The sequence below is a fragment of the Notolepis coatsorum genome (genome assembly GCF_963971535.1).
Source record: "Notolepis coatsorum genome assembly, chromosome: 5".
Lineage (NCBI taxonomy): Eukaryota > Metazoa > Chordata > Actinopteri > Aulopiformes > Paralepididae > Notolepis > Notolepis coatsorum.
Window position 1 is genome coordinate 200,591,367 of NC_140169.1, and position 144,179 is coordinate 200,735,545.

A 144,179-nucleotide genomic window follows, 5' to 3' on the forward strand; every position below is an offset into this window, starting at 1 on the left:
AGGCGGAGACTAAACCACCTCCGTTCTTCAGAGGTGATCGCACTGAGCCAGTCTCCATACATGAGTGGGAAGACATGATGCTAGTGTATCTGTCTAGAGCGAGTTGTAAAACCGACAGAGAATTGTGTGATCTAGTGATGGGCAGGTTGACTGGTAAAGCTAGAGACATAGTGAAGGTGTCACTGCGTAGCCGGCCTGAGTTGTCTGCCAATATGACCCCTGCAGCTGTGTTTGACATTTTAAAGCGTAACTTCAGCGAGCTGACATACTCCAGTATGCCCATGGCCGACTTCTATGCCATGGTTCCCAGGCCTAGTGAGGGAGTGATGGATTACTGGGTCCGGCTGAATAAAGCAATCGATGTTGCAGATGAGTGTCTACGTCGCCGGGGTCGGTGTGTTGATGATGCGAGCGCCGAGGTCGTGATGATGTTGATCACGCACTGCCCAGATCCCAGTCTAGCTATGTCCTTCCAGCTGAAGCCTGTGGAGCAGTGGACTGCAGCTGAGGTCCAGGAGCGTCTAGATGGTTACCAGAGAGACCAAAGGAGATCCAGTTCACGGGCACAGCAGATTAACATCTCGGCATGCAGTCAGAGCCCCATGGCTGGTGGCCCATCCCCTCCTGTCCTGTATGGTGGGGCCCAGCAGTCTTCTGTTGTTGTGCAGTCACAGCAGCCTCCCTCCTTTGGCTCTTTTCATGAACAGCTTGGTGAGCCCCACAGGGTCTTAGTCGCAGCGCAGGCCCTCAGCCCTCCTACACCCATCTTAATGACTCCTGCCCCGGCATGTCCCCCCTCTGTAGACCCTGGCCTTCATCAGGTGGTTGACTTGTTAGACCGTGTGCTCTCACTGTGTTCGGCCTCGCTGGCCCCAGCAGTACAGGCTCAGCCTGGTCAGCCGTCTCGCTCCCACATCCAGCCAAGTAATGGGCAGACGTACCACTCACGCAACCAGGCCAGACCGAGTCAGCAGAGTTACTCGCGCAACCAGGCCAGACCAAGTCAGCAGGGTTATTCGCGCAACCAGGCCAGACCGAATCAGCAGAGTTACCCGCACAACCAGCACGACCCATGCGAAGTGTGTCAAGACAGCAGGCATAACACTTATCAACACTGTATGCTCTATCGGCTGTGCCACCGCTGTTTCCGCCCTGGTCACTATGAGGACTCATGCCCTGGCATCTCCCAGCCATCAGCTGGATCAGCATCTCCCTCCAACAGACCCGCTCAGACCCATCCTGTCAATGCTGCCCCTTTAAACTAGCCAGCCCATGCAATGAGAGGGATAGTATGGGCAAAGTGAATGAAACCCTCGAGAGAGAACCAGACTTAGAAGCCATCTATGTAAACAGCTGCAGATTACTTCCAGAAAACGAAACAGCCATCTTTGTTGGGTCACAGAGAGTGAACGGAGCTAGTGAACTGTTTTATGCTCCAGTGTTAGTCAGTGACAAGTACACATTGAGGGGGATGTTGGATTCTGGTAGTATGTCATGCACGCTCAGTGAGGAAGGTGAACAAAAGTTACAAACCGCTGGTGTTCTCCCTCGTGTCCAGCCGGCACCTGTGAATGTGGTGCTGGTTGGTTGTGGTGGCTTGACTACTCAACCAAAGTGTGTCTATGATTTGGAGATTGAAGTTTTTGGGTCAAAGTTTGTGGTTCCTACGTTGGTTGTGCCAGGTCAGAGAGACGAGTTTATAATTGGCACTAATGTAATCAAGTCCGTTCTCCAAAGGCTGAAGTCGACTGAAAAGTACTGGGAGCTTGTGTCCTGCAGAAACAGAGACCCTGAGTGTGAGAAGTTCCTTGAGCTCTTAAGCTGCACCTCCCGCTGGTCGGGCCCAGACCCGCCTGGGGTGATAGGCACAGTGAAGCTATGCCAGGCGGTTACCCTCCTCCCTCAGCAGGAGTATCTAGTGTGGGGGAAGCTACCAGCCAGTGCACATGTGTCTCCTGGGAGTACAGTCATTGTGGAGCCCACCTCAGCGAGGTCGGCCCCTCGCAACATCATAGTGGGGAGAGTGGTGACTCCCATGTGGGGCGACCGCTGGGTCCCCATGAAGGTCTTGAACCCGACACAGAGCCCCATCACGCTCCGTCGTAATGCCAAACTGGCTGATGTCTCACCTTGTCTTGCTGTTGAAGATCTGTCCATCACTCAGGGCCTGTGTCAGCAGCAGTCTGGTGTCTCCAGCTCCTCCGCCTCTCCTGGCTCCTCGTTAGATGCTGAGCAGATGTTGGCCGACTGTGGACTGGAGGACGTGAACATCAAGTCATGTGAGGTGTCTCCTGATGGGAAGAAGAGGCTAGCTGACCTACTGGTGACGTATCAAGATGTCTTCTCCAAGGACAAGCTGGACTGTGGAGAGGTCAAAGACTTTGTGCACCGTATCCACCTCTCGGACGACCGTCCGTTCCGCCTGCCCTTTAGGCGTGTCCCCCCAGCTGACTATCACAAACTGAGAGAGGTGTTGACTGAGATGGAGGTGAAGGGGATAATCTCCAAGTCGATGAGCGAGTATGCCTCACCTCTGGTCATGGTGTGGAAGAAGAATGGAGACCTCAGGATCTGTACGGATTTCCGCTGGCTCAACGCAAAGACCGTCAAAGATGCTCATCCGTTGCCCCATCAGTCCGACTGCCTTGCTGCCCTTGGTGGGAACGCTTTCTTTAGTACCATGGATCTGACCTCAGGGTTCTACAACGTCCCTCTCCATGTGTCTGACCGGCGGTACACTGCCTTCACAACACCACTGGGCTTGTACGAGTACAACAGACTCCCGCAAGGCCTGTGCAACAGTCCGGCATCTTTCATGCGTATGATGCTCGGCATCTTTGGCGACCTCAACTACTCCAGCCTCTTGTGCTACTTGGACGACCTGCTGGTGTTTGCGCCGTCTGAGGAGGAGGCGTTGAAGCGATTGGAGGTGGTCTTCGGCAGACTCAGAGTGAACAACCTCAAGCTCGCACAGAAGAAATGTAACTTCTTACAGAGGTCGGTCAGGTTCCTGGGTCATGTGGTCGATGCCAGTGGAGTCTCTGTCGACCAAGAGAAGGTCTCCGTCATCTCTGGCTTCCAGAGAGAGGATCTGATGGAGTCGGATGGCCACACTCCCGCTCCGAAGAGAGTGAGATCCTTCCTCGGCATGGTGTTGTATTACCAAAATTTCATACATGGCTGCTCCAGTATAGCCAAGCCCCTCTTTGCCTTGACAGCTGGCCAGAAGAGAAAAGGGAAGACCAGTGCTGGTCGTACGAGAGCCGGTACGTTCCGGAAGCTGACTCCTGAGGACTGGACTCCCGCCTGTGAGACTGCGTTTGAGGAGCTCAAGAGGGCGCTCGTCGAATGTGTAGTGCTGGCTCACCCGGACTTTGAGAGGCCGTTCATCCTCTCCACTGACGCGTCGTTGGACGGTATTGGAGCAGTGCTCTCTCAAGTCCCTGTCGGGGAGGAGAAGGCCAGACCAATCGCCTTTGCGAGCAAGTCGCTCAGCCGCAGTCAAGCGAACTATCCTGCCCACAGACTGGAGTTCCTGGCCCTCAAATGGTCAGTGTGTGACAAATTCAGTCACTGGCTCAAGGGTCACAAGTTCACTGTGTGGACTGATAATAATCCACTCACGTACATCATGACCAAGCCTAAACTTGACGCATGCGAGCAGCGCTGGGTGTCCAAGCTGGCCCCTTACTGCTTCGACATCAAGCATGTGCCTGGGAGGCTGAATACAGTGGCCGATGCGCTGAGCAGAGATCCCTTCGTGAGGCCGCTCAGCCGGCGTCTCTTGACCGAGCCTTACTCCGCTCTTCTGGAGCAGGTGTGTGATGTGGAGAACAGGGGGGTGCAGGATATCTTCCGTCTGACATGCCAGCCCCAAGCTCTAGTGACCCCTTCTGGATGTGCGGTTGCTGATGTGTCCATGTCGGCGGATGAGACCTCCACGGTGCTTTCCTCCCAGGAAGACTGGGACTCTGCGCCAAGACACAGGGCAGTATCTATGGCGGGTCACCTGTCCACTGTTGTCACTGCCGACCACGACGCAGTCTCCTCCTTGTCGTTGGCCGATCTGCAGGCCCGCCAGCGAAAAGACGCCACCGTCTCCAGAGTCATCTTTTACGTTGAAAGGGGCCGCAGACCCTCCAGACGCGAGCGCTGCTATGAAGATCAGCCCGCCTTGAGGATGCTGAAGCAGTGGGAGAGGCTCGCTATGCAGAACGGCATATTGTACAGGGTTACGAAGGACCACATGACCAGGCACAAGAGGTTCCAGTATGTTCTGCCTGAGTCCTTGAAGTCGGAGGCGCTGTCTGGAGTGCATGACTTGGCTGGTCACCAAGGTCAACCTAGAACGCTGTCTCTCGTACGTCAGCGTTTCTACTGGTATGACATGGAGAAGGATGTGCGGGGCCATGTGAGGAACTGTCCCAGATGCGTACTCAGCAAGACTCCAGAGCCGGCGGCCAGAGCCCCTCTGGAGAGCATAATAACCTCTGCACCACTGGAGCTGGTGTGCATCGACTTCTGGTCAGCTGAAGATAATAACAACAAGTCTGTGGATGTTCTGGTCATAACTGACCACTTTACAAAGCTGGCCCACGCCTTCCCCTGCAAAGACCAAACCGCGAAGAAGGTTGCTAAAAAGCTGTGGGACAACTATTTCTGTGTGTATGGCTTCCCACAGCGCCTGCATTCGGACCAGGGAGCGAACTTCCAGAGTGAGTTGATGGCGGAGCTGCTGGAGTTAGCAGGGGTCACGCAGTCCCGGACCACTCCGTATCACCCTATGGGGAATGGTGGCACTGAGAGATTCAATCGGACCCTGGGTGGAATGCTGCGCTCCCTGCCATCGGAGTCTAAGCACAGATGGCCCCAGATGGTCCAGAGCCTGACCTTCGCCTACAATTGTACACAGCATGAGACGACTGGCTTTGCCCCCTTTTACCTGATGTTCGGGAGGGTCCCGCGTCTGCCAGTTGATCTGCTGTTTAAGAGTGTGCTCCAGGACGAGGTGGTCTGTGACTATGATGCCTATGTGAAGTCCCTGGCGGCCGATCTCCAGTCTGCTATGCTGTTGGCCCAGAGGCACACTTCAGTGGAACAGGGGCATCAGGCTGACCAGTACAACAAAAAGATGAAGGGCTTGCCCCTCTCGGTGGGTGATCGGGTCCTGGTGGCGAACAAGGGCGCCAGAGGGAAGCGGAAGCTGGCGGACAAATGGGAGCCGGACGTCTACACCGTCATCGCTTCCAGACCACAGTGCCACATATATCGGATCAGAGACCGGACTGGGCGGGAGAAGACAGTCCACAGAAACCTCCTGCTTCAGGTCAACTTCCTCCCCTTGGACGGGTCATTTGATGATGAGGGTCTAGCCGCGGACAGCGACACCTGTGCGCCTGGTGAAGCCTCCCTCTCAGTCATGCCTGAAGCTAGTGCCTCAGACGCGGACGGTGTGGCGGCAGAGCCTTCCATGGGAGATGGACCTGATGGGGATCGCACCGCATCATGGGTGCAAGAGCAGTCTTCAGTGGAGAGTGAGGATGACGGGCTACGTCCGTATTCCCCCCAGGGGATGTCCCCTGCTCTGAGTGAGCTTCCAGTGGCAAGTGCCGCCAGTCCCCCACTGTTGCTTGCTCCACCGAGTTCCCCCCCTGCTGTAGTCCAGCATGATGACAGTGTTGTGTCCACACAACCAGGGCGTACTCCTGAGCTAATGAGTGTCAGTGTGCCTGGTCAGAGCCAGGGTCCACAGACCACTGAACACTACACGTCCAGGTTCGGTAGGGTCATCAAGCCAGTCTTTCGGCTGATAGAGACAATGGTCCAACTTGAGAGTATGATGGGCTTCGAGCCACAAGCCTCTATCGAACGTGTGTGAGGTTAGCTGCAGTGTTGTGTGTAGCGCTTACAGCCTGATACAGTGTCCTTTGTGGTGATAAGGAGTAACCGTTTTATTTATGTGTATGTGCCCTCGTCATGGTATGGTCAAGTGTAGCTGGATGGTGTATAAGGCACCGTCGTTATCCCTGGAGGTATGGTGGGAGTTGGCCACTCCTGGTGCCCTCCTGGCCTTTTATTAGGTGACAGGTATCGTTGGATTGTTCCGCAGTGTGTGGTTCTCATAGTAAGCTTGTGACTAGTGTGACACGAGGTAGGCACAGTTTTATTTTATTCGATGTAGGTGTAATTCTGTGGGGTGAATGTAACAAGTGCCTTGTTGCCTTGTATAGATAATTACACCCCATCACAAAATACACTTTAATACATTCCACTAATACTCCTAAACGTTTTATTTTATTGATTTAAGTTGATTTCATTCCTTTCGTTTTGTTTTATTGCACTTTTGGGAGTTACGGCTTTTATTTTGACATCGACACACTTACTTTTCTGGTCCTCCGGGACACGCATCTTGCCTGCTTTCCGGTGGCGAGTTAGTCCCACCTGGAACTCTGTGAGCTCACGTGCTGCAGTGCAGATGACTATTCCTAATGCTGGTGCATTGTGTTGCATTGTAACCTAACAGGAGGGAAATAAAGTCCGTCAACAGTCATCCATGTCTGTCGTCCTTAACACAACGCCGTCAGAGAGTACACCTAACTACACCGGTCACACTTGCAAAGTCTATTCTAATGACCTTTCGGTGTGTTCAGTCTATCTAATGATCTTTCAGTCCAGTCTATTGTCCCTCTGTCTCTCAGTCCAACAGTGGTCAGGCCTGTTCGTTAGCCAAGACCATCCTCGTGGTAGCCGAAGCTAATGATGATGTGGCATTCTCCCCCCCCCCCCCCCCTCTGTGATAAGAGGAGAGAGTCTCTTGGTCCCTTCCCTCCTGTGGGATTCGTTTTTCTTTGGTCTCCCAGATTTCTAGTCTGGCCCTACCCGGAACCACCGTCAGCTTTATAGGATCTTCGTTATAACTATGATAGCCCACCCCTTTCTGGTTGTCATGTGCCGCGTTGTCATGACAACTGCGTTAATAACCTTTCACACCATTAAACGTTTCATTCACTGTTGCATTAAAGAGGTCACCCCACTCCCTCGCTCTGTACCGCTCCGTTATCTTTGTTCTTACAAGGAATGTCAACATTCGGCTGGCTGCTAAACATTCTGCTGGCTACTGGACCACTGTTCTATCACCGTCTTCCATGCACATTTCGATCTCACCGTTTTAGCTGTGGTCATCTCCCCCCAATCTATACATCACATACATTGAAAAAGCACCCCAAATCCTTCATGATGCTCAACGACAATGACACTATTTAACAACCCATCATGACTACACTCACAGCACACACATCCACATGCACACACTTTAAATAAACACTCACCTTGGGCACCCAAGTGGCGACCCATCTAACGCACTGTGTCGCGAAGCGGCCGACCCGGGTTCGATTCCCGGACCCGGCGTCCTTTGCCGAATGTCTTCCCCCCGCTCTGTCTCCCGTTCTTCCTCTCTCTCTCCCTCTGCCGGACTGCCCGGTGGAACAAACAAATAAAAACCTACCAAAAACATAATTAAAAAAAATTAAATAAACACTCACCTTAACACTTTGGCTGCCTAAGGTTAAATTCATGATATACCATAGATTGCCAGCGCTATTTGTCTATGGAGAAAGTCCCCTTCTGTGCAGGGCTATAACTTTTTAAATTCTATTGCTACATTGCCATTATTAGGGCCCATTCAAAGTCCTATATGTATTGTTCATTGTGTAGCAACGTTAAACTTTTTCATTCACATATTCATAGTAAAGTATGGTCTAATGTATAAGTATGTTTTCATCTCTTTCTGCAGCTTTCTCCAGAACGTGATATATAGCCCCAAATGCATTATATTGATGATGAAATACAGTTTGATGGCAATCAGCGCGATATAAAAAATTCCAACTAGACGTACTTCTAGAAGTTACTACACATCATCTGATGTTGACCGGATGGGCGAGGGGGCGTTTATAATTCCGTGGGCAGCGTTATACCAATCATCTAATGTGGGTCAAATGTTGATAATAGCAGTTAGTATCGAAGACGGTAACGTTACACGCTGAAACTCACCCCAGTCTCCGCGCGCCGTTGGGCGATCATCGTAGAGTAGAAATCTTATCATTATGGGATATATTTTTACCCGGTCCATCTCCAGCTTGTATAATGGTATATACGTCCAAATCATGTTGTTTATCGAGTTATTGCCAATCGATCGCTATGTAGCGTGACGAGCCAGAGTCACGGGACATGTACCGAGTGGCCGGAAGCAATACGGACGTCTAGCACAACCTCTATGCCGCAGGGGTTCTCAACCTTTCTGCTGCCAAGGCACCCCTGTGTCCAAAAAAATATTCCAGGGCACCCCTACATACGATAAAGACTTTTGCGGTCCTGTCTTTTTTGCTACAATGATGACAAAAGTGCTTGCTTTCAAAATAACGTTTATTTAACCCATTGAAACCGGGAAACAAACAGAAAATCATGTATTTTATTTTTAAATACAGAAAAATATCAAAGTGCTCTGTTGCAGCTGCACTGTTTTTCATAAAAATAACATAGTGTGACCATTTATCAAACAGAAAATCATGTATTTATTTTTTTAAATACAGAAAAATATCAATAAAGTGCTATATGTTGCAGCTGCACTGTTTTCCATAAAAATAACATAGTGTGACCATTTATCAAACAGAAAATCATGTATTTATTTTTTTAAATACAGAAAAATATCAATAAAGTGCTATCTGTTGCAGCTGCACTGTTTTCCATAAAAATAACATAGTGTGACCATTTATCAAACAGAAAATCGTGTATTTATTTTTTTAAATACAGAAAAATATCAATAAAGTGCTATCTGTTGCAGCTGCACTGTTTTCTATACAAATAACATTGTGACCATTTATCAAACAGAAAATCATGTATTTATTTTTTTAAATACAGAAAAATATCAATAAAGTGCTATCTGTTGCAGCTGCACTGTTTTCAAAAAAAAATAAAAACTAGTGTGACCATTTCTCAAAACAGAAAATCATGTATTTATTTTTTTAAATACAGAAAAATATCAATAAAGTGCTATCTGTTGCAGCTGCACTGTTTTCTATAAAAATAACATAGTGTGACCATTTGGAAATATTATTCTAGTGAGGTGACGCTTGTTTATGACATCACATCCTGCCATTCTTTGTTGACGGTCAGGGACACAATGTTGACGTATAAAACAGCTATATATAAATGTAATCTGCAGAGTGCCTTTTACTGTTTATCTGTTAAATACAGTTTTCATTCATTCATTCACTTTTTGTATCATAATAATAACAGCAGCGGATACACTCACTTTGTCTGCACTTGGCGAGTAGCCCATCACCGTAGCCCAAGCGTGTAATTAGCACGCTTGTGATCCGGTCTTGAACTTTCCATAACGTGTCTCGATAAATCCATTTGATTAGATCCAGCACTGAATGCATTTAGTAATTATTATCACGACAGCCGCCCGCTTTGCAATTCATTGATAACGGATCAGAGCCGGCTCTGTAACGGAAATAGGACCCGCGATGTGACGTCACACGAATGCGACTTCTCTGGAAATGCGTTGGAAAATCTGTTGGTAAAAGCAATGACGCCTGACGCGGACGTTAAGTTGTTTCTATAATAACTTTACGAAACGTGTGAAGACATTTTGATCGATTTCTTTTTTAGTTCATGTTATTAGATTAGGCAATTATTGTATACACATGAAGCACTAGATAGACTATTTGTTTAGTTAATAGTTGTCATTCTATATTCTTAAAGAAACATTCCCATCAGGCATCTCGCGGAACCCCTGACAGCTCTCCGCGGAACCCCTGTGTGCCGCGGAACCCCTGTTGAGAACCGCTGCTCTATGGCACATCCTGTTTAAGCGATTGCGCCGATCGGCCACCAGATTTCGCTCCTGAACCGCCAGAGAGCTCAGTGGGTCCTGCTGGTGGATCTCAGGCCAGCGGAGGGGACATATGAATCCGATCGCAGATTTTTTTAATATTGATATAAGGACGACGTAAAGCGTCCTCCGGCAACTTGAGCATGGCCGGGAATGACGTCTAAAGACGGTTCCCGGCACCCAAAGTGTTAAGGTTTCAGAGAGAACAGCTGATGTGTGATGGAATATCGGGGGATGATTACCAAGAAGGCCATCGCTGGACAGAGGAACACCAGGAATATGGCCTATACTACTAAACTGAATCAGTAGCACTGCAGGCCCTGTCCTCTACTCTACACGCACTCCGCTGCTTCTCCTGACGCAGGACTGAACCCCCTCCGTCCACATCGCACACCTTCCCTTCCTCTCTGGACCACGGCGACGGAGAACCGATCCGTCTCTCTTGACCTCTGCGACCTCCTGCTGCCCTCTTCGAGGGGAAAGTGCGATGTGAACGGAAGAGGATTACACGCCGCTTGGATTAAATTATTTATCTTAATTACTGTGTAATAATAATAGATGAAACTTTGTTTTGTTTTCAAAGAATAAACGCCATCGTGATTCATCGTATGCTGCAGCGATACTGGGGGGAGGGGAGGGGGGTGTACGCATTAAACCCATGTCGATTCGCCATATGATTGGTTTATTAAACTGTTCTTAGGCTTTTATGTAGCCTATTAGTAAGATTAAGAATACATCATGTGTTGTGTTTATTTTGACCTTTCCGTTTATAAAATAAAAGTTTTGCCATACAATTAGTCCCGTTTTTGTATTCATCAATGTATGTATCAATATCTGGAATTACTCCTATTTCCTATTAGTTGGCTATTTATATATTATATGGTTATTGTAAGGAAGTTATTGTATCTTATTTCTCAGGCTACACACATTGATATGAGCTATAACCAAACCCTTATGCAAGCCTAGCTTAATACAGGAAGTATCAGTAGGCCTACCGACCATAAAGCAATAGTCTCAATGGGTTTCAGAATAACCAGGGAGTGATACTGGAGTCCCTAAACAGTTGGTTGTTGATATATAGTCTATCCACCGACACGTTTGTTTAGGCTTCGATGTTCTTTCATGATAGGATATAATAGCTTACGTCTTCCATTGATCTCGGGAGGAAATTGGTCGTTCATGCCAAAGGTGGTGTTCTTTAACTCCCTGCCCCTACCCTTGACAAGCTCCTTCTGCTGGTGATGCTCAAAACGAATTGCCCGTGGTCTGTCCCCTGAGGGTTTTCCCATTCTGTGTACTCTAGAGAAGGTGATGTTCTGAACAGTGTCCCTAGGCAGTCTTAGCTGGTCTGACATAAACTCCCTTATGACTGTTTCACAGTCCTTGCTTTCCTTCTCTGCTATCCCTGTAAAAACCAGATTGTCTTGCATAGACCTACACTGTACATCCAGAAGAGATTCCTTCAACTTCATGTTGTCTATCTCAATTATGTCTACTTTGTTTCCCATGTATTCCACCTTTCCTTTCAGCTCAGCATTATCCTTGACCAGCTCATCAATTTGTCTCTGACTGAACTCCAAGCTTTCTTTGAGGCTCTTAATTTCCTGCATCATCAAGTCCAACATATCCAGTTTATCAAGTCTCTTATTGATGGCCTGTAATGTTAGATTCATGTCAACCTCTCTTATTGTCAGCGCTTCCTCCAATGAAGCTTCCTCTGCATCTTCAATGTCAGAACGTGATCTTTTACTCAGTTTGGGCTTAATACAGTCTGTAATCTTCTGTGACTTTGTCTGAATGTTAAGTTTCACAGGCGAAATTTCAGGGGAGCTCCCACAGACCGTAGTACAATATATACATACATGAACAACACCTATAACACTGTACATAACAGAATATTTTAAATAAAGTGCATGATGAGTGGTAACAGTGATTATCAAGTCCAGGTAAGTGCATGGTGCACGTGAGGGGACAGTCAATGAGCGTTTAACAGTCTGACTGCTTGGGGGAAAAAGCTGTTCTTAAATCTTGAACTCTTGGCATGTATGGACCGGTATCTCCTCCCTGGGGGAAGGAGCTGAAAGAGGTGATGTGCTGGGTGAGACTGGTCCTTGATGATACACTTGGAGCGGTGGAGGCAGCGGGAGGTGAAGACGGAGGTGATGTTTGATAGAGGAGTCCCGACAATCCTGCCTGCCGCCTTCACCACCCTCTGTAGAGCCTCTTGCTCTGCCTTTGTGCAGCTGGAGAACCACACAGACTTCACACAGACTGTCTGTACAATACTGCTGTAGGCCTATAATACTTATGTAAATAAGTAAGGCAATTGAAATATATCTGCAGTACAGCTCAATACACACAATTGTTAAGGGGATGCAGACCAGAGAAAGACTTCCGTCTTGTTTACATCAGGGTCCCCCATTTTCAATTCATCATAAATGTACAGTTCCCTCCCCCTTGTATATATTTACTGTATGTCACAAATGTAACAGTACTACATGGTCTGCATCCCCTTAACAATTGTGTGTATTGAGCTGTACTGCATTCTGCAATCTGTTAATAAAGTTTTCAATCAATCAATCAATCAATCGGTCACTGTACCCATTCTACAATCTGTTAATAAAGTTTTCAATCAATCAATCAATCAATAAATCAAGTACCCATTCTACAATCTGTTAATAAAGTTTTCAATCAATCAATTAATCAATCAATCAATCAATCGGTCACTGTACCCATTCTACAATCTGTTAATAAAGTTTTCAATCAATCAATCAATCAATCAATCGGTCACTGTACCCATTCTGCAATCTGTTAATAAAGTTTTCAATCAATCAATCAATCAATCGGTCAGGTCACTGTACCCATTCTACAATCTGGTAATAAAGTTTTCAATCAATCAATCAGGGCCTGTGGCGGTCACGTGTACCCATTCTACAATCTGTTAATAAAGTTTTCAATCAATCAATCAGGGCCTGTGGTGGTCACGTGTACCCATTCGGCAATCTGTTAATAAAGTTTTCAATCAATCAATCAATCAATCCCGCAGTGCAACGTGACCCAAATCAGCCAATGCCCGCAGTGCAACACTCCAATTCAGCCATTGGGTGGGACGGTCACGTGACCCAAATCAGCAAATGGAAGCGAGGGGTCTCTAAGCGCGGGGCCTCTAAGCGCGGCGGGGCGCCTGTTACTGTTCCGCAACTGTAAGTTACTTCCGGGGTAGGCCTGATTGGCCCCGACAGGCACGTGACAGGCGCGGCCACGCCCCGCGGCAGCCTCAGGATGCGCAACTTTCTCTGCCGCGCGGCACGCTCCGCGGCAGCATTATGTAGCAGTAATACGCCCTTTTTCACAATCCAGAAATAGCTCAATTGGCAACGCTGCATTGGTGTGGATCCTACCGTCCGTTGCTGGCAAGTTCGATTCCTGTAATTTTTTTTTTTTTTTTAACGTTTAGGCGCTGTTAAGGAGCTGGTTAAGGTTAGAGTTTGTCTTAGAGAATGGCAATAGACAGCCTATTTCCGCGTTGCAGCGCGAGGCAATAGACAGCCTATTTCCGCGCGACAGCTCTGATGCCCCGAGCACACTGCTCACGAATGAACACGGACGGACGGACGGGCGGCTGCCTCTTCACTTCCGCTCCCATGATAACGGACGATAGTAGGCACACTGGCCGCGAGCGGGAGCGTGCCTCCCGAGTGGCTGGCGAGCGGCAAGCTATTTTTTCGCCTCGATCCTATTTGAGGCGGCGCGCCACGCGCATTGTCACAGAAATACAATTGAATATCTGTGTAACTGAGGGGTACAATTCCCTGACTGTATTGATAAGTATGGTATCATTAAACCACTACCGTCTTATGTACATTCCTACTGGCCATACAGTACACAGGTATCTAATGATGAACACTTCCCACAATGACTCGGTTCCACACAAAACTGGATTTAAGTATTTATTAGCAGCAAATGGTACATAATATACTTTACTTTACTTTACTTTGGATGCGCTTATAAGGCAAAGGAATGTGCGTAGGCAAATCAATAACGAATGTCCATTCTCATATTACGCAGGAGATAATAATACAACCTGAATCTTAGGAATTATATCTATGGTACATGTTACGAAGGATCAGATTAAACCGAATATATATATTTATTTATGGATATATATTGAATAGTATTTGTATGTCGTTTGATATCCCTTGTATATTCCTTGTACATATGCACGGAATATCCCTTTAGCCTACTATAGCCCATAATAGTTCATTCTCTTATTGGACAAAGGACCAGGCGCCAGGGGACCAGCCCCTGGCGTCAAGTTCAAAGGTACCGACGAGACATGTCCGTACTAGCCCCGGCTCCGCTCAGGGATACGGCTACCGAAATGAGAGTGGCACTATTTGTTCACCGTGCATATAAATATGGCGCAAGTAAATGTAGAAGTCCCTTACCCTTCTTCCAACTTAGTAACAGAACGTGAAGCCTCACCCACGATACGACGTGCGGTGAAGTATGGCCTGTTTGGCCTTAGAATAGCATTGAGACCTCGTGCGAATTAATAACTGAATTGTCAGAGTTTGGCACTGTACCGTCGAGTGCGACGTATTTCTATCAAGTAATAATAGTCTATCGTGTATGGTGCATCGTGCGGTTAGAGTTCTAAAGTGACCAGCATCTCCAACGCTTCCTCGTGTTATCTAGAGTCTTATCCAGGTTGGGCCGACCACATGGCGCTTTCATCCGAGGAGATCTAGGCGAGGACCGAGGGACATGTGCACTGGATTACCTACCCGACGACTGCTGAGCCCTATGCGGCTGGAATATATATTTGCTTTGGTACTGTGATTTGTGGAGCGGATAATCGCCGACGCCTGTGAGTGTTGGATTTACCCCCGAGAGGAGTCAAGTTGAGTCGGCGCTCAGAGAAACTGAGGTCGCCTAGCTTCTTCTTCATTGTGGAGCTACAGCCTACAAGAGAACCAAGGTGTATTCATCTGCGGATCAAGAGTCTATTGCACTGTCTTCTGTACTTGAAGTCTCCATAGATATCGTTGACCAGACGGTCTACTACCGACGGCTCTCCTACCCCCCCTACCGGCTTACAACCGGGAGGACCCCTTCCAGAATATCCCGCTATATCATTAAGTGTACCATAGATATAATTCCCTAAGAGCCAGGTTGTATACTTGCTTCCTGCGTAACCAGAGATTGGACATTCAGTGTTGATTTGCCTACGAGTACTCATTTGCATTCAAATGATAAATGTAAGATAAATATTCTATGTACCTTTTGCTCCATTAAATATTTGATTATTACCTTTGACTGGAACCGATTTCATTGTGGAAAGTGTTCATCATATTTAGATATCGTGTACTGTATGGCCAGTAGTTAAAGTACATAAAGCGGTAGTGGTTTAATGATACCATACTTATCAATACAGTCAGGGAATTGTACCCCTCAGTTACAGTACACTAGTAATATAGCGGGAGATACTGGTAGGGTCCCCCCGGTTGTAAGCCAGCAAGGGTAGAGGATTTGTCGGTAGTAGAGTCTGGGTCAACGATGATAAGGAGACTCCAAGTACAGGAGACGGTGCAATAAGATCTTGATCCGCAGACGAATACAGCTGTTCTCCGTAGCATGCAGCTCCACATGGAAGAAAGCTAGCCGGCCTCAGGCTTCTGAGAGGCGGACTCGACGTGGCTCCTCACAGGGTAAATCCCACACAATTGTGGGTGTCGGCGATTCTCCGCTCCATTAATTACAGGACCAAAAGCAAATATAATCCAGCCGAAAAGGGCTATGCAGTCGTCGGTAGGTTATCCAGTGTACATAATCCACACGGTCCTCGTCTAGGGCCCCTCGGGTGAAAGCGCCATGGTAAGCAGCCCAGCCTGGATAAGCACTCTAGCTGATACGAGGAAACGTTGGTGATGCTGGTCACTGTAGAACGGTAGCCGCACGATACACTATACACAAATAGACTATTACTGACTTAATAGAATCGGTCGAACTCGACGGTACAGCGTTAAACTCTGACACTTCAGTTATTAATTCGCACGCGGTCTCAATGCTCTATTTGGGGCCAAACAGGCCATACTTCACAGCACGTTGTATCGTGGGTGAGGCTTCAACTTATTGGGTAACTCTTCACTTCTGACTAAGTGAGACTAAGTGCTTCTGTATTCACCTGCGCCGTATTTATACGTTTAGGTGAACAAACTAGTACCAGCTTTATTCCTGTCTCATATCCTTGCGCAGAACCGTTCATGTCCAGGCAAGTCCCCGGCGGTGACTTTGAACCAGACCTTGGAGGTATGGCCATGGCGCCTGGTGGACCGCTGTCCAATAGGAGAATGAAATATTATGGTCTGTACTAGGCTAAAGGGATATTCCGTGTATATGTACAAGGAATATACAAGGGATATCAAACGATATACAAATATTATGCAATATATATCAATCAATAAATATATATATTCGGTTTAATCTGATCCTTCGTAACAATCTGCATTATTACCACAGATATAGATGTTGTTCAACCAGCTGTGTCTGTATCTGCAAATAAACGCCCACACCCCCCTGTCTGTATGTTTGTTACCTATAACTATTACAATGTTGCATAATAATAATAATAATAATAATAATAATAATAATAATAATAATAATAATAATAATAATAATAATAATAACACTAACAACTGCTGATGACCCAAATGCTCTGGGGTACAACAAACATGCTTGAAATTGGTTGACTTTTTTCTTTACATTAGTTCATCAGAACATGATACTGATGATAATGATACATGAAAACTTTATTTAAGAGATTGAAGAATGTGTACAATACAGTAGGCCTACAGCTCAATACATACAATTGTTAAGGGGATGCAGACCAGAGAAATACGTTTGTCTTGTTTACATCAGGGTCCCCCATTTTCAATTCATAGTGATACAAATACAACACTGTATTTAGAGATTAGTTTGAAGTAAACAACTGCATGCTGCACGCTTTAAAGTCCCGGGGGGAGGTGTGCCAGGCCGGGCGCGCGATCCCGCGAGGGAGCCGCACGTGAAATTCATTCATGAGCAGTGAGTTCGGGGCGTCAGCAGCCTCGTTGCGCGTCCTGAGGCTGCCGCGGGGGGTGGCCGCGCCTGTCACGTGCCTGTCGGGGCCAATCAGGCCTACCCCGGAAGTAATTTACAGTTGCCGAACAGTAACAGGCGCGCGGGGCCTCTAGGCGCCGCTACTGTGGTGGTTCTGGGGTTCTGCAGCTGCATACTATTGGCCGCCGCTGCCTGTGTCGCGCATAATTGCAGCAGCAGCAGCAGCAGCATACTGCTAGTAACACACGCAGGCACGGTGGCGTTCCCTCATCGATCGAAAGAAGGCACGCGCTCGCTAGTAATAATAATAATTAACGACATAATATATCGACGACTGGAGTCTGTTTATATTGTTTTTCATATACATCATATTGTTTTTATCATGTCCGCGGTCGTCGTCGAGTCGACGGGCTTCTCCAGTGAGGAGGTGCTGAACGTGCGCTTCCCGTTGCACCGCGCGAGTCGCGACGGGGACGTGGGCGCGCTGTGTTCCCTCCTGCAGCGCGTCGCGAGCCCGCAGGAGCTGCGCGTGGAGGACTCCTTCTACGGCTGGATGCCGCTACACTGGGCCGCGCACTTCGGAAAGGTATTGTTGTTAGCTCTCTCTTTTTGATTAATGTCCCAAAAGGTCCAACCACCACGTACACCCGTGTCATGAACGAGTAGTTTTTTTTAATAACGTAAGACTAGCCCCTTTCGTGACTGATGCACCGAGTGAATCCACTGTCACTTGCTCCTCAATAGGAAACCAACCTAGATTTACCCTGAAGGACTGGTCCTACCCGAACCGTTCGTTATACAAGTTTCACAGCGAAATTCCAAAGGTACTCACAGTTGCACGAGGGTTTCGGACAGAGATACGGGATGGTTTGAAAGCTCGGCGTTGCTAATAAACATTTTAAATAATTTTTATAAACTGGTCAACACTGCACTATTTCCGGCGTTGGCTGCCTGGTGCGCATGCGCTGTGATCCCAATGAAATAAAAATAAAAAATGTTTCTTCATCACATTGTGGTGATTCGCACTGAGGTGTGGTTTCCAACGGGAACAATGGACAACTCACTGGGTGGAACGTTGCCAGCATCCGTTCAAATCAGTTTATTATTATTATTAAACCAGGAAACCCGAGAGAGAGCCATACTTACGAGTGACTGTGTCCACAATGGACATTTTGTTTTTTCCATCTCTGAACTCTAGATTTGTTTGGTACAAGAACAAAGGCAATGTACATTGTGTTCCATTTTCTCAGAAGTTTGTAAATATTGATTTATTTTTCTTGCATTGACGATTTACGGATGTATGAAATGAGCACGAGGGTGTTGGGACAAGATAAAACATGATGCCAGGATCTGAGGTGGCCCTAGAAGGACTGTATATACATCCTTGTATATATCCCTGTACATTTTACTATATTTGATCATTTATATACATATTTTAGAATGTATATCTTTGACGGTGTATTCTTATTTTTGACTACCTAAATGTTTATTGTGAGCGCTCTGTGGTGTTGAATTACCCTCTGGATTTATAAAGTACTTATATTCTAATATAGAGCCATTGATTGATTGATTGATTGAAAACTTTAACAGGTTGCAGAATGGGTACAGTACAGCTCAATACATATTGTTAAGGGGATGCAGACCAGAGAGAGACTTTCGTCTTGTTTACATCAGGGTCCCCCATTTTCAATTCATCATAACATATATGACACACACGACATACAGATAGACGGGGGATCTGTTCCCCGGGTCCTATGTTCCCCGGTTGATTGATTAATTGATTGAACATTTTATAAATTTTTATTTTATTAATTATTAATGTTTGTTGCACTCTCTCTGTGTTAGGGCGCTTTCACATATAGTTTTGGTGGACTTTCACATGGTGGGCTTTCACATATAGTTTTGTGCGGTTCTGGTGGTGAAGTTGCAACATTGTTGCATTCGTCATTTGGTTCGTCTGCATTCACATTGCAATTAGTCAAGCGCACCAAACTTTCTGAACAATGTCACGCGGTCGAAAAGGGCGCTCTATTGGACACAATGGAGAGTGGAAATCCCTCCCCTTCAGGAAGTGAAATCCGCGAAAACACAAACCGCGCAAGAAGCGTGATAGTAGCAGAGACGTGGCATTGATCCATCGTTCGATTATAACCCATTACCGCCATCCTCTCGCTAAACAACTTGTACACCTCGTTGTTTTTGCGAGTGCCCACAAGCAGCTATTTTATTTGGTCTTCTGCCCATATGTCGATCAGGGCTTTCACTTCATCATTCGTCCAAGTCTGTCCACGAGACATGTTTACAGTGTGCTTGTTTTGCAGTGAATGCTGCGCACCGTGGTAATAATAATAGGCTGCAGTGCTTTTTTCTTCCTTCTACCCAAGATGCACAGTTTATCAGGAGACATGTTTACAGTGTGCTTGTTTTGCAGTGAATGCCGCGCGCCGCGGTAATAATAATAATAATAAGCCGCTGTGTTTTTTTCTTCCTTCTACCCAAGATGCACAGTTTATCAGGAGACATGTTTACAGTGTGCTTGTTTTGCAGTGAATGCCGCGCGCCGCGGTAATAATAATAATAAGCCGCAGTGTTTTTTTTTTTTCTTCTACCCAAGATGCACAGTTTATCAGGTGCCTTCCTATATTTGGTCCACGTTTGGTCCGATGAAGCGAACCGAGACCTATGTTTTTTGGCGGACCAGAGTTTGCGTGTTTGTTCCGCACCAGAGTTTGACTGCGCATTCACACCACCCCAAAAAAGCGGACTATCGAATTCTGGTCCGATAGTCCGGACCAAACAGCTCTGGTGTGAACGCACCCTTACTCGCCCAATAATGAGTTTATGCGTCTGTCGGGCAGCTCTTGTCAAAACGCATATTTAGTCAAATATCTACACTTTTCCACAAGATTCACATGGACCACATTCTGTGTAGGCGAACGGGTGGCATTTACTGCAGCACTAAACACACGAAAGAGTCCAGTACTTTAGGTTGTACTTCAGTTTGTATATTGTATAGTGTTTGGTCTTTATTATTTTTTTTAACTGTAGGAAGCACAATCTCAGGGGCTCATACAGAACCAAGTGACAAATAAAACAAAACTTGAACTTGAAAACTTAGCCTAGTTGATAAGCCAAGTATGTTTACAATGGCCCTTCACCGTATCTGTGATTAACAGGTTTTTAGCGCCGCTGTGAATGCTTTTTTTTTTATCTACTTTTTCTCCCATTTTCTATATTTTCTCCCATCTCAATTTTGTATCATCCAATTCAACCCTCCACTGTCACGAACGCTGTTTCTTGCCTCCCACAAGCCGGCTGCAATGTGGACTAAGTCATACATAGCACAAGTCCCCTCCGGTACTTGAGGTAACAGCAGTCGCATCTTTTCACCTGCACAGCTCAATCTCTCAGTGGCGAGGAGTAACGCGTGGGAGGCTCACGCTGCCCCTGACACTTCCTGATTCTACTGCGCAGGCCAGCGTTTTCGTTAGAACATATTCGTGCCGGTCTGGGTGTCCTGCAAGATTTCTATCCCCGGACATATTCGAGAAATTCCGGTCAGAGTTTTAAACAGCAGTATGTTATAATCACATTTTTATGAGCTAACGAATTCCGTTATATTGGACATTTGTATTAATTACATCAAGCGAAGAATGAGAAATTGATTTGCAGAATCAAATGACTATCTCTCGCCTCCCAAGTTAGTGCGATACGCTAATCCAGCATCAAGCTCCCGCCCCGCAGACTTGCGCTGCAGCAGCTGTCACACGCACCCCCAAATTAATCTCGAGTCGACATCGCTTCACCTCGTTGTAGGGGTGGGCGATATATCGAGTATACTCGATGTATCGCGGATTGTTCTACCCGAGATGTAGTACTGTACTATATCGCGAATCGGGCTGCAACTAATGACTAATTTGGTAGTCGACTAATCTGTCGATTATTTTTTCGATTAGTCGACTAATCGAAAACCAATTATGTAAAAAAAAAAAAAAAAAAAAGGATATAATTTTTTTTTTTTTTTTTTTTTTAATAATAAACTACCTATCTTTGTGAAAGTGGCTTCTCAGCTCTGGTCCAGCTGAAGACCGAGCAGAGGAACAGATTGGACATTGAGCATGAACTCAGAGTTGCTTGTCTACCATCACCCCAGACTTTGAGACTCTTGTCAGGACCAAACAACAACATCATAACATGATGATCCCATAGCAAATTAAAATAATGACTCATGAAACATTTGAATTTGGATCTTAAGCCACTTTAAATGAAAATGTATTTGAAGAACAATACAGCAATCACTCATAACAAGATAAATCAATTAAATAATACAAATTAAAGTGGAAGTGTACTTTAAATAACTAAAAAAATAATAATAAAAAAGAAAAATAACTAGCAGCATCTGCCCCCAGCACCGCGGCTGATGGGGCTGTAACTTGGTCCAGGACCAGGAGGGTGACGTGGAACAGCTGTAAGGGGAGAGGGGGATGAGTCAGATCAGACAGACTTCTAGGTCTTTTGTTTGCTGTGTGTGAGAGGAGTCCGTATGTGTGTATGTGTGTGTCTTACTCTGATCGCTGTGTGAGTGAGAGGAGTGTGTGTACTGTGTAATTTGTGTGTGTCTTACTATGATCGCTGTGTGAGTGAGAGGTGTGTACTGTGTAATTTGTGTATGTGTGCGTGTCTTACTCTGATCGCTGTGTGTGAGTGAGAGGAGTGTCAATGTGTGTGTGTCTTACTCTGATTGCTGTGTGTGAGAGAGAGGAGTGTGAATGTGTGTGTGTCTTACTCTGATCGCTGTGTGTGAGTGCAGGGCTGTACGCTGCGATGATCTCATCGCAAATTGCCCCTTTAATTGGCCGTTGCGATTGGTAAATAATATTTGGGGGCGGGCTTGCGAGTAGGGATTTCAAGCCTTGCATTCGCATTTCACTCCTAAATGATCCAAGGCGTGTGATGACGCTGAGCACTCAGGTATGATCAGCGGGGAAAATCAACTGAGCACTCACTCTGATAGACTGGCTGATTTAGCTATGAAGAAAAGTAAAGTTAGTAGTAGGGATGGGAATCGATGGTTCCTAACTGGGTTTTGGCCATATGCTCCCGAAATTCTCCCGCTGTTTGGCTGCTTCTATGTGCAGTGAAAACTACTCGAAATGATGTCATTGATTTAGTTCAGGGTTAGCCGCGGAGCTAACGCTAGCTAACGTGAGCTAATCAAGCTCACAGAGAGAGATAAACAGCTGACAGCAGGTAGTACAGGTACAAATACAATAAAACAAGGGGTGGGGGCTGTTGTGTAAACCTTGTGTCGCGTCAATCTGGTCCACACGTTACTCGTTCATATCTCAGCCTGTGCTGAGATATGCCCATTCCGCGGTCTGTTAATAAAGTTTTCAATCAGACAGATGTATGGAAAGGCTTTTATTATAACATTCGTTGAGGTAAAATCATTATGCCTCATTTAGTCATCCTGCAGAGCACTGGTCTCCTACTCGTGGGCCGCGGGGAGCTAATGTAAGTAGCTTTGTTGATGTCAGCACACGGGGCATTCAGGAAGTCAAAAACGAATGCGCTTGCCGATTGGTGCTAAGAACAGCAGGGCGGGTGCAAGCGTTGTGACGTAATTGGCAGACTCTACTGTCAATCAAAATGATTCTGTTTTCCGTCAGAATGAATGAATGAGAACTTTATTAACAGATTGCATATTGGGTACAATACAGTACAGGAGGATGAAGACCAGAGAAAGACTTTCGGCTTTTTTACATAAGGGTCCTCCATTTTCAATTCATCAAAACATTTAGAGACATACAAATATACAGTAGTTTCATAAAAATGCTAAAATGCTATTTATTGATTGATTGGTTTAAAACTTTATTAACATATTGCAGAATGGGTACAGTACAGCTCAATACATACAATTGTTAAGGGGATGCAGACCAGAGAAAGACTTTTGTCTTGTTTACATCAGGGTCCCCCATTTTCAATTCATCATATTTCATATCTAAATCATATAATATCTCATTGCTAAATATATGCAATATATAATCTAATAATCCAATAATCTAAATCTAATATATAATATAAAAATGCTAAATGCATGGGTATTTTATTTTGTCTTTAATGTTAGCTTGCAAACTCATACTGTCTTGGTAAGCTTCATAATGAATTGTTTGGGGTAAAAAAGAAAAACATTGTGATGTGTATCGTGTATCGCCGAAAGGTCAGAAAATATCGTGATATCATATTTAGGCCATATCGCCCAGCCCTAGTTGGTTCATTATAAAAGATACAAACCTGACAACAAAAGCACTTAAATGTTAAATAAAAGGACCACAGTAATGAGGCAGGAGGAACATATTTTTTTGCACTATAATGGTAAAATTGTTATTTAAAAATTTGCCCCTAAAACATATTTTTTGCCCCTAAATTTCTAATTTAGGGGCAAGTGTGCCCCTAGTGAAAAAGCTTAGCGTACAGCCCTGGAGTGAGAGGAGTGTGTATGTGTGTGTGTCTTACTCTGATCGCTGTGTGTGAGTGAGAGGAGTGTGTATGCAGGGAGCGAAATAAATTTTTTGACTCACCGGCCAGTGGCGGGTAGATGGGAAGAGTCTACCCGCCAAGCATATTTCTTACCTGCCAAAAAAATGTTGATAAAAAAAATATATATATATATTTTATATAAAAATTATTTTTTTTAATAAAAATATATATTATATAATCATACTTGTCACATAATACAATCATAGTTGTATTATCTGCGAGACATCGCCACCACGCAATAAGTAAAAATGCTTGCTATCTGCAAACAGCTCCACTGTCTGTGTGTATACTTGAGTAGCCTCCAGCTCCAGCAAGGATTCTCCGGCCCTGCAGCTAGACCCTATATTCAGCTAGACCCTACATTCAGCATGCAAGGATTCTCCGGCGATGCAGCTGGAACCTATTTATAACGTTACGGTCCTTTTGTCAAATCACATTCAACATGCCCTCAGCTAGAATACGCATTCAATCAATGTTATAAGACATTGATATCAGGAGCTATCTGTAGCTACTGCTAGCCCGGTAGATAACGTTAAGACAATTTAGTTTACTGGGACAGATCGATCATCTAACGTGAGCTAGCTAACGCGAGCTAACGAGGGAACGGAGGTATTTATGCACTCGAGTCGACTATTGCTGGAGCATTTGTTGATATCAGCAGCTATCAGTAGCTAGCCAGCTAGATACCGTTAGACAATGCCTCGTCATGTATTAAACTAAAAGTGAATAGTTGACTGGGTCATAGTTTAAACAGTAACGGTAGCTCGTGGAGGTCCGCTCTTCTAGAGCAGACTGCCTGTGTTGACATGAGCACTGCGAGCAGAAGCCCTTAGCCAATAGTATCCCGCTGCAGGGCTGGGCGGATATGACTCGTTGCCACGGTTACACGCCACACGGCGTGCAGCCCTCTAAGTGTCAAGCGCCAAAGGTAAAAACTGAGCGCCCCTGGCGGGCGGCGGGCTTTAGTTTCGGTCCCTGTGTGTATGTGTGTGTCTTACTCTGATCGCTGTGTGTGAGTGAGAGGAGTGCGTGTGTAATGTATTGTGTGTCTATTCTGATCATCATCTCCTGCAGGGGAACAATGTTTTCAATGTCCAAAATTTGCTATGGGATCATCATGTTATGATGTTGTCTGGAACCCTGAGAAGCCACTCTCACAAAGATAGGTAGTGCACAAAAAAAAAAAAGACTAATCCACGCAACAATTTCTCGTCACCGATTTTTTTATAATCGACGTCGTCGATTATGTCGACTAATCATTGCAGCCCTAATCGCGAACATCGAGTATTTAGTTTATATGGCGCCGCCCGCGGCCGAGAGACACTCGCAGTGCTTTCCTCGAGAAGGGACGGCGGAGCTATATAGGCTAACGTTAGTGTAGTCAGGGCTGTACAGTGCAATATAATGTTGCGGTTGTAATTTCATTAGACAGACCAGCGCGGACCTTTAATAACATGTAATTTAATTGACACGAGCAATGAGCTAACTGTAGCTGCTAACCAAGGTATCCATTAGGATTATGCTAAGCTAACTAGCGATAGCTGCTAACCCTGGTAAACGGTCAAAGCGGACTCCACAAGACTAGTTCCATTCGTGAGGAAATGGGGTGGGTTATATTGACAACGCTTGACAACAGCAGTTTAAACATAACTTCATATTTATTAGTTATTCGTTTCTGTATATCATTCAATTTCCATCTCTGTGTGTCTCCATCTCTTCCTGTTTACATTCGAGTGTGACGTTATCACCTACGGCAGCTTAGACGATCAAAACGCGAACCTAGAACAAACCCAGAGGGGGGGGGGGGGGGGGGGCTGGCTCTCTTGTTCATTCTCGCCCCCTCTCTCTCTCTCTCTCGCTCTCTCTCTACATTCAATGATTTAAAGTAGCCAAACGTTACAGACAGTATAAATACTAACTGGATAGTTGATGATATAAACATTTAATTTCATTATCTGAAATATTCTAAAATCATTAAGTCTGCTATAAGCCATTATACCTTTGTGTGTGATTATTATTTTCTCACAGTAGGGTGTGTATATATATACATATGTGTGTGTGTGTTTGGCTAAAGTGGATAGAAAACGCAGTACTGTGTAAAAGTCTTAGGCACCCAAGAGTTTTTATATAAATTGTCTTAGATGTAAATAATTTTTTTTATTAGTGTGTCAGTAGACTACTCTTAGTACATTTTCATTAAATTATTTTTTAAAGCATCTTCATGGTTTAATAATGCAAACATATGTTGCAGGGACTTATTATAATCATCATATTGGCGTGACTGTATGCATCAAAGGGTTAAATCAAGCATTTTTAAGTGATTTAGAGCAGTGGTTCTCAACTGGTCTAGCCTCGGGACCCAACATTTTCCTTAGTCATTAAGTTGCGACCCAAAATTTTGAACCACTATGATTTATGTAAAAATCTTTCAAAACATGAAATAAACACAAAAAAGTGCAACAAAAGTGCAACTATTGCTAGTAAAAACCCAATGAAATAAAAGAATAATACATAATATGCTTCTTAGCAGATTTCTTAGCTTAACATAACAGACCTAAGTTTGGGGGAACCAGGCATGCGTTGTTCATGGGACGGGGTAGCACGGTGTGCCACCCCATGATAAGTACTCGCTATTTGCATATCAATAGCGCCGGTCGTCAGGTGTGTTAAATACGTTCTCAGACACATTCACACCTAACTTGTTGTGAAGACGTGTTACATTCCATTCGTAGAGGCAATTAGGCACTGTCTTTAGTCTGTGCCCTAGCGAGGGGACATTAAATGCGCATTCGCGGGAGCGCGCGCACGCGCCGGGAGCGCGCGTGCACGTGGTGCGTGTCACCCCAGATGATTTCAATAACGCACCACTGGGGGGAACTAATGGGATAACTGGGGTTGCAACAAAAGTGCAACTAGGGCTAAAAACCCAATGAAATTAAATAATAATAATAAATAATTATGCTTCTTAGCAGACTTCTTAGCTTAACATAACATACCTAAGTTTGGGGGAACTAATGGGATAACTGGGATTGCAATAAAAGTGCAACTAGGTCTAAAAACCCAATGAAATAAAATAATAATAAATAAAATGCTTCTTAGCGGATTTCTTAGCTTAACATAACAGACCTACGTTTGGGGGAACTAATGGGATAACTGGGGTTGCAACAAAAGTGCAACTAGGGCTAAAAACCCAATGAAATTAAATAATAATAATAAATAATTATGCTTCTTAGCAGACTTCTTAGCTTAACATAACATACCTAAGTTTGGGGGAACTAATGGGATAACTGGGATTGCAATAAAAGTGCAACTAGGGCTAAAAACCCAATGAAATAAAATAATAATAAATAAAATGCTTCTTAGCAGATTTCTTAGCTTAACATAACAGACCTACGTTTGGGGGAACTAATGGGATAACTGGGGTTGCAACAAAAGTGCAACTAAGGGCTAAAAACACAATGAAATAAAATAATAATAATAAATAATATATCCTTCTTAGCAGACTTCTTAGCTTAACATGCAGGGAACTAATGGAATAACTGGGGATGATGTTTGCTCCTGACAAGAGTCTCAAAGTCTGGGGTGATGGTAGACAAAGCAACTCTGAGGTCATGCTCAATGTCCAATCTGTTCCTCCGCTTTGTCTTCAGCTGGACCAGAGCTGAGAAGCCACTTTCACAAAGATAGGTAGTGAAAAAAAGTAAAAAAAAAACAAAAAAAATTTCTTTTTACTTTTTTTTTTCTTTTCTTTTTTTACACACACATCCGCGACCCACCAGTTGAGAAACACTGATTTAGAGGAAATGTAAAAATATCGCAATATATATCGTGTATCGCGATATAGCCAAAATATATCGCAATATCATTTTTGGCCATATCGCCCAGCCCTACCTCGTTGTATCAGACACGTCACACATATCATAATGTTCAACTTCACACACAGCAAACTGTAGTTGATCATCACATTGCCTCGTTTGCTAGCTCGTCGCCACATGCGGAGAGGACGAGCCACATGCGCGTAACGCATTTGTTGATTTCATTATAGCCTACATTTTGTTATAATCAATAATGCATTACTATGTGACACGGCAGTCAACCAACAGTTGCATATGATTAAAAAATTTCAACACTCACTCACCCCGTCTCTCGTTGTGCCTATCCGTTTTGTACCTGCGAGAACAGCGGGGTCGTGACTCGTCTGGTAACGGTTGGTTCGACTTTGATATCCCCATTGGAACAGGTGGACGTCTGCGAGGCTCGCAACGGTAGCAGCAGACTGGGGATGCTCTTTGTGGTTCAATCAATAAAGTGTACTTTGTGTACGTTCAATCAATGTTATCTCTCGTACCAGGGTTAGAAATTAAAAAAAAAATTCAAGGGCTTTTTTTGCCCCCCTTAATTGATTTTCTGGGGCTTTTTTTTGTATTTCGGGGGCACTGAATTTTTATGATAAACGGTAGGGGTGGGACGGTTCACAAAATGGACGGTTCGGTTCGTATCACGGTTTTGGGGTCACGGTTTACAGTTCGGTTCGATATACGTAAATTTTTATAAAAAAAAATGTAACACTCTAATCTAAACATGCTTCTCATTTATTAAAAAAAGAAAAAAAAAAGTTTACAGTGTTAGTGTTTACAGCCTTAAATAATGTTTGGCACACAAAGACCGAACTGACTGAAAAATATAGGCTACATTTGTAGTATTAACTTAGTGCAAACAAACAATATGCTCAGCCAGCACTAGACTTTCCTTTCTTTAATATAAACACAAAAAAACAATGTCAACCATGTTTAAATTCCCTGATTGTCAGTTCTTAATGGAAAGATTCGTGTTCTGCTTGAAATTATTATGTATCTGTCTACATTTATTTAGACTAACATTATTTAAATATTGAGTGCAACTGTGGTGGATTACGTAATTCTGTGAGTTGGAACTATCTATGGGTTGGCGCCATGTCCCCACGGACATTTTATTGTCACGCACCTTCAGCTCAGGCAATGTTATTATCAGCTCCGGTAGCTCCGGTAACGTTAGGAGGTGATTAGGGATGGGTACCTTTCACATTTGAACCAATACCGGTACCGGTACCTGTGAATCGATACCGGTACCCAACGGTACCTTTTTTCGGTACTTTAATATTTTTTTTACTTTTTTTTTTTTTTTTTTTTTTTACTTTTTTCTTTTCATGTCAACGTTCACACGCACAATATATGCTTACCTAGGATTTGACTTGATTCAACAACAAAGCAGTCGGAGCAATGACAAGCCGAAAACTGTCGAAATTTAATTTACCTACCTCAGTCGTAAAAAAAAATCCAAACTTCAAATAACTACAATTTCGACAGTTTTCGGCTTGTCATTGCTCCGACTGCTTTGTTGTTGAATCAAGTCAAATCCTAGGTAAGCATATATTGTGCGTGTGAACGTTGACATGAAAAAATAAAAATAAAAAAAGTAAAAAAAGAAAAATTAATAAAACATATTTTTTTTTATATTTTTTTTATTTTTTTTTCTGTTTCTCACTTGATTCGATACTCGGTAGTACCGACGTGTTTCGGTTCGGTACCTCAAAAGTACCGAATTCGGTACCCATCCCTAGAGGTGATGGCATGCAGTGGGAAAGCGGCAATAGTCCCGGTTGGAGTTAGTAAAACACAGTTGAGCCTTCTTGGATGTTGAATAAACGCCTATCATTGTCTTTAAACACCCCGCCTCTCAGACTCCCATTTCCTTCTCTGCTAGCTAGTAGCTACGGTAACATTTCGTTGACTGTATTACCTCGCGGGCTGATTCTATAGTTAAAACGTGCGTTGTTTTGTACAAACTGCTAACGCTATGGCAAGATGTGTGTATGCCTATGTAATGTTAATGGCTATGTTTTTAAAGTCGTAATGAAGATTGATTTAGATTGTGCTTGCCATTTGTACACAAACTGACTAGCACCTGGCTCAGCTGCAGTGCTGCAGCAGCCAGTGCTCACCTCCGCCAAATGAATTTTTTTTTATTTGCGCGTCATCTGAACGGTACGATACACAGACGCGCCATTACCGGATAAATATATATATATAATTAGTAAACTGTCGGGGGCATTTTGTGCCCCCCTTAACTGATTTTCGAGGGCATTTTGTCCATTTTCAAGGGCATTATGCCCCAAGCCCCCGTTAATTTCGAACCCTGTCTCGTACATCATAGAGGCTAGACTACTAGACTATAATATCGCACCTCAGCCAGTAGAATTTTACTTTCCACTCAGGGCCTGAACGCTAGACATTTCTGTTTCTTTTCCGCGGGAGCCACCACCGGCATCAGCGGCCTCTGTGACTTCAAGTTCAGAAGACTCATCTTCGTTGTCATTATTATTAGACCTGCTTGTGCTTTGTTTCATGAAATATTTGTTAAGCTTAGCTTGTTTGGCCATCTCTCTCTCTCTCGCTCGTATACCTGTTTGTCGTTATGGTGGCTGGCCAGACAGGCTCAAAAAAAGAGAGAAAAAAAAGATTCACATCTGAGCGGCGCCATCCACGCTTTATCAGAGTGAAGCAACAATGAAACAAATGTAATGATTGTTTCGTTCGTCGCATAGGCTATTTAATTTTAGCCTATTTTAATACAATTCAAATAATAAAATTGTGCTTAGAGGAATTATTTTCACCGGACATTAAGACCGGAGAGATTTAAATATTCGGACTTCAACATATTTTGCCGGTCAAATACCGGTAATTACCGGCTAACGGAAACGCTGGCGCAGGCGCACCAACCGACCTGTAGGAGTCGCTGTCCACAACGCCCGATCCCCACTCATCAGTTTCCACCCCCTAATACGGCCAATGTGTATTAGTACGGACGACCAGCTAAACTGAAAGCAAATGTGGAGCGCTGGGCTCGAACAGGCAAGCCCAGCGTCTCCAGATTTCGTGGCGAGCGCCTTGCCCACTACGCCACGTAGCCGCCAGCGCCGCTGTGAATGCTATCCCTTCACGTACACCGAATCTCTGTGTGAATCGGTTAATTCCCCAAAAAAATTTGAATACACAAATGTGGCTGGGGGAACTGATTCACTCAGCATGAATGGACTATAGGTAACATATATATATATATTTTTTTTTATATATTTCTTTTTAGATTATAATCGATTCTAACACATTCAAATCGGTGCATCGTTACACCCCTACATCCAGGGCTTGACATTAACTTTTTGGCTCACTTAGCTACTGTGGCTAGTGGTTCTGTGGCTAGTGGTTTTCCAAAGTCACTACTCACTAGCCACTCAGCATTTTCACCAGCCAAAAAGCCCCCACTCAAAAAGTAATAAATATAGGTAATTAATTGGACAATGTAACTGCAAGCATTTGTTTGGACATACGATTTTATTTGAACAGAAACATCTAAAATAACATCTAATCCAAAATGTCAGTAGTGTGGTGAGAAAAATGTAAATCTGCCCTATTTTGATATCGGACCGATACCGATGTGTAAAAAAAAAATTACCATCAGCCGATATTATATCGGTGGCCGATATATCGTGCACCTGGCACTAGTTATATCTATTCCCAACTATTTTTTCTGGAACCCCCCCCCCCCCCTCAAGGACCTCCGGGTGTCTCTGGATCCCCTGTGATGAGAGCCAATGTGTATCTGTTGTGAAGGATCAGATTAAACCGAATATATATATTTATTTATATATATATATTTAAATAGTATTTGTATATCGTTTGATATCCCCTGTATATTCCTTGTACAATATGCACTGAATATCCCTTTAGTCTACTGAACAGCCCATAATAGTTTCATTCTACCATTGGACGAGAACCTGGCGCCATCAGCCATACCCCTAGGTTCAAGTTCAATCGTGCCGCCCAACATGTCGTGGCAAGCCCCGGTTCCGCGTAGGAATACGTCTGGCGAAATACGAATGGTACTATTTGTTCATAGCGCATATATATATGGCGCAAGTAAAGTAGAACTTTCTTTTAGTCCAGTTCTTTACCCTCCAACCGAGTAACAGACGCGAAGCCTCACCCACGACGCACGTGTGGTGCAGTAAGGCCTACTTGGCCTCAGAATAGGCATTGAGATATCGTGTGGATTAATAGTTGAATAGTCATAGTTTGGCACTATACCGTCGAGTTGGACATATTCTATTAAGCTAATAATAGTCTATTTATGTATGGTGCATCGTTCGGTTAGAGTTATAAAGTTATCAGTACCCCCATCGTTCCTGACGTTATCTGGACGCTTAACCAGGCTGGGCAGACCACTAGTGGTGCTTGCATCCGAGGAGCTCCGGGCCAGGGCGACTGGACCTGTATATTGGATTACTCTACCCGGACGACGGCGAGCCTTCCACGGCTTGGATTATGCTTTGGGTGCTTTGATTATTCCATGGATAACGGCCAACACTGCGGAGTGTTGGAACTACCCCCCGGAGAGGACTCCAGGTGAGACGGCGCTCTACACCAGTGAGGTCGCCTCACGTCTCTCCGTTGTGGACCGGCAGCTACCGTCCACCAGAGGGTCCAGCTGTATTCGTCTGCGGACCGAGATTCTGTGGGCACCGTGTTCAAGACTTTGAATTCTCCCAAGAAATCGTCGGCCAGATGGGATACCGCCAGCGGCTTCTCTAACCCCCCCCTCCTACTGTCTTACAACCAGCGGGACCCCCCCCCCCTTAGTGTATCCAGCTATAATCATTTAAGTACCATCGCTATAGTTTCCTAAAGAAACAGGTTGTATACTTACTCCCTGCGTAACCAGAGATTGGACATTCAATGTTGATTTACCTACGAATACTCATTTGCCATACAAGTGCATTTCAAATCATAAGTGTAAACAAGTGAACGTTGTATATACCTTTGCTATATTAAATATTCGATTTGTACATTTGTGTGGACTTCGTTTCATCAGGTGGGAAAGTGTTCATCATATTTATATCATGTACTGGATGGCCAGAAGTTAAAGTACAAGAGGTAGTGGTATTAAATACCATATCTAACAATACAGTCAGGGAATTGTACCCCTCAGTTACAATTGGTCCTTCGAGCCGGAGGGTAACTAGTGTAATATTAATATAGTGTTATTAATATTGAAATGGCCTATGATGAACACTCCACGAAACGGTCCTCCTAACCTAGAACGCCCGCGGCGCAGACGACAGCCACCTCAGTACTTAGAGGATTACACTGTCAGTCAACTACCTAGCCTTCGACAAACGGTAAACGCGGTAAAAGTAGAAAGTAAAATTATGTCTGACCTTAACGACCAGGTTTCCCCGACCACAGAGGCCCTAGTAGGTCCTAATGTAACTGACCAAGTTCACGGTGGGGACCAGGAGGGAGCTGACATGCCTTTACCCCCCGCCACTACCGAAGAAGTAGTCCCCGACCAGCCCCGGGAGGAAGACAACCCTACAGAGAGAGAACTCTGCACGGAAGAAGAGGAGGAGAGCGCCGAGGAAATAGAGCTCCAGGACTCCCCAACGAGTACCCCCAGGAGCGGCTCACGCAGGAGCGGCTCACCTCCACAACCGCCTTCCCCCAGCGAAGCGGAGAGGATGCTACAACAGGCGTTCCTCGTCAGCCTGACAGCCTCTACCGAACGCGATCGACTTCAGGGTGAACGCGATCGTCTCCAAGCACAGGTGCTTAGCGAGCGCGAACAACTCCAAGCGCAACAACGGAGCGAAGAAGAGCGCACACGCCTGGAGATGAGACGCCTTCAGACGGAAGAGAATATGGCAAGAGACCGCGCGCCGCTGCCGGTGCCCAAAGAGAAGCAGATCTCACCAAGCGCGAAGTCGAGCGCGACAAGTTACAAGCGCAGCTAATGGAGCAGCTGATCCGCAAGGCAACACCCTCTCCCTCCACCAGGGGTTCAAGGAACTCGTCGAGACAACAGTCAAGGGCAGCGTCTCCTCACCGAGCAAGCAACCCTGAACTTGACCAACAGACCGAGCCTATACCCCCCGCAGACCCCCTTCCCAGACCGGTCCAAGCGAGACCCAGCTACAAGGAAGGAGCGGCATACACTGCGGAGAAGCTAAATAAACGATTACAGGATCTGGAAGATCTGATAGAGGAAGAGGAGGGAGAGGAGGAGAACCAAGCCCGACGACAGCACAGCACTCCACCGGACCAGGAGGTCCAGTACAGCCCAGCCTATACCCCCGCGGCGCTGCGCTACAGACCCCCGACTCTATTCACGGGTGAGCACGACGCACGACCAGCCCCGAGGAATAGCACCTGGACCAGCGGGCCATGGTACCCTGTCAGTACCAGCCCACAGCGAGGCGCAAGAGGGGACTCGCCTAGGAGGTCTCTCCCCCAACGCTCGCCGATGTATCAGCCATCCACGGCGTCATACATTGCCACGCCGTCATTTCCAGACTTCGCCTATGAGAGTCGAGCACAGTACACGGAGCTCCGGATGTGCTTAGAGACAATGATGGTGGATGTCGCTGATGAACGCCACAAGTATGCAATATTACTGAAGCACCTGAAAGTACCGCGAGCGCACAATATAGCGCTGGCCTATGCCACCTCTTCGACCCCATACACAGCGGCCCTGGCGGCGCTGGACCAGAGATATGGACGTATATGGGATTACGTAATCCAAGAGATAAGGCATATTGATCGCCTACCCCCAGCCACAGACAATCGCTCATTAGACGACCTGTCAATCAAAGTGCAGTCCCTGGTAGGGATGCTGGGAGCGCAACGGGAAAAGGGCATGCATGAGCTATACGCCAACTCTAACGTCGAGAGGATTTTGGAGAAGCTGCCACCCGCAAGACAAGAGCGTTTTAGGCGGCAGAGAGACTACCGGGATCCCAACGGCCCCGAACCATCCCTCCTTGATCTAGCCGACTTCCTGGCGAGAGAAGTCAGCAGCTTACGACTGGATACATTCGGGCGGAGCACGCCAAGCTCCAGAGAGGGACCCAGGAGAATAAATGATGGAAGAAGATCAGTGACTGTCATGCACCAATCAGAGTCAGTACCGAGCAGTAAGAGCCACAGTACCCCCTCGAGAAAAGAGAAGTGGAAGATGGTTTGCCCCTACTGTGAGAAAGAACACTGGCTGTCACAATGTGACCTATTCACAAAGATGAATGCAGAAGAAGTGAGTCAATGGATAAAGTCCAACAGGCGCTGTTACCGATGTGCGCGACCACACATGGCAGCCGAATGCCGCCTAAAGAAAAGGTGCAGTCGGTGCGACGGAGCCCATCTAGATATACTACACGAAAGTAACAGAAGACGGCCTCCACCTGCACCACCGAGCGGCACCAAGGCAAGTGTCATGTACATTGACCCCGCCAGCAGCAGCGGCGCCCAAGTGCTCTTAAAGGTAGTCCGTGTGACATTGAGCTACCAAGATAAAGTCATGGACACTTACGCCGTCCTTGATGACGGGTCAGAGAAGACCCTTCTGCTCGCGTCCGCTGCGGCCCAGCTGGGACTGCGGGGGAGCAAGAACGAAATGACGATTCGGACAATAAGAAGAGATTTAAAGACGATAAAGGGCGAGAATGTCTCCTTCACTATCGCAGCAAACGGGCAGCCAGAGCGACGGCATAAGATTACAAATGCTTTCACCAGCCAAGAAATAGGACTATCGCAGTACACCTACCTTATCGCCAAGTTGATGGATAAATATGTGCACCTGCGACAACTACCTATCCCGCTCATAGACGGCGCTACCCCGACCCTGCTGATAGGCTCCGACCATGCAGAACTCATAGTCCCGATTGACCGGGTCCATACAGGACCCCGAGGCTGTCCTGCAGCAGTCGAGACCCGCCTAGGGTGGACCCTACAAGGCCCCCTCGCTAAATCTCTCAACCGAACAGCAGCCACTAGCTGCCTCCACTCCAGAACGACAGAAGAAGACACCACTCTCCTGCAGCATGTCGAGAGGCTATGGACACTAGAGACAATGCCCTTTAAGAACGAAAAGAAAGATATTCGTTCTAAAGAAGACATTTACGCCATCAACCTACTCGAGCAAGAGACAAAGAGAGTCACAGTCGGCGGAGTGATGAGATACGCAACACCACTCCTGAGGCGAGAGGGAATGCCCACCTTTCACGCAAAAAGACGCCACGGAGCGCTATCTATTGAACACAGAGCGGCGCCTAGCCAAAGACCCCGCTCAAGAGCGTGTGTACCGCGCTGAGATTGAGAAGCTAATCACAGCGGGACACGTAACAAAGATTGACATTAAAGAGGCCGATCAGACGACCGAATCATGGTACGTGCCGCATCACAAGGTCCATCACAACGGCAAGGATCGCATTGTGTTTAACTGCAGCTACCAGATCGGATCCCAAAATCTGAATAAAGAGCTCTTGCCCGGCCCCACACTCGGCCCCTCCCTACTAGGCGTGCTACTGCGCTTCCGCCAGGACAAGGTGGCTATCAGCGGGGATATCAAAGGGATGTTCTTGCAGGTGAGACTAGTAGAGGAGGACAAGCCCCTGCTGCGGTTCCTATGGAGAGAGAGGATCGGAGATGAGAACCCAGCCATCTACCAGTGGGAAGTACTCCCCTTCGGAACCACATGCAGCCCGTGCTGTGCTACATTTGCACTACAGAAACACGTCGCAGAGGACCCAACAGCAGATGAAGAGGTCCAACACAGTGTGAAGAACAGTTTCTACGTGGACAACTGTTTACAAAGCGCTTCGACTCAAAAAGAAGCCGAGGCTCTCCTAATCAAGCTACGCGCCTCCCTGATCAAAGGCGGCTTTGATCTCAGGCAGTGGGCCAGCAGTGACCCGCACGTATTGCGCAGCCTCTCCCCCGCGGACAAGGCTGCCAGCAGCGAGACCTGGATGGCGACCATCCCAGGAGAAGCCCAAGAAATGACACTAGGACTAGTCTGGCGCTTCAAAACAGACTCGCTCCACTATAGACACAAACCCTTGGCTCCAGAGCAGGGAAGGTCGACGGCGATACCGACCACCAGACGGAGTGTGTACAGAACACTCGCCAGACAATATGACCCGTTGGGATGTATTCTACCTTACACCACCAGGGCAAAGATGATTGTACGAGCACTATGGGACAAGGACCAGGGCTGGGACGACCCAATACCCGCACACCTTGCCTCAACATGGAGAGAGTGGGAGACGGAACTCCGCTCACTCCCAGGCGTCAACATAGGCCGCAGCTACTTCCCATCCACAGTGAGGCCAGAGACATGCAAGATTGATCTACACGTCTTCAGCGACGCCTCCGAAGTAGCCTATGGATCGGTGGCCTACTTGTGTGCCCAAGAGAAGGAAGGAAAGATACACACTGCTTTCATCCTGGCCCGCTCAAGAATAGCCCCACGTAAGCAACAATCTATCCCACGTCTAGAGCTCTGCGCAGCCCTAGCAGGAGCGCATCTAGCCACGTTAATCCAACGTGAACTCACCATTCCGGTGCACAGAACAATCTTGTGGTCAGATTCCACGACAGTACTCACATGGATCAAGTCTGATTCATGCAGATACAAAGTCTTCGTGGGAGTCAGAGTCACCGAGATTCAAGAGTTAACAGAAGCAGCGAGCTGGCGGTATGTGGACACCAAACACAACCCAGCTGACGTCATCACCCGGGGAATGTCTCTGGATGACCTTACCCGTCGCAACATCTACAGTGACGGACCAGAATTCCTCAAGCTCCCGGAAGCAGAGTGGCCTACGCCCACCCCACGGGAAGCAAGTAACGAGGAGGCTGAGAACAAGAAACCTATGTTTTGTGGACTGAGCACAGTCGCCTCCACAGACCCCAACATAGATGACTGCATTACCCTAGAGAGTGCGCAGCAGAGGACATTCCTGTGGCACCACCCAGAGATTCAGTCCACCACTGACATGTCAGCAGCTGACTACAAAGAAGCAGAACTTCTTCTACTACAACGAGCCCAGAGAGACTCGTTCCCCGATGAGCTAGACTGTCTACAGGGAGGAAAGCCCGTCCCATCAGACAGCAGACTGCTCCACCTGGCACCCGAGAGTGACGCCCATCATCTCATCAGAGTGGGTGGTCGCCTGCAGAGAGCCCCCGATCTACCGGATGACATTAAGTACCCGATAGTCTTGAACAGCCGACACAAGGTCACAGAGCTGATCATAAAGAAATACGACGAGGATGTACACCACGCAGGAGCAGAGAGAGTCTTCGCGGAGATCAGACGTCGTTATTGGATACTGCAAGGGAGAGAAGCAGTGCGGCGCTTCCAGCGAACCTGTCTAGACTGCCGTAAGTGGCGCGCGCAGCCCAGCATACCACGGATGGCTGACATACCTCCCTGTCGCCTCCGACTCGGCGACAAGCCATTCCACTCCACAGGCATGGACTGCTTTGGCCCGTTATATATAAAGAGAGGAAGAGGAACCGAGAAGCGGTGGGGTATTGTATTCAAATGCATGACCACCAGAGCGATACATATCGAGCTCCTTCCGACCATGAGCACAGACTCATTCCTTATGGCCTTCCGAAGATTCACATCACGGAAAGGAAAACCGTCTACATTGTTGTCTGATCACGGGACAAACTTCAAAGGCGGAGAAAGAGAGCTGAGAGAGAGCTTCCAAGCTATGGGCCCAGAACTTAAGACCCACCTCGCTCCATCCCAGATTGACTTCCAGTTTAATCCCCCGAACGCACCCCACTTCGGTGGAACCTGGGAACGAGAAGTACGTTTTATAAAGACAGCCCTGTACGCCGTGCTTGGGGCCCAGACTGTGGCGGAGGAAGTCCTAATGACAGTCCTCACGGAGATCGAGGGAGTATTGAACTCAAAGCCCCTCGGTTACGTCTCCAGTGATGTAGCAGATGTCGACCCAGTCACCCCCAACACACTCTTAATGGGGCGGCTGGACCCCGCGCTACCCCAGACAATGTACAGGCCTGAAGAAGCGAACGGCCGAAGAATGTGGAGGTACAGTCAAGTACTAGCTGACAAGTTTTGGAGCAGCTTCCTACTCCACTACCTACTAGGGATGCACCGATATGAAAATTGGCCGCCGATACCGATACCGATTGTTGAACAATCGGCCGATACCGATACCGATATTTGTATATAAGTATTTGTAAAAAAATATATATATTTTTTTAATTTTTTTATTTAATTTTTTTTTAATGAAACTACTGTATATTTGTATGTGTATGTTTGTATTTGTAGGCCTCTTTACTTACTTAAAAAAAGGAAACATCAAGAAATATGTTTATGGTATCACTATCTCTCTCCCAGTATCGTCTTGCGGCCTGCAGAGGGATACTATTTTCTCAACCAGAGCTTTCAACCAATGCAATGGAACCATTCTTGCGGCCTGCAGCGGGATACTATTCTCTCAACCAGAGCTTTCAACCAATGCAATGGAACCATTTTGATTGACAGTCGATTCGGCCAATTACGCCACACCGCTAGCACCCACCTCCTGCTGTCCTACTCCTTACCACCAATCGGCAAGCGTTTATAAATTTTTCTACTTCCGGGCATGCCGCCATTGTTCTGTTTGCGAATGCGAGAGCAGAACACACTTAACGTAGCTACGTTAGCTGCCCGGCCCGCCGACCGGCGCTCCACGCATGACCAAATGAGACATAATGATTTTACTGCAACAAATGTTATAATAAAACAAAGCCTTTCTATACATTTGTCTGGTTGAAAACTTTATTAACAGATTGCAGAATGTGTAGTTGGGTACGGAATGAGCAATGGAATGGAACCGAGCTAATGAACGGACTCGGAGTAATGCCTTGCTGCTATGGGTAATAATAATATGCTGATGTTATTGTCCGTGTAACACTAACTATATAACGCTAATGCCACAAAACGAATGCCTTGTTAATCATAAGTAGTTACTTTGATGCAGTAGATTGTGTGTGGGGGACGGCAAGCGTTGTGCAGGTAGGTCGCGAGTGAACTTTTATTTTTTTGCCTTTTGACGCTACACAAATTGATGGGTATTTATCTGCGACTGCTATCGGCACATTTGAGCTTATCGGCCGATAGGCCGATAGCAGTCAACAAGGCACTTATCGGCCGATACCGATACCCGACCGATATATCGGTGCACCCCTACTACCTACCGTCCCTACAGACCCGCCAGAAGTGGGTAAAAGAGAGAGACAATTTGACAGAAGGAACAGTCGTCATGATTATCGACCAGTCACTGCCCAGAGCTATGTGGCCGGCTGGCCGCGTAAGCAAAGTGATCACCGGTGCCGATGGCAAGGTCCGAGCAGCTGAAGTACTCGTCCAAGGGCGCACTTACACACGACCCGTTGCGAGGCTAATAGAACTGCCCCGACTCCCAGACACTATCGATGATGACCATGACCCCATGACTTTGTGAGTTGACTGACCCTTACAGCGGACCTTGAGTGGTAGACAGTGCGGTTAATCTGTCTCTGCTTAGCTAATTAGGTGGGACTAATTAGGGGGCGGCTGTTGTGAAGGATCAGATTAAACCGAATATATATATTTATTTATATATATATATTTAAATAGTATTTGTATATCGTTTGATATCCCCTGTATATTCCTTGTACAATATGCACTGAATATCCCTTTAGTCTACTGAACAGCCCATAATAGTTTCATTCTACCATTGGACGAGAACCTGGCGCCATCAGCCATACCCCTAGGTTCAAGTTCAATCGTGCCGCCCAACATGTCGTGGCAAGCCCCGGTTCCGCGTAGGAATACGTCTGGCGAAATACGAATGGTAATATTTGTTCATAGCGCATATATATATGGCGCAAGTAAAGTAGAACTTTCTTTTAGTCCAGTTCTTTACCCTCCAACCGAGTAACAGACGCGAAGCCTCACCCACGACGCACGTGTGGTGCAGTAAGGCCTACTTGGCCTCAGAATAGGCATTGAGATATCGTGTGGATTAATAGTTGAATAGTCATAGTTTGGCACTATACCGTCGAGTTGGACGTATTCTATTAAGCTAATAATAGTCTATGTATGGTGTATCGTTCGGTTAGAGTTATAAAGTTATCAGTACCCCCATCGTTCCTGACGTTATCTGGACGCTTAACCAGGCTGGGCAGACCACTAGTGGTGCTTGCATCCGAGGAGCTCCGGGCCAGGGCGACTGGACCTGTATATTGGATTACTCTACCCGGACGACGGCGAGCCTTCCACGGCTTGGATTATGCTTTGGGTGCTTTGATTATTCCATGGATAACGGCCAACACTGCGGAGTGTTGGAACTACCCCCCGGAGAGGACTCCAGGTGAGACGGCGCTCTACACCAGTGAGGTCGCCTCACGTCTCTCCGTTGTGGACCGGCAGCTACCGTCCACCAGAGGGTCCAGCTGTATTCGTCTGCGGACCGAGATTCTGTGGGCACCGTGTTCAAGACTTTGAATTCTCCCAAGAAATCGTCGGCCAGATGGGATACCGCCAGCGGCTTCTCTAACCCCCCCCTCCTACTGTCTTACAACCAGCGGGACCCCCCCCCCCCCCCTTAGTGTATCCAGCTATAATCATTTAAGTACCATCGCTATAGTTTCCTAAAGAAACAGGTTGTATACTTACTCCCTGCGTAACCAGAGATTGGACATTCAATGTTGATTTACCTACGAATACTCATTTGCCATACAAGTGCATTTCAAATCATAAGTGTAAACAAGTGAACGTTGTATATACCTTTGCTATATTAAATATTCGATTTGTACATTTGTGTGGACTTCGTTTCATCAGGTGGGAAAGTGTTCATCATATTTATATCATGTACTGGATGGCCAGAAGTTAAAGTACAAGAGGTAGTGGTATTAAATACCATATCTAACAATACAGTCAGGGAATTGTACCCCTCAGTTACAGTATCAATGCACTCTTTTCTCTCTTGCAGCTGGAGTGCGTGATGCGTCTGGTTCAGGTCGGCAGTGGTGTGAACGCCACGACCTCCAGGTTTGCACAGACGCCCACTCACATCGCTGCCTTCGGGGGCCACCCCGACTGCTTGTTGTGGCTTCTGCAAGCCGGAGCAGACATCAACAGACAGGTAGAAACACACACACTGCAAAATGCTCAGACTTTCCCCACCATACACTTATTTCACATAAAGAAAGAACTCTCATGAGAACATCCAAAAATGTATGTCTAAAAAACAGACACACACGCATGCACTAGGAATTGGTATTACTTTATGTATCTGTAAAAAATGGTAATGGTTATTTATTACACTGCCACAGATCTTCTATTTCTGTTTTTCTACCGTGATTACCATTTGATCTAATAAACCGAAATTATCACCATACAGTGCAATTCTGACTTCATTAGTTGTTTATTTAGCACCACTAAGGTATGTTTTAGAACTGTTTTAACCACTTATGCATCGGGCAAAAATGGGGCTCGTAAAAAAAAAAAAAAAATTACGATTGCATACCCAAAGTAATTAGCGATTTATTATACTCTATATTTATAGCATATGCATGAGTCTGGTCTCTTTTTGAAAGGTAACATTCAGAATTGTCTTACACAATAAAGAAAGATTTCTGTTTACTTGTTGCTAGATGCCTGTTTTTGGGTTCCAGCTGTGAGGTAGGAGCTGGAAAACATAAAATGTCCATAGGCTGAAGTAGGGCTGGGCGATATGACCAAAAACGTTATCGCGATAAAATTATAAAATTATTTTCATATAATTCGATATCGATAATTATCGTCGATATAATGTCCGTCAAGTTTAATTAACTTCTTATGCTGCTGCGAATGTCTCAAGTCGAGTTGATGTCGTCATCAGTCTGCGCACGTTAGCCGACAAGCGGAGTATCTCATGACAATAAATATGACACTAAAATACTCTCTTCCGCCACAATATATTGAAACGACGTCCACTGTATATCCCACACTACCATAAACGTGGCCTCAGAATTCAAAACACACACATACTCGGCACGTAAATATATAAAACAGTGCCGTGCAAGCTAGTTATCCTAGCCAGCCTGTTGGTTCTAAGCGGTGGATTCCATGACAATGTGCTAAATATGACACTAAAATACTCTCTTCCGCCACAATATATTGAAACGACGTCCACTGTATATCCCACACTACCATAAACGTGGCCTCAGAATTCAAAACACACACATACTCGGCACGTAAATATATAAAACGGCGTGCAAGCTAATTAGCCTAGCAAGCCTTGTTGTTGAGTGAGTCCTACCTCCTTCGGGGTCTCGGCCATCTCCTTCACTGATTGGTTGTTAGCTGTTGTGCGTAAGCACGTCATCACGTAACGCTGGTTGTTGTGAGTGAGTGTGCTGAGCCGAGGCTGAACGGAGCCAAGCTTGGAAAATCGATATATCGAAACTTTGCGACCACGTTTCATGTTTATTTCGAGGAAATAATTTATCGCGATAGTTATCGTTATCGTTTTATCGCCCAGCCCTAGGCTGAAGTCTTATAGTCATACATTCAGAATTGTCTTACACAATAAAGAAAGATTTCTGTTTACTTGTTGCTAGATGCCTGTTTTTGGGTTCCAGCTGTGAGGTAGGAGCTGGAAAACATAAAATGTCCATAGGCTGAAGTCTTATAGTCATACAGGTCCAAAGTTTATAAAAATCCCACAGCAAAATAATGTTTTACAAAGGTTTTTGTAATGTGTGTACCGGTAAAAATACGGCATTATTTTCCAAAATGGCTGTCTGTTCCCATTTCATTCAGAGGCTCTCGTCAAAACAATGGACTTCTTCGTCTTCTTGTGTCACCTTCCCTCACTCTCAGAGCAGACGCTCCTTGGCTACAACGGCGGTCAATAATTTTCAGCGTCGGGGGGGGGGGGGGGGGGGGGGACATTGGTCCGCTCAGGACAGGGGCAAACAAGACGTGGTCACTTGTTCGAATGGCTTGTCAAATGATGCTCGTCGGATGTTTTGTCTTTTGTAACTCAAGACGCATTAGGTTGAGTGGGGTGACGATGGAAAAGGTGGCAAATTCAACTTTCAAACAATGTATTGGTTGATCGGCGAAAACGCAGCCCGGAGCCGACGGACGAGACGGACGAGGGCAAAGTGCCGCGACGTGCACTTGAGTGCGAGACGGCCCTCCGTCTGATGCTTAAGTAGTTAAGATTTCTTTGAACAATTTTCAGAGATAATATCATAAATCAAGATCATTTTGGCCAAGATAATATCTTCACGAGACACACACAGTTCAAATATTTTAATCCACAGATCATTACACATAGGATTAAAATATTAAGGGGGAATTTCACCGATTTCTAACCTGAATTCCATCGTTCTGTTGCGAGGAGAACATGTGATAATTGGACCTAAAACTTAACTAACATGGTCCGTGTCTCGAGAGCTCTGCTGCTTGGAAGAAACTCGGCTGAGTGACATCTAGTGAACTACAGACACAATTTCCTCAACTATTTATACTTTCCTTGTTGGGCCCAGTACAGTCACAAATGCATGAGGTAACGGTGTCTTCAGGAAACTAGAGGTCTGCTCTCCTCTGGGTGACGTCACCTGGCAGAGTTTCTCGGGGAGGTGATGCAGCTGAGCTCTCGAGACGGTTCTATGTCTGATTATGACACAGTCCTGCTTACAAAAGAATTACAAGATTCAGGTTAAACATTGGTGAAATGCCTCTTTAACACGGCTTCAATATGCCTTTTAAAACATCTTATGGATACATGGATCTCTTGCCACCCCCCCCCCCCCCCCCCCCACACACACACACACACACACACACACAGGTGACAGTGGCTTGAGAGGTATAGCGGTCGTCTGGTAATCCGGAGGTTCACTGTTCGATTCCCGCTCCTCTTGGGCAGCGTGTCGGAAGTGTGCATGGTTGCCTCCGCCATCGGTGTGTGTGAATGTGTATAATGTGAGGAACAAATTGTAAAGCGCTTTGGGTAAAAGAGATATAAATGCACCATTTACAGGGTTCGCACAAGGTCCTTGAAGTGCTAGTGCTTGATAAAAAAACAAAACAAAAACTCGAGGCTTGGAATTCCTAGAAAACAGCCAATTTTTTAACAAGATGCTTAAAAGGTCCTTGAAATTAAAATCAACCATTCACATTGAATGTTTTGTTCATCCATGATCAAATTGTTCTGAATCAAGAAATCATTTTATTTTTCTGTTTTAATAAAAACCGACGTCGCTGTCTCGTGCGCTCCAACTGTTTTTCCTCATTTCTTCGCGTGTGACGTTCTAGCTTGCTCTAGCTGGCAAGCAGGCCAAGAAGATGCTTAAAAAAAACAGCATTTAAAAGTGAATTGTATCCTTCGAGTGACATCATAATTGAAAATGAAAAATAGTGATTGGAAAAGTACTTAAGTCCTTGAATTTAATTTTGCAATGTCTGTGGGAACCCTGCATTTACCACTTACACACAAACACACTTGTAGGTCTCAGTGAAAAAGACAGAGCAGCCAGTATGAGAGGCTGAGCTCTGGCTGATCCCATCAGGGAGATCAGACTAACCCTGGATCATCATGTCCCCCACCGTGAGCCTACAGGCCGCTGCAGCTCACGTTCAGGTTAACCCTTTCACTGCCACACTACAGAAGGTTAACCCTTTACTATCACACTACCGATGGGTCGGTAGTGTGATAGTAAAGGGTTAACCTTCTGTAGTGTGGCAGTGAAAGGGTTAACCTGCTGATGTGATTGTAATTGCAAATCTGGTATGTCATAAATGTATAGATGTAGCAGTACTGTCTATCTGTATGTCATGTATGTCATATATGTTACGATGAATTGAAAATGGGGGACCCTGATGTAAACAAGACGAAAGTCTTTCTCTGGTCTGCATCCCCTTAACAATTGTATGTATTGAGCTGTACTGTACTGTACCCATTCTGCAATCTGTTAATAAAGTTTTCATTCATTCATTCATTCATGTGTGGCAGTGAAAGGGTTAACCGTTTGGTAGTGTGGCAGTGAAAGGGTTAAGTGTCTCGCAGCCTTATACCGTAATTCCTCTAATAGTAACCCCGGCTTGTATTTGTTTCAACTGTAGCGGATACCAGGCTTGTATTAGGAGGAGGCATGTATAAAAGAGAGGCCTATATTTCAAATTTTCAAACGGATCATAATGAATAAATCAACATTTTGTGTCAGTTTGAACCCAGTAAAATGTACTGGGTTCATTTATTGAAACCAAGTACTGTATGAAATACGGTAGTAAACAGTGCAATTACAGGTGGCCAAAAAAAGTTAAATAAAATAAAATAGTGCAATCACAATACTGATATAATAATAATAATAACTTCATTTTATACAATTCTGAGGTAGGCTTACTCTCTTGGTAAACATTAACACCATACCATTATATGGTATTTACTGCACAGCCAGGCCAGCATATAACAACAATAACAAAATATATTGCCTATGGTAAATCCGTTGAGGGAAATACCGTAATTCCTCTAATATACATGAAACCCGGCTTGTATTAGGAGGCCGGCTTATAATTGCTTAGCTCAACAGCCCACCCGGTCATTAATAGACCCGGTTTTTAATTGAATACCGGTTACTATTAGAGGAATTACGGTAGGTCAGTGGTTGTTTTCATGGCCTTGTGTTCTCTCCATGCCGCTTTCCTGTGTACAGGGTTCACACAAGGTCCTTGGAAGTGCTTAAAGTGCTTGATTAAAGGCCTGGAATTCCTTGAAAACAGAAAAAAATATTAACAAGGCGCTTAAAAGGTCCTTGAAATTCAAAGCAACCATTCGCATTGAATGTTTTGTTCATCCATGATAAAAAAAATCTGAATCAAGAAATTGAATTTTGTAACTAATTGTCGGAAATTGGTTTTAAGCCATAAATATTGGATCAGATAATTGTTTCTATAAAAAAAACTGCATTTAAAAGTGAATTGTATCCTTTTAAATGCCCTTTTAAAATGAAAAAATAGTGCTTAAAGTACTTGATGGTCCTTGAATTTCATGTTGCAATGTCTGTGGGAACCCTGTGTGTATCTTCATGTGCAGACTTCATCACCCGGCACTAAGCTAGTTAAACGTTATGCTCCGCTGAGCCATAAACGGATTAGTCACAATTGCATAACTCCTCGTCACGATTCCCATCGGCGTTTAATTTTGAATCATGTTTGCTTTCTGAACATAACGGTATTCAATATGTTTGGGGGGGGGGGGGGGGAAACAACAACAACCACAACTAATAAATAATTTGATTTGTTTTAGCCCCTGTGGGATTAACGGTGTGGGAGAATGGAAGCACATGGCATTCTAACCCCGGCCGACGGCCTGTGAGGTCAGGAGGATTTAGTGGCTCACTGGCCTTTTGCCTGCCCTCCTGCCCTCATGACACCTGGGCCACTCAGCCTCTGCCCTGCAGGATTCAACCAGTCTCTGAATTTTATATTTCAAACATTTGTTCTGGGAGGGGAGAACACTGGTTCTGATGGGTTGATCATGATGGGTACATCAACTGGTACCAGGGAGTCTCACAAAAACAGAATCTCTGTACATTGTCGATCCTCACCTTAAATACCCTAGGAACCTTTTATGAATGCTTTTGGTGTGTATTGTCGTGTACTTTGCACATTGTGTGTGGCTGGCACATGCAGGGTTAAAGGTCACTCCTAAACAAACTAAATGTCAACCTCCTAGGAGAGGGAAACCATGTGTGGTGTCAGTGTGTATATTAACACTTTGAGTGCCAGCAGGGGGCGCTAGAATTAGCGCTTGAGTGCCAGCGCTCTATTCAATGAGAGGGCGAGCACATTTGCGAACGCATAAACTATATCTTAAATTATGGCTATGTGTCTAATACGCCCGTCGCTTATCAATGCCTTGTTTGCAGTCAACATTGTCGAAACGGATTGTTTTTTAATCGGTACATTTCCGTTTTATACCATTTTGAAAAACGCTAGTTTTTTTTAAACTTCGAGAAAAAAAGAGATTCTGCAGGAACCGCCCTTTAATGGAATACAAAACACGTTGTAATTTTTCGGCCTATTTATGAATCGTTTTCAAATAAACGCTAGATTATGCACGCTAGAGAAGCGGGCTGAAAAATCGATTATCCATTTTCTGATCAACACACACACACACACACACACATATTGGACACGCTGAGTGAGATATAGGTGAAAAAAAACTCTGATTATCCCAAGACTGGTAAAATAGATTCCTTACCTCAGATCAGAAGTTTCTCCAAAAAGATTATTCCAATTCCTGATCACCATTCCAAATATCGATTGCGTTTATTGATCCAACGCTGGGTACTGGAAACACATATTCCACGCTGTTATGAGGGTCGGCAATGAATCCGATCGTCTCGTCCGGAGTTTTTTCCCCCCATCCATTTCATTCAGTCCAATCCAATGGGTGCAATACCATCCGGAGAGACGATAGGGGGCGGTATTTTCCCTGTTCAAGCTCAAAGAGTCCCAGTGGTAACGTGAGGCTAGATTGATGACACATTTATGGAAATCGCTAATAAAAAAAATAACGATTAAAAACGAGATTTCTCATGGCTGGCACTCAACGCATGGCATGAAATAACAAGATTTCTTGTGGCTGGCACTCAATGTGTTAATGTGGACATAATGTGTCTATGTGTGACTGCACAAAGTGTGTAGGTGCCCCTCCTTAACGCCATCGCTTTAATCAATGGGGAGACTGCGAAATCTGCGAGTGGTTAAAAAATATATCTTATATTATAGCTATGGGTCTAATACACCCGTTGATTGTCAGTGAGTTGCTTCCAGTCAACATGCACGAAACAGATTGTTTTTTCATCCGTACATTTCCATTTTATACCGTTTTGAATACGAGTATAGTTTTGGTGATTCTTAGTAATCCCAGGAAAAGACGCGATAATAGCGTTTTAGTGGAATACACTTATCACGTTGTCATTTTTCGCCTGATTATCGAATCTTCCTGAAATCAACGCTAGATTATCATTATTATGTCTCCTCGTACATACATGAAATGGCCCTTGTAGCGTAGGTTACCCAGGCTGCTGGCGATGACACTGGTTTGGGGGGCCGCAGAGGAGGATTTCACATTTTGACTGATTGAGCTGTAGGAAATTGTGTGCCATCCAGCATTTGATGTCGTCTAGACAGGATCGGAGACTGTCAAGATTGGTTGTATTGTTAGGTTTCATGGTGAGATGGTGTGACCTGAGTGTCATCGGCATAAAAATGGAAAGAGATGTTGTGTTTTTTAATGATCAGAAAGTGATCAGGTAGTGAAAATGTTAATTAATCTTCTTCAGACTTTTAAAACCCCCGTATGAATTATGCGTCATCGACTAATTTTAAGATGACTCGCCCTCCTTGAGCATGTTGTGCTTGTGTGCTCCAGTGCTTGTGTGTCGTTTTCCCCCTGCCTGACCGCGTCAACCCTGCCTCTTTGAATCTGGCAGGACTATGTGGGTGAGGCACCCATCCACAAGGCTGCTCGCACAGGCAGTCTGGAGTGCATCAACGCTCTCTTGATACAGGGGGCGACAGCTGAGTAAGTTCTGTTACAGCTCGGTACTCCTTTTTCTCTCCCTCTCCTTCTTTTACTACCAAACATTTCAAACACACTTTTTTTTCTCTCAGGGAAACCCCACCATAACACAAGATGAGACCGGGTTAATCAGATGATGAGATCTATCTTTTGTAATCGGAATTCTCTAAATCGCACATGGATGTAAATATGAAATCTTTGTGCCTGAAATTTGGAGCAAATGAGAATATCTCAAATTCTTATGGAAATATAGTTCTGGCTTTTGTTATGAGGTTAATGTTGGTATGTGTGTGCCGTAGTCGGACTGGCCTATACCTCTACATTCTGGACATGGTGGTGAGGCAGACCTAGAGGCATCATTAAATCTGTGAAAAGCCCGTTATTAGAACTGCTCTGCCACACAAATTTCACTTGGTCAGATATCAAAAGAAAACATATTTAAATTTAAAATGTACTTTGCAGGAGGGACTTCGGTCATTTTGGTCTTTCAACTGATTGGTTGGCAGCTAGCAACTATGTCAAGAGATCATGCACCATGCAGTGTTTAATGACTATTTAAATGTTTTGGTGGAGCTTCCCTGAAAGAGTGACATAAATCTTGATATTGTTGTTTAAATGTTGCAACAATTCACATTAAGTTGCTCTCTATATGTGAAAACATTACAGTTAACACAATTGATCTATTTGCCTGCATTGAGAATGATTAGTTACTACTACTACTACTACTATTACTACAGATAGAATTCCGGGTGTTATTACTCCTGATTAAAAAGTAAATTTAAAACAAAAAAATTGATTAAAAACTAAAAAGAAACACTCCTGATTTTTAGTGTAAATACTAAACTACAAATGGCTATATAACTAAATGTATCAAATGTAAACTTTTTACTCAAACAGCCTTATTACACATTTATTAGAGCAACTTAATGTAAAGGTTGACCAACTATATTCTTAAATTAGTAGACATATCTTGCATGGTCTTCTTTGTAGAATCCTGAGTGTTTTGTTTTGGTTAGTGTCTTACACACAGCTGGACTGGATGACCAAATGCACAATTCCTCATCGTCTGAAGTACAGGTTGCTGTAGGTATGAGGAGGTTACATATCTGTCTCTTGGAATGAAATGTGCATAAATCAATGCAATGATTATTATTAGAATGCCTCTTTACTTGCTTGGAGAACATGAATTGGAAGAGCATGTAATGTTTCCTAGTTTTGACTGAAGTAGGCTATGGTTTCACCCATTCTCCAAATCAGCCAAATGTCCATGTTTCTATGAGTTGTGAGCATGTGGTACTTGTGGTAGTCTACACCCTCCCCAGACCGACAGTAGGGCAGCATGTGATAGTCTACACCCTCCCCAGACTGACGGCGACAGAGGAGGCATGTGATAGTCTACACCCTCCCCAGACCGACAGTAGGGCAGCATGTGGTAGTCTACACCCTCCCCAGACCGACAGTAGGGCAGCATGTGGTAGTCTACACCCTCCCCAGACTGACAGCGACAGAGGAGGCATGTGATAGTCTACACCCTCCCCAGACCGACAGTAGGGCAGCATGTGGTAGTCTACACCCTCCCCAGACCGACAGTATGGCAGCATGTGATAGCCTACACCCTCCCCAGACCGACAGTAGGGCAGCATGTGGTAGTCTACACCCTCCCCAGACCGACAGTATGGCAGCATGTGGTAGTCTACACCCTCCCCAGACAGACAGTAGGGCAGCATCTGGTAGTCTACACCCTCCCCAGACCGACAGTATGGCAGCATGTTATAGTCTACACCCTCCCCAGACCGACAGTAGGGCAGCATGTGATAGTCTACACCCTCCCCAGACCGACAGTAGGGCAGCATGTGGTAGTCTACACCCTCCCCAGACCGACAGTATGGCAGCATGTGGTAGTCTACACCCTCCCCAGACCGACAGTAGGGCAGCATGTGGTAGTCTACACCCTCCCCAGACCGACAGTAGGGCAGCATGTGGTAGTCTACACCCTCCCCAGACCGACAGTAGGGCAGCATGTAGTAGTCTACACCCTCCCCAGACCGACAGTAGGGCAGCATGTGGTAGTCTACACCCTCCTCAGACTGACAGTAGGGCAGCATGTGGTAGTCTACACCCTCCCCAGACCGACAGTATGGCATGTGATAGTCTACACCCTCCCCAGACTGACAGTAGGGCAGCATGTAGTAGTCTACTCTACACCCTCCCCAGACCGACAGTAGGGCAGCATGTGATAGTCTACACCCTCCCCAGACCGACAGACTAGGGCAGCATGTAGTAGTCTACACCCTCCCAGACTGACAGTAGGGCAGTGCAACGACCAGAAGGGAATTGGCATAATGATTAATTGGGGAGAAAAAGTGTTATTATTGGACTGCTGCATGAACAAATGCATAAGGAAACAGCCCACTAATCTTGTTTCTTGCAATTTGACTGAATAACTGAGTTAGGAAGCTCACTTGCTTAAATTGAGGGAATTGGTGCCTTTTAACTCCGATCCAATACCTGCAGATACAGGATTTCCCTGGCTGATGAGCTAGATAACTTTCAAAATGACTATACAATAATTGTGCTGTGTTTATGTTTTGTCTCCTTGCAAGTAAAGGGGTTCTCCACCTCAACACCTTCATGGTTCACCTCAGTAAAAAGTAATAATGCAGACTGAACTGTTGGAAAGATAATCCAGGAAGGTGCTCAGGTTGTATGTTTATTGTCATCTAGACCTGCTGTCAACAGTAGTTCTGCACACAGACAAGAATCATGCCTGTATGGACTGACAAAATGGTCCAATCTAACAAACATGACAATCTTGATAATCACACATTTCTTTATGTAGGAAACATGTTCTATGTAGGATGATTGATTTGCTGAATAATACTTTTTACTTTGAAGTCCTCTTTCCCAGACAATTGGCCTATAGGGCCTAAACCATTTTAGTAGCTTATTATCACCAAACTATCCACATGCCACTCAGTTTCATGTCTGGAGCATCTGGTTCATCATCTGGTTAACAGTCTTCACTGTGTCAGAAATTATTATGATCAATTGTAACAGGGCTTTGTTTTCAGAGCGATGTAATATCAGGTCAAAATCAATGTTTTAATTAATCTTTAATCAGCATATTTAATATTTAGTGATTAGCAGCCACTGATATAACTGTTTTGACGTATCAAATTGTCTTATAAAGTAAAGCTCTTCTGACTATAATGTAATTCAGGCTTTTTATTCTCCTGCACTTGCTTTGTGGACATGTAGATATTTGTCTTAATCATAAATGCAAGTCTATTAACAGTTTTCAATATTTACCTCCAATAACGAAAATTGGAGATATGCTGTACAAAAAAGAAAACGGCAACATGAAAATGGAAATACTCAGGCATGCCTTTATGAAATATTTATTATACAACCAGGACTTACACTTGGTGTCACAGAAGCTCTGGATGCTGTAATTATGTACGGGAAGACTGTGAACCATGGTGAACCATTTATTGTAGGTTAAGTACTTTCCATGGCTTTTGGTTCAAAGTTTCTTCCTCGCATTATGTGCTTCAGATTGAGATGATGTAATGTGCATTTGGACATCAGCTGCTGAACTTTGATGAATTATTAATATGTTGAAATGCATTTTCTTCCTGCAGGTCTTAGAGATTGTATTTTGTTTATTGTTGTTGTTTATGTTATCTCCTTCGTAGCTCATTGTCCAGAAGTTTGGAGGGAGGCAAAGTAAGGCAAACCAAATGCAGATGAGGCTCATGACATATTTTCTTTTTAGGCTCAATTTCTAAGAGTAGCTTACCCTTTTAAAATCTGTTAAATAAATAAGAGTAAATCTTTATTTTCCCAGAGGGGCAATTTGTCTTGCAGATGAAAAGCTAAAATTCAACAAACTAAAAAAGTACATCATCGGTACCTTCTTAAAACATCACCAACATTAAAAAGTTGTTTAATAATTAAACAACTTGAATGATAATAATTCCATCAACATACCAACGCCTTAGAATTAATGCAATAATGTGTTGTAATAAATGTGTCTTTTTCTAGCGAGGCCTGTTTTGCCTGCATGCATTCTTCATTTAGTGCTTCAACAGAGATCTTTTTAACTTTTACTAGAACTTAATGGACATTAATTTGTCATTTTAATAGAAAAAAGGATTGCACACACACACACACACACTCACTGTAATATACTTTACCAGGTCTTTGCAATGTGTTTTACTTACCCAGTAAATTAATTCAACTTAATCACTTCGCCGCCATACTGGATCATGTTTTCTGCAATGTTGTGAGGTACAGATGTGGAAGTGCCCGCTCACTTCACTGTTAAAGCTTAGCTATAAAAATGCCACTAACTGAATCGCAAGCTCATGACCATCATTCACAGTGATCTATGAAAAATAAAGATGGTGGCGAAGTGAATAAGGCCAATTGGGCTGTGAAAGTATTCCTCTGCAGAGATGGGTTACTTACTTTTACAGTAGGGCTTGGGTGATTTTTGCTCAAATGTGAATCACGATTTTTCTCTAAGAATTGAGATCACGATTCTCTCACACGATTCTTATTTTTTCAATAAAATCATTTATTGCACTCTTTAAACTTAAAGGTCTCTTGTAACATACAAAATAACTCAAGTCAGAATTGTCATCATTTAAAAAAGTTAAGTAAAAAGTTTTTAATAAAAAAAATCGTCATAATTTTGAAATTAGATTGCATAGGTCTATGAATCAAGATCGTGATTTTATTTCGATTAATCGTGCAGCCCTATTTTACAGCATTAATTACGTTTATTAAAAATAAATCGCAACCTTTTTGCAATAGGCCACTCCCATTGCCTCTTAACCTCCATGCCCAACATCAGCCTCCGAGGGCGGAACCGTGGCCGCTAGACGATGACACACAAATAATTTTGGGAATATTGTTGATCTTGTCTAAATGTTGGATGTTAAATAGAAGTTAAAGGGGAATGCCACCCATTTAAAGAATTTGCATGATGTTCTTCCTGTGCCTCAGGATAGTTCTTTAGTATTTGAACATGTACCACTCTCCTAAAGCTAGAGAGAACCCACCAATCGGTGATGTCACTGGCATGTAAAGAGCTGGTGTTACTCCATAGACAATGAAGGGGGCTCTGACTTTGTGAGGCCATACAATGATTGTGTGAGCTCATACACCTAAATGAGGTTTATAATTCTAACATTGTTAGAATCTCTGAGCCAGAATTACAACCTCATTTGGGTGTATGAGCTCACGCAAACAATTTATGGCCTCACAAAGTCGGCCCCATTTATTGTCTATGGAGCAGCCCCAGATTTGACGTGCCAGTTACATCGTCGACTGGAGGGTTCTCTCTCTGATTTCTAGCTTTAGGAGAGAGTATTGCATGTTCACATAATTGACATGAACTGTCCTGGGGTACAGGAATAACATGTGAATTCTTAAAATGGGTTGTAATCCCCCTTTTAACTTTAAATAAATGGCAACTCCATGTCTTCTCATAGGAAGTCGAGATAACGTTTGGCCCAAAAAGCCTTGGTCATTGTAGTCGTTTACATTACATAGACATGAACATAGGCTTGCTTCATTACATTTTTATGATAAGGTAGTGTAACAGTAAATGGGCCCACACAATAATATTAACAAAGGTAGGTACCGGTAATACAATCTTTGGTTCCTTAATTCATCATTAAACGATTTTAAATTGTCAAGATGTTGTCAAGCGCAAGAGTAATATATATTCTGTCAGCTGACAAGTAACCCAGTGGTTCCTTTCACACACTTCATGTACATATTTATTATTAATAAAATATAATATAGTTTATAATTTCTGTTGGATTAACAGTCCTCTCTGACCACTTATGACCCCTGTGGTCCATTTATAGTAGGAGCTAGATTTATGTAGGAACTAAATAAAGTAGTTGGATTTGATCTGAAATTCCTGTTTGTCCTTCAAGCAGCTGCTTTTGCTTACACAGGATATATTGTCTAGTGTTTTAGTTTTAGTTTTAGTTTCTTTAATAGTTGTCATACAGAAGTACAGAATACTTTTGTACAAAATGCTTCTTACTGTTGCGCTCCAGAGACTGTGCAAGACAAGATAAGTATGAAATAAAAACATAGTAAAATTAGAAGTAAAAAAAGAGGTCACAGTGTTCAGTTTAGACATATGTACAATGTTCGATGCAGAATAGACGTAGTTACCATACAATATACAATACTGTGCAGTGTACTAATATACAATACTATATAGTGCAAGGCAGAAATGGAGAAATGGGACGAGGTGCAATTTAGGTACAATTCACAGTAGGTGTACGAGTTGTAGTGCAAATCCTTTATCAATAAATATAAAGTGTAAGTGTGTTTGTGTGATCTAAAGTGTGGAGAGTGGGTGCTGCAGTGTGTTGTTTGAGTGAGTGTGTGCGTGTGGGTGTGTGTGCTGTGTGCATTTGATGGTTGTTGCATAGTGATTATTGTTCGTTTAGCGATTATTGTTCGTTTAGCAGCCTGATGGCCTGGGGATAGAAGCTTCTTCTGAGTCTTTCTGTGCTCGCCTTAAGACTCCGGTATCGCTTGCCTGACCGCAGCAGTTCAAAGAGGCAGTTGTTCGGGTGGCTCGAGTCCTTAATAATTCTCTTAGCCTTCCCCTTGCACCGCTTGTTGTAAATGTTCTGGAGGGTGGGAAGCCCCCCTCCAATTGTGCGTTCGGCTGAACGTGTCACTCTTTGTAGTCTGCTACGGTCTTGTGCAGTGCTATTCCCAAACCAGGAGGTGATGTTGCCGGTCAGGATGCTCTCTATTGTACATGAGTAGAAGTTCCTAAGGATCTTCTGACTGACTTGGAACTTCCTTAGGCGCCTGAGGAAGTAGAGGCGTTGTCGTGCCTTCTTCACAACACTGTCAATGTGTGTGGTCCATGTCAAGTCCTCGGATATGTGGGCTCCGAGGTACTTGAAACTGTTCACTCTCTCAACCGGTGCCCCGTCGATGCTGAGGGGGCTGTAGTCCTTGACCCCCGACCTCCTGAAGTCCACAATCATCTCTTTTGTTTTGCTGACGTTCAGGGAGAGGCAGTTCTCCTGACACCACTGTGACAGGTTCTCTACCTCTTCCAGGTAGGCCCTTTCGTCGTTGGCAGAGATCAGGCCCACCACTACTGTGTCATCAGCAAATTTGATGATGGTGTTGTTGTTCCGCTGTGCTACGCAGTCATGTGTGTACAGGGAGTAGAGGAGGGGGCTCAGAACACAGCCCTGGGGGGCCCCTATGTTGAGCGTGATGGATGAGGAGGTGCAGTTGCCGGCTCTTACCACCTGGGGTCTGCCCGTCAGGAAGTCCAAGACCCACTGGCACAGGTCATAGTTCAAGCCCAGGTCCCTGAGCTTGGCTATGAGTTTGGAGGGGACTATGGTATTGAATGCTGAGCTGTAGTCGATGAACAGCATTCTCACATAGTTCCCCTGCCTCTTGTCCAGGTGTGATGCTGCTGTGTGCAGCACATGGGCTATGGCGTCCTCCGTGGACCTGTTGGGGCGATATGCAAATTGCAGAGGGTCCAGGTTGATAGCTATTCCTGTACAGCCACCTACTTTTTTTTTTAAACGATAGCCTATTGCCTAGTTGACTTTTCATATCAGCCTCCTTGAAAATGGCTAATGTTCTTACTTTTTACTTCTCTTGCCATTCTACTTGTTTTCTGGCACTAAAGGGGACCTCTCCTCATTTCTGCTGAAGATCTGGATTCTGATCTCATGTTTCCCTGGACATTTTAGCACTTGGCAGCTCGCCTACTTGCTTACCATCTCCCCTCCAAGACCCTTTTGTCAGTTAACTGACCACAACTGCTGCATCTCACTCTGTCAACAACCATCAGAAATATCCACCAACGCCTCTGCCAAACAGAAACCCAAGCATGCAGACTCCTAATTCCTGAAGATGAAGCAAGCTTTCTTCTTTCATTGCTGCGTGGTCCTACGGCCATCGGTTATCCAACAAAGCAATTACTCTTCAAATTGAGATACACCACAACCATAGTACTAGCATCATATCGGTTTACAGAGGATTAGTACATTGGCAAAGTTAATGACATCTAAACACTGCTTTTTCTGTACCCTGCTGACCCACCTGGATGTTTTGAGTCTCGCAAACAACTGGCAGACATTCTAAACTCTGCTGTTTCTGTACCTTGTGACCCATCTGGATGTTTTGAGTCTCACAAACAACTGGCAGACATTCTAAACGCTGCTGTTTCTGTACCTTGTGACCCATCTGGATGTTTTGAGTCTCACAAACAACTGGCAGACATTCTAAACGCTGCTGTTTCTGTACCCTGCTGACCCATCTGGATGTTTTGAGTCTCTCAAACAACTGGCAGACATTCTAAACGCTGCTGTTTCTGTACCTTGTGACCCATCTGGATGTTTTGAGTCTCTCAAACAACTGGCAGACATTCTAAACTCTGCTGTTTCTGTACCTTGTGACCCATCTGGATGTTTTGAGTCTCACAAACAACTGGCAGACATTCTAAACGCTGCTGTTTCTGTACCTTGTGACCCATCTGGATGTTTTGAGTCTCACAAACAACTGGCAGACATTCTAAACACTGCTGTTTCTGTACCCTGCTGACCCATCTGGATGTTTCGAGTCTCTCAAACAACTGGCAGACATTTGATGCTTCCGTCTCAGAAGAAAGTCTCTTTCGGTCTCCAGTCTTGCATCAACAAAGACAAATTCCACTTCCCTGATGGCGTTCCTCTTTAACAGACATGGCGGCAGGTATCTTGGTTTATCATTAGATTACCCCCCCCCCCATGTCTATATTCATGGATTTCAGATCAAATATTCTAGTTCTGAAAAATAATTGGTATACTTACTATAATTTAGAATAATTTAGCATACAAAATAAGACGGTCTTGATTGTGTAATTCATAACAAATAAATAGTAGGCAGATTATATAAAAAAAGACAGTCTTGATTGTGTAATTCATAACAAATAAATAGTAGGCAGATTATATTTTGTTCATTGTATCTTTTTATTTTCTTTAAAGTCATGAGCCTCAAAGGTGTTAAGGTTGTCCACTAGTAAACGAGGAGAATCCACAAAGGACAGTGAGAGGAGAGCCTCTGGGTAGAATGGAGCCAAGCGAAAAGCTCAGAGCAGCTCAGCGAGGTGGCTTAGATTTGCACAGCAGTGTTACGTGAACTATTAACTGTATGATGCTAACAATCATCATGTTGCTATAGTTCTTCACTGTCATTTTATTGCACAGAATATTTTTGCCTCATAGAAAAAAATAGAGGCCTTGCACAGAATGTTTGTGTAGTTCTTTCTTCCAGCATGGCTGCCTGTAACATGGCAACCGTTGTTTTGCACATGGCAATGGAAGAGACAATGGTTATGTGTAAACCAACGGCTGCTATGTGTGAGAAATATATAAACAAAAACATAATATGTTGGCGTCTTATTACTGGATCTTGTAAACAAGTCACAGTAGAACAGTAATGTGCTTTTTACCCACTCTACCACGGCATAGAAATTAGGTATTTTCTTTTGAAAGTGGTTACCACCGGTTACAGGCAGCCATACCAGAAGAAAGAACTACACCAACATTCCGTGCAAGGTCTCTATTGTTTTATTTTGTTTGTCACTTACAGTATTAACCCAATACAATGATAACATACAATCTGTTTTTGACATCTAATCTCTTGTCACCTGTTCTTTCATGAAAGTGACAATAAGTCTAAAAGAAAACCTATTTTTTTTCCTGTACTGTTAACAGAAACGGAAACGTACGTCCTAATGTTTTCCAGCCATTGAATTGGACTTGACTTGATTTAATCCTAGAAAGGGGGAGAATAGACACTGCTGAGTCTGCCACGTTCCCTGGGATAGCCGCACTGTTGTGGCATTGAGTGTTCTCACTATCGCTTCCTATCTACACACTGGCAAACTGTTGAGGTATTTCTTGCGGTGATTGGTTTTAATGCTAGGACTTTATGAATCAAGTCTATAAATAAAATTAGACCTGCATGCTTTGCTTATTATCCATGACTGTTCCTCTATCCAGTTTTTGTTTTCTGTTTTTGTTTGTTTTAATTTAACTAACCATAGGAGCCCGTTATGTGGAGTTTAATCATGTGAGTCCCAAGTCGTCATGTAGCATGATACTAGGTTCCCTCTGGAAGGGTAGGGGGTAGCAAGAGAAGACATGTGTGCTTAGGACTGAAAAGCAAAGCATACCAGGCATTTAAAAAGAATTAACGCTTCCTTTGCAATCATTATAGCAAACTTGCAATAGATGTATGTACAGATGTTGGGTCTCACTAAAAAGGATAACATTTGCGTTGTTCAGTATACTGTGAATTACTGTAGCATTCTGAGAATTTCTGCAAATTTTACTTTTATCTGTTTTACACTTAGGTGGTTCATTTTCACTTTTGAATATTGAGTTGTGGAGAGAATGGACATTTTAAGCAAAGCGGCAAGATTCAAGAAATATAAAATGTTCCTTTTTAAGGCAAGAAGTCTTCATAGCTTGGTTATTATTACTGTTCATTTGAACTAGTAATAGTCTATAGAGAGGCCCTCCCCTTCCCCTGGACCCACATGGAAACCTATTTTGGATGAAATATGACGATAGTGGCAAGAGATCCCTTTGAATTGTTCCATGAATGAATGATGTTTGTCAATTTATGTAAATGGCAGCCAGGCGACTGTACGTTATAGCATCAAAAGATATCGATAATTCTAGCTAACTTGCTTGTCAATCAACTTTCTTGACTTGTAAAATTATCTTTTAAAATGACAAACATCATTACTGTATGTGTAATTTATGGCAGAACTCAAAACGGGATAAGAAATTATTTGTCTCTCGCCACTGATTTCTTTCTGAAATAGGGTCCCATGGGGGTTAACAGGAGGGACTTACCTCTATACCATCCTCTGCTGGCATCGATATGCATCTATATGCAAAGACTTACTATATTTGCCATTTTCAGTCCGTGTTTCACCAATTAACATATTAAACAATTTTACAGTCATATGACCAAGCTATCTTAAATGTTTCCTTCCAAAACTATTAATTTTTTTTTATATATAATTATACCTACCGAATAACATTGAGAATCGTTTAATGGGTCATTCAAACGGTCTATTCAAGTTAGTAGGCACATGATGTAGACCATATATAATTCACAACTTTTTATTATTGCAGTTTCAACCATAATATTTTTTTCAAGTCTACAAATTATTTGGGTTTTCATACCCTGTCAAAAAGGTCTAAATGTATGCCTTCTTATTGTACTGATAAATGTATATTTTAATGTATCCAATCCAATCCAACTTTATTTATAAAGCGCTTTAACAGCCACAGGGGCACAAAGTGCTGTACAGAGGGAGCATATTAAAAAACTATAAGCAGCACTAAAAATAGATAGATAAAAAAAAACGGAGTACAAAAAAAAAAGGTAAACATAGGCAGCAATACAAATTTAAATAGATCAGAGTACTTAAAAAAATATTTAAAAGCAAAGGACACAGTAACAAAACGATACAACAATAACACAGTAAAGCAATAAGATCATAAAATCAACAAGCTACATGGTGTCGAAAGCCAGAGAGAAAAGGTGGGTCTTAAGGAGGCCTTTGAAACGGGGCAGTGATGAGGCCTGCCTAATCTGCAGCGGCAGCTCGTTCCACATTTTGGGGGCGACAGCGGAGAAGGCACGGCCCCCCTGAGCTTACGCCTAGTTGTAGGCACTACTAGGAGCAGCTGGTCAGCTGGTCTGAGAGAGCGAGAAGGTGTATAGAACTGCAACAGCTCAGAGAGGTATATCGACACCTACTTGGATTCTCCTCTTAGCCCAAAACAAGGCGGAGGTGAACAAGCTGTTGCTGTAAGATATTGTTTTTTTTTATCACTTAATAATTTTTTTTATCTTTAACACTTTGATTACCACTGGTGAACATGGTAAAACGTGGTTAAATGCCAGCACCCACTTCAATGATAGCATTGTGAATGCATAATTTCGGTCTTAAATTATGGCTATGTGTCTAATCTGCCCGTCGCTTATCAATGACTTGTTTGCAGTCAACATTGTCGAAACGGATTGTTTTTTTACCCATTCTGCGCCAATAACGGGTTAAGGCGGGTTTCTCCGCCATGCGTTGTCTGCCAATAACTCCGTAAGGCGTTTTTGAGATCAATATTTCATATTTTCATCATGGTATTCATATTTCACTCACGGAGTCTTGGGTGATGCTGTCTGGGCCATCACAACTCTGCAACGCTTCAATACCGCCACCTCGTGGCCGATCGACGAGTTGCCAAACCGGAAGTGGCCGGAAGTGCTTGGTCCGTCCCCTATTTTCGTCCGGCCACTCTCTTATCGTCCCGGGGCTCAATACAGACACTGTGGATATTGATCTTTGCCATAACACAATAATCAACATGATTTGGACGTGTATTAGTAATATACAACCCGGAAATGGATCGCATCGATCAACATCCCATAATAGCGATCTTTTTGCTCCACTCCACGCTATGAGGAGACTGGGGTGAGTTTCAGCGTTTTTCTTTACCATTTTCGATACAAACTGCTCTGATCAATATATCACCCATACTACATGAATCATTTAACGTCGGCCATTGAATTATAAACAAATTATTCACTTGCAGATGACCAGTCATAACGTTTAGGACCATGTACAGTTGCAATTTTTTATATAACGTTGATCGGTATCAAACTGCTTTTGATCATCTATATGCATTTATACCTATATCTCACGTTCTATGAAATACAGCAGAAAACGATAACATATTTATACTCTAGACGGTATTTTAGTATGAATGTGTGAATGAAAAAGTAAAACGTTCCTACATCCTGAACGATAGATAATTGATGTTGAATGGGCCGTAGTAATGTCAATTTAGCAATACATTTTAAAAAGTTATAGCCCTGCAAAGGTGAACATCTCCATAGACAAATAGTGCTGGCAGAGGATGGTTTAGGATGGATATAAGCCCGGCAGAGAAAGTGTTAATCTGTTCATGTTTTATAGCATTTTGAAAAGCCCTCGTTTTTCAGGAAAATATATAGATTCCGTGATAAATGGCATTTACTGGAATATTCTGGCATACACAAATGTTGTCATTTCTCTGCCTATTTATGAATAGTTTTCAAATAAACGCTAGATTATCTATAGTATGTGTACTTATGCACCCTATAGAAGCGATCTGAAAAGTATATTCTCATTTCCTGATCAGCGAGCACACACACACACGCACACACACGCATATATGGGACACATTGATATATCTGTGAAAAAAGCTGATTACTAGGCTTGGGCGGTATCACTTTTTTCATACCGTTATACCTTGATTATATAATACCGCAGTGTACGGTATTGAACGGTATGACTTTCATTTTCATCAGCGGGGGGGGGGGGGCAACCCGTGTTACCAAGTAAACAAGTCGCGGAGATGGCCAGTTAGCCTGCAGCATCCGAGTGCTACTATCATTAGCTCTCAGAATGGAGCCACTAGCCAGAAGCCCGCAGCATCCTAGTAATACTAACGTTAACTCTCAGAATGGTAGCCAGGAGCCCCGCAACACCCTAGTACTAGTAACGTTAGTATTGTGTATTCAAAAACGCACCGGACTGCGACGTAACGTTTTACCGTTTATTTGCTTGTTCCACCAGTCCACAACAACACACACTCATTACCACAACGTTTTACGGTATTTTCACAGCACTGTCGCAACATTACCGTAAAGCGTGACCACCGTTGTGATACACATACACAACAGTTAGCTCTCAGAACAGCCAGTTAGCCCGCAGCAACGGTAAGCGTGTCTCGACTCATTTAATTTCCAGTGAAGCGGGGTTTCCCCATCTCCTCCTGTGTACTCCTCCTGTGTATAGAGAACCAGCTGCCTCGCTCCACTAGTGACTCGAGGACTGGTCTCGCCCTCTGCTGGCGCGTGTGTGCAGTGCACTACAACCAACCACTGTTAAAACAACGTTTCACTGTAATATAAACTGAAATGGATCTGTGATTTTGACGGTATTGATTTTCAATACCGTCGGTATCTCTAAATACCCCGGTATACATTAATACCGTCATACCGCCCATGCCTACTGATTACCCCAAGACTGGTAAAATAGATTCCTTACCTCAGATCAGATGTTATCAAAAAAGATTATTCCAATTCCTGATCGCCATTCCAAATATCGATCGCATTTATTGATTCAGTGTTGGGTGCTGGAAATACATAATCCACGCTGTTCTGAGGGCCGGCGATTACTTCGGTCTCTTCAGTTGGCTTGACTGAAAAGTAAAATGAGGAAACTGCCCCCCCCCCCCCCTTTCATCAGTCTAAACTAATGGGGTGCAGTTACACAGGGAGAGACGATAGGGGGCGGTATCTTCCCAATTGAGCTCAGAGAGACTCTGCAACACTAGCGTGAGGCTCGATTGATGAAATATGAATTAAAATCGCCAATAAAAAAAATACGACAAACAAACGCTATATAGCGTTGCCGGCACTCAACTGGCGGCATGAACTGATGACAAAACGCGTCGCTGTCATCCAAAGTGTTAACATCTTAAATAAAATAATATAATTTTTTTTTTTATTGAACTGCACTTTATCTCTTTAATGGGAAATAATAGCAATTCAATCAGTTATCTTTCCTTGCTTTTTGCTATTTCCTTCAAACTACAGTTTGCGTGGACCACTCTCCCTGTAGATTTCTAGTGTTGAACAGTAGAACTTATATTCTTTATAGTGAGACCAGTCTGTCTTAACTTGTCAAAGACATTTTCAATTTAAATGCATTACATGTTACATATTTCCTTGGAAGCGTTAATTTCTTTCCTTTTTTCTGTGGAGGGGGATGGGTGGTGTATGCAAGTTAATGCAAGACTTTGATTTTGATTTTGCTGAAATGTCATGTGTGCACTATTTACTGAACACAATGTTTTCATTCTTTGATTTAACAGCCGTTTAGATACGTGTTTAGAAAAAGGACAGGTTATGAACACACTTATGAATGAGCAAACGGTAATTCATTTCAAATAAGGACGCCTATATCTAATAAGTAGTAAGGGTGACAATGTCATTTGGTTTTTCCATAAAATAGTACAACGTGAATGTAGCTATGAACCTGATTTTATTTTCCACGGAGCATGCTCTGCTTAGTTCATATTGTCCCTGGAGAGGGTCCTGTTGGTGCTTTCCCCTGATACAATCTACATGAAGGTCAAGTGTTCATCTCTTCCCCTCATCTCCAATAGGAAGTGAAAGCCTCGTCACGTGGTCAGAAGCCCCACTTCTCACACAAAGACCTGCTTGTTGTTCCCCAGGAACTCGTTATGCACTAGAATCTGATGACGTGTAGCCTCTCAACAAGTGCAGCAGTGTCTCCATGTTTCTGTTCTGCATCCAAACAATCGAGCTGAATGAATAGAATAGAATAAATACTTATTCATCCCGAGGGAAATTTGGCACTACAAATCTCCCACAGTAAACATTTGGGTAGACAAAAACAAAAGTCACGAATACGAATAAAAAATAAGCCTGAGAATAAAATACGGTCCAGGATATACATTTCCTATGTTACATTCTAATATAAAATATACAGTAAGTGTAAAATTGTAAAAGTCCAGGAAGATGGTACTGTCACCATGTGCTCAGTGATGTATTATAAAGTCTGATGGCTGTTGGAATGAAGGACTTCCTGTGCCGTCCAGTGCTACATCTCGGGAGGGGGCTTTCTCACTAGCCATCCGGGGTCGAATCAGAGCATGATTGCCTCAAAATTAGTGTAATGATTCGCTCCATGCCGGGACGCGTGTAGCTTAATCCCAGCGGAAGAGTGCAAGAGCGCTTCCGCATTCTTCGCCGCGCATGCGCATGAGGTCCCTGCTTAGTTCAGACGCCCCATTCAACACGGTTAATCACAGATATAATATAATAATAATATATATACGCGATGGACGCAGCAGGCGATCTTCTTGCTGTCATTACATCCATGTATGTGATTGATTGAAAAGTGTTTTAACAGATTGCAGAATGGGTACAGTACAGTACAGCTCAATGTGCATCTTCTCTTCTGTGTTTGTTTCCTTATTTGATCAATCGCAGAGAGTGCTGGGCACTCGGTTACCGGGGCGCGCGCGGTCTCCTCACCCGGGGAAATAACACAAACAATTATGCTGAAGCAGCGATGCGGTTATGTGGTACTCGGAGTCGTAGCTGCTTCAGCATAATTGTTTGTGTTATTTCCCCGGGTGAGGAGACCGCGCGCGCCCCGGTAACAGAGTGCCCAGCACTCTCTGCGATTGATCAAATAAGGAAACAAACACAGAAGAGAAGATGCACATTGAGCTGTACTGTACCCATTCTGCAATCTGTTAATACACTTTTCAATCACATACATGGATGTAATGACAGCAAGAAGATCGCCTGCTGCGTCCATCGCGTATATATATTATTATTATATTATATCTGTGATTAACCGTGTTGAATGGGGCGTCTGAACTAAGCAGGGACCTCATGCGCATGCGCGGCGAAGAATGCGGAAGCGCTCTTGCACTCTTCCGCTGGGATTAAGCTACACTCTGCCGGGACCACTTGAAAACGTGGTTTTGGGAGCGAATCAGCGTCGCCGGTGGCGTCTATACTTTTACCAATCAGATAGCAGAACGCGGAACTGGAAATCGGTTGGTAAAAGTAATGACGCTCCCCGGTGACGGAACGATCGCAAATGTGCAAACAAACGGTACCAAAACACAGAGGTTTGCTGTAACGAGTGCTTCTGCCCAGAATAGAGTTGTATTCATACTTTGATTTTAAAATATTATTTAGGTCCGTTTGGGATTGTGAGTCTGTAAAACCTGCTCCAACGAGGGAAGCTGTGTTTCAATTCAGCCGAGCGCTTAACGTCTCTCTCTCGGTCAAAAGAGCACTCTCAAATATCACTCAACCTGCTGCCCACACATTTCTCCATCACCGCAAATCCGCCCCTCAATTTCGCCGGAGGGGGGCATAATCCCACGTCTAGCACTGAACGTGCTCCTTCTGTTAGCCAAGTGTGTAGTGGGTGGGAGGGGTTGTCCCTGATGGCATGGAGTTTAACCAGACTCCTCCTCTCCGCCACCACCTCTAGAGTCCAGCTCCGCCCCTACCACGTTACTGGCCTTTCTGACCAGCTTATTTACAGTTCGTTCCGGTAAATAAGCCAGCCATGGGCACTGCACCATTTCAAAGGAATTTTTTCACGTTTTCCTAAACAAAATGCCAGGAACTTCAACAAACTGTTTTGAAATACTATTTCTTTGCTTGCATGTTACTTTTAACCATTTCACTACCACACTACCAAAAGGTTAACCCTTTCACTGCCACACGACAAAGGGTTAACCCTTTCACAACCACACTACAGAAGGTTAACCCTTTCACTACCACACGACAGACTGTTATCCGTCTGTCGTGTGGTAGTGAAAGGGTTAAACCCAATTTATTGCTTCTGTCACATCATTCAACTTGGTAAATCAAATCAAATAAATCAAATTTATTTGTAAGACCCGACGGTTAATGTCCCCATGGGCCGGACACGTCTTCTTTAAACAAGTCAAGAAGAAACATCACAATAAGTCAAGAACACCATAAGGTCCAACAAATTTAAAATAAATGCAAAATAAATTAATGCAACACTCCCAGACATACCCCACGCGAAGGTAAGGAAAAACTCACTAAAACCTAGCAATAGGAAAAAATGCACCACAGGCAATGTGGAGGAGAGAAACCTTAGAAGGGCCATTCAAGGGGGGATCTCCCTTCTTAGATGTCGGTGATAGTAGTGTTGCAGACGGACAGTTGGTAAGCATGCACTCATGTGTGTAGTGAAACACAGATGAGTGCATGCAATAGCAACTGAACATTTTGAAAAATTTAAGATAGAGCTGATAGCGATAGCAACTGAACATTTTGAAAGATTAAAGATAGAGCTGATAGCGGATCTATTTGAGGCACAGGGGCGGCGCAAAGAGGGTTGCGTCCTCCCCGTCTTAATCACGGGACGTACAACACTCCGGTCATCACTCCGAGACAGCCGGAGACGGCGCAGAGAGGGTCGCAACCTCCCCGTCATCATCGCGGGACGCCCAGCACTCCAGTCATCACTACGAGACAGCCACTCGCAGGGAAACAGGACAGGCGTTAGACAGCTCGCGTGATTGTGATGGGCGGACATAGATAGATACAAGTGTTAAGCATATGTGAATAGAATAGAAGTACTTAACCCAGCAATGAAACCACGTTGACAGACCACGGACAGAAGACGGTAAGAAGCTGATCCATGGCCTCGGTGGTGCACGTAGAACAGTCACTGCAATCTTGGCCATTGTGACCCTGGTAGAAGAGAATCGTTTCCATATGATAGTTTTATGGTATTAGAATCATAGTAAAGATGTGAAATATAGACCTACATTTGATCTAGTTAACAGTATCCACCTGGTTCTTCTCCCTGTGGCCACCCAATGACATTGTCACTATATTGACTACCAAGGGTTGAAATATGAAAATCGCATAAGTACGTCATGCCTACGAAATCCAGTACTAACTGAATTGCTGTTTGCTCATTCATAATCTCACTGAGAGGGTCACAATGTTCTTGCTGCAACTGGGTATGATTAACTAAACTATTTGATGCACACACACACCTGAATCCAAATCTAACTACCCTACAATATCCATTCTGACAACAAATGTTCTTTTCGTCGTGCCCATCTGCCTCTCTTCAAGCGACGTGAAGAGAAGAAGACTTCCGGATCTCTTACACTTTCAGTCCATGGTTCTCTCTTGTTCTTTATTTCACAATTATTTTATTTGTCGTACAACATGCAGTTGAAAACGTGGCAGCCTTTGCTACTGGTCTCACTGGACCCCGGCTGATGGATTTCTCACTGGACCCAGGCTGATGGATTTCTCACTGGACCCAGGCTGATGGATTTCTTAATCCTTGACTCATCCTTGAAAAATTCCCATATCTGAAATGTCTGCGTCTCTCTTGTTGCCTTTCTCTTTGAAGTTTTCAAGATTTTAATTGTTTATCCTTCTTGCATCCACAATTACACGTCCTCAGAATATACACACACACACACATGCAAACTAATGCCCCCCTCTTGATGATTGCAAACAATCCCATCACAACATAAGTGTCTTCAAAATTTTCTTTCAACTCCACAAATATCCTTCAACTATCTCATCAACCGAGTCAATTGTGACTGCCTTGAAATTTGACGCTACTGTCGACGACTCCTGGATATCCGGTCTTTCCTGGGACGAGATTTGCATCACCACACGTTATTTCATCCTCTGCCTTCCTCTCGGGTGTAAACCCAGCCCTTTAAGTCACATATTTAGATCTTTCTTCAGGTGTCGAACGTGTGCATTATATCAGCTATGTTAATCATGTCCTTTTGCAGCAGACATAACAATTTATTTGTTTTACAATTTTAGTTCCACTTTTATAGAAGATGAAATGATCCTAAAGGATCAGCCGCCATCTCAAGGAGATGACGAGGATGTTGTGAGAAATTGGTGCAGCCCAGGTAGTTTATGTAACGTTACTGTATGTCCTTTTGTGTGCGTCAGTGTATGAGTGATTGTGTTATCCAGCATTTGTTTGTGTGCGTGTGTGTGTGTGTCTGTACGTCTGTGAACTCTTAAAGGTCGTGGGGTCTTTCCAACACTGTTGTTTTCCCATTGTGCAGTATGAGGAATGCCACTGGGCTGTCTGCCGCTGACCTGGCCCACGCCCAGGGGTTCAACGAGTGCGCGGAGGTTCTCTCCAACGCCCAGAACCTCCAGCGGAACCAAGCTCCGTCCCAGACCCAGCCCGGCGGGTTCTGTCTGAATACCGCTGCCCAGAACGGAGGCCACTCTCCCCCCGTGATCCAGGGACGGGGCTTCCTGAACGGAGGGCCCAACAGGAAGAGGTCATTCGATAGCATGGACACCAATCGGGTCAAGAAGGCGAGAACTGATGGTAGGTGGTCGTTCAGTTTTATGATGTCTGTATGATGCATGTCTCATTTCGTTCCCCTACAAGGACCACAATGGAAATAAGCTCTGAGCTTTTTTGTGTCCATCCTTGGCAGTATTTCCACACTGTGCTTCTGTCACGTGTTGTTTTCATGCATTAAAGCATTCCGTCTCCAGACGGATTTCCGTCAATTTGATTGGGGAGATCCGTCCATTTGATTCGCAGTCTGACGGAATTGGCTACCTGGTATAATATGATTTGTAGATGCATACAGATTGAAACAAAATTGAGCCAATCAGAGGCGCCAAATATGGAAAAGGGCTTTTTTTCCCTATCGCGCCAAGCAGTCATCATCACTCAGCGACTCGAGAGACAGGATTACGCTGCTCACTCCGGAGGCTCGCTCCGCGGTTGCAGCTGCAGGCTATTGGGCGAGTGACAATTGCGAGGTCTGAGAAGTTTGTCCGCCACATGGCAGGGTAACAAAATAGTCATGTAAAATAATTAAAAACTGCGGTGTGTTTTGGTTTTACGAGTCGCCTTTTTTGCAGCCTCACGCGTCAACTGCTTGTTTACCAACGTACAAACAGCAACTTGTTCCTGTTTGCGGACGACTCAGCCCTGCTGGTCTCTGACAAGAACAAGTTACAGGTTGAAAAAACCCTCAGCTCTGAACTAGGCAGAATCTGCATATGGCTCGCTGATAACAAACTATCATTACACATGGGCAAAACAGAGTCCATTCTCTTCGGTTCAAATAACAAACTCAGCAAGACCGACGGCTTCTCAGTTACAGTGGGTGACAATATTGTCACAAGGAAAGATGAAATTACCTACCTGGGTTCCATCCTAGAGGCTAATCTCTCCTGTGACAAAATGGCATCCAATGTAATAAAAAAAGTCAACCAACGAACTCGATTCTTGTACCGGATCTCCTCTCTGGTAAACAAGAATACCCTGAAGACTCTGGCAGGAGCACTCATTCAGGGGTACTACGACTATGCTTGCACCTCATGGTACCAAAGCACCTCAAAGGCGCTAAAAACAAAATTACAAACATCTCAAAACAAACTGGTCAGACTACTGCTTGACCTTACTCCTAGAACCCACCTCACCCCTGCCCACTTTGACAACCTAGGATGGCTTAGAGTAGATGACGGAGTACAGCAACTTGCAATGGGCCTGGTCTACAAGATACACTACACGACCAAGGTACCCATGTACATGGCAAAATACTTCCCAAAGGTCAGTGAATACCACGATCACAACACCAGAGGGAGCTCCACAAATCATGTTAAACCCAGATTCGGCTCAAATAAGGGACTAAACACGTTTCGCAATTATGCCACATCAATGTGGAACGCCCTACCCAAAGCTGTAAAGGAATGTGGATCACTACCCACTTTCAAAACCTCTCTCAAGAGACACCTACGGGAGACTGCAATGCAACACTGGCCCCTGTAAATATCCTAACCCAACCCCCTCCAATGTACAGTCATTTACCTAGTATGGTCTTGTCAATAGTCCAATGTACAATTTTGTTTGTTTGTACAGAGTCCCCCCCCCCCCCCCCTCAATGTACAGTTTTGCTTGTTTATACAATGTGCCCCCCCACCCACCTCCAATGTAAATTACCCAGTATGGTTGTCAATATCCCAGTGTACCCAACCCCCCCCACCCAACCTCCTCCAATGTACAGTTTCTACGTCAAATGTATATACTCCCTTTTCTTGACTCCTTCTGTATCACAAACAGTACTGTATTTGCAAATCTGGTATGTCATAAATGTATAGATGTAGCAGTACTGACTATCTGTATGTCATATATGTCCTGATGAATTGAAAATGGGGGACCCTGGTGTAAACAAGACGAAAGTCTTTCTCTGGTCTGCATCCCCTTAACAATTGTGTGTATTGAGCTGTACTGTATTGTACCCATTCTGCAATCTGTTAATAAAGTTTTCAATCAATCAATCAGTCACAGCCACCACGCTGCTTGCACTCGGCTCGCTGCTATATACCGATTAGCTAACGTTAGCTTAATAGCGTCGGTTAAATGGAAGGAGTAAGCCGGCCACTAAAAAGAGAACCCACCGCGGGTTTCTCAGATGAAAAGGATCGAGAGGAGAGGACATTTGAAGAGACTGGCTAGGCAGCGCTACTGGGGGCTGTAGTGGTGAGTTAACTTGTTCCGTGTGCCGCAACAATGTCAAAAAGAAAAACGGAACAACACGTTTGTCATTGTCGTGTTACTTCACAGTACAATATGTGAGTCCCCTACTGTGGTTGTGAGTATACGTTTATTAGCTTAACTCCGTAGCAACATCACACAGGTGTATCTATAGACAGTCTCCTCCCCACTGTATATATTCTCTCCCCACCGTATGTATATTTCTCTCCCACCACCCCCTCCTAATGTACAGTCTCCTCCCCATCATATGCATATAATCTCTCTTAGGATCTATGGGTAACGGTACTGTATATTTTCACCCACCCACCCACCCCCTCCTAATGTACAGTCTCCTCCCCATCATATGTATAATCTCTGTCAGGATCTATGGGTAACATTACTGTATATTTGCATATCGTATATGTCACAAATGTAACAGTACTATATACCTGTAGTATGTCCATATGCCATAAATGTCATGATGTCAATGTCATGCATGTCATAAATGTCACTATGAATTGAAAATGGGGGACCCTGATGATGTAAACAAGACAAACGTCTTTCTCTGGTCTGCATCCCCTTAACAATTGTGTGTATTGAGCCATACTGTATTGTACCCATTCTGCAATCGGTTAAATATTGATTGATTGTTATAACAGATTGCAGAATGGGTACAATACAGTACAGCTCAATACACACAATTGTCAAGGGGTTGCAGACCAGAGAAAGACTTTCCTCTTGTTTACATCAGGGTCCCCCATTTTCAATTCATCATAACATATATGACATGCATGACATACAGATAGATAATACTGCTACATCTATACATTTATGACGTACCAGATTTACAAATACAGTATTGTTTGTGATACAATAAGAGTCTAAAAAAGAGAGCATATACATTTGACGAAGAAACTGTACATTGGAGGAGGTTGGGTGGAGGGGGGGGGGACTGTACATTGGAGGTGGTTGGGGAGGGAAGGGTTGGGTAGGCGGGGTGGGGGGGTAACTGTACATTGGATTATCGACGAAACCGAAACAAGTAGGCTCCCTTAAAACGCCAACGCTATTAAAAAGAAATACAGTGGAGGTTAAAATAAGAATATGACTTGGCCTGAAAAAAATTTCAGTCAGGAGATTTTTTTTTGCTTTAATCCCTGTGTTTTATATATTGTCAAATAAAGTCATGCATTCAGTAAATCAAGCAGGGGTTTTTTCTTGGGTGGGTAAGGGTCTTGGGTAGTGACTAATAATTCTCTTATGTTTTGATCCTGGTCAATCGAGCATCATAAATGGTGTTAAGATAAGATATTCCTTTATTGATCCCCTTGGGGAAATTCAGGCATCATAGCAGCATGGGGGAGGGGAGGTACATGTATGGGCAGGGTAATAGTAGAAGACATGAATACAGGCAATAGAATTATAGTACAGTAGAAAAGCTTATTATATTGTTTACACTACCTATTTTAACTCTGAATATACACATCTGAGCCAGTGGGCAGTGTGATCAAACTATGAGGCATATTTATTTATTTATTTATTTATTTATTTATTTATTTATTTATTTATTTATTTATTTATTTATTTATTTATTTATTTATTGGGAAAGAGACTAAAGTGGTGCAGCCCAGCAGATGAGACGTGGAAGAGATTCCATTTGTTTCTACCGTGTCGGTGTTCCCCGGTGGGTTTTACACAACTGACGACAGTACTTGATCACATACCACAGCTTAAAATATCATCTAGGCAGGACCAGGAATTGGTGACTTAATATAAACTATTGACTGAATTATGCAACATCACAATGTTGTGTGTCAGAGGAACATGATTCTGGTGGTGGTGACCACGTGCATTTGGCCTGTTTTGGCTGGGCAACGGCCAACAGCTCTGGAGCAGAGTTTCATGTTGCAGAAGAAAGCTGGAGTACTTCCAGTTCAGTGACCTTAGTTGCCCGAGAGGTGACTGAGTAATCTGGGATGGGGAACATACTGTAACTGGTTGAAGTATCTTCCTTTTGCTAAATGTTGTCATTATTTCTTGTGGAGTTGGGCCTATGTTGCAGACAGTAGAACCGTGTTATTCTGAACCACTCGGTTTAGAGGTTGAGGTTGTTTGAACTAGCGAATATTCAGAGGACTAAAATACATTGAAATACTGTAGCAAAGCTTATTGAAATGAAGCAAACGTCTTGCAAACATCTTCCAAAACTCCCTCTGCAGTCTTACTTTATTGAAGGCTAATTGTGTATACAATTAAAACTCTTTCCTGCTTGTTCATACTTCACTGTTAGTACTTTGTCGTCCAATTACTGCTCAATTGCACAGCCCTGCTAAATATTCCATCCCACTGTATTGTTATTTGTATTTGAATTAGTGTATATACTCGACCACATTGTGCACAATTGTACAACCCGGCCTATTTTATGTTTGTAATGCTATTCTAGTGTGCTTCTATTCTATTTTAATTTAGTTTATATTCCATTTTATTTTATTCTACCGTAATTGTCCGTTAACCCTTTCACACTACCAAATGGTTAACCCTTTCACTGCGACAATACAGATGGTTAACCCTTTCACTGCCACATGGCAAATGGTTAACCTTTTCACTACCACACTACATAAGGTTAACCCTTTCACTATCACACTACAGACTGTTAACCGTCTGTAGTGTGGTAGTGAAAGGTTAACCGTCTGTAGTGTGGTAGTGAAAAGTTAACCGTCTGTAGTGTGGTAGTGAAAGGTTAACCTTCTGTAGTGTGGTAGTGAAAGGGTTAATGTCACATGCAAAAAACCACCAAATCAAATTCCTTGTATGTGTTGAACTACTTGGCAATAAAGACCTTTCTGAGTCTGGCTGCACCTAATTAATAGACCTTTTCAGAAGAACTTCGTTGCTAAGGGAACGGCTTTGGACCATGTTCTGGCAACATATTTTGGCTAAATATGCCTCGTTTTATAAATGTGTATTGATAACACAGTGCTGTAATAAAACGTTCTAATAAATATCCATGATCAAGTTCAACAACGTGTGCTTTAATTTTGATATTCCTTAATTCCACGTTGAAATGACGTGATACATTAAGTGTGGGGTCGCCAAAAAAGATCCTAAATATAATGGGGTTGTGGTATAAAAAAGTTTGAGAACCCCTGCAGAAACTGCAACAGAAAATTATCTCAGGCCCATTTAGAATGTTCATGTTGTCAAACGGTTAGAAAGTGTCTATAGAACATAGCTAATTTCATGTTTTTCCTGTTTCAGTTCTGTTTTCCAGTTCCTAATGCCCGTTGAGTAGAGCAGTCAGTTTGAATGTCTTGAGTTTCTCCTGTTATCATTCAGATGTGTATTAATCATTCCTCTGTCGTCCACACGGTGGCACTGTTTCTGCACAGGTCTGGGCATGCCACCGGGAATGCTGAACGGGAACGGGCCTCTTGGTGGTGCTGCCGACGTCGATATGGAAAGCATGAATGTGGAATCTGCGTTGACTCAATGCACAGGTGGGCCAGGACCCTTTGCATTTGGGCTGAATGGGTTTGCTGCAGCCCCACCAGGGCCAGGCCCTACGGACCAGAGTCGGTACCGGGGGAGAGTGGATCATGGGTCAAATCCTGCTGCACCTAAAGAGCTGGAGATCATTACTGTGGCCTCCATGCAGATCCCCTGCCGCTGCACCAACTCCTACGCCTACCTGTAGAGGGCGCTGTGTCTATGCACAGTCTGGTGTTCGGCTGTGCAGAATGTTTTTGGCTGGTGGTCTTCATTACATTTTACACGGGTGTGGGTGTTTTCACACAGTGTAGACATATATTTGAGAAAATATGGCAGTATTTGTGTACTGTATTTTCGCTTTCCTTGTATCAAATATTTACCTGATCATACTAGTGTGAGAAAATATTTTCTTTAGAATTCATGGTTTGTTGGCATATCGGTAGCTTTGACATATTCTGATTTATACAGAACATACTTGTATAATCCTTAGATTTTTTTATGCAAAGCCCAGAAGACAACAAAAGGGTGACTTTTGTTTTGCACAACTGTACAGATTTGTTTTTCTTTTCTTGATTACACACGTGATGAGCATTCCTACGATAACATATTTGCCCAGCACAGCAAATATAGGTCACGTTTGCTTTAGCGGAAGAAATTAGACCAAACTAAAGTTGGATCAAAGGGGGTGGCATTGATGTTTTTCATTGTATTATTTTTGTAGCATAACTGGAGGATATGCAGCTTAAATGATCCAACGATCTCATAATTCACCTTGTGTATAAACTGTTAACAACTGGCTACTGCCATTGTTGTGACCTCAATGTTATGGATTTACAGATGAGCTAATAGGGAAAGCCATTGTAATGTTCCTGCCTCAAGAGATGGAAGGGAACGTTTTATTAGTCAGATTTTTAAAGATTTTAAATTAATAGTGAAATACTATAAAGTTTTCTGGTGTTTTTGTTTTATGTTAAATGTTTTTTATGCCAAAGCATATATTAACATGAATGTAGCCTGTACACTAAGCTTGCTGTAGCCTGTAGGCCTCGTTTGCTGTGACATGTGTCCGGGAGATTGGTTTTTCACTTAGTGCTAGTATGTTTTTCCTTTTGTCAACCTTTTGTCAGAGGAGAAATGGTGCTTTATTTTGTATGGCGTGAATGATGGTGTGGACTGGGTAATGGTTAAGGTCTAAATGCTACACATTTACTACACAAAGTACTTGTTAAGGCTTATATATCTGTATATATTTATTGATAACACTTACACTTTATAGTAATTGGTTCCTATTTTACAAGTGGGCTGTGTTCAAGACAACTATGTTTGACGTCAACATTTAAAATATTGTCTCAATGCAAAGCATCTAGCATCCTCTCTCTGTCTGTTAGCAAGCATTAGCGCTGGCATTTGCTACCAAACATCAGAGCTGCTATGTCTGCTACCAAATGGTTTGGATTTTTGGACATTGGGTTGTATGTATGGAATACTTGCTAGAACACAGTCGAGTAAGCTAATGACATTGTTATCAACTACACTACTAGCAAGTATTCCATACAACTTAATGTCCAAAAATCCCAACTATCCCTTTAATCAAAGATGGTATTTGAATAACGGTAGCTTGTGTTGGCGTTAGCTCTAAAGTTTGGTAGCTAATGTTATCTCTAATGCTAGTGCTAATGTTAGCTCTAATGTTGGCGCTAATGTTAGCTAATGGAAAAAGAAGATGCGTTCAGACGCTTTGCATTGTGGGGTAGATTAGGAGGACTGAGTGACATCATTAATGGGGGCAGCCATGCTTGATACAGTCCTCCATTAGCATGCATCTGTACACATTGATAAATTATCTTGAGCTATTTTAAGGAAATTCTGCACTTTCTTTTTTGTTATACTTTGTTACTGGTGGTGCCTGTTTATTCAACTTCAAATGTTGAAGAGTTTACTGCATATTGACACGAATTAGAGCTTCTGATGCCTACTGAGCAGATTTAGTTTCTCTGTTGGCCGGTGTAAACTCATTAAATCATTGTGATTGGCTCATGATTCGTGGGTGTTTTTGCATGCAGTGGTCAAGGATTAGTGTCATCTCTGAAATTAGCAAGCAAGTAATAAAGTTATTATTCCCTAACACATTGTAATCTCCCTTACAGTGAGTTCACATTGGGACACTGAAGTGCAGCCATCTTAACTCTCAGAATTATCCCTGTGTCTGCCTTTGGCTCACATTCAGTCTGTTAACCCTTTCACTACGACACTACAGAAGGTTAACCTTTCACTACCACACTACAGAAGGTTAACCCTTTCACTACCACACTACAGACGGTTAGCCGGCTGTAGCAGTGAAAGGGTTAACCCTTTGTCGTGTGGCAGTGAAAGGGCTAACCTGTATTGTTGCAGTGAAAGGGTTAACCATTTGGTAGTGAAAGGGTTAAGGGTTTTGGATTTTCCTGACTCAGCACAATGGCTGAACCAATGGCGGGCAAGAAGAACTAGGGCAGTGTGTCATAGATCACACTGACTGTACGTCAGGAGCAAACGAGTGGATCAGGATGAGACTCAGTGTGGTTATGGTCTAAGGTCGAATCTTTTTAGATTATGTAAATTTTACTGGAATACATTTCACAATCTATTGATCAGCAATCTATTGCCAGTGTGTGTCGCATAGATTGATTCACTGCATTGTGTGTAGTCTGGATGGATTCACAGGTTTTTTCTGTGTGCTTAAAATGTTGCTCCGATTCAGATTATTTTATTGTCACCGCTTTTCTTTCTTTTTTTTAAATGTACATACGTTGTGAGATGCTTGTTTTTCCCGGCTCATCAACCGTATTAGATTTGTAAACAACAATACACAAGAACACAACGATCTATACATTCTATACTATGTATATGTTTTTTTTTTTTTTTACAAGGTAAAGAACGGTGGATAAATTATATTAAAAGAATATATAATAATCTACAGTGTAAGTAGCAGCAGTGTGTATATAATAAGTGTGCTTGTAAGTCACTAATGATGAATGAAAACTTTTAACAGATTGCAGAATGGGTACAATACAGTACGGCTCAATACACACAATTGTTAAGGGAAAGCAGACCAGAGAAAGCCGTTTGTCTTGTTTACATCAGGGTCCCCCATTTTCTATTCATAGTGACATTTATGACATGCACAACATACATGACATGACATAGGGACATACATGACATACAGCTATATAGTACTGTTACATTTGTGACATATAAGATATGCAAATATACAGTACTGTTACCCAGAGATCCTAACAGAAAATATATACATACGACTTAAGGTGGTCTTGTGTGTATGCTCATGTGATAAGGAATCTACACTGGAATACTACACTGCAGCGGACTCTTTAATTGGCCTCTGTGGAATAGTTGTGCAAAACCAAATCCACAAATGTTTGCTTCTTCTGAACACATTACCTTAGAGGTCAGTCATCGAAACATTCTATGTTAAAGGAACACGCCAACATTATGGGAAAATCTCTCGCCGTCTTCTCCAGAGTCGAGACAAGAATATGGATATACCAATTCCCCCTCTGCGTTCAGTAGAAAGCTAGCCTAGCTTAGCACAAATGGATGGAAGCGGATATGGATCGGCTAGCCTAGCTGTTGAATTTTAAGCTAGGCTAGCTGATCCATATCCGCTTCCATTCATTATGTGCTAAACTAGGCTAGCTTGCAGTCTGACTTATTTTCTACTGAAGCACAGAGAGGAAATCGGTATTTTATCTCGTCTGACTCTGGAGAAGAAGGCGTATTTACCATAATGTTGGCGTGTACCTTTTTTAAATGTACATAATGGCTTTTGACAGTTTGTCTCATTTTCAGCCCAACCTCTCTATGGAAACATCCCCTCAAACGGTCACAACCAACCGCGACTCCCAAACGGATGTGACCCGACACCGGACCCGGCCACCCTTCACTACCATCACGGCAGCTACAGGGGCCCGTCTGAGAGCATGGGTTCTACCGGTACCGCAGGCAGCCAAGTGGAACACCAGAGGTCCATGAGGGCAGAGCAGTTCTATGACCACGCCCTGTTCAGCACCATGCTCCTCTTCCACGGGTCCTAAAGAGATCCTGTTTTTTTAACCCTTTCACTGCCACACGACAAATGGTTAACCTGTCTGCTGTGTGATAGTAAAGGGTTAACCTTCTGTAGTGTGGTAGTGAAAGGGTTAAAGGTTGTTGATTTTTACCTTATTATTATATTATGTTTTGCTGAGCTTGATGTAAAGCCTAAACAAGTATTTGTTTGGCCTTAAGCCTGCCAGTAACTCTGGCTCAGTTTGTGTCGTTGTTGTAATGGGCAGGCCCGATCTTCTTTTAGTTTCTGAAGGGCAAGGCCCTCTTTTCTGTTAAATGAGTCGACGGTTAAGAATTACTGTTTCTGTTTCAGTTGTCTATCTTTTTTTCTTTTTTTTTTTTTTCTCTTTTTTTTTTTTTCTCCCATCCCACTGTTAGTCGTTATGCCAATTCCCAACCCCCTTCCTGGTTGTTGCGCACCCCCCCCTACTGTTGGTCCGGGAGGCCGGAGACTGTCACATGCTTTCCTCCGACACATGTGCAGCCAGCCGGCAGCCAGCCTGGCAGCGCAGATTCTCACGGGAGAGTGTAACGTGAGGAAGGTCACACTACCTTTCTCCAGATCCTACCCTCGCTGTGCAGGCGCCCCGACCGAACTGTAGGGGTCGCTGTCCACAATGCCCAGGACCCACCCATCAGCTTTCCCACCCCTAACACTGCCAATTGTGTTAGTATGAGCGACCAGCCAAGCTGATAGCAACGCCGAGAGCTGGGCTCGAACCCAGCGTCTCCAGCGTTGGTGGCGAGCGACTTGCCCATCTGTTTCAGTTGTCAAAAAAACTGTGAGATCACTAAATCAACTGCACGTTTGTGTTTTACTTAACAGGCTTACAGTATGTGTTCGGCTGTAAATAGCCTGTGTACTCTAGGCCCATGTACTCTGATAAATTATGGCTCTGGTAATAATACAAGCCTTAGCCACTGTATGTACTCCCACAATACCTTGACTTCATAAACCTTGGTTATGAATAGAGGGGGACACGATGTCTTTTTCTCATTTCATCTATTTTCTTGGTGTTAATAAAAAAATATCAATGAATACATCATGCAGTGCTCCTGTTGTAAATTATGTGGGTATTGGTGTGTGTGTGTGAAACTGTTAGTTTATGGAACTGATTAGATGAGACCCTGGCCTCGATTTACAGTCATATGATATTAGATTTTAGGCAGTGCATCGGGACTACCTAAGAAAGAACAGTATTTGCTCCATGGAAGATGATACTGGCAGTTTTATATTTCCAGTACAGAACTTTCCCATGCTACCAAATTTAGTCTTTGACAATGCTGTTCCGTAAATCATATTCTAAAAGACGTCTTTGCGTCATAGAACAATCGTGGAACTCGGCCCTCACCCCTTTTCCCGTTATACAGTCTATAGACTAGGCAGAATTTCAGAAAATGTGCTTGTTTAAAGTGCTGAAGGCATTTCGTGTTTATTTTTGGTACACAACATTTCTAGGGGTATTAAGGGGTGCTGAATCCAAACAGGCGTCACACGATTGGCGCAGATGTCACACGACCAGAAACGTCAGTGGCCAATCAGATCGTAGAATGCGGAACTGGAAGTTGGTAAAAAACTAGACACCACCAGGCCCTCTCTCCACAAAAAACAGGTGCTAAACCCAAATTTTTTATTCTACTGACATGAACCTTTGCACAGAACATCTGCACCTATGGAGGAAGAAAGTAGGAATATAACTGGGGTGCAACCATGAGAGTAACAGGGTGTTTTTGACTGTCTAACTGTAATCTTTGTATAGGTGAGGATAACAAAAATGACATTTCTTCAGTGTTTGCAGGAATAGTACACTAATTTGGTAATAACTGTACAGTGTTGGACACCATCATTGGAATCCCCCAAGTCTTAGCTTTCTTCAGGTACCAAGTTTATGCAAGTAGCTCTTATAAATCTGGATATATAAGCATTTTAATGTAAGAATGCTGTTTTAGGCTAATTTAAAAAAGTGTGACTACACAAGGTACAAACCTGAATTAAATGTGCTTTTGTAAGTTTTCTTACATGGGGGATCCGATGCCATATTCAGATTTATATCTCATATAGACTAGTGATATAGATAGTGAAAAAAGAATTGTAACTATGAATAATTTCTCAGCTATTATTATTTTCAAAAACTAAATTCAGATGTGCTGTGATGGGCGCGGTCAGGTGGCGTAGCGGAGATTGCGCTCGTCACCAATGCAAGAGGCTGCGGTCTCGACTCCCGGAGTCAGCATTGCTTGAGGCTTGGGCTAATCGTCATACTAACTCGTTTGGCTGAGTTAGGGGGAGGGCAAGTCATGGGTGGGAATCTGGGGTTGTGGACAGCGACGCCTACAGGTCCGGTCTGGGCGCTTGCTCAGCGGAGGCAGGACTTGATGAAGGCAGCGTGACCTCCCACGCGTTACACTTCACCAATGACAGTCCTCGCTGCCAGGTGAAAAAAGAGTCACTGGCTGTCTCCACATGTGTCGGAGGATGCGTGCGGATGACTTCAGGGTTCCCTTGTACCGACCGGTAGGAGAACATGCGCACAACAACCAGGTAGGGGAGGGGGGAATTGGCACAACTACTAAATTGGGACGGGGAGAAAAACAGAAAAATCTGAGAAAGTGAGGATTAAAAAAAATTAAATAAAAATGTGCTGTGATGGAACCTTTGCCATCCCCACTATCAACCCCTGCCCCCTTATCCATCCACACGTCCCTCCCAACCTGCACGAGCGCGCACTTCACCTTCACCTCTCAAAGAATGGCTGCTCTGCTATGGGACAGATAACAGCTGTTATAGGTAAAGTCATGGCTATTGTTTTGATGTGATAATTTGACATTTTATGTTGTTAAGCAGGGATGTGCACAGGACTTAGAGGGGCAGGTGCTCAAAGGCTGAAATGGGCACTATACCTGTGTGTATACTTTTTTTTTTTTTTTTTTATGTATTTTAAAATGTGCTCTTAATTATTCTGATTGTCTGATGTCTTTATATTTATGAACACACTGTGACACTTGTGTATGTAACATCTCGACGGCACTGTAAATTAGTTTAATTACTCAGTGTATTATCGAGTATAAATAAAGATTGAATGTGTGTCTTAATCTTAACCGAGCGCGCAAAGCGTGCAAGCCCGATTTTTAAAGGCCCTTTTCGGGCGGGGGGCCTTTTTTATGCTTTTTGGGGGGTTTTGGTGATCAAATATTGAATATTGAACTATACAATGTCTAGTCTGAAAGTCTGAATTTAGTTTGATGGTACAGGCTCGCGCACCACCGTTAGATGTAAGATAATTATTGTATTTGTACAATAAAATCTGCTTGCTCGTTACAGGCACAGAAACAGACAGTTGAAAACAGGCCTGAAACAGAGAGGGATAGAGGCTGCTAGAATGCATAATCAGAGTGTTTTTGTTTTTTTTTTCCAACAAAAGACCTCAAATACATGTTTAGGGGACCTCAAAGACTAACTAACTTGTTGAAAAGGACACAAATAAATCGACATTTTAATTGGGGGAAATGAACACATCCAGGTTCTAAGTTTAATTTTGATGTATACATTGCGGGGGGTTGAACAAAATGCAGCCTCACCGGCCACACTAGGCTTGTATCGGTCTCAATTAATGTGAATAATGCAGTGGGGGGGGGGGGGGGGGGGGGGCTGGTATAGATGAGGATGACTGTTATCTCACGAGATAAAGCTGGGAACGAGGTTAGGATGACTGGAGCTGCCTAGGTGGAGCGTGTCACGTCAATGGAGCACATATCATAAAAGGGGACCCCGCACCCCCCCGGATAATAACTGACAATACTGTATTTGAGTATAAAAAATATCTGTGTCCATCTGATGCTGGACTGCTGCTGGAGAACTAACAGCTGCAGAACTCCATTAGGAATGTTAACCACCAAAACCTGCACGTATGACGTATATCATGCCAGTTTGGGTACAGACCCTCACCTGCACCTTATACTGTTTATTTTTCTCATATTTTTATATTCTGAATGAATTATATTGTTTACACAGTTTCTTTTTCTAAAATATTTATATTCAGATTTAATTGTATTGCCCTATATTTATGTCTTTCATCCATTACCCTGCTTATACCTGTAACTCCCCTCCCCCATGCTGCTATGATGCCCTAATTTCCCCCAAGGGGATCAATAAAGGATTATCTTATCTTGTGTTATTCGGGCTCATACCTACTGGCTATTGAGATATGCAGTTCCTAAACAACTCAATGTCCTTCAGATAGCAGGGGAGCTAACGTGTGATAGGCAAACAGCCAACAGCCAAGTGAAACCATGGCACTCCCCTGACTAAAAGTATAATGGAGCTCTATGGAGAAACCATGACACTCCCCTGACTAAAAGTATAATGGAGCTCTATGGAGAAACCATGACACTTCCCTGACTAAAAGTATAATGGAGCTCTATGGAGAAACCATGACACTTCCCTGACTAAAAGTATAATGGAGCTCTATGGAGAAACCATGACACTTCCCTGACTAAAAGTATAATGGAGCTCTATGGAGAAACCATGACACTCCCCTGACTAAAAGTATAATGGAGCTCTGGAGAAACCATGGCACTCCCCTGACTAAAAGTATAGCGGAGCTCTATGGAGAAACCATGACACTTCCGACTAAAAGTATAATGGAGCTCTGGAGAAACCATGGCACTCCCCTGACTAAAAGTATAGCGGAGCTCTATGGAGAAACCATGACACTCCCGACTAAAAGTATAATGGAGCTCTATGATGAAACCATAACACTTCCCTGACAACGTATAATGGAGCTCTGTGGAGAAACCATGACACTCCTGACTAAAGGTTGTTTCAAATGAAAATGGCTGGATGTCATGAGCCTTTCACCTTTTACATATGTCGTTTTGACATGGATTGATTGTTTAGATCATGGCTAACAAATGCAAATATATTGTAGTCTGCCCCGTTGTTCTGACCAGGATTAAGATTAACACTGAGTCTGACGTGGTCAAGAAATCTGTCTATAATGAAACCACTTAGATCTTTTCCTCTTGCCATCTTGATGGGCCTGCTCAGCATTAGTATACGTGATGCCACAGAGTGGTAATGGTGTTCTGGTGTTAATTGCTTAATTGTATCATGCAGTAACACCTGCATGGAAGCAACTGCATTTGTTATGTTTCTCCACATTTATTCACCTTTCTCCTATACATGTGTAATGGATAATCATATGTACCTGTATACAGAAAAACATTAAAACAGAAATACACAAATACAGAAAAACATTAGGAACATAGTGGAAATCATAGGATAGGGTTGGTACCCCCTTTTTCAACAAACGGGTTTGGACTTCAGTATAAACCATTGTCTTGTCAAACAGGTTCAGTCTCTCTAAGGAAGTAGAGAAGACTGTGGCCTCGGCTGTCAAACAGGTTCAGTCTCTCTAAGCAAAGGGTTCGAGTAAGTCTGTATCCACTGCTGTCAGACATGGTTTAGGCGGAGAGTGGTTTCAAGTTTCAAGTTTCAAGTTTCTTTAATAGTTGTCATACAGAAGTACAGAATACTTTTATACAAAATGCTTCTTACTGTTACGCTCCAGAGACTGTGCTAGACAAGATAAGTATTGTAGTACTTTTCTGGCTTATTGTTCTGATAGAAATCAGAACCTAATACTAATCTGCTCTGCGTTGTGATTCAAAAACCTTTAAAGCCCTGAAGTACTATAAAAACAAACAAGCAAACCAGGTAATGGTTTGCTGCGGCGGCGGCCACCGGTGGTTACGACGGCTTGAGAAAGGGAGGTCTGAGCAGTTTGATATTTTGAAGAATCCGTGTTTAATGAAAAGGATTTCAATCAATACAAATCAACGATTTGAAGAGTAAAAGCAATGAAAACTACGAGCTGCAACCACTATGCCAGAGGATTCGTAGGATTCAGTCTAAATATTCAATATCTATGGGCTCGACGTCTGTTCTCGTTCTTCCGTTGTTATCTCTCGTCTGCTCCGGGGCGTCGCCGCTGTCTTCTTTGTCGAGTGGAGGAAGAGTGTAGATTCGCTGTTGTTTGCTGTCTGTCGTTCGTGGGGGTTCTGTCGCTCTCCCTCAGAGCACACCATCTTAAAGTCTAGGTCTCCGCGCCCAACATTACGTCATGGGGGCGGGTCGTTCTGAGCGTTACCGAGCTCCCTTATTGGAAGACCAGTAGCCCTGTCTGTTCATAGGCTACCCACCCTTGAATAGCGACAGGCCGGAATTCCTTATTAGGATTGTTTTCTAGCAGTTTCTAAAATAGGGGGTGTTCAACAGCTGCAGAACGGTTTCTAAAAGGGTGGTTTCTAATCTGAGCTAGTTCCGTCTTGCTTTGTTCTCAGGGGCCTGGTGCAAAACACCTACGTGTCTCCACCCTCCCCTAAACACAAGGCTTCCTCTGATCTTATTTATAGTTTGAGACCAACTGTCTGGCTCCTCTTTACAATCAGCATTATCTCTAAATCTTGGTTCCAAGAAGTCTATTTGATCCTGAGGCTTGTAAACAGCCGCCTATGGTAGGAATGTCAGTATGTGGTAATTCATTCAGCTGCTATTCTCATTTGCCCCCTCTCCAGGAGACCAAATAAGGACAGTTTCTTTGAGTTAGCTATGAATGTAATGTTGCAATTTACCTCCGTCAAATTCGCCATTCTGAGTCCGTGTTGTACAGTACAATTTTAAACAGTTGTTTGGAAAACTACTACAGTTTCCCCGGTTTGGGGATTAATGATCCCCAATATACTTGTTAGTCTTTTTTCAACCAAACTGTTACAAATACCTTAACCTTTTTACTGTTTAGCCAAATCACCCAAGAACCAAATATTTCCAGCATCCTTCTAGCTCATATTTCATATTTGTTAGTATCAATTGCTTTCAACACCCACATTAGCTCCCTTACCAAATAAACAACTATGAATCAGTTGATGTTTACACAGTTCTCAATTCACTCACACCGTTTAACAATTTCCAGTTATTTGCAGATTATACACGATGTATCAGTTATTCCAATTTCACTTCCGTCTAGGTCCGTCCCTTTATACAAAAAGGGCATTAGACTATACTGTGTGTTTTTTAACCAAACATGTCTATTTTGTGCGAACCACTCTGAAAGAAAAGATTATTACATTGCATTCATTTTCTAAACATTTCTAAAAAAGGAGAGAGCTCAATAATGAAAAATCAAAAAATATATACACGCTCTCTCCATAGCCTATCAGTTACACTATCCCTTCTTTCGCCTATGTGTACCTTTGAGGTTTCTTAATGACTCGTTGTGGTCGAGTATCTCGTTCCGGGCTTGTGCTAAGCACTGGTTCCTCCGGTCCTTCTGGTACACCCTCCAAATCCACAGAGGAGAAATTATTATGTTCCAATTCATAATCCTCTCCTCTGTCTGGCTCCTGTAAAAAACCCTCATCCTCTACTAGTGGCCAATCGTGGTCCCCTCGGTCTGGCTCGCCATAATCATTCGCATCTTCCCCTTCGTTTGGGGTTTGCGCCACCCCAATTTCATCGTCCGCCGCTTCCACTTCGCCTTCGTGTAACGGTTGCGACGCCCCGGTTTCATCGTCAAGGTCCCGTGGTTCAGGTTCCCATTCTTGGCCCGTATCTATTGATTTTACACAATGAGAAATGTGGAACCACATCGGTGATCCTTGAATCTGTAAAGCCCTCTCGGTGGCTCGGACGACTTTGTATGGCCCTTCCCGTCTCGCGCCAAACCACTTACGTCTAAATACTTTAACATAAACGTAGTCGCCCTGTATGATTTGAGGTGTAGTCTGCCTATTCACCTCCTCCCCGGTTTCATGCTCCTGTCTACTGGAGACATGATCCCGAATATTTTTGTGTATCTTTGACATGTATTTTACGTACTCACGCATATCGTTGTCCAGGATGTCCAAACTTGGACCTTTGCCTGTCGCGCGCAAACCTGGTACTACCATGCAGCGACCTAACATCATTTTGTGCGGTGTCAAACGCAGTCCGCGAATTTCGCTTGACCGGCATGCCATTAACGCTAAAGGGAGAGCGTTTAGCCAATTCAATCCTGTGTGTTGACAGATCTTTACCAACTTGTTTTTTAGTGTCCCGTTCATGCGTTCCACCAACCCCTGGCTCTGCGGATGATAAACGGCCCCCAATCGCTGTTTTATGCCTAAATGTTGGAGTATTAAACGTACCGTCTTGTCCACGAATTCTTTTCCATTGTCTGAGGAGATTCTGTCCATTAGCCCAAAACGGGGACATACCTCTTGGCATAAGAACTTAGCCACCGATGCTGCATCCTTGTGCCGGGTGGCGCACGCCTCCACCCACCTTGAAAAACGACAGACAACGACAAGAATATATCTCTTCTGATTAATTGGTTTAATCATGTCAATGTAATCAATTACAAGGTCTCGCATTGGGCCATTGGGCGTGGGGATATGTCCTGGTGACACACTAATCCCCTTACGTATATTATTTTTCAAACATACTACACATCTCTTTATCACATGATCAATTTGACTGTTTAAATCTGGCGCCCAAAAGCCATATTCTCTGATTTTTCTCCTTACCTCTCCCCGATGCGCATGGCAAAAGTCGTGAGCCGTGTGGATCAGCAGTCCGACCAGGCCAGCAGGAGCCACCACAAATCCACTGATGTCGCGCCACAAACCTGAATCATCCTGACAAGCTCCCCTGGTTATCCAGAGGTTCCGTTCTACCTGACTAGCCTCCTCCTGGAAAGTCAAAACATCCTTGTAGGTTATCTTGTCCTCTAACTCAACTCCGTGTGTGATAACCAAAACCTTACCTGCCCTGTCGGCACCTGTCACTTCCTTGGCAGCTTCATCTGCTCTTTTGTTCCCTCGAGTTATTTTGGACTCGTCTGACTGGTGAGCAGCACACTTGATTATCGCAATCTGCTTTGGTTTCATAATCGCTTCTAACAAACGTTTAATCTGACTACAATGTTTTATGGCGCTTCCATCAGCTTTCTTAAAACCTCGCCCTTTCCATACTGTGCCAAATAAGAACGCTGTTCCATGTGCGTAGGCCGAGTCGGTATGAATATTCACAGTTCTGCCCTCTGCCATGTTACATGCTTCCGTCAGTGCGACCAATTCTGCTAACTGGGCTGAACAGGGTTGTGATAATGCTTCGGCCTTTTCCACCACAAACCCTTCGCCCTGTGACCTTATCACGGAGTAGCCTGCTTTTAGTCCCTCGCCAACTCGATAGCAAGAGCCGTCAGTCCATAGTTCCAGATCTGGACTGCTAAATGGAAACGCCTGCAAGTCTGCTCTGAGTTTAGAGTACCTCTCGGCTTCGACTACACAGTCGTGGGGTTCTCCATCCTCAGGCGTAGGGATGTCGGCTGCCGGGTTCGTTATGGAACACCTGACCAGCGTCACGTCTTCCTGTTCCAAAAGCCTGTAGTAATGTTTAATGCGAGGCATCGTTAGTGCATATTTACCGGACTCCAACAGACTCTTTAAGTCATGCCTCACCATGATATCCACTGGATATCCCATCATAATACTTGCGGCTTTCTCGTACATTGTATATACTCCAGCCATTTCTCTGTAGCATGGAGCCATCCCCATCTCTACTTCCGAGTAGGCAATTGAGTAGTACGCCATCGGCTGAGGTCGCGCCCCCACCCCTGTGTTCTGGGCCAACACCGCGCACGCCTGCTTCTGATCTGGAGAAGAAGAGACGTAGAGTATGAATTTCTTGGTATAGTTAGGCAAAGCCAGAGCCGGCGCCTCTAACAGTCGGGACTTGATTGTTTCAAATGCCCGTAAGCCATCCTCGGTCCATACCACTTTACTACTCAGTTTATCAACGCCTGCCTCTTTCATCATGTCTCTCAATGGTTTCACTATTTCCGTATAGTTTTCGACCCATGGAGAGCTGTACCCCATTATACCCAGCGCCGTCTTAATGGCCACCAAATGTTCTTCTGAAATAGCCCGATGGCCCTGTGAAATTGTTTGTCCTAAATAGATCACTTTAGGTTTACAATATTGCAACTTTTTCAACGACACTTTGTGGCCTTTTTCTGCCAACAGCTGCAACAGTTTTACGGAATCGCGATGACATGTTGTCTGATCGTCCGCGCACAGTATCAGATCATCCATGTACTGAATGACCCTAGAGGTCATGACTGTATCCAACCCCTCTAAATCCTCCCTTAGGATTTTGTTGAATATGTGTGGCGAATGCTTTAGTCCCTGAGGGATCCTAGTATACTCATAATGCTCATCTTTATAGGTAAACCCAAAAAAATGCTGGCACTCCTTGCTCAAGGGCACACTAAAATATGCACTACACAAATCTATAACCGTAAAGTATTCAGCTTTCGATGGGATAAATGTCAATAGCACATGGGGGTCGGGGACATCCGCGGGATAGTCAAGTAACACCTCGTTGATAGCTCTCAAATCATGAACCAGCCGGTAAGAGGTATCAGGTTTCTCCATGGGTAGCAACGGCGTGTTGCTCCGGGGATCAGTTGTTTTCCGTAGGACTCCTGCTGCTAAAAGTCCTTTGATTTGTGGCTCGATTCCAGCCACCGCTTTCTCCTTCAATGGATACTGATTTTTCCAAGGCAGGGTGGCCCCAGGTCTAAGCTCCACCTTCACAGGTTGAGCGGACTTGATTAATCCAATGTCAGTGCTGTTTTTTGCCCACAGAGTCTCAGGCACCGCCTTCATCATGTCCTCCTGGAGGCTTGATGCATTAGGGACTTCTCCCATTGTCTCTTGGGATAGTTGCACAGTTTGGGGGCGACCCATCCCTGTGCCTTGGACCATGATCTTAATAAACCTTTTATCAGGGCTTATCCAGATCCGTTTGTTTTCTTTCATCTGTTCAAATTCAATCCCTTCTGCTTTTTTCATCATTTCGCCGATGTGCTGTTGATCGCACGAGCTGGTTACCTTCAAAGTCACATGGGGAACACTGTCCGTAATCCCGTGTTCTTTATGCAGATAGTCGCTCCGTGCAATACGTAGCGCTGCTCCCTGCGGCCCCAATATGATATTGGTAGCATTAAGCTGTACTTTGTCTGGTTGCACACTCAGCCACTCCTTAGCCTGTGACGAGTCTGCATCTTTATGATACTGCAGAGTGCAATGATATGGGGTCTTTGGATCACTTGCTTCAGGCATATTGGCAGTGATACATTTCTCCCATTGCAAGGCTGGACCAAGCAACTCTTGGTCCAGTCCCCCTAGACAATAGATTTCCGGTGGTTGGCTGTCGATTCTTTGTACCATCTGATAGTACTGATCTTCTCGTTCAGCTATCACGCAACCCTCCGCAGTACATTTAATGTCCATCCCCAGTAACCCCAGCCCATCTCGGCCAAGTAAGTTAATGGGTGTGCTTTCCGAGACCAGCACAGGGAGAGTCGCTTCCCTGCCTCGATATCTCAGAGTCACAGGATCGGTAACCGGCGTCAGCTGTTTTAATCCCTCAAATCCAATTGTCCGTATGTATCGACCGGACATGGTTAGGTGCGTCGCGTCTTGGGGTTGTACTACCGTGTAGGCCGCACCGGTGTCTGCCATCATCTCGACAGATTTGTCATTCACCGCTACGCACACAATAGGCTCCTCCCTTAAAGATGACACTGACAGCTGACACCTCCCCATTGGACTCTCTGGGCCTCTTCAGAGCGATTCATCTGGCCCTCTTGATGGATTTACCGGGCCATTGTTCTCACTAGGGTCTTGACCTCGGGTGGGCCTTGGCCTTGCCAATTTCTTCCCCTGTTCCCCCCCCCGAGTGCCTCCCCCTCTGGCTTGGTAGCCCTGTTCACATTCCCGTGAAATATGTCCAATCTCCCTGCACGTCCAACACTCAATCCGCCGACTTCTGTATCCATTCGCGCCCCCTCTTCTGCCTCCACCTTGTCCTCGTGACTGCAACCAGGGTGCTCCTCTTGGCCTTTGTTGTTGTTCCGGCGCAGGACCCCCTTGTGTTCCCGCTTGAGCCTGTCTCTGTTCATGTTGTTCCCCTTCGTAGCCCGTCCCACCTCTTGGTTGTGGGGCCTGGACTAAGGCTTGAAGATATTCCACTAACTTCCCTGCATCGGTTGTCTGTTGATACAGGATCCTACGTTGTTGTTCCATATCCTTCTCCTTCTTATTTTGCTCTTTTTTCCGATACAGTTCAACGTAATGAGCCACCTGATCAATATAATAGCTCACTTCCATACTTGACAAAGACACCACCTCGGCCAATTTCTGCCTTACCTCTAGGGGGAGGCCGTCTTCAATCTTGGCTCTTAACGTGGCTTCATGCATGCGGTCAAGTTCTGCCTCGCGACCAGTTGTATTCTTCCATGCGGCATAGGCTTGTCGTACGTACAGCCTGGGGTGGGTTGTTGCCCCCAGAGTACCAATCTGAATTTGGTCTGGGTGCAGTCTCGTCGGATAGGTTTCTCGGATAGGTTTATCGTCCGAACAGGTCCGCATCATGCGCTCCAGTCCCCACATGGCCCTGCAGGGCAGCCATCTCCAGTATCCTTTCCATGCCGTCTTTTCCCATCATGGTTGTCAATAGTTTCTTTACATCCCCCATTGCCAGTTCTTGTCCGACCATCAATTCCTCCAGTTTGGCAATCCACGGATTGGCCCCATTCTGGAGGGGCGGCAATTTCTCAGACACCTGCGTCATGTCAGACGCCTTCCAGGGGTGATATTCCAGGTCCTGTCCTCTTACTATTATAGGAGCCATGTGGACGGGGGCATGGGTATGAGGTTGCTTATCCCTCGTATGTGATCTGGTCGCTACTCTATTAGTTACAATATCCTCTACTTTCTTGAGGGCCTTTTTCTGTTCCGATCTTCTACCTCGCAGGACGTTTTGTTTATCCTCAATGTTTTCCCGCATCTGGATGATCTCGTGATACTCCCCCTCTCTTTGAGAGTCTGTCCTATCATGGCCCGCCAACAGCACTACTACGGCTGCATGGTCATCGTCCAAACCCACGAGCGCCTCGCCTATCTCCACCAGACCGTCTTTTATCTTTATCATCTCCCCACCCAGTTCGATGTCGATTAAATCAGGCTCCTTACCTCCATGCGCTGGTTCGGCGGCTCCCCCTTCCTGCGCCCACTGTTCTTTCGTGAGACCAATCTCGGAACTGTCACTTGTTACGCACCTGCTGGACTCACGTGGGGAAGGGAGAGTTTTGTATCCGGGGTGGGGCGCAGGAAATGGGGAGCTTTGTAATAACTCGCGCCGGCGGTCAGACTCTCTCTGGTGGTCAGACAATTCTGGGGTGTGGCGTAGGGGAGGGGGAGGTTTGTAGTACTCACTCTGGCGGTCAGACAAATCTGGGGTGTGGCCGTGGCTTGCCTTTATCCTTGCCCAATCTTTCTGTTTTAGCAGTGTCTCATAGCTTTTCTGTCCATCCCTTTCAGCTTCTTGGATCACCCTGGCTCGATCTGACACATATTCCGTCCTTTTCCTTTGACGCGGTGCGGCCACATATTCTCTGTCTGAACGAGCCTGGATTGGACTGTCTGGTAGTCCAGCTATCAGCTGAATTGATGTCTTTGCTTGTCCCGTCTCTCTGTTCCCCAGATCATCTGTCAACTGATAAGGGCTACTCATCTCTAATACAGGTAGGATGGGGTATATTGGTTCCCCATTTCTACTGGCATATGGCGGGGGTGCTAAAGCTCCCTCAATTCTTTCCTGTTTAGCAATAAGATAGGAGGCTGGGGTGGGTGAGGCTAACTGAACTGCACTTTGGGCGGTGACAGGTGTTGTGTTAGAGGCCAGGGGAGTTATGGTGACCGGGACTACCTCCTCTACTGGTTTGTCCGCATCATTGACATTTTCAATGGCCTTCCTTTCACTATCTCTCCTCTCGGCTTCCCGTGCATAAGATTCTATCATGGTTGTTTCTTGCAAACATTTCTTTGCCCTTGTCACCTTGTCCCCGTGGTATGCATATGTCTTAATTAGCATTCGTATATTAGCTATTAGCTCCAAATCAAAAGAACCTTCGACAGGCCAACGTTTCGCAAGCTTTTCCCATCTTTTATTCCATCTTTTTTATACATAAATTGCTTTTTCCAAGTAATATTCGTTACCTATTGTATGGTCGTGTTCGTCGGCAATAATCTGTACTGGACTCTCTTCCATCCATCCAATTAGGGTCGACTTATCTGATTGGGTTGCGGCTTTCATTTTCTTATATGCGCTCTTTCTCCCCATTTTCCTAAAGTTTCCCTTATCTTTTTTATCTTGTAACAATGGCACAGGCAGAAAAGTATCTTCTGTAATCCCTATCTAAATGTAGGTGTCTATGCTCTTTGTGACTGACTCCTACTCGGACAACCAATAGTGGCACTGTGGGCCCTTCCTATTCTCTTCTGTCCCTTTTTCGCCTGAAATTCCTATTCTTACCTGATTTGTGGTGTTCCGCGTGTCCAATCGAACTGCTGGAGATCAGAGCACACAATGACAACAGTTCTGGTTAATTTATCAACTGGACTTGTACTTTACTCTGTCTCTATAATCAAATTCCTGACAGGTTCTTTTCATTCATGAGTATGAGTATCTTTTTACTTTCCTCATACACTCTTAAACACGAGACATTTGTAATTGATACATGTGTGTGATACCGCCAGTTTCTACTCCCTGTTTTTCTTCTCGTTCGATCTCCGTCAACACACTGGGTTCCTATTTTTGGTCGAATTTCGGCTCTCCTTTATTTCCGCTTGATTCCACTCCAATTCTGATATTCCTCGGAAAACAAAAACATCTTGATTAGTATAGTTACATCCATTCATTCACATTCTTTTCCATTATTCAGTACCACTCCCCCCAGGGGACACATGTCACCCAGACTCGTGTCCCCCAGAGATAATCTAAAGAATGCTTCGGACACCGCGCCACGCACGCCACGAGGTGTCAACTCTGTTTTCTGAAGAGACCATAACAGACCCTCCACAGCGGTTCGAACACACCTCACCACAGGAACAAAGCAGTCAGCAACCCAGCAACTTATCATGTCATTCAGGCTAACATCCCCAGAGTCCAGTGCCCTGCCGGACGGCCATGCACAGCCGACCAGACCCAACACCGAACTCCGGGTACACAGCTCCACATTATACAGTCACTCCACACGTACCTATTATGGAAAAAACAAAATTGCATACACATTCATCCAGCCAACGGTAATGTACGTTCGTCCAGGCACGTCCCCCGCCCCACACCCTTACGCACGCCCCGGCTCCCCCACTCCCCAATCCAGAATGTCCACCACCCCGATCAGAGAATAGTTGCCAGCGCGTATGCCGGGCATCTCGGCTTCAACGGAACGCCCACACCCACCCTGCCACCCTCCGCGCCATCCCTCACTATCATCATAGTATACGCAGGTGCAGCCGAGCAGTGTGGCCTCTCAGTCGCAGAACCAGCCGCGCCGAGAGTCCTGAACACATACGTAACACATACTTTGATCACATTCACACAAACAACCACAACCGCAAACATTACCACAGCACACAGCAGATATTTAACAACAGTCCATCCTATATAGCCCAGTTGATCATGACCCCAGTCCTCCCACGAGTCCTCCCGCGGGACCTGCATATCTCTAGTAATGTTCTGTAAATGCTCTATAACCGCTGGCAAGCCACCTTCATCATTTGCTGGGACAAATGTGCAGCATTCCTGACCAATTAATGCACACGTGCCTCCTGAACTCGCCAACAGGAAGTCCATAGCTGTCCTCGTTTGTAGTTCCATCAGTCGTAAGGACCGTAGCTCCTGAGCCTCCAGGCTCAATCCCCTCGCCGTCGTGACTGCCATATCTTCAAATACCCTAGCTAAATGGTCCAGTTCACCCATGTTTGCATACGTCCCATACCAGGGAAACGCCACCCTGAAAAAGTGGTCCACATCCCTCCTTCCCCTTGTCTTGGGAAGCGCTGGCAAAACGTCCGATATCCTCATAGCCGGTACTAAATACCCCAACGCACACTTTCCCCTCCAGTTAATTGGTAACGCGGCGTACGCAAACTCACCACAAATCCAAAACGCCCCACTAGGGGCTGGCGCCTCTGAATCCTTACCCCAGACCCCACTATCTCCCAAGCAGCCGTCCAAATACCCCACGCTTTTACCATCGGATTTCCCCTCCACGCACATCTCAAACCCAGCCGCCCTATACGCCACCGGAATGGGGCTACTGTCTCTCAGTGCTCCATACCCTAAAAACGTATTACCACCTGACCCCCGGCCCAAATACTTCTCAATTCTATCATGTCCCACCCCGTCGCACAGGTGAGGGGCAGGCGAATCCCTTAACACGTTGGCATGACACTTCGTTATGGGGTGTGCAATCAGAGGAAGGCCCGCGTCGGCCGCTTGTGGGGACAAGCCGCACACATAGCAATCTGATCTATTAGCCATCTTTGCCACTGTTCTCGCCATCCCTAAAAACAGATTACCGCGATGGTCTGGCAGCGACCGTTTACCCACTACCACCACCTCTGGCAGTTCAGGCCGCTGAAATGGACCATACAGTATCACGCTGGCCAACACACACAACCAAACCATCGCCACAGCACACCCCAGAAGCACCCGCCTACTATTTTCACTCAAACCAGGAACCATGTCGAGTGTTCCGTCCTCCTCCTCGTTCCTCCTTCACCGGCGTGTGTCCTAATATGTCCTGCAATCCCCACAAATAACAACATAGCTTTATAACCACACACTCCACAGTCCACTGACGCGAAGACCCCAACCTAAACACAAACCAGGACACACCAGCACCCCTTGGTGGGCAGGAGAGAGAGGCCGTGACGAGACCGCCGACCGGTCAAGAGAGGACCGGGCCAGTGGGAAAACATGTAACTCTAGGCCGGTTTAAGAAGGAAGGGGGGGGAGAGAGAGAGAAGGGTTCAGGGAGTGAGGTAAAGGATGGAGAGGGGGGGTAGAAGGGAAGAGAGGGAAGCAACGCAGGGGGGGGGGGTAGAAGGGAGAGAGAGCAGAAAAGAAAGGGAAAAGAGGGAGGAAAGAGGGAGAGAGAGAAAGCAATGGAGGGGGGGGTAGAAGGGAGCAGAAGGGAAAAAGGGAAAGAGGGAGACGCAATGGAGGGGGGGGGAATGGAAAGGGAAAGAGGGAGGAAAGAGGGAGAGAGAGAGAAAGCAATGGAGGGGGGGGGAAAGAGGGAAGGGAGAGAGAGCAGAAAGGAAAGGGAAAGAGGGAGGAAAGAGGGAGAGAGAGAGGGGGGGAGAGGGAAGGGAGCAGAAGGGAGCAATGGAGGGGGAGGGGGGGTAGAAGGGAGCAGAAGGGAAAAGGGAGAGAGAGCAGAAAGGAAAGGGAAAGAGGGAGGAAAGAGGGAGAGAGAGAGAAAACAATGGAGGGGGGGGGAAGAGGGAAGGGAGAGAGAGCAGAGAGAGAGGGGGGGGGGAGGAGAGGGAACAGAAGGGAAAAGGGAGAGCAATGGAGGGGGGGGTAGAAGGGAGCAGAAGGGAAAAGGGAGAGAGAGCAGAAAGGAAAGGGAAAGAGGGAGGAAAGAGGGAGAGAGAGAGAAAGCAATGGAGGGGGGGGGGGAAGAGGGAAGGGAGAGAGAGCAGAAAGGAAAGGGAAAGAGGGAGGAAGGAGGGAGAGAGAGAGGGGGGGGGGAGAGGGAAGGGAGCAGAAGGGAAAAGGGAGAGCAATGGAGGGGGGGGGTAGAAGGGAGCAGAAGGGAAAAGGGAGAGAGAGCAGAAAGGAAAGGGAAATAGGGAGAAAAGAGGGAGAGAGAGAGAAAGCAATGGAGGGGGGGGGGAGAGGGAAGGGAGAGAGAGCAGAAAGGAAAGGGAAAGAGGGAGGAAGGAGGGAGAGAGAGAGGGGGGGGGAGAGGGAAGGGAGCAGAAGGGAAAAGGGAGAGCAATGGAGGGGGGGGGGGGGGTAGAAGGGAGCAGAAGGGCATGTGGTCCCACACCGGGACCCTGTTCCTAACCGTAAATCACACCATACATTACGTCATACATTGCACCTGCCCAAATGCCTCCCGTGGAGGGGGAGATAGAGAGAGGGGGAAAGAGAGAGAGGGAGAGAGAGAGGAGAGAGAGAGAGGAGAGAGAGAGGAGGGAAGAGAGGGAAGGAGAGAGGGAGAGAGGGAGGGAGGGAAGGAAAGAAGGAGGGAGAGAGTGAGAGAAAGGGAGGGAGAGAGGGGGAGAGAGGGAGAAAGGGAGAGAGGGAAGGAGAGAGGGAGGTGTGGAAGGAGAGAGAAAGGGAGGGAGAGAGGGAGGGAGGGAAGGAGAGAGAAGGGAGTGAGGGAGGGAGAGAGGGAGAGGGAGAGAGGGAGAGAGGGAGAGAGAGGGAGAGGGAGGGAAGGAGAGAGAGAGAGAGACTGTGGGGTTTCCAAAAGAGCGACACACTCTGCAGCCGCTTAACTTCCCATATTAGCTTTGGACGAGAGTCTCAACTTTGCCTCTATCGCCCCCTAGCGCAGTTCCACCCACATTGCCTCTGACAATATAATTCCCCCACAATAGTCCCCTTACCCAGACTCTGGCGCCACCTAGTGTACTTTTAACCACATCTCACTCCCTTCCTCCCGTCCACCATCCATATCACACATATTCCAACCATCTCATCAATGCGCATGCGCGAACGTCTCATACACACATCACTCGTATCAACACCGGCCAACACTGCATCTCATAAAGGGTTGCTCACAAAATGCATCAATTATCTGGACATGTCAAATTCATCAAATCAACTTGCAAAGTTTTCCCTCAATTTATCAATGAAATCTGTCATTAATTGAGTGGCTTTTGGCTCAATTGTGCGTGTTAACGTTGACATGGAAAAAAAAAAAAAAATGTATTATCATGTAATCTTTGGCGGGCCGGTCAGAATCAGCCCGCGGGCCGCCAGTTGAATAGCCCTGGTTTATAAAGTCACAGTCTCCTGTACTAGCAATTCCTTTTAAGCATTTACACATCAAACAGACGTTAAAAACATCTTAATACACCTTCTCCGTCACGCTCTGTTTCTAAACACAGTGCAGTGTGTTACAGTGAGTCCTCTGGGTTTGTGAAGGGTTAACCCTCTTCTTCTCCAATCAGTAGGGTGCATTTTAGGATTCTTGGGCGCCACCCGAGGGCGCATGGTTTGTACAGTGAGACAGAACATAACTCGTCTTCTAGGTAGATAGGATCATAACGACCAATCAGCAAGCTGCAGTTTAGGAGGCAGAAGGCTTAATCAGTAGGGTGCATTTTTCTTACAGAAGGCAAGGTCGCACAGAGGCCTCACTCAGGGGGAGAGAAGATGAGGAGGAAAATGAAGGTTTCTCTTCACTTTTAGTGTACATTCCATAAAATGTAGTATAGGGTCATAATTATTACCCACAAGTTATAGGTCAATAGCTCCTTTAGCCAGACGCTTGATATATCTTTTAACATTTTAAAATTGTAAGTTGACCCCTAGTAGGAGGGAGAAACAAAAATACATCCTTTATAAATCACTGACTTTCAGTGCATTCCGCGCTTAGGTCAGAGGCACACTCGTTCTGTTAACAAGCTTAAAATACATACTTAGATTTAAAAAAAATTTACAGTCTTTTAAAAATCTCCCCCATTATTCAGGATTTCTAGAATATGGCATCACAGGGTTGAAAGGTCTTCTCCGTCTTGGCTCGCCGTCTTGTCGTTGATTATTCTGGTATCCGGACCAGAATCTAGGAGGGGGGGAAAGGGGTGTGGTTCCACAGGAATATCTGTAGGACGAGAGGTCTGCTGGTGATGCCCCTTTGGCGTCCGAGAGGTCATCATTCTTTGGTCACGCTGTCTGTGACCTTTGACACTCCTCCACCGTGATCAGCGAGGCATTCCCCACAAACGTAAACCATGCCTCCCCTTGCTGCTCAAAAACAACAAATCTGTGTCACAGACATGTACGTCCAGTTTCGGCCGGGGCCGTGCGACGGTGCGAGGGCTTGAGATCTTAAGACTGTTAAGGGGAGGAGGCTGGAGAGAGGAGGCACTGTTCCCTCAGCGGTGTCAGTTCTAGCTGGGTGGATTCTCTCCGGGTGCAGGGCCCCTACCTGCTGGACGGCAGACACTCTCCCAGGTGTATCCTGAGAACGCCCTGACCGTGCAACCTCAGCAGGTGGTCAAACTCGGCGGGCATGGCGTGCACGTTCTTGCTCTGCCTGTCATCATAGTAGTGTTCCGTGAGCGGCCGGTGTCCGAGCGGGTGCTGGTTGGAGGGCCAGAAGCCATACAGGTGCACGTTGGCACAGAGCTCCAGAGCCAGGCTGGCCATCATGAGGCCCGAGCTGAGCCGCACTGTGCTCAGGCCCTGCGCGCGCCAGAAGCGGGCCAGGTTCTGGAGGTACTCGGGATTGAGGAAGACCGGCCGGGAGGGACTGTGAAAGTCCTGGATGGTGTACAGGGCCCGCAGGGACACAGGCGTGTTTTGGCTGTAGGAGAAGGCGGGCAGGAGCATCAGGGAGTCGCCGTAGCTACGCAGGCTCTCCACGAAGGAGAGCTTTCCACGTCGCTCCATCAGACCCGCAAACTTCTCCAGGAGGATGCTGGGGTTGGCTGTCACAAGGTCAGTCTTGTTGCCCACATCTCTCTCGTAGCCGTTCTCCAAGGGAGGCAGGTTGCACCTGATGACAAATTGGGCAGAGTCTATCTTTTCACCACAGCTGCTATTGGCCAGGATTCCTCCATTCCCGACCACAGCACATGTGTCCCAGGTTTTATTTAGAAAGGGATGTTCCTTTGCAAAGGTGCTGAAGATCTCTGAGGTGACCTGTAGAGGCTTTCTCTTCTCGCCATCGTACACAACCTTGGTACCCAGGGGAGTGTTGGCCTGAGTGACGATGGCCTTGGTGAGGCCATGGCACCTGTTGCTCAACAGAGATCTGAACTGCCTCTGCCAGCTGTGAGAGTAGCGCTCCACAACTTTGTCGATGACGTTGTCCTTGCAGCCTTGTTGTTGTTGTTGTTGTTGTGGATGTAAGGGGCCATGATGTCCCACATTACTGTCATTGAAGATGTACCAGACGAGTCCCAAGATGAGGAGACTGAGCATCAGGAGGAGTCCCATCATACCTCTCGTCCTCCTGCTACATCCTCTGATCCCCCCACTCCCCATCTTCTTTCTCCTGGCTCTCTCTTCCTCTCCCTGCCTTTACAGCCTCTAGATATTACCTTTGTCTCTGGTTCCTTCCCTCTCTTCTCCGCTTTTGTTCTCCTCTTTGTACTGATAAGGTATATTCTTTTATTGACCTTGAAAGATGAGGAGAGGGTGTTAGCAATCAAATATTTATTACAGAGTGAATATTCAATATTACAGAGTTTGGTGGTTGTTGTTGTGTAGTGTTCATTCATTGTTCGTTTAGCAGCCTGATGGCCTGGGGATAGAAGCTACTTCTGAGTCTTTCTGTGCTCGCCTTGAGACTCCTGTATCGCTTGCCTGACGGCAGCAGTTCAAAGAGGCAGTTGTTCGGGTGGCTCGAGTCCTTAATAATTCTCTTAGCCTTCCCCTTGCAACGCTTGTAGTAAATGTTCTGGAGGGTGGGGAGCCCCCCTCCAATTGTGCGTTCGGCTGAACGTGTCACTCTTTGTAGTCTGCTTTGGTCTTTTGCAGTGCTATTCCCAAACCAGGAGGTGATGTTGCCGGTCAAGATGCTCTCTATTGTACATGAGTAGAAGTTCTTAAGGATCTTCTGGCTGACTTGGAACTTCCTTAGGCGCCTGAGGAAGTAGAGGCGTTGTCGTGCCTTCTTCACCACACTGTTAATGTGTATGGTCCATGTCAAGTCCTCGGATATGTGGGCTCCGAGGTACTTGAAGCTGTTGACTCTCTCAACCGGTGCCCCGTCGATGCTGAGGGGGCTGTAGTCCTTGACCCCCGACCTCCTGAAGTCCACAATCATCTCCTTTGTTTTGCTGACGTTCAGGGAGAGGCTGTTTTCCTGGCACCATCCCGCCAGGACCTTGACCTCTTCCAGGTAGGCCCTCTCGTCATTGGCAGAGATCAGGCCCACCACCACTGTGTCGTCAGCAAATTTGACGATTGTATTGCTACTCCGCTGAGCCACACAGTCGTGTGTGTACAGGGAGTAGAGGAGGGGACTCAGAACACAGCCCTGGGGGGCCCCTATGTTGAGGGTGATGGATGAGGAGGTGCAGTTGCCTGCTCTCACCACCTGGGGTCTGCCAGTCAGGAAGTCCAAGACCCACTGGCAGAGGTCATAGCCCAAGCCCAGGTCCCTGAGCTTGGCTATGAGTATGGAGGGGACTATGGTATTGAATGCCGAGCTGTAGTCGATGAATAGCATTCTCACATAGTTCCCCTGCCTCTTGTCCAGGTGTGATGCTGCTGTGTGCAGCACATGGGATATGGCGTCCTCCGTGGACCTGTTGGGGCGGTATGCAAATTGCAGGGGGTCCATGTTGATGGGGAGGGAGGAGCAGATGTAGCCCTTTACTAGCTTCTCAAAGCACTTCATGGCTATGGAGGTGAGAGCTACAGGGCGGTAGTCGTTGAGGCAAGCAGGCTTGGATTTTTTGGGTACAGGGATAATAGTGGACTTCTTCAGGCAGGTGGGGATGACAGCCTGTTCTAAGGACAGGTTAAATATGTCAGTGAATACTGGGGCCAGTTGGTCGGCACAGACTTTTAGGACGCGGCCGGGGATGCCGTCCGGACCTGCTGCCTTCCTGATATTCACTTTTTTAAAGGTCCGCCTCACCTCATGCTCTGTTACCCTGAACACTGCGCCTCCATCAGCAGCCGACCCCCCCCCCCCCATTGCCGGGGCTTGTGAGCTGGTGTTGTTATTACCAGCATCAAACCTCGCATAGAAGGTATTGAGGTCGTTTGCTAAGGAGATGTCACTGTTCAGTTTGAGGGAGGCGCCTTTGTAGTCTGTCATCGTTTTGAGCCCCTGCCACATAGCTCTAGAGTCAGCTTGTTCAAACTGGAGTTCAATTTTATCCCTGTAGCGCCGTTTGGCCTCTGACACTGTCCTCCTTACGTTGTGTTGCGCCACCTTGTGGTCATTCATGTTGCCTGCCACTAGGCCGTCATTGTATGCTTTGGTGCGCTCTCTCAGAGCTTCACGGACGGATTTGTCTACCCAGGGTTTTTGATTTGGGTAAACTTTCATTTTGGTAGTGGGGATTGTTTCTTTCACCCTAGTACAGACATAGTCCAGCACTGTCTCCGTGTAGGCATTAATGTTATCTGTGTCGCGGAATACAATCCAGTCTGTGTTGTGAAACACTGACCGGATTGTATCCTCTGACGTCACATCCCATTTCTGCACCTCTCGCGAGACTACGGGAGTACTTTTAATTCTTTGTCTGTACTTTGGTGTAAGGAAAATGGATGCGTGATCTGACTTGCCAAAGCCACTATCAGAATGAGCCTTGTAGCCACCTTTAAATTGCGTGTAACAGTGATCTAGGATGTTACCGCCTCTGGTGTTGCAAGTCACATGCTGGTAGAAATCAGGCAATACCTTTCTCAGATTGGCGCTATTGAAATCTCCCAGTACTAAAATGGCGGCGTTAACGTTCGTCGCTTGTATATTATTTACCTCGTCGTGTAGTCTGGAGAGCGCGGCGTTGTTGTTGGCTTGCGGTGGAATATACACTCCGACCAAGACGATCGCCGTTAACTCCCTCGGGAGGAAGAAAGGACGACACTTGATGGTTATATATTCCAGTTCTGGGGAGCAGTGGTTGGATAATTCCTTCACATTCGTTGGATCACTCCAATTTTTGTTAAACATGAAGGCAATACCTCCACCACGTTGTTTACCGGACTCTGATTGTGTCCGATCCTTCCTATGGATAAAGAAGTGATCCGCTGGTTGAATCGCGTGATCTGGAACCTCCGGTGTTAGCCATGTTTCGGTGAAGCAAAGGACATTGCAGTCCCTAACGTCTCTTTGATATTGAATCCTTGCTCGGATGTCATCCAGTTTATTGTCTATTGATTGTACATTGGCTAGCAATATACTGGGAAGTGGTGTACGGTGTCGTCTGGATCTCAGCCTGTTTCGGATCCCAGCCCTTTTTCCTCGACGTCTTTTCCTGGGCTCTGGGAACAAAGGATCTGGTCCTAGTCTCCGGAGGATTTCTTCTGGCCATTGATGTGGTTCGGAAAGTTGATCCAGCGAGTAATCCAGTTGGTAAGTTTCCCGTAATCCAATGTCTATGAGTGACTGACGGTCATATACATTAAATGCACCAACAGTTGGTACGCACAAAACTCTAAAAACTATAAATATTAACAAAAGTAAACACAGTCTCGACGGAGCAAACAGAGAGGCAGCCGAACGGGGCAGCGCCATCATCATCTATAACTATAATCAACAACATAGATTATACCCAATTGGCTAGATTATCACTATAAACATACTGGTACATTGCTTCCTAAACAGCTGGTAGAATTATTTATAACATTAGTATAAGCCTTAACCATATAAATCACAGACAATAACTAAGCGTCCTCATTATGCACATATTTAACACTTACTTGTGACACGAACTGAAGGAATCACAAATCCCAAAAAGTTACCTTCAGAGACGAAGTGAATCACCGTCTCTGTATTATGAGGATTCACCACAGCCAAACAAATCATTGACCATATTCACATGGTGGCCAATCTTTACTCTTACGTCATGCTCAGGTCAGGTTTCCACCCTGTTTCCCAATTGCTATAGTTTTAAACCTTTCACTACCAGGGGGCGGAGCCAGGCGTTCATGGGGTGAGACGTGTTTCACGGGAGCTCCCTATTATCGTGCGGAAAACACTGTCACCCCACTAGTCTTTATTTTATTTTTATTTCTTATTGATCTTTTTGTTGAATGGTCGAGCATCTACTACCTTCATCGACCTTTTTTCGACTTTTCGTGATGTCGAAGCCGGGAACCAGAGCCAACAACGCTTCAGCCGACAAAATGGCACCGGGCCCGTCCTCGCTTTCGCCTGAGATAAGTGAAATTCTCTCGGTCGTGACCAAACTCCATGCAGACTTTGAGGTACGCTTCGCTGATGCTCAGATAAAAGCGCAGGCGGAACTTTTTGATTCCTTCCATCGGGCAATGTCGGAGGAAATCAGGCTGGCGGTAGGTCCGTTGAAAGAAAAGATGGAGTCGCTACACGCTGCCGCCGCAGCTAACGCTAACGAACTAGCTTCGCTAACGGTTGAGGCCTCTCAACAAGGCGAAAGGGTGGCGGGTCTAGAGAGCTCCCTGCTGGCTACGCAGGCTGACGTCGGCAAACTACAGTCGGTAATTGTGGAACTGCAGTCCAGGGAGAGACGATACAACATCAGGATTGTTGGTGTACCGGAGGGCAGTGAGGGAGGACGTCTCTCGGAGAACATGCCGGAGCTGCTGCAGAGGATACTGGGGAAGGATGTCCTTCCCGATCCGCCCTTGTGTGAGTCGGCCTACAGAGCGGGCAAGACCAGTCCTGGTGTGGGCAAGGAGCCGAGGCCCATCATTGTCAAGCTAAACAGGCTACAACAGAGAGAACTCATCATGCGGTCGGCCCGGGCCAGAAGGGGGGATCTGGGTCTCGACAATCACAAAGTGGCCATTTTCGAGGACTTCACACCGGAGGTTCAGGCACAGAGGGGCGAATACAAACTGGTCATGGCCAAGCTATGGAAACTGGGCTTGAGGCCTACGCTATTCGCCCCCGCAAGATTGTCTGTGCTATGTAAGGGCGATGACCGTCGCTCATTTTGGTCGTTGGCCAAAGCGGAGGAATATCTCGGGGGGTTGGTCGAGACGGTGGCTTGATAGCTTTGTCGGGTGAGTGGCTTGGCGTTGTGGACCTAAATACATTGTTAGGGCGGACTACTCGCAATTGCTTGTTATCAGGCCCAGACAGGCTAACTACCAGCTGCCCATCCGAGCTCTATGGAGGCTAACGAGCTAACTGAACAATGTACATGACAGATTCTAGCGTGCTAGCCGGATTCATCACTAGCTTACGCGCTGGCCTCGGGCTGGCTAGCGGGCTGCGTCTATCGTCTGCGCCGTGACATTCAATATTCACAGACAATTACAGTCGCACTGAACCATCGTCTCATCCACACCATGCAGTATTTTCCAATATCTTAACGAGCCCCGATGAGTTAATCACATCGTTTCATTTATCCAGCCATACAGTATGTAACCAGCTCAGCCGCTCAGTCACACACCGCCTTGCGCGCCACGACACGCACGCGCCCTGCCGCACACAAGTCCTTGTCGAGAACGTGCTCCCACTGTAGCACGAGCCACGACGAGTATGCACGCGCCCCCGCTTCATGGTCCGGTGGCACAATGGACGTGGCGCTCACACTGGCATAACGTTAAAAATGGCTTTTAATCACAACATAAGCGCCAGTGTACAGATTTAATCCATATTTTATTAATCAACGTATAACCCAACCATAAGTCCTTTTGTTATGCAACACACTTCTATTTACGCATTTTTACACACTAATTTAACTAGCCTCACATTCACAATCTAATAATACACCTTTACAAGGTCCCATTGTATCTTCACAATTCTTAATACCTTCTGTGTGTTTATAAAAAAGCGAGACTAAGCGCAATAGTTTATTCTAATCGCCCCTATCATTCAAAATACAACAAGTACGTTGAATCAACATGTTATTAAAGTACTAATATGTTCGCCAGCTATCACAGCGATCGAGTTCTAACAATATGTCTCAGACAGTCACGCACTAAATAAGATCTGGCGACTTTGGAGCCTCTGAAATCCACATTCTCAACATGGGGACAGCCCTTCGTCAACTTAATCTACTTGAAAAATACCTTAAATCAGGCATAATTCTCCATTTAGTTCGGCCGATATTGAGTACCAAGAACGCAGATTCGTCGAATTGAAACCTCCTCCGCTACCATCATACCAACATTGTAACAACCTGCGTACTTCTAAGCAGTACCTAATCGCTCATACATTGCTCTTAACTCGATTTTGTCCTGCGACCCACAACAAGCCCCCTGATTTATACCGATCACCCCCTCATTTCACCACATCTGATTACATAATCCAAACAGCGTTTGAGCTACTGTATCCACGTCCCGACGAAACACACCTCGCCCGGGCGCCACTTTGAGTACCAGCCCCCCCGGCGAGACCTGTCCCACCTCCCCGGCGCAAATACATAGCTCCTCCACTGTTCAGACACGCAAAAAATTACCAACATTATTGCGCCCGGTTCTGAGAAATATATTAGGTTTTCATAACCCAGAATACGCATCTGTCGAACTTGCCAACACCAGATATACCGCGCCCATGATCAGTTAAGCCTTTCATCTGCTGTAGTCCGACGCCTCGACCCACACCATAAACCAGTAGTTGTGCCACCCAACGTTTCTTCACATTTACTATAATATGAGGTAATACCTTATCAACCCCCCCCTTGGTTCGAACTGAACGACCACATTTCTCGTCATCACTCACCTATTTTCCAGGATCGAAACTGGTGCAGCTCCGGTCGACGTTGTTGTTTGTTGAGGTTGATGAATGAAGAAAAAAATTCTCGTTTCACGGCCGCTTCTCGTTCTGGGGTCGCGACACCAAATGTAGTACTTTTCTGGCTTATTGTTCTGATAGAAATCAGAACCTAATACTAATCTGCTCTGCGTTGTGATTCAAAAACCTTTAAAGCCGTGAAGTACTATAAAAACAAACATGCAAACCAGGTAATGGTTTGCTGCGGCGGCGGCCACCGGTGGTTACGACGGCTTGAGAAAGGGAGGTCTGAGCAGTTTGATATTTTGAAGAATCCGTGTTTAATGAAAAGGATTTCAATTAGGGATGCTCGATATTGGCTTTTTTACCGATACCGATATTCCGATATTGTCCAACTCTTAATTTCGATACCGATACCGATACCGATATCAACCGATACCGATATATGCAGGGTTTCCCCCCAAAAAAACTGAATAATTTCAGGTAATTAATAATTTCACTGGATGCATTCAAAAGGCTTTCTAAATGTAAGCATTATCTGTGCAAAATATGATAATTAAAAAAGAAAAAATTAACATTACATATCTCTTGTTGTTGAATTAAACCAACATGCATACTTTTGACAATAAATTAAATAAGAATTGGTTCTTACTTGCTTGCCTGGGTAAATAAAGGTTAAATAAACATCCCTAATTTCAATCAATACAAATCAACGATTTGAAGAGTAAAAGCAATGAAAACTACGAGCAGCAACCACTATGCCGGAGGATTCGTAGGATTCAGTCTAAATATTCAATATCTATGGGCTCGACGTCTGTTCTCGTTCTTCGGTTGTTATCTCTCGTCTGCTCCGGGGCGTCACCGCTGTCTTCTTTGTCGAGTGGAGGAAGAGTGTAGATTCGCTGTTGTTTGCTGTCTGTCGTTCGTGGGGGTTCTGTCGCTCTCCCTCAGAGCACACCATCTTAAAGTCTAGGTCTCCGCCCCCAACATTACGTCATGGGGGCGGGTCGTTCTGAGCATTACCGAGCTCCCTTATTGGAAGACCAGTAGCCCTGTCTGTTCATAGGCTACCCACCCTTGAATAGCGACAGGCCGGAATTCCTTATTAGGATTGTTTTCTAGCAGTTTCTAAAACAGGGGGTGTTCAACAGCTGCAGAACGGTTTCTAAAAGGGTGGTTTCTAATCTGAGCTAGTTCCGTCTTGCTTTGTTCTCAGGGGCCTGGTGCAAAACACCTACGTGTCTCCACCCTCCCCTAAACACAAGGCTTCCTCTGATCTTATTTATAGTTTGAGACCAACTGTCTGGCTCCTCTTTACAATCAGCATTATCTCTAAATCTTGGTTCCAAGAAGTCTATTTGATCCTGAGGCTTGATACTGACATTCCTATGGTAGGAATGTCAGTATGTGGTAATTCATTCAGCTGCTATTCTCATTTGCCCCCTCTCCAGGAGACCAAATAAGGACAGTTTTTTTGAGTTAGCTATGAATGTAATGTTGCAATTTACCTCCAATTTCTCTTCCAATTACCTTCTGAGTCCGTGTTGTACAGTACAATTTTAAACAGTTGTTTGGAAAACTACTACAGTTTGAAATAACATAGTATAGCATGTAAATTAGAAGTAAAAAAAATGAGGTCACAGTGGTCAGTATAGACATATGTACAATGTTCGATGCGGAATAGACATAACTGAGTTACCATATAATATACAATATACTATGCAGTGTACTAATATACAATACTATATAGTGCAAAGCAGAAATGGGATAAGGTACAATTTAGGTACAATTTACAGTAAGGTGTACGAGTTGTAGTGCAAATCCTTTATCAATAAATATAAAGTGTGTTTAGGTGATCTAAAGTGTGGAGAGTGGGTGCTGCATTGTGTTGTTTGTTTAAAGTGAGTGTGTGCGTGTGGATGTGTGTGCTGTGTGCATTTGGTGGATGTTGTATAGTGTTTATTGTTCGTTGAGCAACCTGATGGCCTGGGGATAGAAGCTTCTTCTGAGTCTTTCTGTGCTCGCCTTGAGACTCCGGTATCGCTTGCCTGACCGCAGCAGTTCAAAGAGGCAGTTGTTCGGGTGGCTGGAGTCCTTAATGATTCTCTTAGCCTTACCCCTGCACCGCTTGTTGTAAATGTTCTGGAGGGTGGGGAGCCCCCCTCCAATTGTGCGTTCGGCTGAACGTGTCACTCTTTGTAGTCTGCTTTGGTCTTGTGCAGTGCTATTCCCAAACCAGGAGGTGATGTTGCCAGTCAGGATGCTCTTTATTGTACATGAGTAGAAGTTCTTAAGGATCTTCTGACTGACTTGGAACTTCCTTAGGCGCCTGAGGAAGTAGAGGCGTTGTCGTGCCTTCTTCACAACACCTCCTGAAGTCCACAATCATCTCCTTTGTTTTGCTGACGTTCAGGGAGAGGCTGTTTTCCTGGCACCATCCCGCCAGGACCTTGACCTCTTCCAGGTAGGCCCTCTCGTCGTTTGCAGAGATCAGGCCCACCACTACTGTGTCGTCAGCAAATTTGATGATTGTGTTGTTACTCCGCTGAGCCACACAGTCGTGAATGCCGAGCTGTAGTCGATGAATAGCATTCTCACATAGTTCCCCTTCCTCTTGTCCAGGTGTGATGCTGCTGTGTGCAGCACATGGGCTATGGCGTCCTCCATGGACCTGTTGGGGCGGTATGCAAATGGCAGGGGGTCCAGGTTGATGGGGAGGGAGGAGCAGATGTGGCCCTTTACTAGCTTCTCAAAGCACTTCATGGCTATGGAGGTGAGAGCTACAGGGTGGTAGTCGTTGAGGCAAGCAGGCTTGGATTTTTTAGGTACAGGGATGATAGTGGACTTCTTTAGGCAGGTGTGGATGACAGCCTGTTCTAAGGACAGGTTAAATATGTCAGTGAATACCGGGGCCAGTTGGTCGGCACAGACTTTTAGGATGCGGCCGGGGATGCCGTCCGGTCCCGCTGCCTTCCTGATATTCACTTTTTTAAAGGTCCGCCTCACCTCATGCTCTGTTACCCTGAACACTGAGTCTCCATCAGCAGACCCCCCCCCCCCCATTGCCGTGGCTTGTGGGCTGGTGTTGTTATTACCAGCCTCAAACCTCGCATAGAAGGTATTGAGATCATTTGCTAAGGAGATGTCACTGTTCAGTTTGAGGGAGGTGCCTTTGTAGTCTGTCATCGTTTTGAGGCCCTGCCACATAGCTCTGGAGGTGGGACGTCTTGTAGTGCTACACCACTTCTACAGTCTCAGATAAGTTACATCTTTAAGATAAATGTCACTTAGTACAGGATTAGTAGACATTGGATCAAATCAGGACCAAATACTCAGGACATTGAAGATGTGGACAAAATTCTCCAAAGGAGCAGGACTGGCTGTTATGCTTTGTTTCACATTCTACTGGCTGTACGTGAGTGATATTAGTGTTAATTATATTTATATAAGTCGGCGTGAAAATCAAACGCAAAGGACCCAGGTGTTGGCAAACTTGCAGCCCTGCCCTGAAAGGCCTCCTAAGCTGGTGGGACCATTGGCAGTGGAGTTCAACAAGCCACTGACATTAGACTCAGTCAGGAGGGAGAACCTTGATCTCCGGGCCGGAGGGCGATTCAAACCCCAAGACTGCATCGCCCAACAGAAGGTGGCGGTCATCATCCTGTTTCGCAACCGGTTCCACCACCTGAAGTACTGGCTGTACCTGTACTACCTCCATCCTATCCTGCAACGCCAGCAGCTGGACTACGGTATCTACATCATCAACCAGCACGGCAACGGGACGTTCAACAGAGCCAAGCTGATGAACGTGGGCTTCGTTGAGGCCCTGAGGGAGGACGACTATGACTGTTTTGTCTTCAGCGATGTGGACCTGGTTCCCATGGACGACCGCAACATCTACAGATGTTTTAGCCAGCCTCAGCACCTGTCTGTGGCTGTGGACAAGTTTCGCTTCACGCTGCCATATAAAAACATATTTGGTGGAGTTACAGCTCTGTCTAAAGAACAGTTCTTGAAGGTCAATGGTTTTGCCAATCGATTCTGGGGTTGGGGAGGTGAGGACGACGAAATGTACAAACGCACTTCACTCCGTGGCATGTCCCTCTCTCGGCCAGACCATCAAGTTGGCAAATACAGGATGATCAGGCATACGAGAGACTTTCACAATGCGAACAATAAGAATATAAGAGCAATAAGAGGTTTGCTCTAATAGCGGAAACCAGAGTAAAAATGGACAAAGATGGAATCAACTCACTTAAGTACAGCGTGGTTAAGACTGAGAAAGATAAGCTCTTTACTTTCATCACTGTTGATGTTTTTCAAGTTTCAAGTTTCAAGTTTCTTTAATAGTTGTCATACAGAAGTACAGAATACTTTTATACAAAATGCTTCTTACTGTTACGCTCCAGAGACTGTGCTAGACAAGATAAGTATCAATAACATAGTATAGCATGTAAATTAGAAGTAGAAAATGAGGTCACAGTGTTCAGTATAGACATATGTACAATGTTCGATGCAGAATAGACGTAACTGAGTTACCATATAATATACAATACTATGCAGTGTACTAATATACAATACTATATAGTGCAAAGCAGAAATGGGATGAGGTACAATTTAGGTACAATTTACAGTAAGGTGTACGAGTTGTAGTGCAATCCTTTATCAATAAATATAAAGTGTGGGGAGTGGGTGCTACAGTGTGTTTGTTTAAAGTGAGTGTGTGCTATAAAGTGTGGGGAGTGGGTGCTACAGTGTGTTTGTTTAAAGTGAGTGTGTGCGTGTGGATGTGTGTGCTATGTGCGTTTGATGGTTGTTGTGTAGTGTTCATTGTTCGTTGAGTAGCCTGATGGCCTGGGGATAGAAGCTTCTTCTGAGTCTTTCTGTGCTCGCCTTGAGACTCCGGTATCGCTTGCCTGACCGCAGCAGTTCAAAGAGGCAGTTGTTCGGGTGACTGGAGTCCTTAATGATTCTCTTAGCCTTGCCCCTGCACCGCTTGTTGTAAATGTTCTGGAGGGTGGGGAGCCCCCCTCCAATTGTGCGTTCGGCTGAACACGTCACTCTTTGTAGTCTGCTTCGGTCTTGTGCAGTGCTATTCCCAAACCAGGAGGTGATGTTGCCAGTCAGGATGCTCTCTATTGTACATGAGTAGAAGTTCTTAAGGATCTTCTGACTGACTTGGAACTTCCTTAGGCGCCTGAGGAAGTAGAGGCGTTGTCGTGCCTTCTTCACAACACTGTCAATGTGTGTGGTCCATGTCAAGTCCTCGGATATGTAGGCTCCGAGGTACTTAAAGCTGTTCACTCTCTCAACCGGTGCCCCGTCGATGCTGAGGGGGCTGTAGTCCTTGACCCCCGACCTTCTGAAGTCCACAATCATCTCCTTTGTTTTGCTAACGTTCAGGGAGAGGCTGTTTTCCTGGCACCATCCCGCCAGGACCTTGACCTCATCCAGGTAGGCCCTCTCGTCGTTTGCAGAGATCAGGCCCACCACCACTGTGTCGTCAGCAAATTTGATGATTGTGTTGCTACTCTGCTGAGCCACACAGTCGTGTGTGTACAGGGAGTAGAGGAGGGGACTCAGAACACAGCCCTGGGGGGCCCCTATGTTGAGGGTGATGGATGAGGAGGTGCAGTTGCCTGCTCTCACCACCTGGGGTCTGCCCGTCAGGAAGTCCAAGACCCACTGGCAGAGGTCATAGTTCAGGCCCAGGTCCCTGAGCTTGGCTATGAGTTTGGAGGGGACTATGGTATTGAATGCCGAGCTGTAGTCGATGAATAGCATTCTCACATAGTTCCCCTTCCTCTTGTCCAGGTGTGATGCTGCTGTGTGCAGCACATGGGCTATGGCGTCCTCCGTGGACCTGTTGGGGCGGTATGCAAATTGCAGGGGGTCCATGTTGATGGGGAGGGAGGAGCAGATGTAGCCCTTTACTAGCTTCTCAAAGCACTTTATGGCAATGGAGGTGAGAGCTACAGGGCGGTAGTCGTTGAGGCAAGCAGGCTTGGATTTCTTGGGTACAGGGATAATAGTGGACTTCTTCAGGCAGGTGGGGATGACAGCCTGTTCTAAGGACAGGTTAAATATGTCAGTGAATACCGGGGCCAGTTGGTCGGCACAGACTTTTAGGACGCGGCCGGGGATGCCGTCCGGTCCTGCTGCCTTCCTGATATTCACTTTGATGTTGGCAGTCCTGCATAGCTGACTATCTTTATAGTCAAATTCATGCCTCCAAGAAAGGGTAACCATAATTAACAATCTGTATAGTCAAAGTCATGCCTTCAAGAGGGGTTAACCATAAATAACAATCTGTATAGTCGAGGTCATGCCTCCAAGAGGGGTTAACCATACATTTAATAAAAATAAAGCAAAAAAAAAGTTAAGAAAAGAACAGCAGGAGTTTAAAATCACAAAAACTAATTTAAATTGCAAAACATAATTATACCTTTTTTTTTTTATTGAAAGTGAAGCTAAAACTGGAGTAATAATGTTCCCTCATCTTAGTTCTAGTTAAAATTAAGATCACGGGTCAGATCAGCAGTTTTCATTGTGTAAAGTCTGAAATGACTGTCGGAAAACTGTTTTCAGACCAGGAATCCTGTTCCAACACATTGCATCAAAACAGGTCCGGAGCCACTTATTGTTCTGTGAGCTTCTTTCCAAGAAGGAAGTAATTTTCATTTTTTTTACCTTTATTTACGCAGGGTAGGTTCGCTGAGCACAGATGCTCTTTTTCAGGAACGCCCTGCTTCACATTCACACAGTTCCATTCACACCTGGGAGCTGCCCAGTACAACCACAGTCTGACACCGTTGGCCACTGAGCAACTCCACTGGAGCAGTTGGGGGTTAAGTGCCTTGCTCAAGGGCACTTCAGCGGCAGATTTTCCCTGCCGGTTCCGGGGATCGAACCGGCGACCTTCCATTTACAAACCCGCTTCTCTAACCTTTAGACCCCGATTTGCAGAGTGAGTCAGAGCAGCAAGCTAGCGTTTGAAGGTGAGTGTAAACTAGTAAATAAGATCTTAAACATGTCACAACAGCAGTCATAGTGTATATTTTCAACAATACGTTTGTTTACCAATAGGTTAAAGTGTTTTTGGGTTTGTGTTGGCACTGTTTCAACATTTGGATTTACTCAGTGAAGGTGACTGAGTCGCGTTTTTTCTGCTACAGCAGACCTATCATAATAACGTTACATGTAAGATGGGAGTTTGTGTAACCGATGGTTTAGCTTGCGTTGTGTTCTGGTGTACTGTCAATAATCAGGCAGGACTGGATCTCAGGTTGTTAATTCACCCTGTAAAACCCAAATACACACAGGGGTTAATGTCTTGTCTTATCCTTGGCCACAAGATGGCGCCTTCGGTTTTTAGATTCTCTCAACACTTCCAGAGAAACTCTATTTTAATTCACATTGAAATAGCACATGGAGTGAATAATACAATAACTCAATACCAAAAATAATACAATATGGGTCACTCATCCACCTGTTAAAACAGATACAAAATAATACAATATGGGTCACTCATCCACCTGTTAATACAGATACAAAATAATACAATAAACCAATAATAAGATTGACTCATTACCTATTAAACAGATACATTAAAATAATAAACAAAACCATTAATAAGATGGACCCATTACCTGTTAAACAGATACATTAAAATAATAAACAAAACCACTGATAAGATTCAATCTTTACCTGTAAAACCCAAATACACACAGGGGTTAATGTCTTGTCTTATCCTTTGGCCACAAGATGGCGCCTCGGTTCTTAGATTCTAATGGGAAGACATGTAACAGCGTCAGGGTTGAGGCCTACCCAATGTGTTACACAGAAAAGATCGCCAGTTCTATATAACTCCACAGAAAGTGCACAACTGTTCCTCTCCAACATAAATAGTTATTACATATTATCAGGTTCATTGCCCTGCAAATTATCCACACATTTACACCATTATAAAGCTCTTTTAACCCAAAGATATGTCTAGAACCACAGAGCAGTCCTTACCTCTCAACACTTCCAGAGAAACTGGCGCGAGAGGGAAGCACGCTCAGAAATGAGAGACGCGAGGGGAAATACATCACTTCGGCAGGAAGTGACGATGTTTCAAAACAAAATACTTTTGATAATAAAATAATAATAATAAACAAAACAATGAAAAAAAGGGTGTTTTGGCGAAATTCACAAGAGGGACATATTAACATGTTACATTCACCCCCCCCCCCCCCGAATTTCCCCAAAATCACCTAGCACCAAAGCTGCACTTCAACACTAAGGACGCGCATAAGACACCGCTCAATTCTACCCCTCTGGATCAGTCAACACAAAGATCTAATCTCTGAGTTCAGTTGAAAAAAAACTATCCGTAAAACAGATTAAAAGGCGTTACAGGTTGATCAAACCCCCAACCCTTCAAGAACATAGAGGTGCAGTCTACACCCCATTACACCCGATCCCCAGGCACTCATATGCGACAGCGTCCTATCGGTCCCATTTATAAATATGTGTATGAAGTGACTTTAAAACTTTATGCCACACCATGCCTTGCGAGGCGGCAACAGACCCCAATTAACAGGTTTCTGAACCATGTTCTCTATGAGCCTATTGACTGGCTTGACCATCCTCCCCGCCCTTGTGACTACCCCACCCGCAATCGGAACTTGGACAGAATCATGCTCGGGCAACCCTGAGAGTGGTCTGTCATGTCGGCTGCTAAAGGTTTGAGATAGGTCGGGCTGAGGGCTGTCACGTCTGTATTCAGAGGTCTGTGGCATGTCCGAGTCGACAACAGGAACAGTCTGTGTCTCTTCAGAGTCAAGTGGACAACTGGCCAGAGTGGAGGCTGTGTCAGTCAGTGCGTCATCCACGTGATCAGAGGGAGGCGAGTCAACGGCATCTGCCACTGTGCTTCCATCCTCATTTCGGTCTGAGTCAGACAGGACCCACGATGATGTCCGCTCCCTAGAAGACTCGTCGTCCAAGCCACTGAGATCACCAGCATCGGATGAGATGTCTGAATACTGATCCTCCAGTCGATCCCGAACAGGGAGGAAACTGTCATCCAACAGCAGGTTCCTGTGGACGACCTTCTGCCGGCCTGAGACATCACAGATTTTGTAGATATGAAGCTTGGGGTTTTTCTCGACAACAGTGTACACCACAGGCTCCCACTTATCAGCTAGCTTCCTCTTGCCCTGTTCTCCCTTGTTGGCCAGCAGCACACGATCCCCAACTTGTAGACTGACGCCCTTGACCTTCTTATTGTACTGACCAGCCTGGTGCGCTTGCTCTTTGGCGGTGTGCTGTTGAGCGATTCTGGCAGCCTCAGACAGGTAAGTCTGGAGGGTCTTAGAGTAGCTGCTAAAATCCACCACAACGGGATCATGCAGGACAGACCTGAATACAACGTCCACCGGAAGCCTCGGCACACGCCCACACATCAGGTGGAACGGCGCATAGCCAGTGGTCTCATGGACGGTTGCGTTGTAGGCAAAGGTCAGAGTCTGGATCTGTTGAGGCCATTCTTGCTTGGCTCTGAGAGGGAGTGCTCGCAACATATTTCCCAGGGTGCGATTGAACCGCTCTGTGCCCCCGTTGCCCATGGGGTGATAGGCGGTGGTATGAGACTTGGCCACACCAGACAACTGCAGCAGCTCGGACACCAGTTCACTCTCAAAGTTGGCACCCTGGTCTGAGTGAATGCGCTCAGGGAACCCGTAGGTACAGAAAACACCGTCCCACAGCTTCCTGGCAATCTGTTTGGCCGTCTGGTTTCTGCATGGGAAGGCATGTGCCATTTTCGTGAAGTGATCAGTTATCACAAGCACGTCAACAGAGTTCTTGTTCTTATCTTCCGCTGACCAGAAGTCGATGCAGACGAGTTCCATGGGAGCTGAGGTCTTTATGCTCTCCAACGGGGCTCGTGCTGCAGGTTCTGGAGTCTTAGCAAGCACACACCTCTCACAGCACCGAACGTACTCCTTCACATCCCTCTCCATGTTAGGCCAGAAGAAACGTTGCCTTGCCAGATGGAGGGTTCTGGCCCGACCTTGGTGTCCTGCCAAATCATGCACTCCCTCCAACGCCTTGTCCATCAGACTTGCCGGCAGCACCAACTGAAGCCTCTTTATCTTGCTTACTGGGTCTCTTGTCTCCCTGTACAAGACACTGTCTCAGACCTTGAGCTTCTCCCAATGTTTCAGCACAGCCAGTGATCTTGCATCTATACCACTTCTCTCCCGCCTGGTAGGACGTCGCTTGCGGACAACGAATGGCAGCACACCGGCGATGGCAGAATCTTGAAGCTGGTGATCCTCCAGCTCACGTAAGGTGAATGAAGGCAAGGTATCTTGACCAGCAGGTTGCAGCTGCTGTACCTGATGAACGAGGCAAGTAGCCCTGTTCTCTGCAGTAGCCGTCCAGTCACTGTGATGCAGCAGGGCAGCCCTTACTTCAGAGGAGCCGCAGGAACCAGCCATGTCCGGTGCGGACTCAGATCCCTGGACCACCTGAACATGCTGGATGCTAAGCCTGAAAGCATCCTGCACTCTGCCAGCTTCTTCACCCTCTGCTTCATGCACCAAGCTACTGTAGGGTTCCTGAATGAGACGCCTGCTGATGGGAGAATTGAAGGGGTCACGGCTGAGTGCGTCTGCAACAACATTCTTTGGACCTGGGATGTATTTCAAGTCGAAGTTGTAGGCCGACAACTTGTCCACCCATCGCTGTTCATAGGCGTCAAGCTTGGGCTTCGTCAGTATGTGGGTGAGTGGGTTGTTGTCAGTCCACACCGTGAAGCCGTGCCCTTTCAGCCAGTGACTGAACTTCTCCGTAACGCTCCACTTCAAAGCCAAGAATTCAAGACGATAGGCGGGATATCTCTGCTGCGACTTGCTGAGGCTTTTGCTGGCAAAGGCGATGGGGTGTGCCTTATCCTCTCCAGCGGGTAGCTGTGACAAGACTGCCCCTAGTCCATCCAGAGATGCATCGACAGACAAGATGAAGGGCCTCGAAAAGTCTGGATGAGCCAGCACAGCACAGCTGAGGAGCTCCCTCTTGAGCCTATGAAAGGCTTCCTCACATGCAGGACTCCAGTCTGCTGCGGTCAACTTCCTGAACATGCCGGCACTCCTTCCACCACGGCCCTTCCTCTTCTGGCCCCCTGTCAGGGCAAACAGAGGCTTGGCGATGGCGGAGCATCCAGGGATGAAGCTCTGGTAGAAAAATACCATGCCCAAGAAGGACCTAAGCCTCTTCACAGAGGGAGTGCAGCCATCCTCCTCCATTACGGCCTCCCTTGGCATGTTAGAAATCACATCCACCTTTGTTGGATCCACAGCAACACCACTCCGGTCGATTACGTGAACAAGGAACTTGACTGACTCCCGCAGAAGATGACATTTCTTCGGACTCAGCTTGAGATTACTGCCCCTCAGCTTCTGGAAGACCACTCGCAGCCTGCTAAGGGCTTCCTCTTCGGTGGGGCCAAATACAAGGAGGTCATCCAGGTAGCAGAGCAAACTGGTGAAGTTGAGACTGCCAAAGATATCCAACATCATCCGCATAAAGGAAGCTGGACTGTTGCAGAGTCCCTGTGGCATTCTGTTGTATTCGTACAGGCCAATAGGTGTCGTGAAGGCAGTGTACTTTTTGTCTTCCTCGCACATGGGGACATTGTAAAACCCGGAGGTTAGGTCCATTGTGCTGAAGAAGGCATTGCCTCCGAGAGCTGCCAGACAGTCGGCTTGGTGAGGAAGCGGATGGGCATCCTTCAGAGTCCGAGCATTCAGCCATCTGAAATCTGTACAAATCCTCAGCCCACCATCCTTCTTCCAGACCATGACGAGGGGAGATGCATATTCGCTGATGGATTTGCGGATGATGTCCATCTCCTCCATCCCTGTGAGCACCTGCCGGAGATGTTCATAGTGGGCAGGGGGCACTCTCCTGTATGGCATGCGGAACGGCCGGTCATCTGTCAGGCGGATGCGATGCACAAACCCCTCTGCTTTGCCGCAGTCAAGTGAGTGCCTGAACAGGTGTTAACATAGAGAAGCTCGAGACTTGACTCATCTTCACTGAGGGTCTGCTGTCCACCCCCCACACTGCCCCTCTCTGAGTGTGGGTGTTCTAGTTTCCCGAAGGCTGATCCCGACTGGGGTCGCCCTGACCTGACTGCCTCTGTCCACGCCTGTTGCAGTCTCTCTTCCAATGACCTGGAGTGAAGCATGAGAGGCACAGATTCTCTCCTGCAGTGCATGAGCATGGAGTGGTCGGTATCACCGCAGACCCGGCAGTTCCTCGTCTGAAAAGGACCCGGAGCAAACTGTCTTGGCGGGGCCGGTGCCGGTGCATGGGCTGCCACCTGCACATTCTGCTGTGTCATCATGCGACCCAAGAGGCTGAATAGAGCATGCATGCCATCTACGTCGGCCTCTGCAGTGAGGCCCGGAGCCGGCTGGCGATGACCTGGCTCAAAACCAGGTTGAGCAGTGGCCACTGGTACCGGGTGAGGGGCGATTAGCACCTGGGGAAGTTGTGGAGTGAGAGCGGCTGTTGGAGCCGGAATTAACTGGGCTGCTGTGGGCGAAAGCTGTGGGGTGAGTGCTGACACCGATGCCACATCGTATGCTGCCGCAGTTGGGACAGCTGAGAGATGTGAAGCTGTGCTGACATGCACTGGCGGTGGTCTCTCCATGTGCTGTGGTATGGCCGTCTGGGTGTGGCTCAGTACATGTATCTGCGGGGCTTGAGAACTGGCTTGCGATGACCTGAGCTCACGCTGGTGGCTGTCGATGCGCTCCTGAACCTCGCTGGTCGACCATTCTTCAGCCGCTCTGATGCTGAGCCTGTTAAAAAGGGCCGGGTCTGGACAGTACTTGATGAACATCATCGACACTTCACGTCCTGGATCCTCCACACTACGCCCCTGCCTCTTTAGACACTCGTCTGCAATATCAATGGCATTGTTCAGTCTCACCCAGTACTCCATCACTCCCTCCCGCTGCAGTGGCTTGATATTATAAAAGCCAGCCATGGGCATGGATGAGTAGGATAGCTCACCGAAGTGCTGCTTCAGAATGTCAAAGATCAGGTCGGGAGTCTTAATGGGGTCGAGTGTGGGGTTGTGTCGTAGCGTAATTCTCACTACATCTTTCGCCCCCCCCATTAGCTTAGACAGTATCTCTTGTGACTGTTGGTGTTTCGGTGTGTTTTTTTTTATAAGATACACCCCCATTACTTCCACCCACTCACGAACGGAGTATTTATCACTGCCATCGCCCCTGAAAATTGGTGGCTCCTTAACATCGGACTGCATGACGAGCTTTACACCTGACAAATTCAACTCAGGAGCTCTCTGCTCCGATTTAGGGCTCTCTGCTGACATGGACCTATTAACACCCCTGTCACCCTGTAACTGGGTCGCAATCAACTGACCAATCTGACTGGCCAACTCTGAGATGAGAGCACTCAACTCTACGTGAGAAGCTGTTTGTGGGCTTGGTAATTCATACCGGGGGACCTGGCCACCAGTGGAACAAAACCGTGGGGTTTGCAACCCACCCGCCCTAGGCGTTTGGCCTTCATCTACATGAGAAGCTGTTTGTGGGCTTGGAAATTCATACCGGGGGACCTGGTCACCAGTGGAACAAAACCGTGGGGTTTGCAACCCACCCACCCTAGGCGTTTGGCCTTCATCACCCAAAAACCAACCTCTCCCAAAGCCCACCCCAGATAAACTCTCTCCTTCAGAGACCCCAGCCCCTTCTGAGTTAGCTGCTGGTTCCATGACAATTGAAAAATTCAAAGAACTATACAAAAATAAAAATCATACGTACATAAGTACATATATATATCGTCACACAATATCCAATAATCCAATGTTCCTATTTGACACTTTAAAGTAATTATTCTCCTTTTTATAAAACCTTATCTAACAAAGTATTTGCTTTATTCTATTCGACACTTTGAAGTAATTATTCCCCTTTCCTCAGTTGTCAATCTTTTCTCCTTTTCTCCTTTTTATTTTTTTTATTTTTATAAAACCTTATTCAAAATGCCCCACACGGCCAAGAGTGACCAACTTGGAACGAAGGCGATCTTCAGCTTCCCTCGGCGATCGAGACGACATCGATGGCAGATGAATCCGAAGGTCGACGGCACCAATGTAACCGATGGTTTAGCTTGCGTTGTGTTCTGGTGTACTGTCAATAATCAGGCAGGACTGGATCTCAGGTTGTTTATTCACCCTGTAAAACCCAAATACACACAGGGGTTAATGTCTTGTCTTATCCTTGGCCACAAGATGGCGCCTTCGGTTTTTAGATTCTCTCAACACTTCCAGAGAAACTCTATTTTAATTCACATTGAAATAGCACATGGAGTGAATAATACAATAACTCAATACCAAAAATAATACAATATGGGTCACTCATCCACCTGTTAAAACAGATACAAAATAATACAATATGGGTCACTCATCCACCTGTTAATACAGATACAAAATAATACAATAAACCAATAATAAGATTGACTCATTACCTATTAAACAGATACATTAAAATAATAAACAAAACCATTAATAAGATGGACCCATTACCTGTTAAACAGATACATTAAAATAATAAACAAAACCACTGATAAGATTCAATCTTTACCTGTAAAACCCAAATACACACAGGGGTTAATGTCTTGTCTTATCCTTTGGCCACAAGATGGCGCCTCGGCTCTTAGATTCTAATGGGAAGACATGTAACAGCGTCAGGGTTTAGGCCTACCCAATGTGTTACACAGAAAAGATCGCCAGTTCTATATAACTCCACAGAAAGTGCACAACTGTTCCTCTCCAACATAAATAGTTATTACATATTATCAGGTTCATTGCCCTGCAAATTATCCACACATTTACACCATTATAAAGCTCTTTTAACCCAAAGATATGTCTAGAACCACAGAGCAGTCCTTACCTCTCAACACTTCCAGAGAAACTGGCGCGAGAGGGAAGCACGCTCAGAAATGAGAGACGCGAGGGGAAATACATCACTTCGGCAGGAAGTGACGATGTTTCAAAACAAAAGACTTTTGATAATAAAATAATAATAATAAACAAAACAATGAAAAAAGGGTGTTTTGGCGAAATTCACAAGAGGGACATATTAACCTGTTACATTTGCAAAGTTAAAATTGTATTAGCTGTTACATTAATACATTGTGTCCTCCTATCTATCTATCTCACTATCTATCTGCTATGCTTTTATCTTTTACTCAGTTTATTTGATCAGGGCATATCAATCAACAGTAAATATCAAAAAACTGTAAATATGCCAACATTAGCAGGGTTGCTAGTATTCAGTTGTAGTCCCTGGGCTAGATGTTTAAGCCAGAAACAAACAGAAAAATAGAAGGACATTAAAGCTAATATAAAAACAATTTAATGCCCACCACACATCAGATGATAGAAAGGGAGACACCTCACAGGTAATCTTCATTCAACTTGATTTTTACACATTCCTGTTGTCTAACAGTGTTGTCCAGCTGTTTACCAGCTAATCACTAATAGCAATTTGGTGTGTTTTCCAGGAGAGCTGTGACATCAGTGAGCTCTTCCCTGCCTTGGCTCCGGCAGCAGCACAAACTGGCCTGCAAAGTGATGTTGGCTCTTTTATGGACACAGGTAATTCTAATTATACTGAAGTCAGACATATGTCTACAAATAACTGTTAGTTAGTAGTTGACATCTCCCCCACACATCACTTGTTGTCTAACTCAGGGGTTCCCAAACTTTTCAGGCCGCGACCCCCACGTACTGATGATGCAGCCTCAGCCTTGGTTCATTTTATATCTAAGCACTTAGAGGATCCTACCTCTTATGTCTGACTTTTATTTGTAGATTTTAGTTCAGCTTTTAATATGATACAGCCGCACCTTTTAATTGAGAAGCTGAATGGGCTTAATGTCCACCCTCTCATTATAAGATGGTATCATTCCTTTTTAACTAACCGTACACAGCGGGTCAGTGTTAACGGCACTCTTTCAGAATCTAGAACCCTGAGCACTGGAGCTCCCCAGGGTATAGTAAGTTCACCTGTGCTTTTTACCTTATATACAAACGAGTGCAGAAGGATTCTATCCTAACAACCGCTTCATAACATTTTCTGATGACACTGCCATTTTAGCTCTAATTAAGAATGACAGCGACCTAGCTGACTATTATTTGGAAATCCAGAGGTTTGTAAACTGGTGCAACAATAACTGTCTGGTTTTAAATGTTAACGGTTCCCGGTCGCGGCTCACGGCGCCGTGATGAAGTGACGTCATCAGTTTGTGACGCTCTGTACCGAAAACGTAGTCCATTTCCTGTTTTTTTTCGGCGTGGCATTATGACGTGGCCTTGAAACTACACGCTACTTTTTATTTTGTCTTGATAAACCAATAAATGACTGAACCAGGATCATTTCAATTCGATGCTAAATAAACTTTTACGCACGCGTAAAATGTGCCAGATATAATTTTACATGCGTTACATTTTTATCAATATCTTGGCCATTTTTTGTGCTAGAATGAAACGGAAAAGATTGGGAGGAAGTGACGAAGGAGGCCGAAGTTTACTGCCAGAAAAGAAGTGTAGAAGAAGCCTGCACAATTCGTCCACTAGCTAATTTCTGTCGGACAGTTAGTAGTTAGTAGTTCGACTTTTATAACAGTAGTAGTAGCAGTAGTAGTAGTAATAGTAGTGGTAGTAGTAGTAGTAGCAGTAGTAGTAGTTGTAGTAGCAGTAGTAGTATTAGTAGACGTTTTAGTAGTAGTAGTTTGAGCTAGTTTGTGCTAACGTTGACGATCCAGTGAGGAGGAGCAAGGAGCAGAAGGAGCAGAAGCCCTGCCTTCAACCAGTTCAGTGAGACATGGAAGGAGGGCTAACCAAGACAGGTGAGAGACTTATTATAATTGTTATTATTATTATTATTATTATTATTATTATTATTATTATTATTATTATTATTATTATTATTATTATTATTATTATTATTATTATTATTATTATTATTATTATTATTATTATTATTATTATTATTATTAGTGCTTTTGTTTGAGTTATTACTCTGTTCATAAAAGTTGAAAATAATGTATTTTTACATGTCATTGTCTACAGCAATGATTTGCCTGGGACATCTAGGGGGGCAGGGCGTGCCCAAGCCAACCCTAACCCTAACCCTTATTACTAGGTTTGCAGACTTTGTACGCAATATATACAGAATGGAATATTGAGTGTATATACAGTGTGTGTGTGTTGTATGAGCAGTGTTTTATATGTACAATGTGTGTGCCATTTATGTGCAGACATGATGAGCAGCCTGCTCCAGTCCGACGCAGGACAACCCAGGCCAGGCCAAGACGTCCAGCCCAGGCAGGAGATCAGACGCCCTGGAAGACCGACAGTGATCCTGATCCAGCCCCTCAGCCCCTCCGGTTCATGCCGTGCAGACCCCCAGGACCGCAGCTAGACTCCCATGCCACGTATACACAGGTAACACCTGTCAAAAGGCGTTACAGTTTGACAGGTGCAATATTTTTTTCGGATACGCCTCAGGCATCCTGCACTCTATATGACTGCACTCTAGTCATATGTGTACTATATATATGTATATTGAATATCCCACAATTTAATTATTTAGTTATTTTTTACTTTTTTACTGTAAAACATTTATTTTTACTTTTTTTTGTTAAAAAAAAATACATTTACTGACGTTTTGTAAAAAAAAAAAAAAAAAAAAGCATGCTGGTGATCATTTCCAGTTGAGAATGAAAATTTCGTCTGTGTTTATTACCTGTGTATGGAGAAAATAATGCTTTGTAAATTGAATTCTGATCTGTTCTCTTTTGTTTATGTAAATATGCTACCTGAGGGTGCATTTCCACTGTTTTATATCCTTGATTTGATATGTTTGCATTGGTTCATACTAAAAATAACACATTTTCTCAATCCGATTTTGTGTTTTGTGTTGTACATTATGCAGTATACAGTATATACAGTATTATACAATATGAAAACTAACTGTCAGGTCATATATGTGAGGCTGTGCTGAAAAAAAAGATACCAAATTATACAATTTAAATCAAAATTAGCCAAAACATATGAAATATCCCAAGACCTGCAAGAGAAGACTGAGGAGATGGTATGTGGTCATCCACACACAGTCCATCTCACAGGTCTCTTCATATAAATATCTTGGGATTTTTGTCGATAACACACTAACCTGGAACACCCATGTAGATAGCCTGTGTAGCAGACTACAACAACGACTGCACTTTCTACGTCGCCTTAGAGTGCATGGTGTAGATCAAAAATGTATGTTACTTTTCTACCAATCTGTATTAGAGAGTCTCAACAGATACGGTATTACAGCTTGGTTTGGTAACCTGTCTGTACAATTAAAGTCCAAACTGGTCCGTCTGATGCAGACTGCATGGAAGATCATAGGGGTGAAAGGTCACCCATCCCTGCAGTCTATGTTTGAACAGGCTACTCTAAGGCAAGCCAATAGAATAGTCTCGGACCCCTCCCATGTCTTACATGCCGAGTATGAGCTACTGGCCTCCACGCTCTAGACTAAATAGGTTTAAAAACTCCTTTATTCCGATCTCAGTTAAACGTTTAAATATTGCCAGATAAAGGGCAACTATCGAATAACGGATGTTTTGTTGTTATATTATCGTGTATACTATAATATTATAATATTAATATTATATTATTTGTGTATACTATTCTAATGTGGTGTTGCCAGACATCCTGCTGTGCAGGTACTTTACTGTATCTTTTATATTGTGTATTGTTTGGAGTCAGTTGTGTTGTGTCATGTCTGTATGTATGTGTCTGTGGCTGTAGTGGGTGTAAGCCCAAGACAAATTTCCCAGCTGATGGGACAATAAAGTGACTCTTGACATCACTTGTTGTCTATTTTTCACCAGTTTACTTTCTCTCAATAACAATTTTTTAAATCTTTTTATTTAATTTGTTTATGTTTGTGCAGGCAGTCAAATGGTCAGTGTCCCTGTCACCACTTTGCCGCCAGCCCTGGTGAATCCACCAGCTCCAGCCACACCATTGGCTGAGGGCTGCCTCCAGGAGCCCCCTGTGTTCCAGGCTGCAGTGGAGAAGATTGTGAGGTATATATTTTTTCTCCCACCAACCCACCCCCTCCTAATGTACAGTCTCCTCACCGTCATATGTATATAATCCATGTTAGGATCTATGGGTAACAGTACTGTATATTTGCATATCTATATATCACAAATGTAACAGTACTATATACCTGTATGTCATGTATGTCCCTATGTCATAAATGTCATGATGTCATGTATGTTGTATATGTCATAAATGTCACTATGAATTGAAAATGGGGGACCCTGATGTAAACAAGACAAACGTCTTTCTCTGGTCTGCATCCCCTTAACAATTGTGTCTATTGAGCCGTACTGTATTGTACCCATTCTGCAATCTGTTAAATAAAGTTTTCATTCATTCATTCATTCATTCATTCATTCATTCATTCATTCATTCATTCATTCATTCATTCATTCATTCATTCATTCAGTGAGATGCTGGAGAAGCAACAGTAACAACAACAGCTGCTCCCCAAGAGGACACGCAACTGCCTCGCCTGTGGTCAGCCAAAGTCCCGGTTCCTCAGAGATGGCTCCACCATCCACTTTTTTTATCAGACTGGAGCGGTGAGATACTTCTACTACTCCAGTTTTTTCAGAGGGAGCTGGAGGCCTTGAAGCGGCAGGGGATGGTGAATCAAGTGCTGGAGGAGAGAAGGAAGAGAGAGCCTGTGGTGCAACTGCCTTCAGGTCGCCTCTGCAGGTTCTGCCGCAACCCCATGAAGCAGGGACCCAACAGCCCCCACATCCACACTGGCTTCCCTGGGGTGACAGGGAAATATGTTTACTGTCCTGCCAAGGTGCTGTATCTGTACCAGGCACAGGGGATGGAGAGAGAAATGGAGTTCATGTTGTCTGCCTTTTATGAGGCAGAAAAACAGAGGTGGGCTACTAAAAAAAGGACGGGCTCAGGCTTATAAAAAGGGATTATTATTGTGTATTATAACATATAACGTTTTTCATTTGAAAATAAAAATAAAATAGAAATAACTAACTAACATTACTGTCATGCAATTTTCCTAATAAACTAACCTACACTGTATCACTCAACACTTTGATGAACATTGTTACTCAGCTGATAGAGTTGTACCCTTCCTGATGACTTGTCGTACAGAACTTGTAAGTCGCTTTGGATAAAAGTGTCAGCTATTTAAAAAAATTTATATTTTATATCCTTTATTTATCCAGGAATGTCCCATTGAGATACAAGATCTCTTCTTCCAGGGAGTCCTGACCAACACGGCACACAACAAGTTTCAACATAAAAACAAGGGTATTAAATGTATGTGAATGATCTTGCAAATGCATCCAGTTTATTGTCACCTATATTATTTGCTGATGACACAAATCTCTTCGTCACTGAATGCTGGTGCTGCAGCGCAAGGGGAGATGAGTCGAGCAGGGGAGACGAGGCGCGCGTTAACCCTTTCACTGCCACACTACAGAAGCGCTTAGTAACGCTTCGCCTCAAAGCCGTTTCTGGCCGAATTAGTCATCGAATCTTTAATTTTTTTTAATTCTTATTCAGAGGTATTTCGTCGAGATTTCATAATTTGTAATGTAATGAAAAAAGACTACCACTTTCACTACCACACTACAGAAGGTTAACCTTTCACTACCACACTACAGAAGGTTAACATTTCACTACCACACTACAGAAGGTTAACCTAGTTGTTGTGTCTTTCACTACCACACTACATGTATTTACATCTAAATGCTTATTGGTCAGGCAGTGACGTCATTAAGTTGATGCCATTGATGGATGGGTATTAAACAGAGAGCAGGCAGTGCATGCTTGACAGTCACTACCACACTACAGAAGGTTAACCTTTCACTACCACACTACAGAAGGTTAACCTTTCACTACCACACTACAGAAGGTTAACCCTTTCACTACCACACTACAGAAGGTTAACCTTTCACTACCACACTACAGAAGGTTAACCCTTTCACTACCACACTACTGAAGGTTAACCTTTCACTACCACACTACAGAAGGTTAACCTTTCACTACCACACACATTTTTTAATAAACTATCATGACTTTTCCTTTTTCCTCTGGGTGTTGTGTTTGCAGTCACCAGACTCATTGTAATAACAAAGAGCCTCAGACTGGAAAGCTGCCAGGTGTTAATTGCCCTAGAGAGAGGGGGGCCATGGATTACAATGAATTCTGGGTAGTGTTGTAGTTGTTTCACTATTGTCACCGAATAGCCTGCTCGTCTCTTGAAGGCTATTATCTCTGAATACGTTTTGTGATATCACCATGAATCATAGGAAGTAGCTTGCAAAGTATCCCACCAAAATGTTCAAGTGATGGCTTATTTTGAAGGTATGAATCTGTACTTTCATAATATGTAAAAAAAAAAAAAATGAAGATCCCTCAACATGACCCTGAAGTCCATACCTGGGCACATATCTCTTTACCAAAGAATTTGACTGACTTTACACTATTATACTGCACTATTCCTCTGTGTTGACATTGCACTATTTATCTATGTTTTATTACCCGTGTTTTTATGTTTTTATTCTTAATTTTATTCTTTATTTTATATATCCGAGGATTTTATAGTTTGTCTGCACTTGTGTGCTCATTTCATCATTCATGTCTTTTACATAAATCTACTAAAACTTAATCAAACTATAAACAAGGTGGCCCGTTCAATGTTGGGATGTTAGATCCTAATGTGAAAAACTGTGATTTTATATGTCTGCTCATTTGACTTATTTCTACTTTTATCTTTATGCTGCTGGGTGCATACTATACTGCCCTGTCAAGGCAGACCGCAGTAACTTCCAAACAGTGAAACTGAGAAAAATGGCTTTAAAGTTTTTTGACTTGCCATCCAAAATGTGTTATAGGTAGATAGATGATAGTACCCAGATTTAACATGTATTAATGAAGTAATCTTTAGGCATACAAAAATATGACATAGTTATTTTAATTAACCCCAAAAAAGCAGATACTGCACTCTGCTGCACGATTTCCTTAAATAATTATACAGGTAATGTACAGGCAAAGTGCAGTAACTTCAAATACAATGTTGTTTTCCCTCCAGCTTTCATAACTTAACCTAGCCATTTTATTTGGATCATCATCATTCCAATATATTCAGGTATTAAATTTCATTTTCAAAATGGCTAGGTTAAGTTATGAAAGCTGGAGGGAAAACAACATTGTATTTGAAGTTACTGCACTTTGCCTGTACATTACCTGTATAATTATTTAAGGAAATCGTGCAGCAGAGTGCAGTATCTGCTTTTTTGGGGTTAATTAAAATAATTATGTCATATTTTTGTATGCCTAAAGATTACTTCATTAATACATGTTAAATCTGGGTACTATCATCTATCTACCTATAACACATTTTGGATGGCAAGTCAAAACACTTTAAAGCCATTTTTCACTGTTTGGAAGTTACTGCGGTCTGCCTGGGTGTTACATCCCAATGTATATATTCCCCAGTGTGTGTCTCCATGTGTGTGTGTTCTCCATTTTGTTTCCTCCCTCCAGCCATTGTTCCCTTCCCCATTGGTCCCTGCCAGGCCAATCCTTCCATTATTGCAACACAGCAGTGATTGGTGGATGGCTTTCCAGACTCCAACACTCAATCCACACCCCCCAATCATGGATCACCCCACACCTGTTAAAACATGGCTTCTCCCTTCAGTCTCTCTCTCTCTCTGGCATGAGGCTAGGCATGTTGTGTTTTTGGTAAACCTGTAACTTTGACAGTATTGCATTTCGTTTATTGGCCTTTGGTGCTTAGTAGTAATTTCCTTGTGTGTGTATGGCCACAGAGAGAGCATTGTTAGTTATAGTTTGTTTTTGTATATATTCTGCTTTTGTTTCTGTATAATTAATGTGTTTTTCTCTCTTTCTCAGGAAGCACAGATGGGGTGAGCTGCCATTTCCTTTGGACATTGTTTTCTCCTGTTTTGGTTAGGTAAGAGTAGTTTAGGTAATGTAATCTCTTTTACCATAGATTAGATTGTGTTTATTTGGAGTATAGTGGTGTTTGTTTGTTGTTTTGGCCTGGGCTCACCCCTGAGCTACATGTGCTTCCTTTGCATCTACCAATAAATATCATTGTTGTTTACAAACCTGGTCCATCTTTTCTGTCAACCAACTGTTATGTTACAGCCCTTTACCCTTAGACACACAGGGGTCGTAACACTGGGTTTTGAGTGTGATTTTGTAGTTACTGCAGTTTTTAAAACCCCATATCTCCAAAACTGAGCGACATTAACATCTGAAACTTGGTCACAAGATAAAACATTTATTGACAAGGTCAATTTCACTCATAACTAAATTTTGACTTTTATCAAGTTACTGCGGTTAGCCTTGACAGGGCAGTATAACTGTAACTGAGGGGTACAATTCCCTGACTGTATTACTAGATATGATACTTACTACCACTACCTTTGTACTTAATATTCGTCCACCCAGTACACGGCATAAATATATTATCATAAACACTCTCATGTAGATGAAACGGATCCAACACAAATGTACGAAGTCGAAGTATGCGTTTATTACTACACAGCAATGGTGTGTAGAGCAAGCACGTAATCACTTAATTACATTTATGAATTGAAATAGTATGCACTTTTATGGCAAAGAGTATTCGTCGGTATATCAATAGAGAATGTCCAATCTCTGATGGCGCAGGTGGTAAATATACGACCTGGAATAGTTAAGGAATAACAGCAATGATACTTTAATGATTATATACTAGATACACTAAGGGGGGGTTAATCCGGTCACTTGTAAGCCGACAGGAGTAGGAGGGGGGGGGGGGTAGAATCCGGCTGCCTCGTCCGGCCAAGGGTATCCCAGGTGAACCCACTGTAGTGCCGTTCAATGCGCCGGCGATCCTTGGACCACAGATGAAAGCAGGTGGACTCTTTGTGGGCCGGCTCTCTCCGGTCCACGGGGGAGAGACGTGAAGCGACCTCGTCTTGCACAGCGTCTCCTCACCTTGCGTCCTCTCCAGGGGGGGGGGTTCCAACACACGGCAGTGTCGGGGGTCTTTATCCATGGAATAATCAAAGTATACAAAGCATAATCCGTGCCTGGGAAGGCGGGCTGTCGTCGGTAGAATAATCCGGTATACAGGTCCACTCGCTCGTCGGCTCTGGGGCTCCTCGGGTGCAGCTTCACATGGGGTCAACCACCCTGGGTAAGCAGCCAGTTCTCTGCCCGAAACGATGGGGTACTGACTACGGTAGTATTCTCACCGCACGAAGCACTATATATTAACAGACTATTATTAGCTTAATAGACTACGTCCAACTCGACGATATAGTGCCAAATATGACTATTCAAATATTAATATACACGATGTCTCAATACCGATGGTAGGCGAACTTGGCCTTACTCCCACACGTGGCGTCGCGGGGAGGCTTTACGTCTGTGACTCTATTGGAGGGTAAGAAACTGGACTGAAAAGAAAGTCCTACTTTAGTAGCGCAGTATATATACGCACTATGAACAAATAGTCCCATTAGTGGTGCGGTAGCCAGATTCCTACGCGGAACTAGGACTTGTTCGTACATGTGGAGCGGTACGTTTGAACTGGGTCTGAGGGGTATGGCAGCCTGGCACCAAGGTCTCGACCAATAGTAGAATGGAGACTATTATGGGATGTTCAGTAGGCTAGAATGGATATTCAATGCATATTGTACAAGGAATATACAAGGGATATCAGGGAATATTAGAGAATATACAAATACAATTAAATATATATATATAAATAAATATATATATTCGGTTTAATCTGGCCCTTCACAACAGCCACCCCCTGAATAGGTCCCAGACCTAATCAGTTAAACAGAGACAGATTAATCGCGTTGTCTATTTACACATAAGGGTTTGCTGTAGGGGTCAGTCAACTTCACAAAGTCATAGGGTTGTAGGGTCATGGTCATCATCGATTGTGTCTGGGAGTCGAGGCAGTTCTATGAGCCTCGCCACGGGACGGGTGTAAGTGCGACCCTGGACGAGCACTTCAGCTGCTCGGACCTTGCCGTCGGCACCGGTGATCACTTTGCTTACGCGGCCGGCCGGCCACATAGCTCTGGGCAGTGATTGATCAATAATCATGACGACTGTTCCTTCTGTCAAATTGTCTCTCTCCTTTACCCACTTCTGGCGGGTCTGTAGAGACGGTAGGTAGTGCAGTAGGAAACTGTTCCAAAACTTGTCGGCTAATACTTGGCTGTACCTCCACATTCGTCGGCCGTTCGCTTCTTCAGGCCGGTACATTGTCTGGGGTAATGCAGGATCTAGCCGCCCCATCAGGAGTGTGTTGGGGGTTCTGCGTAGGCGACCACCCACTCTGATGAGGGTATGAGCGTCGCTCTCGGGGGCCAGATGAATTAATCTGCTGTCGGATGGGACGGGCTTTCCTCCCTGTAGACAGGCCAATTCATCGGGGAACGAGTCTCTCTGGGCTCGCTGCAGTAGAAGCAATTCTGCTTCCTCGTAGTTAGCTGCTGACATATCAGCGGGGGACTTGCACTCCGGGTGGTACCGCAGGAATGTTCTTTGTTGTGCACTCTCTATGGACGTGCAATCGTCTATGTTAGGGTCGGTGGAGGCTACGGTGCTCAATCCACAGAACACAGACTTCTTATTTTCCACCTCCTCTGGACTTGCTTCCCTCGGGATAGGCATGGGCCACTGTCCTTCCGGGAGTCTTAGGAATGCGGGGCCGTCACTGTAGACATTGCGACGGGTGAGGTCATCCAGGGGCATCCCCCGGGTGATGACGTCAGCTGGGTTCTGTTTTGTATCAACGTAGCGCCACTCTGTTTCTCCGGTTAACTCCTCGGTTAAGTCTTGAATCTCGGTGACTCTGACTCCCACGAAGACTTTGTACTTGCATGAGTCCGATTTGATCCAGGCGAGTACCGTCGTGGAATCTGACCACAGGATTGTTCTAGACACCGGTATGGTGAGCTCACGTTGGATGAGCGTGGCTAGGTGCGCTCCGGCTAGGGCTGCGCAGAGCTCTAGACGTGGGATAGATTGTTGCTTGCGTGGGGCTATTCTCGAGCGGGCGAGGACAAATGCTGTGTAGATCTCTCCCCCCTGGTCTTGGGCCCGCAAGTAGGCTACTGATCCGTATGCGACCTCTGAGGCGTCACTGAAGACGTGTAAGTCCATTTTACATGTCTCTGGCCTCACCGTGGGTGGGAAGTAGCTTCGGCGCATATTAACGCCTGGGAGTGAGTGGAGCTCCATCTCCCACTCTCTCCAGGTGGGTGCAAGGTGTGCAGGAATGGGGTCGTCCCAGCCCTGGTCCTTGTCCCACAATGCTCGTACAATCATTTTTGCCCTGGTGGTGTACGGTAGAATACATCCTAGCGGGTCATATTGTCGGGCGAGTGTTGTGTACACACTCCGTCTGGTGGTCGGCGCCGCCGCCGGCCTTCCCTGCTCCGTAGTCAGGGGCTTGTGTCTGTAGTGAAGCGAATCTGTTTTGAATCGCCACACCAATCCCAGGGTCATCTCCTGGGCTTCTCCCGGGATTGTAGCCATCCAGGTCTCGCTGCTGGCTGCCTTGTCCTCGGAGGAGAGGCTGCGCAGTACTTGCGGATCGCTGCTGGCCCACTGCCTGAGATCAAAGCCGCCTTTGATCAATGAGGCGCGGAGTTTAATCAGGAGAGCCTCGGCTTCTTCTTGGGTTGAAAGGCTTTGTAGACAGTTGTCTACGTAGAAGCTGTTCTTTACGCTGTGTCGGACCTCTTCGTCCGCTGCTGGGTCCTCTGCTACATGTTTCTGTAGTGCAAATGTAGCACAGCAGGGGCTGCACGTCGTTCCGAAGGGGAGGACTTCCCATTGGTAGATGGCTGGGTGCTCATCTCCTGGCTTCTCTCTCCATAGGAACCGTAACAGGGGCTTGTCCGCCTCTACTAATCTCACCTGCAGGAACATTCCTTTAATGTCCCCGCTGATGGCCACCTTTTCCTGGCGGAAGCGGAGTAGAACACCGAGTAGGGAGGGGCCGAGTGTGGGACCGGGCAGTAACTCTTTATTCAGATTTTGGGATCCGATCTGGTAGCTGCAGTTAAATACTATGCGGTCTTTACCGTTGTGATGGACCTTGTGGTGGGGCACGTACCACGATTCAGTGGTCTGGTCAGCCTCTTTAATGTCCATCTTTGTGACGTGTCCCGCTGTGATGAGCTTCTCAATCTCAGCGCGGTATACGCTCTCTTGGGCGGGGTTCTTGGCTAAGCGCCGCTCCGTGTTCAGCAGGTACCGTTCTGTGGCGTCTGTCTTGGCGTGGAAAGTAGGCATTCCTTCTCGCCGCAGGAGTGGCGTGGCGTATCTCAACACGCCGTTGACCGGGACTCTCTTGGTCCCTGTCTCGAGGAGGTGAATGGCGTAAATGTCATCTTTAGAGCGAATGTCTTTCTTTCCGTTCTTAAAGGGCATTTGTTCCAAGGTCCATAGCCGCTCTACGTGTTGCAGGAGTGCGGTTTCTCCCTCTGTGACTCGGGAGTGGAGACATCTAGTGGCTGTACTTCGGTTGAGAGATTTGGCGAGCGGGCCTTGGAGAGTCCATCCCAAACGGGTCTCGACTGCTGCAGGACAGCCTCGGGGTCCGGTATGAACCCGGTCTATCGGGACAATGAGGTCTGCATGGTCGGAGCCTATCAACAGGGTCGGCATAGCATTGTCTATGAGCGGGATCGGTAACTTGCGCAGATGTGCATATTTCTCCATCAGCTTGGCGACGGGGTATGTGTACCGCGACAGTCCTATTTCTTGGCTGGTGAAAGCGTCTGCAATCTGGTACCGTCGCTCAGGCTGGCCGCTTGCTGCGATAGAGAATGAGACATTCTCGCCCTTTATCGTCTTCAAATCTCGTCTTATTGTCCGAATTGTCATTTGGGTTTCGCTTCCCCGCAGCCCTAGCTGGGCCGCAGCGGAGGCGAGCAGCAGGGTCTTCTCTGACCCGTCATCGAGGACGGCGTAAGTGTCCAGGACTTTATTCTGGTAGCTTAGTGTCACACGCACTACTTTTAGGAGTACTCGGGCTCCACTGCTGCTGGCGGGATCGATGTACATGACGCTCGCTTTGCGGCTGGATGGTGCGGGTGAAGGGCGCCGTCTGTTACTGTCGTGAAGTATGTCCAGATGGGCTCCATCGCACTTGGTGCACCTTTTCTTTAAGCGGCATTCGGCTGCCATGTGTGAGCGCGCACAGCGAAAACAGTGCTTGTTGGACTTTATCCATTGACCTGCTTCCTCCGCGTTCAGCTTGGGGAAGGAGTCACATTGCGCTAGCCAGTGTTCTTTCTCACAGTAGGGGCACACTATCTTCCACTTCTCCGTTCTGGAGGGGGTACTGTGGCTCCTGCTGCTCGGTACTGACTCCGATTGGTGCATCACAGTCACCGATCTTCTTCCATCATTTAGTCGTCTGGTTCCTTCTCTGGAGCCAGGGGTGCTCCGTCCGAATGTATCTAGCCGTAGGCTGCTGACTTCTCTCGCCAGGAAGTCTGCTAGATCGAGGAGGTTCGGTTCGGGGCCATTCGGGTCTCTGTGGTCCCTCTGCCGCCTAAAGCGCTCCTGACGAGCGGGCGGCAGCTTCTCCAGAATCCTTTCCACATTTGAGTTGGCGTAAAGTTCATGCCTCCCCTTCTCTCTTTGCGCTCCCAACATCCCTACCAGGGACTGCACTCTGATGGACAGGTCGTCCAGTGCTCGATTGTCTATTGCTGGGGGTAAGCGGTCGATGTGTCGGATCTCCTGGATCACGTAATCCCATATGCGCCCATACCTCTGGTCCAATGCTACCAGCGCTGCTGTGTATGGGGTGGTGGAAGTCGCGTAGGCGAGCGCTATATTATGTGCGCGGGGCACCTTTAAGTGCGTCAGTAGGATGGCGTATTTGTGGCGTTCATCCAATACATCCACCAACATGGTCTCCAGACACATGCGGAGTTCTGTATACTGGGCCTGGTTCTCTTGGGTGAAGTCGGGTACCATAGGCGTGCCAATGTATGACGCTGACTGTGGATACATCGGCGAGCGTTGGGGGAGAGGCCTCCTAGGCGAGTCTCCTCCCGCTCCTTGGTATGGGCTGGTACCGGCAGTGTACCATGGCCCGCTTGTCCAGGTGCTGTTCCTCGGTGCGGGTCGTGCGTCGTGCTCACCCGTGTATAGAGTCGGGGGTCTGTAGCGCAGCTCCGCGGGAGTATAGCCTGGGCTGTACCGGACCTCCTGGTCCGGTAGAGTACTGTGCTGTCTTCGGGCGTGGTTCTCCTCCTCTTCCTCTTCGTCTTCAGTTAGGTCATCCAGTGCTTGTAGTCTCTGGTTTAGCCTCTCCACAGGATATGCTGCTCCTTCCCGGTTGCTAGGTCTCGCTTGGACCGGTGGGGGGAGGTGGTCTGTGGGGGGTATAGACCTCGTCTGTTGGTCAAGTTCAGGGTTGTTTACTCGGCTAGGGGATGCCGCCCTGGAGGTGTGTCTAGACGAGTTCCTGGAGCCTCTGGCGGAGGGAGAGGGTGTTGTCCGTCTGATCAGCTGTTCTATTAGTTGCGACTGCTGTCTGTCGCGCGCTGCGTCCCGTTGAGCACCGGCTCGTTCTCTTCCATCTGAATGCGTCTTATTTCTAGACGTATCTGCTCGTGTTCGCTTCGCTGCTGGATCTGCAGTCGGTCGCGTTCAGCAGCGGCGTTCAGGCTGATGAGGAAGGCCTGCTGTAGGGTCCTCTCTGCCTCGCTGGGAGAAGGCGGTTGTATAGGGGAGCCTTCCCTCGGGGTACTCCTTGCGGAGCCTTGGAGCTCTATCTCCACGGTGCTCTCCCCGTCTTCTTCCGTGCCGAGTTCTCTCTCGGTAGCGTTGTATTCCTCCCGGGACTCATCGGGGACTACTTCTTCAGTACTGGCGGGGTGTGAAGTCATGTCTGGTTCCCACTGGTCCCCACCGTGAACTTGGTCAGTTACATTAGAGCCCGTAGGGGCCTCTATGGTCGGGGTAGTCTGGGCGTTGGGGTTAGACATACTTTTACTTTCTAGTTTTACCGCGTTTACTGTTAGTAGAAGACTAGGTTGTTGACTGACAGCGTAAGCCTCTAAGTACTGAGGGAGCCGTCGTTCGCGCTGCGGGCGTTGGTTAGGAGGATCGTTTCGTGGAGTGTTCATCATAGGCCATTTCAATATTAATAACACTATATTAATATTACACTGATTACCCTCCGGCTCGAAGGACCAATTGTAACTGAGGGGTACAATTCCCTGACTGTATTACTAGATATGATACTTACTACCACTACCTTTGTACTTAATATTCGGCCACCCAGTACACGGCATAAATATATTATCATAAACACTCTCACGTAGATGAAACGGATCCAACACAAATGTACGAAGTCGAAGTATGCGTTTATTACTACACAGCAATGGTGTGTAGAGCAAGCACGTAATCACTTAATTACATTTATGAATTGAAATAGTATGCACTTTTATGGCAAAGAGTATTCGTCGGTATATCAATAGAGAATGTCCAATCTCTGATGGCGCAGGTGGTAAATATACGACCTGGAATAGTTAAGGAATAACAGCAATGATACTTTAATGATTATATACTAGATACACTAAGGGGGGGTTAATCCGGTCGCTTGTAAGCCGACAGGAGTAGGAGGGGGGGGGGGGGTAGAATCCGGCTGCCTCGTCCGGCCAAGGGTATCCCAGGTGAACCCACTGTAGTGCCGTTCAATGCGCCGGCGATCCTTGGACCACAGATGAAAGCAGGTGGACTCTTTGTGGGCCGGCTCTCTCCGGTCCACGGGGGAGAGACGTGAAGCGACCTCGTCTTGCAGAGCGTCTCCTCACCTTGCGTCCTCTCCAGGGGGGGGGGTTCCAACACACGGCAGTGTCGGGGGTCTTTATCCATGGAATAATCAAAGTATACAAAGCATAATCCGTGCCTGGGAAGGCGGGCTGTCGTCGGTAGAATAATCCGGTATACAGGTCCACTCGCTCGTCGGCTCTGGGGCTCCTCGGGTGCAGCTTCACATGGGGTCAACCACCCTGGGTAAGCAGCCAGTTCTCTGCCCGAAACGATGGGGTACTGACTACGGTAGTATTCTCACCGCACGAAGCACTATATATTAACAGACTATTATTAGCTTAATAGACTACGTCCAACTCGACGATATAGTGCCAAATATGACTATTCAAATATTAATATACACGATGTCTCAATACCGATGGTAGGCGAACTTGGCCTTACTCCCACACGTGGCGTCGCGGGGAGGCTTTACGTCTGTGACTCTATTGGAGGGTAAGAAACTGGACTGAAAAGAAAGTCCTACTTTAGTAGCGCAGTATATATACGCACTATGAACAAATAGTCCCATTAGTGGTGCGGTAGCCAGATTCCTACGCGGAACTAGGACTTGTTCGTACATGTGGAGCGGTACGTTTGAACTGGGTCTGAGGGGTATGGCAGCCTGGCACCAAGGTCTCGACCAATAGTAGAATGGAGACTATTATGGGATGTTCAGTAGGCTAGAATGGATATTCAATGCATATTGTACAAGGAATATACAAGGGATATCAGGGAATATTAGAGAATATACAAATACAATTAAATATATATATATAAATAAATATATATATTCGGTTTAATCTGGCCCTTCACAACAATAACCTTATCATGTTTTGTAACAGATTACAGAAGCATATTGCAAACAAAGACGCCCTAGCCAGACGAGTATATTAGAAATGTAAAGCTGAGAAAGGGTAGAGCTATTTTCCTCTCTGCTACAATGCATTGCTGTCTGCATTTTCATCATTATTATTTCTGATTGTTCAATAAATACAATACATATTGTTTGAACTGTTTTCCTGTGTCTAATATTATATATCTTTCTGTTTTGACCTGATGTGTAACAAAACCTCAGGTCAAAGTATTTATGTAAGTATATTTATTTATTTACCATACGTATGGATACACATATCATCATGCATCAGAGGTAGAAGTTCGAACACACGATTGCTAAATACATTGCATGACTTGAGATGACTATCGGCTCTTATGTCTCTCCCAGATGGCCTACCACTAGTGTCATACTGTAATAGTGTGTCATAGTGCAATATGACACTGTGAACCAACACCAGTAGTTATAACATAATTTCTAGCTACTACGGGTAAGTCCAATATTCATATCTACAGGATTTGACTTGAACTGGCTTATATTATGATGGCTGATTTGAACTGGCTGAAACTAAGGTGTGAATTAATTTCTTGACTAGATTTAGCTTCCATTGTCTTGCTAAATCGGATGATTCAAGTGGCAACAGGCTGCAGCTGTTAAATACAGGTCACCCTGTTGGAATTAGGTGATTTAAGTGGTAGGCCTTCAATTTCTTGAGTCATTCACTTGCACGCTTTCTTGACGTTCACACAACAGGTTTACATAGCTTTCATTTCTGCCTATATGTGGGAAGGCCAGGACAGCATAAATGAAGAAACATGATTTAAGTTGACAAAAACCTCTGCCGCTACAATCTAATGATAATCTAAATATGTGCAACAAGGAGAGACAGAGGGACAGAATGAATGAATGAAAACTTTATTTAACAGATTGCAGAATGGGTACAATACAGTACGGCTCAATACACAAAATGTTTAAGGGGATGCAGAGCAGAGAAAGACGTTTGTCTTGTTTACATCAGGGTCCCCCATTTTCAATTCATAGTGACATTTATGACATACACAACTGTTAAGAGCTACAGGCAGTCTCTATCTATCTCAATCACATACTCGAGATAGAAGCCTGTGGCCGCTCGATATCCCCCAGCGAGGTGCTAAACTCGCCAAGTTCTCGAGTCAATTACTATTTCTGTCAAGTTTACTTCATAGTCACTGGTCTAGTTATATCCAGTTGATATGAAATGTAAGCATAGAAGAGTTGTTAACCTCTTCTTGTTTGTAATAAACCGAATGTATGTCTAGGAGAACTCTTATTGCCTATAATAACAATAATATCATTATTATCATTGTTATCATCAATATCATCATTTTACGAAATGCCTGTTATGCTGCTTATTTGCAAGCTTGGTGATATTACTTCACCGTCTAATAAGTTTTACTACTGCCAATAGCATATATATATATATAATATGTAACTTTAGCTTAACTCAATCTGTAGTACATGCTGCCAGTACATATAGTCACCTTCAGAGGAAATCAGGGCGCGGCCAGCATCGTGGCCCATTGCTGGCAGAAATAAGTCCAAGAACTCAATGGATAATTATAAAAAAAGTCATCTTTATTTCAATGAAGTTACAAAAAAAGACTGTATTGGAAATGTCCAATACAGTTTAAAAGATTATATAAACAAAACATCTCATCTCTAAGATCGCAATAGCCTAACATGGCTTGTGTCTGCAAGCAAAATCCTGCATCAAAATCTCTGTAAAATCAAAATCTATCTGTCTCATAGCAAAAAACTCTCTTTGTCATTTTGAGCAAATGAGCAACTGAGCTAAAAAAAACAAAGCTTTGTCATGGGGACTCCACTTTGAAAAATAGACCGATTCCGTTCCTTACACCGCAACGGTATCGGCCGCTAGAAGTAAGGTGTCTGCAAGCAAAATCTGAAAATCTGACCTCCCGAAGCAGGAACAGTCATTTATATATCATATCTAGACCTCTTTTCTATTGGTCCAAAAACAGTGATGTCACAGCGATATCATTCCACTAGCCAATAAACGCATAACACATAAAGATGAACTCTCCTCCCCTCCTAGTTGTATCTTTGCCATTGGTTCCCGTCTACTCCACTGGGTTGTAACTTAAAAAGTAATTGTAACTGGAACAGAGTAGGATATTGTGGAAATTCCCTCTGTGCTAGCAGAGAGGCCCCCAAGGTCGTCGACACATTCCTAAGGGGTCCCGCAGTATTTGAAACAAGCAATTGCCCTGTGTAATATATAATACATGCACTTTCATGAATAGCCTATATGCTTATATATATATACAGATATATATATATACTTGTACAATACAGTACTCATATTTAATCCTCTATATATACATGTTAAATGCTCAATATACATTGGTGGATATGATCTGCACATCTCATCATCATCATTCTCCCCATCATTCTCCCTCTGCTTCATAAATACAAGGGCTAACTCTGCAGGATAGATAGATCTATGCTTTCTGCATTCCATGCCGCGTTTCTGCCGTGTTTCTGACCTACTGCATGGGGCCTCTCTCGTTCTGACTCACTCTAACAGTAAGAGAAACAGGCAGAACAATACAGAACAGGCAGATCAGTAAGAGAATGCAGGCAGGACAGGCAAGGGTTATGATACCTTCTGTAGGTATCATCGCCAAGCATATTCTTTTTAAACAGAGAATTATGAAACATATAATTAATATAGCATTATATATATATACCTTTATACCAACATTCTGACTGTAACATAACATTAACATTTAACTGTAGTATAGTTTTAAAAGTGTATAAAAAATATACAGGTTATATAAGAATACAAGTGTGCACAAGTTTACACAAGTGGGAGGAAGAATATACAGACATTCCTCTTAATCATATATAATAAACATAAGAACAGGATGTCATTATACAAAGTGTCACTCGTTGACTTGTGGCACTTAACACCCCCTCTGTCATCTTGTTCTGTCATTTTCCACTGTCCTAATAGCGTCTGTGCGGGGGGACGAGATGGCGATTGCAGGGTCACGTGGCTGTGACTCTCCACACCCCCTCTGTCATCTTGGTACCTCGGTACCCTGGTAGCCGGCGGGAAGACTTGCATCTGTTGTTCCCTGGCTGGACGGCTCGATAGGATAGGGGCCACGTCGTTGCTTGGTATCCGTCGGGAAGACTTGCATCTGTTGTTCCCTGGCTGGACGGCTCGATAGGATAGGGGCCACGCCGTTGCTTGGTATCCGGCGGGAAGACTTGCATCTGCTGTTCCCGGCCAATGCACCCCCAGTCGTTGTCATCTGAAGAACACAATGTCATGGTTCTTATGGTCACCCCCTCTGACCTCTTGGATCTCTCCTGTAGTTTGAGGTAGGTCGAATTGTCACTTCTCGGGCGACCCCACGGGTCCCCGAGAATTGTAGCAGCAGTCCTCTATCGAAGTGTGGTTGGCCTGGTCGTGTGACCCTGTCCGTAGGCCACGCAGGACATCACAGATATAGTCCACAGAGGACTCATTTCTTTTCTCTCTTTCAGGTCCATTCAGGGCTCTCGTCGCCCTGTAACCTGGGTCCAGGCCGATGTCTCTCTGTCTCCATGTCACAGGATATGCGGGCATAATATCCCCTGTGTCATCGCCTGCCCATTCTCCTCCAATCCTGAGCTCCAGGAGAGCTTTCAGAGGAGGCCCCTTGCTGATAGGTCTCAGTTTGGCCTGCTTAGCTCTCTTGTTCGGTCTAGGAGGTTCGTCCCTTGGGTACCGAACTCTCTCCCTAGATCTTGATCTAGATGAGGACCTTGAGGATGCTCTGGAGCTTGACCTATCCCGGTCTTCCTCCATTTCTGAGTTCTGATCTGTTTTGTCCCCCTTACCATCGCACATTGTTCACAGGCCTTTCGGACTGTTCTCGCTCTTTGTTTGGCTTTAGGTATGAGAATGTTGTTAGTTCTCAGGTATACCAACATCCTCTTACTTCCGACATGTCCAAGGTTATCATGTACCTGTCTGATCATGTGAGTAGCCTCGTCCTCCGGTACTCTCACCGTGCCTTTGTCTTCCCAGGCCGTGGGCATGACTAAGGCCAGTCTTTTGAGGTGTAGCTCTCCGACCTTAAAGGGGAACTCCACTTTTTTTGGAAATGAGCTTATTTAACATCTTCCCTGGAGTTAGACAAGAAGATGCATACCTTTTTTGTCTCTGTGCGTGCATTTTAGCTTTGGGAATAGACGCTCCGTTAGCATAGCTTAGCTTCATCACTGGAAGTGAGGCAGGACAGTAGCCTTACAGTGCCTTACAGTGTATTGCAAGGTCTGACATTGACCAAACTTGATATGCATGACCTTGGTGGGCTCTAGGTCAACTCCTGAAAAGGGGGTCAATGTCAGACCTTGCAATCAAAAGTTAGGGGGCGCACTGAAATTATGGCAAGGGTTATTAGCCCCCTAACTTTTGATTGCAAAGTCTGACATTGACCCCCTTTTCAGGAGTTGACCTAGAGCCCACCAAGGTCATGCATATCAAGTTTGGTCAATGTCAGACCTTGCAATACACTGTAAGGCACTGTAAGGCTACTGTCCTGCCTCACTTCCAGTGATGAAGCTAAGCTATGCTAACGGAGCGTCTATTCCCAAAGCTAAAATGCACGCACAGAGACAAAAAAGGTATGCATCTTCTTGTCTAACTCCAGGGAAGATGTTAAATAAGCTAATTTCCAAAAAAAGTGGAGTTCCCCTTTAAGTAGTTTTTGGGCCAGGGTATCCGCTTCCTCTATGGGGATGTTCCTATTCCTAGGTTTTTTTTCCCTCGAGAGCTTTGCCTTTCAGTTTGGACGTCATTGATGTATATGGTGACGTCCAGACCTTTCAGAATGTCCTCTATGACTCCTTGGAACACATTCGGAGAGTTCTTATACCCTTGTGGTAATACTGTCCATCCATAAGACAGCTCGTTCTAGGTGAACGCCGTCTTTTGGGTGGATAGGGGGTGGATAGGTACTGACCAGAATCCATTCGCCAAATCAATGCTAGACTTCCAACGTTTGTTGGGCAGATTCCTGGTTGTTTCCGTCCACTTCCTTCATGCACAGGGGGTCAACCCTGTGTTGTACTTGTCTCGGTCCAGACTGGGTAGTTAGTGACTGTTATGTCTGGTGTTAGCTCTGGCTAGTTAGCCTGCTGTAGACTCAGGCTAGGTAGCCTCTTGTAGATTCAGGTTATGTAGCCTCTTGTAGACTCAGGCTATGTAGCCTCTTGTAGACTCAGGCTATGTAGCCTCTTGTAGACTCAGCTCCTGCTGATAACACCAGCCTGTATGATTACGCTGGTTCCACTTCCGTCACAGTAGCAGGACTCATGCAAGACTTATTCTGACTTTAAGTAAACATTAGATTACTTCTAGTTCAGGTGACCTGTTACCTGAACATTACGTTACCCTTTAGTCGTGAGTAAACGCTACTTTAATCACAAAAATAGAGCTTTCTATTGAAGTGTGATATTCCCGAGTAGAGCTTTCTACTCGAGTATGACCTTAAGCCTTTTATCGTAGGTTTCTAGTCGCATGTAGAGCTTTCTACTTAATTGTGAGAGACTGATCCGTCTCGTAGGGTAGAGCTTTCTACTAGAGTTTTGACTTTAGGTATAACACTGCGTTACCGTTCAGTCGTGCGTAAACGTTTACTTTAATCACAAAAATAGAGCTTTCTACTGAAGTGTGATATTCCCGAGTAGAGCTTTCTACTCGAGTATGACTTTAAGCCTTTTATCGTAGGTTTCTAGTCACGTGTAGAGCTTTCTACGTGTAGAGCTTTCTACTTAGGTTTTTGACTTTAGGTATAACACTGCGTTACCGGTCAGTCGTGCGTAAACGTTTACTTTAATCACAAAAATAGAGCTTTCTACTGAAGTGTGATATTCCCGAGTAGAGCTTTCTACTCGAGTATGACTTTAAGCCTTTTATCGTAGGTTTCTAGTCGCGTGTAGAGCTTTCTACGTGTAGAGCTTTCTACTTAGGTTTTTGACTTTAAGTAAA

General features: G+C 45.1%; 2 protein-coding genes and 1 pseudogene across 4 annotated transcripts; 2 read left to right on the top strand and 1 right to left on the bottom strand.

The window, feature by feature from the left end:
• Positions 1–17,224: 17,224 nt before the first annotated feature.
• LOC311229093 (ankyrin repeat domain-containing protein 10-like) lies at positions 17,225–79,778 on the top strand. 2 transcript variants are annotated; one of them, XM_084315102.1, is made up of 6 exons: positions 17,225–17,582; positions 41,400–41,552; positions 48,901–48,992; positions 68,762–69,036; positions 74,592–74,699; positions 78,538–79,778. In XM_084315102.1, exons 1-6 carry the CDS (start codon positions 17,379–17,381, stop codon positions 78,780–78,782), a joined length of 1,077 nt encoding a protein of 358 aa, XP_084171228.1. In that variant the 5' UTR covers positions 17,225–17,378; the 3' UTR covers positions 78,783–79,778. The 2 variants fall into 2 exon arrangements, with proteins under 2 accessions (XP_084171228.1, XP_084171229.1); XM_084315103.1 differs by lacking the exon at positions 74,592–74,699.
• Positions 79,779–97,687: 17,909 nt separating this feature from the next.
• Positions 97,688–106,390, bottom strand: LOC311229095 (alpha-2,8-sialyltransferase 8F-like). The gene is made up of 2 exons (XM_084315106.1): positions 106,269–106,390; positions 97,688–100,053 (listed from the first exon to the last, which is right to left on the bottom strand). Exon 2 carries the CDS (start codon positions 99,917–99,919, stop codon positions 98,855–98,857), a length of 1,065 nt encoding a protein of 354 aa, XP_084171232.1. The 5' UTR covers positions 99,920–100,053; positions 106,269–106,390; the 3' UTR covers positions 97,688–98,854.
• On the top strand, positions 103,697–110,627 carry LOC311228513 (beta-1,4-galactosyltransferase 2-like; annotated as a pseudogene). Its single transcript has 2 exons — positions 103,697–104,223; positions 109,755–110,627. The product of its transcript is annotated as a beta-1,4-galactosyltransferase 2-like (transcript).
• The last annotated feature ends 33,552 nt before the right edge of the window (positions 110,628–144,179 follow it).

Bases quoted from the DNA above. Each gene is read 5' to 3' on its own strand.
- LOC311229093 (XM_084315102.1), top strand. From the start codon at position 17,379: ATGTCCGCGGTCGTCGTCGAGTCGACGGGCTTCTCCAGTGAGGAGGTG. The intron at 41,553-48,900 runs GTAGAAACACAC...TGAATCTGGCAG, and splicing joins GAGCAGACATCAACAGACAG to GACTATGTGGGTGAGGCACC. The intron at 74,700-78,537 runs GTGGGCCAGGAC...TCTCATTTTCAG, and splicing joins TGCGTTGACTCAATGCACAG to CCCAACCTCTCTATGGAAAC.
- LOC311229095 (XM_084315106.1), bottom strand. From the start codon at position 99,919: ATGGGGAGTGGGGGGATCAGAGGATGTAGCAGGAGGACGAGAGGTATG.